This window comes from Rattus norvegicus, chromosome 4, assembly GCF_021556685.1.
Source record: "Rattus norvegicus strain SHRSP/BbbUtx chromosome 4, alternate assembly SHRSP_T2T, whole genome shotgun sequence".
NCBI lineage: Eukaryota > Metazoa > Chordata > Mammalia > Rodentia > Muridae > Rattus > Rattus norvegicus.
Genome location: NC_141537.1, coordinates 105,059,975 through 105,183,296, shown reverse-complemented (window position 1 = coordinate 105,183,296; position 123,322 = coordinate 105,059,975). Strand labels below are relative to the sequence as shown.

At 44.2% G+C, this 123,322-nt stretch overlaps 3 protein-coding genes and 1 non-coding gene across 29 annotated transcripts in view; 2 read left to right on the top strand and 2 right to left on the bottom strand.

Moving 5' to 3' along the window:
• Positions 1–11,878: 11,878 nt before the first annotated feature.
• On the bottom strand, positions 11,879–75,793 carry Polr1a (RNA polymerase I subunit A). The gene is given in 34 exon segments (NM_031772.2): positions 11,879–12,795; positions 13,083–13,247; positions 13,674–13,791; positions 14,974–15,174; positions 16,127–16,399; positions 16,931–17,041; positions 18,325–18,451; positions 22,847–23,004; positions 23,414–23,549; positions 24,303–24,470; positions 25,037–25,251; positions 25,914–26,135; positions 26,869–27,034; positions 29,163–29,245; positions 30,540–30,692; positions 32,224–32,322; positions 34,352–34,510; positions 34,617–34,699; positions 35,828–36,011; positions 36,888–37,037; positions 43,699–43,890; positions 48,353–48,607; positions 53,556–53,786; positions 55,799–55,921; positions 56,111–56,281; positions 58,735–58,897; positions 59,157–59,262; positions 60,651–60,758; positions 63,265–63,368; positions 63,495–63,580; positions 66,061–66,168; positions 70,243–70,392; positions 71,878–72,082; positions 75,668–75,793. Coding segments are annotated over 34 exon segments (5,151 nt in total). The 5' UTR covers positions 75,745–75,793; the 3' UTR covers positions 11,879–12,694.
• Positions 75,794–76,115: 322 nt separating this feature from the next.
• Ptcd3 (Pentatricopeptide repeat domain 3) lies at positions 76,116–103,432 on the top strand. 13 transcript variants are annotated; one of them, XM_087658742.1, is made up of 26 exons: positions 76,153–76,269; positions 76,787–76,818; positions 77,867–77,919; positions 78,021–78,057; positions 80,515–80,560; positions 81,999–82,067; positions 82,532–82,636; positions 84,410–84,533; positions 85,810–85,925; positions 87,511–87,566; positions 88,755–88,842; positions 89,613–89,673; positions 90,108–90,193; positions 90,952–91,096; positions 91,780–91,830; positions 94,684–94,773; positions 95,007–95,035; positions 95,897–96,003; positions 98,827–98,905; positions 99,008–99,098; positions 99,592–99,677; positions 100,628–100,776; positions 101,387–101,494; positions 101,845–101,886; positions 102,400–102,558; positions 102,825–103,432. In XM_087658742.1, the coding sequence occupies exons 6-26, from the start codon at positions 82,020–82,022 to the stop codon at positions 102,910–102,912; spliced, it is 1,908 nt and encodes a 635-aa protein (XP_087514868.1). In that variant the 5' UTR covers positions 76,153–76,269; positions 76,787–76,818; positions 77,867–77,919; positions 78,021–78,057; positions 80,515–80,560; positions 81,999–82,019; the 3' UTR covers positions 102,913–103,432.
• On the top strand, positions 101,409–101,545 carry Snord94 (small nucleolar RNA, C/D box 94). The gene has a single exon (XR_015687407.1). It is a non-coding gene; the product is annotated as a small nucleolar RNA SNORD94 (small nucleolar RNA).
• A 5,732-nt stretch (positions 103,433–109,164) lies between the features above and the next one.
• The window catches only part of Immt (inner membrane mitochondrial protein), a 36,112-nt gene continuing 21,954 nt past the window's right edge, over positions 109,165–123,322 (bottom strand). For 7 of the 14 annotated variants that reach the window (XM_087657412.1, XM_087657419.1, XM_087657414.1 and 4 more), the window contains 8 exon segments: positions 122,037–122,140; positions 120,925–121,060; positions 119,848–119,977; positions 116,779–116,793; positions 115,162–115,385; positions 112,854–112,985; positions 111,414–111,543; positions 109,165–110,106 (listed from right to left, as the gene is read on the bottom strand). In XM_087657412.1, the coding sequence (XP_087513538.1) occupies positions 109,493–110,106; positions 111,414–111,543; positions 112,854–112,985; positions 115,162–115,385; positions 116,779–116,793; positions 119,848–119,977; positions 120,925–121,060; positions 122,037–122,140 (1,485 nt within the window). In that variant the 3' untranslated portion in view covers positions 109,165–109,492. 14 annotated transcript variants of the gene reach the window in all.

Sequence of the window (123,322 nt, the reverse complement as noted above, 5' to 3'; positions counted from 1 at the left end):
CCAAGGCTGCAGCAGTGATTCTTCCTCCAGCTGTGGGTAGCCATGTTTGGGTGCCTGTCACCATTCCTTCCCTCTGCTGTCACTGCTCTGGAACTGCTGCTCTGTCCCATGGTCTCCTGCACGTTGCCCACTTCATTCTGCTCTCGGCTCCTTGGTGTTGCTGTCTTTCTTCTGTTGGGCTCCTGATGTAAAGAGATCATAGCAGGTGACAGCTTTGTCCCCTGTCCCATTCCCATTCTGTACATGAAGGGTCTGGATGAAAAGTTAGGGACTCTAAAGAGAAATATGAGAAACTTAAAAAGCCACCGAGATAATAAGAAAGAAAATGAGAAAGATTTTGAGAAGGTATCCAGAAATTTCCCAGAAGTGAGACATAATTCATTACTTCCGGGTACAACTACTTTAAAATGTTTTATAGATAGAATTTGTGTGTATGTGAGTGTATGTGTGTGTGAGTGCATGAGTGTGTGTATAAATGTCTGTGAGTATGTGAATGTGTATGAGTGTGAGTCTCTGTGTGTTTGTGAATGTGTGAGAGTGTGGTTTTGTATGTGTGTGTGTGTGTGTGTGTGTGTGTGTGTGTGTGTGTGTGTGTATGCAGGTGTTCTTGGAGACCAGAAAAGTGTCGGATCTTCTAGACCTGGAGTTAAAGGCAGCTGTGAGCTGCTCTCCTTGGGTACTGATAACAGAACTTAGGGCTTCTGGAAATGCAGGAAGCATACTTAACTGCTAAACCATTTCGCCAGCCCCATATAATTACTTTGTTTATAAAAGATGCTCCATTTTCCTGGGAGATTATGACCATATGTGAAAATAGTCTCCCAAATGCTCCTCCTGGGGACATAATTTCTAAAAGATGGATATCACATGGGGTGTGGACAGAGAATACGTTTTGTTTGTATTTTGTTGTTGCTGTTATTGGACTTTTGTTTGGTTCATTTTGGAGGCAGGGCCTCACTCTGTAGCCCAGGCTGACCTCAAATTCATGGCTATCTTTATGCCTCAGCTTTACTGGTGTTTACCGTAGATTACAGGCATGAGCCACCATGCCCAGTGGGAGGATACAGTGGAATTCGTCCACTTTGTTCATAGGATTAGCCACCAGCATTCCTGTCTTTCTTTCTTTCTTTTTCTAGTTTGGCTGCTGTGGGTTTTGGAACTGTTTTCTTCTATGTTCACCCCAGTTCCTCAATAATGACATGGAGGCTAAAATTTATTTACTATGCTTATGGCCTTAAGCTAGGCACGTTCCCCAACTAGCTCTTAATTTATATTAACCCTTGTGTACTACTCCATATCTGCCACGTGACTGGTCAGTTACCTCTCCTCAGTTTTTTATGTCCAACTTCCTCTGAGTCTGAGTGGTGAATCTTCCCAAGCTTGACTCTTTCCCAGAGTTCCTCTCTTTGCTGGGTGTCCTACCTACTTAGCTGCTTTGCGATTGGCCAATTCAGATCTTTATTGACAGGTGACTGCTTTTACACAGTACACAAGAGATGATGAGCCCTACAGGTTTTGCTTTTGGTTCTGATGAACTTTAGCCTAAGATTGTGTCTCTGGCCTCTTGCTCTCTTCTACAGACCTCTGTTAAACTCATCAAGGCTTGGTCTAGGCCTGAGCAGGTCAGGCCCCATATCAAAGCCTCCTTCAGCTTCCCACATAGGTCAGCTTAACAATGCACCCTAATAGTCAAGGTCTCTGCCCTCAGTTCCCAACTCAACTGCATGCAGAAACTCCCCTTTCCTGACGAATCAGATTCTCAGTGGACAGATGGACTTCAAATCCCTTCTCACACTATCTTCAAGTCCAGTTCCACCTTCCAGGTGAGCCACGCCCCTCTGATACTAAGTGGAAGTGACTCCTTGTGTTGACTCCTTTCCTTCCTCCCCTTCACAGAGGTCAAGAAGGAGGAACTGGAAGATGAGAGAGCTGAGCATCTGTGCTTTTCACATGGGGTGGCACTTGAGGTCACTCTAGTTCCTCTGTGAGTTGTTGTCTGACCAACTTCATCCCAGGGGAGCAGAGGGGAGGACTGTGGCTCCAGGCAGTGCAGCCTCCTTGCAGGTCTCTCCATTATATACCTTTGCTCTCTGGTCTCTTCACATGATGGTGTCTGTCAACTTGACTTCCACAGACAAGGCAGAAATCACCAGTTGTCCCATGGGATGCCTTGCATGTTAGCCAGAGTCTGAATTCCTAGTGAATACTGAGCTGATATAGTGCCCTGTCTTCAGATGGAGTTCTGACCTGCTTCATGACTCCCTGCTTTGTTTGTTTGTTTGTTTGGTTGATTGGTTTGTTTTTGCCTGTGAAGAAAGCTCAAGAAATGTACTGCTTTTCAGGGTAACATCAATCATCAGTTTCTTTCAACCATTTTTGGTCACACACAGAGACATACACAAATTTTTATGTCAACTCGACCCAAGCTAAAGTTGTCTGCAAGGATAGAGCCTCAATTGAGAAAATGCTTACATAAGATTGGGCTGTAGACAAGTCTGTAAGGCATTTTCTTAATTAATAATTAGTGAGGGTGAGCCCAACCCATTGTGGGTCCCGCTAACCCTGGGCTGTTGATCCTGGACTCTATAAGGAAGAAGGAGGAGCAAGCTATGAAAAGCAAGCTAGTAAGCAGTGTCCTTCCATGGCCTCTGCATCAGCTCCTGCCTTCAGGTTCCTGTGTGTTTGAGTCCTGGTTTTCTTTAGTGAGAACAGTGATATGGAAATGTAAGCCAAATAAACCCTTCTTCTCCAAGATTCTTTTGTCATGGAGTTTCATCACAGCAATAGACACCCTAAGACACAGAAAACACACACAGAGAAACACACACACACACACACACACACACACACACACACACACACACACACACACAGAGAGAGAGAGAGAGAGAGAGAGAGAGAGAGAGAGAGAGAGAGAGAGAGGTATTGAGAAAATGCCTACAGAAGATTGGGCCATACACAAGTGTATAGAACATTTTTTTCCTTAATTGTGATTAATCATTACTTTTAATCATTCAATCCTCAATTGCAATTTCTTTGACTGTAGCAACCAAAAATCTTTGTAACAAGGACCTTGCATTTCAATACAGTAAATCTGAATACTGTGCAGTTGATTTTTGGCAATTGATTGTATATCTCTATGTTTATGGTTTGAACAGGTTGTGTTCCCCAGAGGCTCAAATGTTGAGTACCTGGTCTTTAGCGAGTGATGCTATTTCCAGGGATATTGGCTAGAGGAAGGAGTCTTTAGGTGTCACCTTTGAAAGTTATAGCTGGATCTCGGTGCTTTCCTCCCTGCTTCTGGTCCATTGCAAGGTGAGCAGCCTCTTTATCCTCATATTGCCAGCACTTGGGATAGTCTGACTCACTGTAGAAGTGAACCAACGGTGGCAAGGCCATGGCTGAAACAGTAAGTCAAAACAAGCCTATGTTTGTTACCTTTAGAATAGCTATGGCCAAATATCTGACAGAGAGCAACTTAGCCTAAGAGTTTATTTTGGCTCATAGTATTTATAGCATAGCCCATTGTGGAAAAGGCATTGAGACAAACTTGACGTTTATGTAGGTTCTAGGGATCCAAACTTAGGTCCTCACACTTTTATCAGCAATCACTTTACCTACTGGGACAGCTCCCCAGCCCACAGATAATTGCTTTAAAATAAACATCTTTATGATATGTTATCAATGAATGTTTGGTTTGCATATCTATTTTATATACCTGTGTACCTGGGGTCATGTAAATTTTCTCAGGTGCAATGAGTCATGAATGGGAAAACCCCTATTCCAGGTGAATTCTAAATGCAGACAGGATGGCCATGGTGGTTACTCATTCACAATGTCAAATCCTTTGTTAGGTTAATGTTGGGTATTTTGTCATAACGATGAAAACTAGTACAGCCCCATAGGAACCATAGACACATGTTTCTTTCTGTCCCTGGCAAAATTCGAGCAGTTAAACATTAGATTTTAAATAACGAGACTATAAACTAGAAATGAAAAAAATTTAAGTTGGTGTCTTAGGTTTTCAGTTGATATGATGAAATACCACAACCAAAAGCAGGCTGTGAAGGAGAGGGTTTGTTTCACCTATTCTTCTGCAGCACTGTTGAACATCGAAGGAAGTCAGGGCAGGAACTCAAAGAAGGCAGGAACCTGAAGGCAGGAGCTGGTGTAGAGGCTATTGGAGAAGTGCTTCTTACTGGCTTGTTCCTTATAGCTTGCTCAGACTGCTTTCTTGTAGAATCCAGGGCCACCAGACCAGGGTATACCCATCAATCACTAATTAAGAAAATGCCCTACAGCTTTACCTGCTTACAGCCTGATTTTATAGAAACATTTTCTTGACGGTCCCTCCTCCCAAATGATGTTAGCTTGTGTTAGGTTGGCATAAAACCAGCCAAGACAGTTGAATCTTCACTTTTATGTTTTAAAAAAGTAAGTGTGTGTGTGTGTGTGTGTGTGTGTGTGTGTTATGTGTATTTGATTTTGAAAGCTAGAAGAGGGCATTAGATCCCTTGAAGCTGGAGTTCCACACAGTTGAGCACCACCAAATGTGGTTTCTAGGAACTGAACTCATGTCCTCTGGAGGAGCAGCAAGTTCCCCTGACCCCTGAGCCATCTCTCCAGTCTCACTCAATTTGGAATATTTTAAAAGGAGAAAAAGTATCCTGACCAGTGGAAGCCAATTTATTTTTCCTAAGAATTAACCACACTGAACCAATCGTTCCCCTTTCCATAGTCACCTAAGAATTAGAGATCTTAGGTGAAATGTATTGGTTCCCACAAGATACATAAGGAAAACTCTCACAAGAGCTATGACAGTCATTTGTCCTGGACCCAGACCTGCATTTCTCTTCCTCTCATCCACTGGGCAGGTTGCATTTTCTTGGCCTAATTGAAGATGAGTAGATCTTACAATGCAAACTATTTTGGCTAAGAGAATGTGAGTGGATGGGCACTCCATAATGAGTGAGTCAATGTACCCATTAGCTTTGGAGATAAGATAATAAACAAAGTGCTTAGATTGGGAGAAAGCGACTTGAGAGGTGGGACCTGTGCTGAGACCTGGGCTCCAACTATAGCCATCAAAGGGCATATAGTCAGCTTGGGGCGAACATGAGGGCTTGTTGGCTGATGACTGGCCCTGAGCCTCTGGGCCTTCCTGTCCCCCACATGCATGGGAACTTGATGGAGAGGAAATTGGGGCAGATAAAAGTATATTTAGAGGAAAAGTTGCCAATAACTTTTCCATGTCGGTGGACATTGAATGTCTCCTTAAAGATTTTTGTTTCTCTCTTCTTTGAACTTCAGTGATCACTCTGAATTGTGCAAAACAAGAACTAGCAGGAGCTTTAGCAGTCTGTGGCACCTGGAATCCTGTGTATGTAGAACTGGCTAACTGGGGTCAAGGAGGATCCTGGGAAAGCAGGATTAAGGCTCCAACTGCCTCTTCCCTTGTGAATGTCAATGTGACCATGACCTTCTGTTACCAAACTCAGGGTCATAGTATGAAGCTATTGGTCCTAAGGAAGCCAATTAAAACAGTCAAATTAATAGCAAAAGGCAAAAAAGAAATACTCAATGTGGCTATGTAGGGAAGGAGGTCAAAGAGATCCAGTGACCCTCACTTCTAGTCCATATTCAGGGTTCTGAAGTGATATTATATTCCAGTTCAAATAGATGGCCAGGGGTGCGAGATCTAAGCAGTCCGAAGTTAAGATGTAGTCCTGTCCACCACAGAGTCTTCACTGCCTGCGCTTCAGTGTTATTCTTCAAGATGTCCTGGTAACTTAGACTTGTGCAAAACTCCTTTCTGGGAATGAGCTTCCCTTCTGGCTGGCACCAAGCTTCATCCTTTCCCTTCTCCCAGCAGGAAATTTCTGGGACAATGTCAATGTCTTTGGGACTGAGGGAAACAAGTGTATCTTCAAAATGTACACGCTGGGTGTGGCAGTCTTTAATCCCAGCATTTGGGATGCAGAGGCAGGGTGATTTTGGTGGGCCTAAAGCACGTGTGTTCTCATAATGTAAGAGGCTGCAGGTTAGTCAAGGCTACATAGTAACACTATGTCTTAAAGCAAACATTTTTTGCCATATTGAAGAGATAACATTCAGAGCTGTTAGATGCCAAGGACCTGGCCCAACTAGCAGATTTCAGATGAAATCATGGCTATTGTCAACTACTTGATGAACTCCTCGTGGAGTTTTAAGTAGACAACCAGTTAAGCCTTTCCCAGTTTGGATCCACATGCATGTTTAGTGACCTTTGTTGCTGGACAGCTCCAATTGAGTACAGAATCAGACATGAGACACCTTTTAGTTTTGTTTTATGAAAGGACAGAGAAGAAACAAATCTCGGTATAACTTGATCCTACTCTGACAACCTGCATCTCTCACAGGCTTTATTTATACATAAAATCATTTCCTCTTAGGTGTTAATCATTGGTTACAAAACTTTAAAAAAAATTTATTTATGTATGAGTGCTCACCAGAAGAGGGCAACAGAATTTCATTACAGATGGCTATTGTTGTGTTTTATTTTTAAAAAAAGGCACGGTATGGTGAGGTGGGAGGGGTGCCTCGGTGGGCCCATGTCAAGGTATCCCTTCCCCCTGAGGTACCAGCAGTAAGATGGATATAGTAATAATATTTAGGGCATGGGAAAGGGAGTTGGGAAGAGAGTAGAGACAAAGACATAGACAGAGACGGGGGTGAGGGAGAGGAAGGGGAGAGAGGGAGAAAGGTTCAGAGAGTATGAGCCACCATGTGGTTGCTGGGAATTGAACTCAGGACCTCTGGAAGAGCATCCAGTGCTCTTAACCACTGAGCCATCTCTCCAGCCTCTGATGTCAAAACTTTTTAATGTACATTTTTTCCTAAAAATCGTCCTTAATTTCATAAGCATATTGAACAAAGTAAGCAAACAGCAAGTTTCATGAGAACAGAAAGTTAATGATAAAATCAGTTTTCTTTTAACTCAATGTATTTCTCCTTAAAAGTGGTGTCATAAAGCTTTGCGGTTGTAGAAGTACTAGACAGAACGGCTGTTTGAGTTTGGTGCAGAGTTAGTAGTCAAGAAGCTATTTCCTGGTATGTGTTATTTCAAGCTTGTCCTGTATTATTATATCAATCTGCCATGACAGATAGCTAGTTTCTCTTTGAGAAGTCCCATCTCTTAGTCCCTTGTTCAATTTTTCCTTTTCCTTCTTCATTTTCCTTTTCTATTGAACAGGCTTTTCGTCCTAGTCCTAAGACCATTTTATGACTTTTTATGATTTTCTAAAACACCATACAGCCTTTTCAGCAGCATGCAAACGTTTAGGCAAGGACAGTCCATCCTTTTATCTTTCTGTTATACCAGGAAGACAGACACCGAGCCAAAGGTGTTCCCGGTGTCTTTGAAATGAACCCTTATTTCAACATGACTCTATCTTTATTACAACTGTGAACTCCTAGAATACGTAGAACTTCAGAACTCCGCTTACCAAAAACCACTTGTCCTGCCTTCAGGAGGGAACCAAGGCCCATCACTAATTAATCTACCAACACCTAGAATTCCCCTGTACTTTCCTTATGAATTTTTTCAGTCCTGTATCTCATAATTACTAAGACCATTTATGAATGATCTAAATGTACACCTGCATGTCAGAAGAAGGCATTAGATTCCAGAATAGATGGTTGTGAGTCATCATATGGTTGCTGGGTATTGAACTCCCCTACTCTTAACTGCAAATCTCTCCAGCCCATAAACAATTCTTTAAAATAGACAAACAAATAGAAACATGCCAATAAAAATAAAAAGTAGTGGAGGGGCTAGGGAGATGGCTCAGTTGGTAAAGTGCTTGCCAGGCACTCTTGAGGACCCTCAGTAGAAAACCTCAGTGTGGTGGCGTGCTCCTATAAACCCAGCAATGGGGAGGCAGACACAGGCAAAACCCTATTGCTTCCTGGCCAGCCAGAAAAGGAATGAGTCACTGGTAAGAAACATCCTATTTTTAGGGAACCTGTTTTATCTATGGAGAGGTCCAACAGGGAAAGGATTCCATCTCACAAAAGCAAACACATCCTGAAGCAAAATTTGTGGTTTCTTGGAGACTCAGTTGTGTTACGTGATTTTTTTTCTGGAAACTGTCTTATGAGAGGATGTTTTTGCTGAAGAAGACAAGTGGAAGGATGTTTTGCTAAGAACAGACTCAGGAAGCAGCCTGGATAAAGGGCGTGTGATGCTTTTGCTAGAGTGGATGCTTGAGAGAACATGTGATTTTGGAAAGGATATAAATATAACCCGACAGACAGTGGATGATGCTGGGTGGTACTGGTGCACCTTACTGTTCTTTGCTGGTCATCATTCGTCATGATTTCATAGAAACACACCAAAGGCTTACAGTGGTGTTCCGGTGGTTTAATGCCTCTTTGAACTCGGACAGACTGGCAGGGCCTCTCAGCTTCTTCTGATTCATGAATGGTGTTTGCGAGTGGACTGCTGTTTACTCGTGTGAACTGACCTGCTGATATCCTGACAATGCAGATTGGATTTGCTCAAAGAACTATTTCTAAACAGGTGCACACCCTCCTTTGCCCTATTAACCTCTCCTCTCCACTACCTCTGGTGGGTGGTGGGCTGGAAGGGAGGTTAAAGCATTTAAAAACCACTATTAAAAGTAGGTTTTGAACCACTCCATGGGCAGGTGTGTTGTGATGTTTTCGGTCTTGCACTGGTGACATCTGTATTGGGATGATTCTTTGTTGTTAAGACTGTACTTAATTTACAGCAGCATTTGAACTTGCACCCTCTAGATGCCAACAGCATCTCTCTACAGTTGTGACAAAAATGTCTTTAGACATCGGCAAAGTTCCAAGTGTGTGTGGGAGTTCAAATATGCCCCTAGTTGAGGACCGCTCAGTGTATAGGTAATATAGGTGAACACCTATAGTTGTGCTTATATGGTTAAAGTAGAGTTTATGAACACTAATTATTTTATACATAAAGGAAGTACAGGAAGGCCAAGCAACTCCCTCAGCATTACACTGGTGAGCTGAGAGAGTGTGACTGTCCTCGGCGCCTGCTGTCCTTGAGGTTTGGCCAGCTCTACATACTGTAATGTCAGGTTCATACTTCTGTGTTAAAGGCTGGGGAGATGGCTCAGTCATTAAAGTCACAGCAAACATATGGACCCAAGTTTGGTTACCAAGTATCCATGTAGAAGTAGTCAATGCTGAGTTTTGGGATCAGTGAGAAACTGTCTCAGAAACTAGATGGAGAGTAACTGAGTACTGACGCTCAGCACTGACTTCTGGCCTCCACATACACATGAGCATGTACCAACACACATACAAATACATACATCATACCCATCCACCTACCCAAACAACAAGAGTCCTGAGTAAGGGGTATTCAGTGTAGTCCACTGAGACCAGTGGTGTCTAAGACCTGCACATGAATACCTCAGCGCCAAATTGGCTGAGCTCCTGTGACAACAGCACAGTGGACAGCTGGTCTAGAAAGTAGCACTGGGCAGGGCCAGCAGGTCTGCACACAGAAACTCAACTTGCTAGAGATATAGAGGCACATGTGGCTGGAGCAGGATGAGGCTTCTACATTCAGGATGAAGCCAGGATGTGGGAGGTTATGGGGGAGTGCAAACTGCAGTGGGGAAGCAATGACTGAAGTCATGATTTTTCCGTTTCCTCTCTTCTGGCTTCTAAGCATCAGATGACTTTCTCTTTCCTCCCCATGAAGCCAGCAGCTCAGTCCTACCTGGAGGATTACCTGGTGCATGTCACATGCTGCCCACTGGGTACTGTAACCATTGGCTAGTAGTAAGGCAGAATTGCCTGGTGAAATGTTTGGCATGGTGTATTACTAGTTCCTTGTCTGTATGGGTCACACAGTGGAGGTTGTGGTAGGATGGATGCAGGATGGGAGGAAATTGGAAGAGTGGGCACTGTGTGTGAGCTTTGGGTGCAGGGAAGCAGCAGCAGGTGCCAGATTCACACACTTGCTTCAGTGCAGCCACCAGAGCCTTCAGTGACACCTCAGACCTGTACTCAGCCTCCCTGGCCTTCACAGGACAAAGGTACTTGAAGAACCAGAAGGAGGAGTCTCCGGACTTTTGGGTGTAACTTTTTAATTTGCTGTGCTGAGACTGGTCCCAGGCCCCTGCAAGGGTTTCCTCCCAGACCTGCACTTCCAGCCCTTGGTTCTTTTTATGACAGTGTCTTACTATGTAGGTCAAGATAGTCTTGAATTTGTTATATAGACCAGGGGCATGTTAAAACTTGAGGTCCTCCTGTCTCAGCAACCCAAGTGTTGGGATTACAGGTGTGTGTCTCCAAGCCAAAGCTTCAATGTTTTGACGGGAACTTCTTGTGGAACTGTTTTAGACAAAATACTAGCTGGTCAAGCACCCACTCCCTGTGGTCCTGTTGTCCTCCCAGGAGGAACTCAAAGGTGAACAGGCAGCTTCTGTACCATGCTGGACTCAGAAACTTCCTGCTAAGAGAACTGCATCCCGCTTCCACCAGGCTTCCCGTGTGTTAGATCACTGCAGCTTCCTCTGACCACCCTCTAGAGTCCCTGCAGACATTAGCTATACAGAGCTCACTGGAGGACCTAGGGGCAGTGACTTACTTCCCACAAGTCATCTCACACTTAAGTGAAGTTAGCTTTAGGTCACAGTGCTGAGGATGAACCAAGCTTGTGGTTTGCGACTCTTTTCTGAAGCTCATTTTATATCCAGGCTATACCCAAGGCCGTTCTATCTTAATCCTGGGGCGTGGTTCTATAATCAGCTTTCTGAAATGTTCCCTCGGTGCTGAGAGTCAGGAGCAGAGCACTCGCCTAGAACGTGCAGCCCTGGGCTCAGTCTTCAGTGCTGAAGGGGGGAGTTATGCGCCCACCCCAGCAGACGAGTAGAAAAGATCATACTTATTTTTTCCCATCTAGAGCCCACTCACTTCCTTCTTGCTTGCTATTTTTACAGGATTACTTGCTTGCTTTGGTGTCTCTGTTCAGAATCCTTTGAGGTTGGTCTCCCTGACAGGTTGTAGCAATGCTCTGGGGAACAGTCTCAGGACTGCGAATATTCTTTCTTTGAAGCTATTTCAAAGCAGGCACAGTAGACCCAAGCTAAACACGAAACAGCTGAGTGGGTGGGTGGAAGAAGGACGCCACCGCTCCAGGTTCTTGTACAGGCCAGCGGTCTGGTATAAATGCAGTCAGTTTCCAGCCCTCGTTTACATTCAGGGTTTGCTCCTTTAGCTCTATGCTCTTCAGTTTCGGATGAGGTTGACTGCAGGAAGCCACACCTACCTTTTCTCTGGACACCACAGCTCCCAGATCACCTTGATATTTCCTACAAGAATCCCCTCTCTGCACTCTACTCTAGTAAAGTGAGTAATCGACCTACCTGCCTTTTCACCCGAAGAATGAATGCCCTATCTATCCTGCAGGCTGCAACCTCAGGGCAGGGTTCTCTGGGACCCCCCGCTGCCTCCCTTAGAGGCTGTGACAGTCTTCTATGCCATGTCCTGCAGTCTGAGGTGCTGGCTTTCTTGGGTATACACGGATGGGACCCGTCATGAGCCTGGAGGAGACTGCAGAATCTCTTCTGGCAAGTTGGCCCAGCCCATTCCTGAGGTCATTATAGCCTTCTTACCGGACTAAGGTGACACAAATTATTCCTATAGCCTTCTGTTCTGTGCTTCTGGCCATGGGTAGGATTCAGAGTTGAGGATTGGGGGTTGGGGTGGGGGGCACAAGATCTGCCTCTACATTGCCGGATAAAAGCAGGAAGAGGAACCTGAAATCTGTGCCAAGAAAATCCTAATTACCAGATGCAGAAAGCACTACTGAAGGGAACGATTAAAAACTGCAGTCTTGACTGTCTTCTAACAGCCGGTTCCAGCCAGGTTTATTGCTCAGCCCATGTTGGAATAACAGTGGACAAAAATAGAAACGGCCCAGCTTTATAAAGCCTCTGCCTTTCCTGTCCAGTCAGGGAGTCTCACTCCATGGCAAAGACCCCAAAAGTGCAGGGTCTGGGGGTGACTATGGGCTCTGACAGCAAGCTGAGTGCGGGGGCAGGAAGGTCAAGCCACTTGGCCTTGCTGAACAGCCCCAGTGGGAAACTTGGGGCTTCTGTGAGGTAGAGCTGCTGCGGTCCCAGAGAGATGTCTATTGGGGCAGTCTGGTCTAGTGCAAGCAGCCATACATGTGCCACTGATTCTGGCCCAGGAAAGCAGCCCTGGGTGGAGGCTCTTTGAGGACTCTCCTTCAGTAGCTGCAGCAGGAGGGACAGGTACATGAAGCAGGTTTCATGTCCTTTCTGGATCTTCAGGAGCCCTTAGGAATGTGTCCTTAGCTACTAGCTATGCACAGTAATGGTGGCACCTGAGATTCCCAAAGCCAACATGGCCCACAGTGATCTTGCCACTGTGTAGTCCTAGGTCTCTCGTTAGGATCTTGGCTGGGGCCCCCTGGAGCACAAGTCAGCCATAGCCATCTTGGAGGGCCTGGGGTGCGTTGTTCCTGATCCTGAGGCAGAAAAGGCTAGGTAGGAGGAGCCTCTTCTCAGTGAAGCTGGCTCAGCTCAGGCCACTGCTTTCTGGAGCCTGAGGTCACTGCTTTGCTATGTCACTCTCAACTGTCAGCTGTGCCCACCTCCAGGTCCTCCAGGCTGGGCAAACAACCCTGCTATCTTAGGGGCTGCTTGAGCTCAAACAGGCCTGTCCCGCCTTTGACGACCTTTCCCACCACAAGGCAGGCAGAAGGTGACTTCAGTTCATCATGGGATCCTATGAAAGACAGAAAGAGCGAGCTTGTGTTGGGGTCTGAGGGAGATGTGAGGGGACTGAGGGCTCAGTGCTGAGGCTGTGTGGAGGTAACACTCTTCCCTACCACTGTGGACTCAGCCTATGGCACTGTACTTAAGTTTGGAAGAGGAGCTCTCACTTTATTCCATCAGGATACAGACTTTTACTGTCTGCTGCCTCTCCACTTCTGATTCTAAGATCTCACTGCATGCAAGCGATGAGACAAGCCCATCTGCCCAGGGAGGGCCCGAGTCACTGCCCACACTCACCCATCATGGTGGCCTGTTTCAGAAACTGGAAGCTGGTTTCAAACGTCATCTGCTGCAAAGGGGAGGAGCTTGACTGGATCCCAAAGCGATTGAGTGGCTTATAAACACCCTCAAAACACATATAATCAGCAACCAGGGAGAGATGGCGAGGATCAACCGCAATGCCTGTCACAGGGGCAGAGCAGTAAGAAGGTAAGCAGGGAAACTGAGGTAGCATTGTCTGACACAAGGCAGGCTACAGCTCCCCCAACCTCCTCTGGCAGCAGTGAAAGCCCTACTTGTGGCCCAGGGACTGCCTCACTCCTTCACTGTGCTCATCATGCCCACCTAGCAGCACAGGAAGTGAGAGTCTGCTTAAGTGTCGTTTCTCCCTGGGATCTAGACCCTTGAGGGGCCAAAGTTAGCCACCATGAACTTCCCAAAGTCACCACCTTCCACACGCCCTTGTGAGGACTCTCAGTGACTATAGTCCCTGAACACTCAGCAACCATGCTTCTCTTCCACCAAAATGCAAGGCTGATTGCCTCAGTTTTCTTGTCCTGGCTGCCGGGTACTCCAACTAGGCCAGGCCTGCAGTCGTGCTCCGCTTACCGTACACAGCAAACACATCCTTAATCTCCTTCTCTATCACCCGCAGCGCAGCCTCGATGCCGTACGTATTGGCCACAGCATGGATGTCGTTGGAGTACAGGCGGCGCAGGTCCAGCACCTGCTCAAAGGAAGACGGGACTGACTTCAGTGCCCCGCTGTCAGCTCTGTCCTGCGTGCATGTCCCCCAGTATTCTCTCGAGTGTGCCAAGGGTGTGGAGGCAGCAGGGATGAGCGAGAAGGACAGCTGCTGGCAGGAGGGTTGCCACACACCAGCCAGGGCCCTAGACTATCTTGCTTTTGTGACCACTGTAAAGAGACAACTTAGGACACACTTGAAATTAAGCAAAAAAAGGTGTTTTCTGTTTTTGTCATTATTCTTGTAACAGAGGTCTGTTCATTGGGATGCACGGTTTGGGGGGTGAGGAGAGCTTCCTCAGTAGAGACCCTCAAACACCTCTCCAGGGTGCACAACAGGGCAGGAACAGGTTGGATCCCACAATTTACTTGGCCTCACTTTGCCTGAGGCTCCAAATGGGTCATAGGGGCTCTTGGTAGCTCTACCCCAGTATCTGCACAAAGACAAATCTGCAGCAGACAAAGAGACAGGCTGCCTGACTGAGTGCCTGAAACGAACCCCAAGTGACTAAGTGGCCCACACCCACATACTCAGGAGGTTCAGACTTCCGCTCCTCCCCCAGGCAAGCTCTTGGTAGATGCTCTAGAGCACTGTGGTGTGGCAGAAGTGGCACAGGATCTGGACAGCGGACTGTGAGTGAGGGCACACGGGGCCAGAACAGCCAAGCTCTTTAGTGTAGGAGAAAGTCTTATGCCCTGGGGTAAAAGCACCTCAGCGAAAAGGACTGATGAACGGTGGGATGGGAGCACGGGGCCTCCTTCAGCTTCATGCAGGGAGAGCTGGTTGAGCTGCATGCAGCCACCTTTACCAGACAGAGCAAGCAACATTCAGGGCAGGGATGCAGCGCACCATTTCTTATACTCTACTCTGAGAACTCCTCCAGGAGAAAACAAAACAACAGAGGGTTCTTAAATGATGCTGAGAGAGTCCGGCTAATGTTGAGCAGGTTTCTATATTGGAAACCTAACAAACAGGCAATGGGAGTCCTTGGGTCACAGGTGAGCGCACACTCAATTTGGGGTCCACAGTGTAGCAGGAATGATTCAGCAGGGTCCACTGCCAGTTGACCGGGAGCTCAACCCCCAGTGCCTGGTTCCCAAAAGAACATGAGGTTGGGACGAGGATTTCTCCCAGACCTGCAACCAGCCTGCAGGGGTCACGTACCTCGGAGTACTTGAACAGCTCGGGGAGGTTGATTCCCTCCGTGTTCAGGACAAACTCCTTCTCATTCTTACTGTTGATCGTTTCGTTCAGGAGACACCGAGTGATGCCCTTAGTCGTATAGACAATGGCATTGTGGGCCAAGGATACAACCAAGGAGCTCATGTCAAAATTAATCTTCATCAATGGGAGCTTCACTGTCACCTACGGGAGAAAGAGAGCTGGGCCAAGGAAGACGACAGCCCCCAAGCCCCCAGCTCCATGAACAGGGCTTGGACCTGTAGGTCCACTTCAAGTAGCCTTCAAAGCCCACTTCAACGCCCACTGGTTTGGGAGATGGGTCATACTGCAAAAGTGGGCAGGACACTGGGTGGTTTAAATGACCCACATTCAAGGTGGAAACAGTTGAGCGATGTCAAGCCCACTTCACTGCCTGTCCTCCCTCAGTGGCCACAACACAGTGCTTGCTGCTTTAGGCGTTAGGTCCCACCAGCAAGTTTTGTTATCTAAGCTTGGGAACCATGGAGTTTGATTAAGAGAGGATAAGGAGCATGTCTATGCCAATTATCAAAGCATTGAACCACCCAGGCCTCAAAAGAACCATGAAATTCCCAGGATGGGGTACAGGGGGCATTTTGGAGCAAGCTGAAATGATGTGTTACTGTCTCCTGGCAGGAGGAAAGGAAGCCTCCATGCCTGTGATGTTTGTGATTTGGGAGGTCTTATCTGCTAGGCCCGCAGCTGAGACTCACATACGCACTATTGCTAAGCACTAGGGGTTGGGAAGTGCAATGGGTAAGGCTGTGTTAAGAGCACAGGGTCACCAGTCATTAAGAGATTCTTCCAGGGGTGCTAGAGAAATGTGGTTAATAATACTGGCCGCTCTTCTAGAGGACCTGGGTTTGATTCCTAGTACCCACATGGCGGCTTACAACCGTCTGCAACTCCATTTCCAGGGAGTGCTCTTTTCTGGCCTTCAAGGGAACTGCACATATGGTGTGTGGCCATACTCCCAGGCAGAACACCCAGACAAAATATTAAAAAAACAAGACAGAGAGGTTCGTCAGGGGATATTCATGCAGGAAGAGCAGCTTGTGGGTTAAGCTTGAGGGTGAGGCTAGCCATAAGCCCCTGGCCCAGCTGTATAGACACTGACCTGGCACCACAGGCTCTCCTCTGTGTCATACTGGTAGTCCTCAATGAACGAATGGGACTCCCGTACAGCCTGGATTCGGCGTTCCATGGCCTCAGCTCCCTGAGGCCTGGAATGGCGGCGGGGAGGGTTCTGGGATGATTCCTCCTCAAGGCCTGAACCTTCTTCCTCATCTGGCTCATGGGTCTGGTGGGCACCTTCACCTTTGATGTTCTCCTCTTCTTGTACATCCTCTTCCTCTTCCTCCTCCCCTTCTTCCTCACTCTCATAGTCAACCTGACAGGTGAGATGCAGGCAGTCAGAGCAGGTCCCGGTCACCTGGATGCCACCTATGGAACAGTCCTAGGCGCTGCTGGCCTGTACTACTGGCTTCTCTGCTCTGATCTGGCCACCCTCCTCCTCCTACCCACCTTCCTCCGCCTTTCCTGAGTCAGCAGCCACGTGGTCCTGATGTCCCCTAAGAGGCAGCTCAATTGCCACACAGCTTCTTCTCTGGCTCACCCACCCACCCGAGAATCCTCCCAGCCTCTCTGGTCTTTTGACACTAGGGAACAGTTTGGGGACAGTGAGAGAGATCACATTCTCACTGTACACACAGCAGACACTAACTTCTTGTCAGTCTTCTCTGGGTCTTTGAGTCTGACCCTCATATCCAGGGTTAGCCAGAGCCTAAGTCCAGTCCTGTCTGTTTAATCAAGATGGACAGGTCTTCCCTCAGGTTTCTGGTGGGTTCCAAGTGTGACAGAGTGGCACGGTCAGGGGGAAGTCTTTACGTGAGTACAGCCCTGCACCCGCCAGCACCCTCACCTCTTCTTCTTGCTTCTCCTTGCGTTTGGTGTCAGAAGCATCTGCATCCCCCTCCTCAGCTTCAGCATCCACAATGTTCCCCTCCTCTTCCTCATCCCTTTCCTCCTCTCTCTGTGGTTTGAGGTCAAGGAGAAAAATGATTATTAATTCTACTAATACTCAGTACTCAATGAATCTGTCTGCCCATCCGACGGCCTGTAACTTAATGATGTAGCCACCTTCCCACTGTCCGTCAGCTGTCCCACCCACTCAGTCCATCTCGTCTGCTCAGCTAGCCCGGGGTGTGCGAACCTCTTTCCCTTTAACTTTACTTTACATGCCCCACTTGTGCCGTCTTTCCCTCTAGGTACCATACAGAGCAGTGGGTTTGCTGTGGCATCTGTCACTCTGAGTACACTTCATCTAGCTGCCTGTCTGCCCTCCTCGCTCGTTCCTTAGCTCCATGGTAACCACAGTCCCTCCTTCTGTGTTCATGCCACATGCACATCATTACCCTCTCTGTACACTGTAATATGTTGGTTAAAGGGGTTAGTGATACACTTTAATGGTAGAGGGATCCCACAGTCATTATGTGACATAAATATTGCTCCAACATTGTGGGTGGGGACAAGGAGAAAGTCGTCTTTTCCCTGTCTGGCCTTGGTTCCTAGTTTCTTTCTGGCGAAGTGAAGATGGACCAACAGTTAAATACAGTTGAATTATGCTTGAGTTACTGAAATGGCAAAGCCACAGGACAAGAGGAACCTAGGACTTTCTCTGATCTAGGCTCAGAGAGAGGTGACAAAGAGCCAGGCAGGGCATTCCCAGTGCATGTGACAAGCCACCTGAGCAGGCTCACTGCATCAGCACAGGTCTCTGCTTACAGTCCTAGAGTGTTCTGGTCCCTACTTAGGGACTTCCTACACTGCTCCTTATCTAGCCCACCTCTTCCTCTCCTGCTTTTCTACCAATACTTTTTCCTTCCCTTTTTTCACTGAGGCTCAACTTTTCTGCTTCAAATCACTTTAGACAGTGCCTTGGTGCTTTGGGGGAAACTAAATACAGAGAAAACTGAAAGGAGAAAGAGAACTTTCAAAGGCTCAGTTCACCACCTTTAGGGTGTAAACTTCTTACAGAGACAGATGTCTGTAGGTCTGATCCAGAGCTGAGCAAACCATATTGCTGGCAGTCTTGCTGGCCTGACCCATCATGCCTGGAAGTAGTAAGTGTAGCTTACTGGGCAAGAGCAGCAGATAAATGCTGAGGAGAGATGAGCTAGCACCACGAAGACTCTTGCAGAACGCTAAGAATTGTCACAAAACCTCCCCCAGAGAAGCTCCTATGGGAGCCCTCCAGGTCTCTCAGTCTTAAGGTCAGTCCTGTGCACCTCACAGGAGTCCCTGGCATTTGCTTACCCGATTCCTCCCCGAGTCCTCAGTGTCATCGAGGTCCTTCTGTGTAGCTCTCCTGGTATTCACACTTCTGAAGGCTGATGCTTTGCTATTCTTCTTTTTGATAGCTTCCATTAGTAGCTTAAAGAATCTGTAAGAAAAGAAAGTCATCCAGCCCCATCGGGTTAAGTGTGTCGGGCCCTTTGGACGTTCAAGGATTTGCATGGGAGCCATCACAAGGGACTGAGGCCAGTCTCTCCTATCCACCTCTACCTTCCCCACCTTTCTGAATCTGTCAGAAAGAACACCAGTCCCATACTCCAGCCTGTCTCATCTGGATACACTCTGTCACTCCTAAACTAATGTGCCTCTGACTGTGACTGACAGCTTCCTGAACTTTTTAGCTTGTCTGGAGAGTGGGTTTTGGTGTGTAAGGTGCATGTGCGTGTCAGCCACCATGCACTTTCCTTAAGGCTTGGTAGAGCTTGTATTTGGTAAAGCACCGATATTGGCACTTGTCATCCAATCAGAACAGCAGAACCAACATAAGAGATGGGAACACAGCCTGGAACAGCCTACCCACTCCCAGACATCTTCAGTATCTCAAGAAAGTAGGTCTGGCTGGGTCAGAGGAATCTACACCTTTGTATATGGGAGCCCCAACAACTGCATGAACAAGAGAAGACATCAGAGTGCACTGGGACTTCAAAGGGCAACGCAGCAGACTTTGTGGCGATGGTCACACCAATGGGTTAGAATCAAATCTATCTGAAGAACTCATGGGTCCCTTGGATTTCGGCCTGCCCCATTCCCTATCTTTCTTTCTTTCTTTCTTTCTTTCTTTCTTTCTTTCTTTCTTTCTTTTCTTTTTTTCGGAACTGGGGACCGAACCCAGGGCCTTCTACCTCTGAGCTAAATCCCCAGCCCCCCGACTTTATTTTTTAAATAACCTCTCACTCCTTTGTTAGGCACCTGGAGCATCCCAAAGTGGACTGCATTAACTATCAAAGTCTTAGGTCTCACCCAAGCCCTGTGTTCATCCATCCTCTGTTCTGAGTTCTACCCTATGCCTAACCCACGCTAGTCCTATAGGCAAGAGACTGAAAAAAGATAGGCTTCTAGCCCCCAAAGAAGCATGGAGTCTTCCATTGGAAAAGCAGCAGATCAAATGTTTAAAGACTGTCATCCTTCCTCTGTTTTTGTTTTTAGAAGATGTACCTATTTTATGTGTTGAATGTCTGCCTGTATGCATGTATGTGAACTCATGGGGTTCAGAAGAGAGTGCCAAATTCCCTGATGTGGACTTACAGATGGTTGTAAGCTACCATGTATGTGCTGGGAAGCAAACTGCTGCAAGGGGGCTCTTAGGCTGTGTGCCAACTCTCCAGCCATTTTTAAAAAAATACTTTTTAAAGCGTGTACAGTTTATTTGAGACCCACTAATACAGAGACAAGCTTGCTCACAAAGGAATAGGGGCAGGAGAATCAGAAGAGGGGAGGCAGGGCAGGACTTTGGGAAGATACAGCTCAGGTGAAAAGAGCAGACATGGAGAAGGGTGAGAGCCTCTGTGTATGTTTATAAGGGATCACTTACCAAGGGCACATCAGAGGAGATGGAATAGGGCGGACAGGGTGCTTCCTCCCCAGAGACTGGGGTTAGCACTTTGTCATCGGGTACCTCACCCTCTCTTAATTTGGACACTTGAGCTCTGAGGCTCCTTGCCCACCACTTACAATGGTCCATCTGTTGCTACCATCAGGGATCCTCTGGGCATCTGCACTCTCAGCAGTATTCCCAGTCATACCGCCATCCCCGAGGCTAGGCTGAGGCGCAATGTTTACGCCTCTAAACACCCCCTCTACCCTGCCTGCATCTTTTAGCGTCCAGAACTAAGGAGAACGTGGGTGAAGGTGGAGCAGCAGGATGCTGAGAATGGCAGGCTGCAGGGTGCTCTCCTTTGATTGTGCCAAGAGCAAGGGGAGTAATGGTCCTCAGAGAATGTCCTCTGAAGGCCGGGCTACCTGGCAGTGCGGCGAATGAAAAGGAATGGGAGAAGCATGTGGCAGAGGAACCACCCATCCCACATAATACCTATGCACTGGGACAGGACCCTTCAATGTTTCCAGAAGTCAGCATCCCCAGCGCCTGCTGCTTCAAGAGTGCTCAGTTGCTCTGACTGCAGAGGGGAGGTTAAGTTCATGGCTGGACAGGGGCCAGAAGCTACAGTCCTTGATTCTTAGCTCACTGCTCTTTCCACTTCAGCACTCTGGCCTAGTCTTCCAGGTTAGCCACACAAATATTCAAAGTGGTGGATGCCAGCAGAGACATCTGAGACCATTTGTGTTTATGTGTCTCCATCCAAGGAACACCTCGGTTTCTGTTTCCTTTTCCTTCCATTATTTATTAAAAAACAAAAACAAAAATAAAAAACAAAAAAAGGAAACAAAACGAAAACCCTCATGACCTCACAGATGAGGAGGGGAGAGGAAAAGGAAAGGGGGTAGCAGAGATGGGAGAAAGGGTGGCTCTCGTGCCCCCTTCCATTTCCTGTGAGCGCTAAGGCCTTAATGCAGTTGAGTCACTCAGGGCCTGGGCTGACAGAGAACTCTAAACCACAGCCCACAGCACAGGCTGCTCTTACTTTGTCTTTGCCTGAGACCTTGGAGGCCTGCTATGGACTCACTAAGACTACTGCGGCCCACAGTGACTGCACACGCCCTGTTTATCACAGCTTTCCAAGTGTATAAGCAAAGGACACCTAGGAGCTGAAAAAGCACTACACTGCTGGAACAATCCAGAGTTGTCACTTGTAAGAAGAAATAAACAAAAAAGTGGTCTAGGGGCTGGTAAGATGGCTCAGTGGTTAAGAGGCCTTACTACTCTTTAAAGACCTGAGTTTGGTTCCCACAACCTATGTTGGGTTCACAACTGCCTACAACTCCAGCACCAGGGAGCTCTGACATCTCTGGCCTCTATGGACATCTGCATACAGCACACACATACCCATACACAGATACACACAATTATAATAATACATATAAACCTTTTTTTTTTTAAAAAAGCAACTTACTATTTTACTTCCACAAGGTAGACAGAACTCTACCCTCATGGTGTCCTTCCTGCTTGGCAGCTAAAGCTTCCATGGTGAAGAGAAAGGGGGCAAACTATCAACTCTGCCTCCTCTCAATCACCCTCAAGAGGCCCTGTGGGCTCTGAGTCCCACTTCTCAGAAGAGAACTTCCAGGCCAGCACAAACACCCGCTGTACGTGGGAGCCTGCTCTTCTGTTAATTAACAAGCTGGCAGGCTGGAGCCTGTTCTGTGCTCCTGTCACTTTGCCCAGTGTCCCAGAGCACATGAAGGAACAAAACATGTGCTGGGAATAAATACACGGAGGCAGCAATATAAGCGCGGCCAGCCACTGTAGCCATCTTTGCCACCGCGGCCACCACAGCCACCACAGCCACCACAGCCACCGCAGCACAGGCATGATGGCTGAAGCAGGAGAACTCCTTGTCTCTGCCCTGACACTGGTTCTCGGATCTGTGTGTAAGCATGCCAGTGTGCATACAGCGCTCAGAGAACAGACAACTTTGAGCCAGTGCTCTCTTTCCACTATATAAGGTCCTAGGGATCTAATGCCAGGCTTGGTGACATGCACCTTTACACACTGAGCCACCTCACTGTTCTGGTTCTCTACAAGTTAGCAGCTCTGGAAGACCTGGGATTGTCTACATAAAAGGCAGTGGTTAGGGTTGGGGATTTAGCTCAGCGGTAGAGTGCTTGCCTAGCGAGCACAAGGCCCTGGGTTCGGTCCCCAGCTCCGAAAAAAAGAAAAAAAAAAAAAAAAAAAAAAAAAAGGCAGTGGTCAGGGGCATATGGCCAAAGCCTGCCGATGATGGTATCTCTCTTGCTTAAACACAGTAAACATGTATTTACCAGTTGCTAATACTTGAATGCTAGGAGACTGGCTTTCTCTCCATTCTGCTCACCCAAAGCAAAAGCATGTGAAAGGCAAGCCTTTCTTTTTTGAAATTGTTAGATACCAGTGCCCTGGTCCATATGCTTGCGCATGAGAGCCAACCCCCAAAGCAGGTCCCACACTCTGCCAGTGTCCTCCCACTCTGCTTCACCTCCATGGGCAAATCAATAAGTGAAGCTTCCCACTCTTCTGATCTTGTACCCTCACCATTATGTCCTATGCTTTCAAATGTCCATCAGAAACCTGAACCTGAGAGAAAAAGGAATTTCATTCTCCCAGGTAGACAATAGAAACCAGAATTCCTACAGTGAGTATCCATTTACAGAAGTGGTGTGGAAACAACTTGCCACTGACTCCCTATCAGCCGACAAGAAGTGAATGAGGAACCACATGACAGGCTGAAATCACACCACACCCCACATTATGCCATGTGCTGGCCACACTTGCAGGACAGACTGGGGTGAGGGGTCCACATTAGATGGCAGGGCCTACTGTCCTCTGAAACACTGCCTTTGTGAGTGCTCCATGAGTCAAAGTCAAAGACAAACACAGCCGAGTCCTGACCTGGTTTCCATGAAGTGCAAGATGTCCTCGGGTCTCAGGCACTTCTCCTGCTGGTAATATGCATGTGGCAGGAACTGAAACCGGAGCTCATACACCCGGAATTTATTCTGTTTCTCTCCCATACAGAAGGACTCCTGGATGTCAACTTTCTGCAATACCTAGAACCAGATGAACACAGAATCTGACCTGTCTGGGCCCCAGATGATGTGAATGTGTCCCACAACTGGATCGCAAGATACCAAAAGTCTGAAGGGCCCACAGCCCTGAACTCCAGAGAAACCCTAGTAAGCTCTGCCCACATGAATCCCTGGGGTATGAGCAAGTCAACAGCCCTGCAGTTTGTGAAGTCAACCCAGGATGCATTCTTACCACATTCTCCAGGCAAATGTTATGGAACTAACAATTATCTTAAAAGCTTCTTACTCTAACCCTGGCTGGCACCTGGCAGAGACAGTGTCTGTCTCGTGGTGGGAGTCGGGAACTAAGATGTCAGTAGGCTGCTCTGTTGCGGTAGGAGGAGGCAGATCAGGTCTCCACCTAACAGGCAATCAAGTGTGAGACAGTTACCTCCCCCAGGCACACCCTGGTGAGCTGCTTCTTCAGACTCTTCACTCTCCTCAGTGCTTTCTTGGTGTTGAACACAGGCACGCTCATCATGGGTGTTTTGATGTTGGCACTGGCCACCATGAGAATCTCCCTCAATCTGACAAGGAACAGGGACAAGTCTGATCAGAGGTAACCAGGTTTCTTGTTCACCTGAAACTTCATAAAGACGGCAGTGTTTGGGATGTGACAGGAGTGTGTCCTATCAGTCACAGCTCTGGTCCTGCCAGGTTCCTCCCCATTCGCTGTAGACAGCAGGCACTTACAGACAGCTTACCAAATGAGAGACGGAGGAAAGACTAACCTAGAAGCCTTCATCACTCTTACTGAGCCCTGCCACCCTAACAGCAGCCTAGTGGGCTCAGCCTCTGCAGTCATGGGAGAACCCTCACGATGAGAAGCTGAGGAAGCTACCCAGCATCAATCTGCCAGAGAGTGGAATGTGCAGGGAGTGAATGGCAGCAGCGTGGGTCCTTGTTTTCCTCTTCCCCAGCAGTCACCGCACTGCAGTATAGAGATTTGTAGCTAAGGACCACGGCCTCAAGAATGACACTTCTGGAGTTGGGCAACCAGGTGGCACTGTGTTGGAATGAACCATGCTCTTGTGCGTGAGGTCTCACAGGCATCTCAGGTAATCTGATGAAGGGAGTGGCAGAGGGGTACATAGAAACCCTGGAAGATCTAGCCACAGAAATCACTCAGGCTCCAAATAGGCTTGAGAATTCCAACTGAGCATCTCAGACTTAACCTCGCGCCCACCAGCCCCGCTCCTTGTCCCTCTCATAAAGTGACTCCTTTCCCAGGAGCATGAGAGCAGATCGCACAGCTGCAGCGTGTCTCTGTGTCCCCATACCTTGGAATGCCCAGGGTGACGTTCATCTCGCCTCTGCCTGCAAAGTGGAAGGTGTTCAGTGTCATCTGTGTGGAGGGCTCTCCGATGCTCTGGGCGGCCAGGAGGCCAACAGCCTCGCCTGGGTCACACAGTGAGCGCTGCCACTTGAGCTGCAGTAAGGTTCTCAGCCTGGAGACATGGGGGACGAGAGCAGGAGCAAGTATTACACTACTCAGCACACCGGAGACCAGGAGCACGAGGCCTAGGTGGCTCCTCGTTTGAACAGTTCAGGTTTGCTACAAGAACATCATGTGCCCTTACTAGGCCAATGACAAAGGTCCCTGAGCAGTGCTTATTTTGGAACTATTCACAACCCCTCCCCCACTAGCAAGAGAAGTTTGGCTTACACTTCCGCTCTGGAAATAGGTTCAGGTTTACCAAAGCAGTCAGAGATAGGGGCAGCAAGTGCATGTGTAAATCACATCCGCATTATGCAGAGTCGGTACTGCATAATTCTATAATGTACTAACCAGCCCTCCCAGATGGCTGGTCCACTAGCAACAACCATTATCTTACGTGGAAGGGGCTCGCTCAACAAACTGGTGTGTATGAACGACTGAGTGCATGTGAGGGCAGCACCCACGCGGAGTAAGCCAGAGAAGTACATGGCTATATATGTTCTTCTACATGCTTCTGAAGGCCCTTCTGGAGTGGATTGGAGGCTCACACACTATGTCACAGATCAATGTCCTCACCTGTCAAGAGAAAGCTCTGATCTGTTGTGACTCTTCTCTGCTTGAGCTGCCCACTCCTGACTGTAGTCATCAATCTTTTTTTCAAATGTTTCAGACACAGATGCGAAGTGGATGTCTGGGCGCCACACAGAAAGGCTAGGGTCGGGACACGGGGCAGCCCTCTTCTGGTATTTCCGTCGGCTCTGCTCATCTAATTCATGCCACATCTGTAACATCTAAACACACAGCAAGCCATGTCTTAGCTAGATGGGGAGGCGCCAGACAGGCTTCTCCAAGTCCAGGCACAAGAAGACTCAAAGGATTGGCTCTGGAGAGCAGGGGAAGCGCAGGGCAGGAACCTGGCTGTGGTGATGTAAGAACCAGCTCAACACTTAAAACAGGGAGCAGAGTCTGTCCCATGGCCTGCCGCTGACCAGGATGCTTTAGACAATTCATCTTGGCCTGTCCAAAGCACAGTACGGGCACGGCACCACTACTTACTGTCTAATTAAGATTCCTCTGCAGCCAACTGGCAGTGTTCGTGACTGTGGTATCATAAGAGGCTAAGGCTGTCCCAAGCAACCATCACACTCAAGAGTGAGGTGACTACTAAATGCTAGTTAGCACTTCTCTCCCAAACCCAGGCCGTCCAGGTCTCTGTTCACGGATGCCCTCTCCACCTCTAGTGACTGGTCTCCCTGATCTTTCATGCCCATCAAAGCCCTAGTAATTCCTTCAAGCCCTCCTCCTAATACATGCAATGAGTCTCTTAGTCTAGTCTCACATGGCTACCCCTGGCATCTGGACTGATATCACTCTATTAGGGAGCAACCTCTTGTCCTTCCTCCATCAGAGGCCTGAACATGCTATGCCTGTGCACACAGCTTTCCCACGTTACCTGCTGGGTCTCTGGGCTGCGCCCATTCTGGGTCTTGCCCTCTAGGTTCAAGGCTTTCACAGCTGCCTGAATCTTCTGGGAAAAACTCAGGAAGGCGCCTTTTCTCAGCAGGGCACTGGAATGCCTGTGGTGCCATTTTTTAATGGCTCTGAAGTGGCGGAGCACTTTCTGGGGATCTGCTCTAGACAAAACTTCATGAAGATGCTTGGATTTCATTATCACCTAAGTAAACAAACCACACAGGCAAGATGACAACACTGCATGACTTCATGTGACCCAAGGTGCCTAAGAATAGTCCTCAGATCACATCCCAGAAGGAACAAACACCTCGTGAATAAAGCCTTCACCATTAGGAGAGAGATCAGCTCACTAAGGGCAGCCCCCTGGAAGAATTAAAGATGGCCAGGGGATTGGGTGGGACAGGTGCCAGTAAGGCGAGGTCCCAGGCAGGAGTGAGGTCCTTAGTTCTGCCATCAGAACTAAGTCCTGGACAGCTTATGATGGCTTCACTTTCCCAAGCTGAAAACAGGGTGACTATTCAGTCCACGGCAATGGCCATTACTTGGCATTGAGAAATATACAAGTTCCAGACGTGTAAGGTGGGCCTGTATTCAAACCCTTTCCCCACTTCCACCAGTTGGCTATCATAGTGTCAGCATTTAGTTACTTTAGATAAACTGGGCACAGGGCTGCTACAGCCCTTGACAGCACCAAGGAGGAACTGAGACTTGCTGTGTGTTCAGGTCCAGCACCCCCACCCCCAAAGGCAGCTACTATTCCAGAAATAACTCAGTGTTGCCATGACCTTGTGTGGTCAGTTTAAGGAGGAGCTCTGAAAATATCAAATGCTTTAGGACACTGGTTGAGGCAAAATTTGTGGCTTTTCTCAATGGTCACATGGATGGAGTGGCAGGGCTCCAGTTGTCACCCACAGGCACTAAGGGTCTGACATTACCTCATAATTGCTGGCCAGAAAGGGGAACTGCTTGGGTTGTAGGAACTGTGTCTTGGGGATGTCCAGGCCATCCTCCCCATACAGGAACTGTACCACACTGCCATCACTGTCACGGACCGTGAGATCGTACTGGATGACCAGACCCTCCAGGTGCTTGATGATACACCTGTAAGGAAACTCCCTGCTTAGTGCCCATGGTAAACACCTCCCAGGGTGGCCTTGAGGGGAAGGAAGGGGACCATGGTTCCAGGAAAAACTCTAGGATGGACCACGTCCAGTGCTCCAGGCCCTGGGACCTAACATCCAGAGGCTACATTTCCTGCCAGTTTTCCAGGAAGAGAGCTCCTCCGTGATCTGGTTGCCACACTCCCAAGGCCAGGTTCCCATTTAGTTCAGCTGATATGGTTGCTCCCCACCCCTTTACTCTGCTATATCTCAGAGCTCTAAGGGGCAGACCAGCATCCTTAGAATCGCAGGCAGGCAAAGAGGGGACACGAAGGAAGAATTCGTAAACTGTCAGTGTAGAGACTGCCAAGCAAAGGGGCTGCACCAGGAACTAAATGCTGGCATGACGCCCCTATCTGAAGACCTTTGTCTTCAGTCCTCCGGCAGCTGGCTCCTTCACCTGTTCTTGCTTTCCATCTTGGTCACAACTCAGTGTCTTTTGCAGTTTCCTAAGACCCTGTTTTCTGTCCCCCAGCATCCAACCCAAGCTGGAAGACCAGGGTTCTTTTTAGCCACTGCTTTCATGATGTCTGACTCAGAGCCTAGCCAGCTAGTGCCAAAAACACCAGCTCCCCTTCCACCACACATGGTGAAGATGATGTCAGGCTTTGGCCCGCTGCTGTTTTTAGAGGGCTTAACAGCTGTCCCTGGTGCCCATGTCCCCAGACTGCTTCTCTGAGCTTCAGGTCTCTAATGGTCCACTGACACACATGGCCTTAGAACCTCCTCCTATCAAACCACAGATAGCCATACCCCCCTCTGCTACAGTATTATTTCTGCTTATTATTTCAACTGTGCTGTGCTGCCTCAGGCCTGAAAACTTGAGTGAGCAATTCTGTGCCTTCTCCACTTCCCTATTGAAGCCTGTGCTGTGCCTCCTCAAGCCTGAGCCTTCATGAGCTCCCATGACAGATGAATCTGTGAGGGATGGAGGGAACTTTGCCCCAGTGGCTGCTGCTCTTCTGGTCAGCCAGAGACCCCAACACCCTCCTAGTCATTCTTCTTTTTATGCATTCCCACACTTGGATTCTACCGTGCAGAGCTCACCAATCATGTGCTTCCTAGCTTTTCTTATGCTACACTTGTATTCTTCAACAACTTAGGGGGAATGGAGGTCTAACCTCTGCTCACACAAAGGTCAGGTAACTGGGTTGACCCTGGGTTGACCTTACTTCCCTGACCTTACTTGAACCCTGCGAGCTCCATGGATGGGCTTCTTACCAACAGATCACTCGGGAGTGTCGCCAACTCTTACCCTCCATACTCTTAACACCATGGAGTCAAGAAGGAAGAGACCTGAACATGCTATTCATACAGGGTTGGCAAATCTGAGCTCAGAAATGTCAAAGCAGTAAGGGGTGGGCAAAGCTTCGAGGGGACGTTGGAAGAGCTAGGCTCCTGTCACCCTGCCCACAGCGCTCAGCGCCGCAGCTGGAGAGGCCTGGGTTTGCATCTGTTTCCTCTCCCCACTGGCATACATTTTTTGAGCTCGGATCCTTCCATCTACCCAATGAGGCTAGGTACAAGACTGTCTCTTTTCCTATTAGAGAGGAAAGAATAGGCCTTGTCTGATGACCTCCCAGGAGACATGGGTACCTGTTAGTAGGGTGCTCTGTACTTATCCCAGGTTGCTGAGCCTTTCGGACAAAGAACAAATTCACCGCTGCAAACCAGGCATGTCCAACCTTTGTTTGGATATTGTTCGTTATATTGTCATCTACAAAGTTCACCCCTGAGAACTGTGTAACTGAACTATATATATGCAAAAAGAATCCCATAATCTTTGATGTGGGATTACAATTTTGTGTTGGGTTGTGTTCAGATATTTTGAGGCAAAGGCAGCTCACAGGTAAGGCATACCTAGAAGACCTATAGAACACAGGGCCTACTGTATAAACTTTTGAAGGAATGCTCTACCAGTAATGTAGAGATACTCTGTGCTACTTTCTGTCTCAGGCCACACATGGAGACATTTAAAGAGATTACATCATCTAAAGGATGCACACGACAGGTGCTGGGACACTGACCCAACTATCAGAGGGCTACCGGCACTTTTATTTGTTTTTTACCTTTGGAGATAGCCAGAACGGCTGGTCTTGACAGCAGTATCCACCAGGCCTTCTCGCCCCGCCATGCAGTGGAAGAAGAACTCCTATGGGGAAGGTGGGAGCCAAGTCTCAGATGTGGCAGTGAGTACCATGCATTTCCTAGAGGGTCGCTCAGGGCCACCCTATGCAATCTTCCATGCAGATTGTTCATTTCCTAGATCCTAGAAGCCTGGCTTTCATAACTCAATAGCTCCTAAAGACTTGCGGTCCCTTGGGATTGTGCTCTTCCTGCCTGAGGTAGAGGGACACGTGGATCAAAAGCAACAGGAGCCAGAAGCCCTAAATGCACTCACTCATGCATCCTTAGGGCACCATATGCCTCACTGCCAGTGAGAAGCAATGCTGTGGTTCACCACCGTCCCGCAAATCCCAGGCCTGGATTCTGCAGTTCAAGTGTTTCCTAACCTCTTTGTTTGGTTTTGAGACAAAGTCTTCATGTGTGGTCTAAGCTGGCCTTGAATTCGCGATCCTCTTGCCTCAGGCTCCTGACTAACTGGCATTACAGCCGTGAGCTATGCCCAGCTCAATGGTTTTTTGATACACTAAAAGATGCAAATCAGAATTTGAAATATTCTACATCAACCCACTGGTACCTCTTGCCTTTAGGCTGTGGGTGATTCTGGAAATGCTTGTGTGGGGCCAATGGTGGGGTCTCCAGAGCAGTCAGCAGCCTTACAGAAGTTCCCTCCAGACCTAGCATCCTCTCACAACACCATGTGCAACATGGTGCACTACCCCACGAAACCGAGCTACTGACATCCAAAAGGTAATTCCCTTCCGGGAAAACTGTGTTTGCTGAAGCACAACTATATACCTGCTACAAATGTCCCACTATTATGGAGTGAGAGGAGAGAACAAAAACGGGGACTTCATGAAATCAATCTCTACCACACTCCTTTTGGTGATATAAGCATCTTGGTGATACTCCTCCCCCTTCTGGCTGCTTCTGAAGCAGATAAGAACTGGCTTAGAGAGCCTCCATTACAGAAAGGGTGAGGCCAGGATCTATCTTGTCTTTTCATGTTTTTGCATGAGGACTTGCTATGTAGCTTTGGCTGGACTGTAACATGACAACTCCCCCTTGAGCAAGTACTAGGATAACAGCATGAGCCAACACAATGGGCTCCATGTTTTCATTTTACCACTACATACAATCACATGTCTACTGTATGTCAGCACATTGCTGGCTCGAGTGTCACAATGGGGATCAGCATGTGGTCTGGCTGGCCTTTAACCTTTACCACATGGTTGTACCATGTTCTTGTGCTGTTACTAATGAGCCCGTAAGTCACCACTACTAGGCACAGAACTGAGGAGAAATGCCAAAAATACACCTACAGGTGGCCTGATACCGGTAAGGAACCTTCCAGTGACAAAGCCACCAGCCCTTGGGGTGAACTCGTAAGGCTCAAAGCAGGGCAGTGACTTGCCAGACGCCATCAGTGGGGGTCTCCGACCTTCCAACTCAATTTGGCCCAGCAGGCAAGAGATCTGGGGAAACAAAGCACAAATGACACACAAGGTTTCTGAGTGCTAAGCAATGCTTTGTCCAAACAGGACTTCCAGCTTCCCTTAAGAAGGACATTTAGAAAACTAACCTAGATGCTTACACTACCCAAAGAAGATCATCCCAAGAAAAACTTGGCTCTGACTTTTCCCCCTCCCACTCGAGAACAAGCAATGCCTAGAAAAGAAACCTTGAAGTTTGTCCCGCTGGGTTTTTGGGGTTTTTTTGTTTTTGTTTTGTTTTTTTTTTTTTGATAACTTTACATAAGCTAGAATTATCTGGGAAGAGGAACCTCAATTGAGATAATGTAGGCCTGTAGTATATTTTCTTTGTTAATGATTAATGAGGGTGGGCCAGCTCACTGGGGGCAGTGCCACCCCCTAGGCAGATGTCCTGAGTTGTGTAAGGCCGGCTGAGCAAGCCACCAGGGCAAGTTAGTAGGCAATGTTCCTCCATGGCTTCTGCTCCAGGTCCTGCCTTGAATTTCTGACCTGAATTTCCTTAGTCAAGGAGTTATAAGATGAAATAAATTCCTCCCCAAGCTGCTTTTGCTCACCATGTTTATCACAACAGTAAAAACTTTAAGAAAAGGTTCTAGTGGGGATATGGAGTCCAGAGGGGAAAATAATCCCAGATCAGAGAGAAGTCAACCCACTACCCACTGAGCCTCTCAAGCCCACATTGTCTTGGTGCTCATCTAAGATGGTGCATGGCCCTAAGAGCCTCTCCAGGACTGAAAACAAAAAAAAAACAAACAAAAAAAAAAAAACCCACATCAAACAGACACTAAGATCTGTGAAAATGTCTCCATAGCACCAAGGAACTCTGGGAAAATAATGAGACTCAAGAGGTAAAACAATGCTTACAATGTAAATGGAAAAAGTAGATCATGCAACACTGTGAGAGTCTGTGTGGTGTGTGGGTGTGATTCGTGTGTGTACTTGTGAAGGCCATGGTTGACACTGGGTGTTTCCTCAAGCTCTCTTCACCTTTATGGTTTCAAACAGGGTCTTTCACTGAACCCAAACCTCATCAATTTGGTTAGCATGGCTGACCAATGACCTCTGGGGACCTGCCTCCCCAACCCATACATAAGAAGGGGACCACATGAACTGCCATGCCCAGCTTTTTGCGAGGATTCTGGAGCCCTGAAGTCAGGTCCTTGGTCTTGTGAAGCAAATACTTCAGTGACTGAGGCACTCCTCCTCTCAACATCAAGATTCACACTGAAATCTACATACACGGATGATGTGCAGATATAACATGCAGACCAACACCGGGTGTTATAACACACCTCAGGTGGTACATAACCTACCCGTACATTTCTATCAGCTCTGTCTAAGTCCTGATCGTGGTCCGCACCTGCACTGACTACGATGTGCGTCAGGGCTTTTTAGTCTTTTGAGATATTTTACATGGATTGAAGATGGTTTAAAGGCAGGAATGAACCTGAAAGCTGACTCCTGACAGCAGCCCACCTCTCTGGCACACTGGATAAGCTACTTTTGTTCATACTTGCATCGTGTTCACGGTTGACCCTTTGGCTCCCGACTGCACCATCATCTGCAGGTTGTTTTCAGGGAATTGTCTGTGCAAGCCAAAAGGCATACATGCCTGTGGATTAAATCAACACACTCGTCATTGACTTCCTGTTTTTTGAAACCCCACATTCAGAAGGTAAAGCTATGACACAAAAACAATAAAGCCAGAGAGAAGAGTGTTATCTTCAGCTAAGAGCCCAACTGCAATTGAGACAAAGGAAACCTTATGTGAGTATCCTTCCACTAAAACCTACAGATGAGTGCCCTGCCCTCTGCTATGCTCACGGGAGCCCCAGGTTCCATTCACTGGCCAGATGGCACCAAAAAAGGAAACATAAAAGGCTGAGAAGCTGGGCGGGGCAGGGTGGAGGTGTGTGTGCTTGCACAAGCACAGGCAAATCCAATCTGATCCCCAGAGGGGTGAGATGAGGTGGTTTGAATAAGAATGGCTCCCCACAGACTTATACATTTGAATGCTTAGTCAGTCACCACGAGTAGCACTATTTGAAAGGATTAGAAGGATCCTTGTTGGAGGAAGTGTGTCACTGGAGGTAGGCTTTGAGGTTTCAAAAGCCTATATCTGTCTATCTGTCTCAGGGTATAGGGTCTATCTGTCTCCAGGACCACGACTGCCTGTGTGCCACTGTGCTCCCTGACATGACAATGTACTAACCACTGAAAATGTAAGCAAGCCCACAATTAAATGCTTTCCTTTATAAGAGCTACCTTACTCATGGTCTCTTCACAGCACTAGAACAGTGACTAAGACACTAGATAAGAATAAAATCTGAGCTGAACAGATGGCTCAGTGGTTAAGAGCATTGCTGTTATTTCAGAGGGCTCAGGTTCAATTCCCAGCACCCACAGATTCACAGCTGTCTGTAACTCCGGTTCCAGAGGATCTGACACCCTCACATAAATATACATGTAAGCAAAACATCAATGCATATAAAATAAAATAAAAAATATAAAAAAAAAAAAGTAAAATCTAAGGTAAGGTACTAATGAACTGGCACAGGAAAGCACTGTTTGGATCCCCTAAGAGCCAGCATATTACCAATGTCCACACTGGCCAGCACGCTACCAAGCACTGGGTGGGGAGCCTTGCCTCAGCAGAAGGCCAGTAGTGAGGAAGCCCCACAGACATCCTGGGGGATAATGACATGGGTTCTGAGTCTGTTTCAGCCTTTGCCTGGAGATCTAGACACCAAACTCAACACAGGAGGAGCAGAGACTGGGTTGGAAGAGGGCAGAAAGTAAGCTATGGGACAAGATTCTATTCTAAGATGTGCTGGTCAGCCCCGGGAGGCGAGGTTCCTGCTTTCCCAGGTAGTGCTATAAGGCTCCTCTGAATAAACTGTCTACTGAGGAGAGCTGTCTTCTAGGCCACCAAATGAAAGGCAGGGAGAGGACTCCCAGACATACTGGTGTTGAGTAGTAGCCTTGCCCTTTCTCTCCTCAGGTTGGACCCCTGGGTCTATCAAGCAGAGAGAGCCAGGCTGGCTCCTCCTCCAAACCACAAGGTAGTGAGTGAGTCAGGCACTGGAGCACAGGGAGGAGCATGGTATGACCCTGACCCATGCAGATTCCTGTCTCCATCTGAACTGGGGGGCTCGGCATTGTGCATACGGTCCTCACACACCTGCTTCTAGGTGAGGAACCACTCAGAGCCCAGGCACACAACTTACGTAAGGTCACACAGCGAGTATAAAGTAGAACAGGAAGCCAGGCCTTCACCCTTGGCTCTGCTGCAGAGGCATCAGACTTCTGCATTACATTCTGTACATGTACCTACAGTGGAGTGTTCTACAGTCAAGCTCCTTTCATCAGTCCCTTTAATGTACTCCAAAGTAAACACATTTGGAAATGCTACACAAAGCGTTCCCTTATAGCATGACACTGAGGCCTTCCTAGACTCATAGTGTGAGAGAATGAGACCCTGAGCTCTTCACAAAGATGGACTCTACCCACCCAACTTCAAATGTCACCTACTCAGACTGATCTCAATGGCTCAGGGTGAGAATCAAATGTAATTAAAAACAAACCAACAGAAATCAGCATTCAAAAAGATGGGGATTTGTGCACTGTATGGTCAGGCTAACCTTGTTAATCTCATTGCTGTAATGGTTCACTTCCTCCTTGAACTTCATATCAATCATGTTAAAATCCCTCTGGTCTTTGCCCAGATGGGCATCCTGCCATTTCCCCTGGATCTCATCACATGATGCAGCCTCTGGCAGGTTCAACGCAGCCCTGACAGCCTGGAATAAAGAAAGGAATAGGAGACTCGAGCCAAAGGAGGGCGTGGCTTTATTCTGTAAGGCTGAGTGGCCCCTAGACAGCAGGCCACAGCCTCCCAGGCTTTACCCGGGGTCCACACTGGGTAGATTCTTCAATGATGCGCTGTCTCATCACATCTGCATTTGGCTTAACCAAAATGTCTTCCACACCTGCAAAGTCAAACAGAGAAGTTCAACAGGGCCCAGACCTAATGTCGCACTGGCTTATAAACTTGGTGAGGCTCAGACCCAAAGCTGAGAGCCACAGATAAAGCAAACTCTGAAATGGTGATATTAACATTAGTGCATGCTTACAGAGGCCAAAACATTAAAATCTTTCTTTCATAAGTGATACAATTAGGGCTCAAAATTGAGGTACACAGAAGAAAGCTGAGGCTTGAGTGTCAACTTCTTTTAGCCAGAAGCTCTGCTGACTACAACCAATAATATGGCTAGAGATTTTGGCTGTTCAGCAGTAGAAGAGAGGCTGACCATTGATTACCCAGGAACCCTATCTACAGCTGTATGTGTGCATGCAAGCACACACCCATGTCAAGTCTGGGTAACAGTCCAGTGGTTCCCAGCACTGCCTCAGAAAGATCCACATCCTCACAGGTAAGCCCATCCTTCGACTCAAAGGATTGATTGCTCACCTTGAACAGTAATGTCTTTTCATCCAAACAATGTTTTGTTTCTACCCATGAATGCCACAGACTTAAGAGATCTGAGTGGGAAGGCAACAACTAGCTGTTTAAAAGCTAGAGTAAACATCTGGAATTCCCACTCCTGAGGCTTCTGAAGACTATATTGAAACAGAAAGAGGAAGAAATGATTCCTTTCCATGGAAGCCAAAAGCATAAAAGCAGACCCTGCATGAGGTCAAATCCAGGCCATCCTTGTAATGATGACCTCTGCTGAACAGGACTGGAATGAGGCCGGCCAGCCCTCCCCCAAGCTCTACTCCCTCCTGGCATGGCCTTGTTTGCTCAGTCAACCCTTGGCACACAGTGCATTTGAACCGTTCCCATCTGTGCCACATGCTAGAAGAGCTTTGAGCATGGCTGTGGTTAGGTCTGGTCTTCACTGGTGAGCTGGGTGTAGGAGTTTATACTATCATAAAGAGCGGGTGAAGAAAGGGCAGGATGGGAATGAGGATGGGAGGGCTGCTGTAGAGAAGGAACACGGCTGTGCACAGTCAGTCGGACAGCACTGATGGAAGGACCTGAACGTCCACCAAGAAAGTGCCTAGGTGCCGTCCTGTGAGGTGAACAGAGCCAGGGCCACAGGCCTGCTACTTACCCAAGGTGAAACCTCGATAGAGCTGTAGGTAGGCAGTGAAGAGGCGGGCTAAGCAGGTGAGAACCCTGCCGCTGGTCTCACCCCCATAGATCTCGTAGCAGCAGTGGACCAGGCCGTAGGCAGAACTCCCATAGTGTGCCTTGTCCAGCACCCCGCAGAGCAGCTCCCCTTCCCTGATGATCACCTGTGCAGGGAAGGGTCACCAGAGCCGGGCTGCAGGGGACAGCTCTTGTAGGAGCCACCCACACAAGCCAAGTACTATTTCACATTATTGTTTATGTCCCTCTACTATGACCCGCCTCAAATCCTCCAGGGAAAGAAGGGAATATATGAAACTAATACACTTTAGATACGGGAGATGAACATACACCGGCTAAGTTCTTATCATGTAAGAACATGTAAGCACACAGTAAGCAGATGATCTATACAGGGCAAAGAAGAGGCTGCTCCAGGTCTGCTTAGGGCGTCGGTTAGTCCTGACACAGGGTGGGGGTGGGGTCCACCGGTAGTGTTCATGCTAAACATGCAGGGGACCCTGGGTTCAATACCCAACACCACAGAAAAGGGAAGAGGGAAGAGGGAGGTAGCGAGCAGGCCCTGTTAAAAATACAGCCAGCTACACACTCGAGATGCTTGCTTACCAAGAACACAGGGGCTTTGGTAGTCTTGGTGTGAGCATGCTCTCACAGGGGTGAAGCACTGGACAGTGAGCACACTGGCCTTCCCTAAGTCTGGTTCTGAATGTTTGGAGGTGGGATTTGGGAACCTCACAGCAATCTGGCAAACTCACATCACTCAGAGGTCTTGGAGGAAAGCGTGAGTTCTATGCTGTGAGCACTGCAGAATCAGCACCAGCTTTGGGGCGCCTTCCCAGTCAGCAGGTGTTTCATACTGAGAGCCACAGGGCAGAGGTCAGCCCTGATCACATCTTAAACACAAGTGGATACCACCTTGGACAAAATTTGTCTTCAGAGGCATGGCATCAGTTTTTAAACTTGTTTTTTAAGTTAATCCACCTACCTCCAGGAACAGATATCAACTTTATAAAGGGCAGCCATACCTGGGACTCGCACATGGAGTCAGGGTCAAAGTCAGGAACAGGCCGAGGCTTTTCCTTCACCCAGGCTTTACTGCCGATTTTTGCCTTTCCAGTTAAATTCAGGGGGGTGTAGTCCTCTGGGATTATGTTTATGAGGAGGGTCGACACGACCTGGGAAAAAGGAGGACAATATGCCAGAAGGGGAAGAGATAACTGCTCTTTCAGGACTGTCACCTCATGCTCTAAGGCACAGTAAGGCAAACAGGTCCTGAGAGACAAGTTCCCCCAAAATACACTAAAGCGTCATTGTTGAAGGCATCTGCTCACAGGTGAACCCCGAGACTGTGCTACTCACTAAAATTCTAGCTGTGCTGTGGTTCAGCCTTAGCACGTACCTCCACTCCCTCTGGCTGGAACACAGACACCCCCTTAGTACACCTCTAATCCCAAACAATGAAGGTAAAGTTAGTTTGGAGAAGGAAGAACTCATGTTTGAAAGTGATGTCTAATTGAGAGGCAAAATGAGGAATCAGAGAAAAGACTTGACAGAATAGATGCCTGATTCTCAAAAGAGAGAGGAAAGAGGCAACATAAGAACAAGCATAACAAAGAGAGGAGGAAGGTGAGGAGGAGGAGGAGAGCGGGAGGAGGAAGAGCACTTTTACTGGGAGAGTTTTACAGAGACAGGCTGAAGAGAAAACAAGCTAGACCCAGATGATAACAGACTGAACCAGAAGATCAGGCCAAACTGCCAAAGTCAGTATGAGGCCAAGCAGAGAAAGTGGGGAGTGGGGGAGCTGGGGAGGGCAGTGCAGAATCAGTCAGCTGGGAAGACCAGGCCTAGGTTAGCAGAGGGAGGCAGTAAGCCTCCGAGATGACAATTACCTCAGACAAATAGAAGTCACTTTTACATGTCACAGGATCTTTATTCCCTAAAACACCTTATCCTAAAGTGAGTAGCCGCTAAGACTTGCGTTAAATTTCTGAACAGGTCAAAGGAAGGAGAGGAAAATGTAAATTGCTTTGGGGTCAAAGCAAGCATCAGATAATGTGGTAAAATAACAAAAGACAGCAAAGCTGAGAGAGCCAGTGAGGCTCCTAAGACTCCCCACCGCCTCAGTTGTCCTCAAGGAGGGGCAAGCACCACTGAGTTTAACGACTCCCTCCCTGCACATGAGCTTGTACTCTCAAGGCGGGACATGAAAACTAAGTAAGAGCTCCCCACAGGAGGCCTAAGCATCAGACTGAGACGGAGTGAGGCATCAGGGATTGGGTGTCTGGTACTGGTCGTGCACTGAGGAGCACATTCTGGACCAGCACTGCTTGTTGACAGCCTGCAGACAAGATGCATTCATTCACTGGCAATTAGCTACCCTGTGTTGACTATGAGGCAGGCCCTGAGGAGAGAACAGTGCTCCACAGAGCCTTGATCCCTCGGGGATCCTGCTTTGGAGGAAACAGATCGAGGAGAAGTAAGAGGAGAGTACAAGAGGGCACGGCTATTTTAGTAAGATGACCAGGCAGTCAGCAACAGGATCATGTGTTTAGAGCAAGGGACAGGAAGGGTGAGTGGAAAGGCTTAGCCTGAATGAGAAGGAAAGTATCTGACTATTGTACCCAAATACCCCTAACAGCACAGAACGTATTCCTCATAGTCATGGGAGCAGAGGAGGACAAAATGGGGCAGACTCAGAGTCTGGGGAGCGCCATGCTTTCTAGCTCATTCATGAAGACTTCTTACTGTCTTAACTTTGAGGATGGAGTGCTTAGAAGACTCACAAGGGCACTGATCCCATGCATTCTGCTCCCGCGACCTAAGCATTTCCCAAAGGCCTCATTCTGCAATACTATCCGTGGGGGTTGGGGTGCAGAGGGAGAATTATAACATTAATCCTGGGAAAACAAATATTTAGACAAAAGATTGTTCTGACTTAACTCCTGACAGGACCATTTACTGTAAATACATTCCAGGTCTACACGCTGAGCAAAGGAAATGCTTTAAAGAGCGGGTGTTACACTGATAAGGAAGACTGATAAGCCCAGAACCTGATACCAATCAGCTTTTCCAGAGCTAAATGCCACAAGTAAAATTGATGTAACTAGAATTCATTTTAGTACTGAAAAGTCATGGTCTTTCCAGAGTCAACCAGAAGGACTATCACTCAGCAAACAGTCGCTGACAGAAGGCCAGGAGAGACACTTTCTCAAGCAGGCGCTCCACAGAGGGAGTCAAGTGTCCCAGATGACAATGACGGACATGGACTGCCGAGAACATTCCTACAGAGGGAGCAGGGTTGGGGCAAACAGACAGACATTACAGGTTCTGGGGCTGGAGGGGTGGCTCAGTGACTGACAGCACTGGCCCCTCTTGATGGGTTCAATTCCAGCACCTACATGGCAGCTAACTGCCTATTAACTCCAGTTCCAGGGGGTCTGATGCCCCCTTCTGGCCCCCAAAGGCGCCGCTTACAAGTGGTGCACAGATACACATGCAAGCAAAATACCCGTGTGCATAAAAGTAAAACAAACAACCACAAACAACCTAAGTAGGAAATGAAAATAAAGAAAGCAGGTGACACTGTCTGGGGAGTGGACAGTAATTAGAAGGCTCATCCTCCCCACAGCTCAACTCCACAGAAGGCTGTATCATGATGGTGAATGGGGAAAGGAGTCGGGGCAGGAGGGAGGCTTGCCTGGGCTGCTTACCACAAGCTGCAATGTAACCACAACAACATATGGCTAGTGGGGGTGTTGCCAGAGCTGGGCACGGTCGAGACTGGAATTTGGAGTAATTCACACACAGGGAAATGGCCTGCTAGCTCATGTACAAGAGAAAGAGCATCTGAAGACTTCGTTTGAGCTTTTCTTGCAATAGCTAAGAAGTGGAAACAACCTTTATTATCCATTTTCAACTGAAAATGAATAAACTGCAGTATTTCACACAACAGAATGTTTGTCAGTCATTAAAAAAAATCCCCAAAGTATAGCACAGGTAGCCTTCAGAAAATGATTATTTAATCGAAGAAGCAAGACTCTAAAGCCTTATATTGTTTGAAATAATTTAGAGGAAATGCACAAATTAGGTAAAGTCATACAGTCTTAGGGGTGGGACAAGGAGGCAGAATTTCTTTACAAGTTTCAAAATGTAAATATCCTTGGATAACAATTTCTAGAAATTGATGTAAAATAAAATGAAATATCTTAGAATATGAAGAAAAGATATTTACTACAGCACTAGTTAAAATGATATTAAAAATTTCATGCTTACCAATAAGGGACACTTAAATCAACTGGGAGCATTCACATCACTAAACACCACGTGATGCTGACGAGAAAGAGGTGGCTCTAGTGTGCAGAGTCGGAACAGGCTCACCCTATACCATCAAGCACACTGAATTAAATTATAAAACAATTACAGAAAAGTTTGGGTCTGCCACCTAGGCGCACAAAAACAGTTAAGTAAACTTCTTGTCATATGTGGAGTACGTTAAAAACAGGCTTGTCAAGAACCAGGGAAAAGGGAAATGCTTACTCATGTAATAATTACAGAAAACAGCATGAAATTTCCTCAAACACACTAGAGGCAGAACTCCCACGTGGCACACATTCACGGAAGGGACAGCCACACTTCCTCTAGCACAACAACCAAGACACAGAACCAACCTAGCCATCCATCTATAAAGAAATGGCTAAGAGCAGGCGGTGATACCCACAGGGGAATACTAGTCAGGCATTAAAAACAACGAAACCTCATTTGTAGCAAGAGATGAGCCTGAGAGACAGTACGTACTACTCCAACATACTCACACCACAGAAAGCAGATACTATATGCTTTAAAGCTGACCTCAGAGAAGCGCAAAGTAGAGAAGAAGCCATGAGTAGCTGAGAAGGGGCTGGAGACAGGGTGGTTAACAGGTTCAAGGGGGCTGCTTAACAAAGGGTAACTCTCACGTTAGCAGGATACCTGGATGCCAATAACTGCACATTTCAGAACAGCTGCTACAGAGGACATGGCAAGTTCCCATCATGAAGAAATAATCAACATTTAAGGTGACAGACGTTCCAGCTATCCATATCTGATCATTATACATTGCATTCACGAATAGAAACACCACAATGTGCCTCTGCACCGTAATTATGTACAAATAGTAGGGTGCCAACTGAAAAGGGGGTTGAATACAACATAAAACAAGTGTCCAATAAAAACTGGATTAAGAAAAGGACTGATAAACAAACTGTCCTTCAAAGGATGGGGGCTCACTCAACTAAACAAAAGTGAGTGGTGCGTGCTGAGGAAGGAGGGTGCATGCTTCAGGTTCCTGACGTCAGCTGGAGGGGTGACTTTAAACACATGTTGGCAGGACTAACCCAAGTTCAAAGCCAGCCTGGACTACATAGCAGGACACAAAAATAGGGGTATGGGTGCAAAGAGATGGCTCAGTGGTTAAGATCATTAGCTGTTCTTCCAGAGGACCCAGGCTTGGCTCCCGACACCTACAGAGTGGCTAATAACGCTAAGTAACTTCAGTTTCGGGATCTGACACATCTGGCCTCTAAGGGCCCCAGGCATGCACATGATTTACAGACAGATATGCAGATGAAATGTCCATATACATAAACTACATATAAATGAGTATTTTTAAAAATTGTAGACCTTTATCAGGGCTCACAGGTTCTGAGCAGCCCTGAGGACGCTCTAAGGATGCTATAATGTCCTGTTCTTATTTCTGGAAGACTATGTATGTATATTGACTATGGACATGGAGAGGGAGGGAAATTTTCCTTTTATGTTTTTGTATTTCTGTTGAGCAACAAACCTCTATTATTTCTTCAATGAAAAATAATGTGAAAGGCAGACCTAACAACTAAGTTTATTAAGGACAAATACAAGAATTGTACTTTTATAAAATCATAAAAATACAAAAATTAATAAACCATTTATAAAAGCAATCTAAAGTGAAATCTAGAGTGAATGAGAAAGCTGAGCTTCTGGTTGGGGTGCTGGACAAGGAAAGTGAGAAGAAACAAAATTATCACATCCTGAGCGGAGACAGACAGACAGACAGACAGGGCATAGAGAAGAGAACACCCTAAGAGACTAAGATCCCATAATCTGCTTAAAAAGTACTTGGGAGCCAACAAGATGGCTGTAGGCAAAGGCATTTGCTGTATAAACCTGACAACCAGGTTCACTCACTAGGCCCTTCTAAGGAAGGAGAGAACTGACTCTCGAAAGTTGTTCTCTGACTTCTACATGAATGCCATAGCACCTGTACACACACACACACACACACACACACACACACACACACACACACACACACACACACATTCTTTCTCTCTCTCTCTCTCTCACACACACACACACACACACTCACACTCACACTCACACTCACTCTCACACACACTAAAGTAAAGCATTTTCGTTGTGATTTGTGATGGTGAATCTTCACTGTAACCTTGATGGGATTTAGACTCACTGAGGAAACACAACTCTGGGGGTGTCTGAGGGTATTCCTAGGACAGTCTGACTGAGGAGAGTCACCCCTGAATGTGGAGACTGTCTCAGTCTAAGTAAAAGTGAGCTGAGCACCAGTATTAGGTTCCTGTCTCTCTGCTTCCTGGCTGTGCATGCAATGCAGCCCCTCAAGTTCCTGTCATGTCAGGTCTATTGGCACAGTGGTGAGAAAAGTAACATCCATTCTAAACAAAATATTAGCAAGGCAAGCTGAGTGGCTCTAACAATTTAAAGGGAACTATTCTTTCAAAGCCCTTGTGTTGAAGGCTTCGCTGCTAGCTGGTGGCTGGATCTTGAGAGTGCTAACACCGTCACTGGGCTAAGCCGCTGAGGAGTTTATGGAACAGTGCCACTGGACCATGCCTCTGAAGGGTCTGTCTTCCTTGCTTCTTGGTTCTTTTTCTGTCTCCTGCCCTTTCAGTCCTTGTTCTACCACATGCTCCCTACCATAATGACCTGACTCACACACCAGGGTCCAGAAGCACAAAGTCAACTGGCCAAAATGGCAAGCTCTGAAACCCTGGCAGAAAATAAACTCTTCTTCACATAAAGTACTTTGTTACAGTGACAAAATGGATTGCTACATTCATAAAACACTGACTTTAAACCTTTACAACTAGAACTCGCCAAATCCCAGGTTCACAGACTTGAACGAATTATAGTACTGGAGGAGGCTGCAGAGACTAATTCAAACCCACCTCTTACAGACAAAAGTCAAGACTCTTGAAGCTGAATTTGGAGGCCCAGGCAACAGAAGAATATGCTGTAGTGTATTTTATTACTTGATTTCCACTTATACTATTATATGGTTACTTTGGGCATTAATAAAATCCTGGGTTTGAATTCCAGTTCTGTCTCTAATAACCTTGAATGTGTAATTTAACATTAAGTCTCAGCATTATCATCTAAAGAGAAAAGGTTGGATTTATGCACTAAAAAACAAAACAAAACAAAACAAAACAAAACAAAAAACAAACAAAAAAAACCCCAGTGTAAAGAACTCAGCAAGGCCCTTGGTACTTCTCAATGAACCTTATCAGTAGAGATGTAACGCCATTGCCATTAGCACTATACCTGAATCAAGTTAGGCACCAAGTTATGTTAGAGTCAATACACAGAAGCCATGCAACCTGTTCTTAGTAGATTCACCTTTGAGTTTTCCCAGCCTTGGGGCTGCAACCCAAAAGGAAAGTCACATTATTTCATAATTAGAGATTTTTCTGTCTCTGCTCTAGGATCTCTTGGAATTGAAACTGTTAGATAAGTGATTTGTTTCCTTTTAAAATAGACACTGGCTGCTATTCTCCCAACTACCTGCTTTCCTGTCCACAGCGGGAAGGGCTTCAGGATGGCAGGAGGAAAGAGCTTCACGCGTCCCACTTTGTCTGTGAGCCCTCGGTACACCAGCTCCATGTACTGTTCCCGGGTGAAAAAGCATCCCCGAATGGTCATGTTTGCACCCGACACCATGTGATCCTGAATCAGTCCTGCCAAGGGCTGGCCATCCTGCAAATCAAAACGACAAGGAAAGTAAAGACGAACTTAAAGTCAAATTCTTCCATCTAACCACCTGCTTGGAGGTGAGCCTACCAAGAGCGCTCACACGAAGCCCAGACTCTGCGCTCCATACCCTCACTCACAAACAGACCACCTCACAAATCACATGACCAGGACTTACTTCTGGCCTCAACTTTTGCCAACTATCTTCTATCTTAAGGCAAATGTGTTTCAAACTCATCCAGTTCCACAGGCCTTCCTTATTTAATCACATCTGGTTCTAGTTACTCGGCAGATTTTTGGCATTTATGATTACGTTTGGTCTGGCTGTTGTCAGTCGTGTTCTTGGTTTTGTAGCTTGGTTTTATGCTTTTGTGTTTTCACACATTTCTGGTCTTGAACTTCTGTAAATCATTCATCCATGTAACAAATATTTACTGAGAGCCTACTGTGTGCCTAAGTAGGCAGATCATTGGCCTACTTAGGAGAAGCCATCGAGGAAACAATGCTGACTTGAACATAGGACCACAGTGCAGACTTCAGAGGGGCGCTCACACTGCATCTGAGAGTGGCAGTGCAGACTTCAGAGGGGCGCTCACACTGCATCTGAGTGGCAGTGCAGACTGCGGAGGGGCGCTCACACTGCATCTGAGTGGCAGTGCAGACTTCAGAGGGGCGCTCACACTGCATCTGAGAGTGGCAGTGCAGACTTCAGAGGGGCGCTCACACTGCATTTGAGTGGCAGTGCAGACTTCAGAGGGGCGCTCACACTGCATCTGAGTGGCAGTGCAGACTTCAGAGGGGCGCTCACACTGCATTTGAGTGGCAGTGCAGACTGTGGAGGGGCGCTCACACTGCATCTGAGTGGCAGTGCAGACTGCGGAGGGGCGCTCACACTGCATCTGAGTGGCAGTGCAGACTGCGGAGGGGCGCTCACACTGCATCTGAGAGTGGCAGTGCAGACTGCGGAGGGGCGCTCACACTGCATCTGAGAATGTTGCAGTGATGATGGACTCAGGCAGGAGGAAGAATTTAAGGGCTCAGGGGTCTTATAGGGCCAGGGAAGGGTCTTGATGTGTTTGATTCTATTGGGAAAGAATGTCCTTTACTAGTGTGTTTTCAGAATACAGCATGAGGTTCAGGGTGAGTTCAAATGAAGGTATTACCCACCTAAGGCCAAAACACGGGCTTTTATAAAAACCCCAGGTTCAGTGGCCACATTAATTTCATTAGACATTTTCAGTCTTTGTAATCCCCAGTCTCCCAGACCTTATCTGTCAGGTCTGTGTTCATGACAACACAGGCAAATCAAAGTAAAAATAGCTACACTCATTGACATTCTGTAAGTAGTTTCTTAAAATGTTTCTGTGTTTACAGGAATCTGAGATTAAATCGAGAACAGAGCTCAAAGAGCATTATCATCTGACTGTCACATTACAGCTATGTTTCACAGCGAGGGGCTCAGGACCTCACAACTCACTGTTGGAAGAGTCAGAATGAAAACATTCTTGTCAAATGGTCCAACAACAGTAATGACCAGTCTACGAGAACTCACAGCAATGACCAGTCTACGAGAACTCAGACTTCTTAGAGATGGGTTGGAAAGATGCCTTAAATGTAAGGCAGGACCAGATGGCTCATGCAGCCATTTTAATGAAGACTTCAAGTTACTAACATAAATTAAAAAAAAAAAAATCTATCTTCCCTAGTGACATCGAGTAAATCAACCATACTCCAGGGCAGGCCCCATGCCCAGGAGTAGCTGGTCAGTACAAAGCAGACTCGTGTATTTGTGTGCATGTGCGTGTGTGCGTGTGTGTATGTGTGTGTGTGTGTGCGTGCATGTGCGTGTGCGTATGTGTGTGTGTATTTTAGGTTATTAGTTTGGATCTTTGTTCCTGTTTTTATTTTATTTGACCAACAGAGAGAAAAGGAAGGAAGAAAAGTCTCCAAAGCCCCCAAACGTCCCTTTCCTGTTAGCCACAGCCTCCTCGACAGCTTATTACTCTGAGTGCACTGCCACCAAAGATGCTGCATTTGCCTTTTGGCATTTAAGATTAAAATAAATAAAATTGACCACAATCTTAACTTTTGACATGGTGTCATGTTCTGCCACAAGGCCCTCCTAGGCCCAGGTTAGCCCTACCATCAAGTATGGCTAAGGACTCAGAGGTTTGAGTCTTGGCCTCATCACTGGCTGACAACTTACTTTCTTGGTGTTCTTTCACCTGTACATAGCACCTACTTCTAAGGCCATTGTGTATGAAAACATTTGCAAACGGCTGAGGGGAGTATGGGGGATGCTTGAGGCCCAAGGCCTGGTCAGTGTATTATGGCTTCTGATCACTATCACAGCTACTACTACTGTTATTACTACTATTTTCACCATTGTTATTATTATATGAAAAGGTAAAGAACCAATTTTCATGTTAGCAAATTATGTTTTCTAATTTCCAAACAGCCTAGTGGGCTCAGAACCCCTTCTATATTTATAGTCTTTCTGGTAACCAGTGGCCTACTACAGAAAAAGCACAGTTAGGCACAAACTGGCACCAGGTAAAGGCACAGTGGTACACCAGGGTGACAGAGTGGATGGCCAAGATCTAAGGAGCAGACTGTGCTGGGCACTGCTGGGTGGCTTCTAGCATGCCCTGGGACCATGCTGTCCCTCTCTATAGCACAGCCAACAGCACAAGGACCAGGAAGCTGCTTTCCCTCCCTTCTACTTCAGTGACCTTAGGCAAGTGCAGACATTAGACGTACAGGAAGCCTCCAACGCGCTCTGCAGTGCCTGGCAAAGAAGACACACTTGGGAAGTGGTGCCTGAGGTTTCCATCACTATTTCTAGTCTCTTCAGATCCTACCACATTCCAAACGAATGCTGTATCACTGCCAAGAAACTGTACAGCCTGCAAAGGCCTCAGCCCTTTCTCCTCAGTCTGGCTTTCTTTGCTGTGTTCTTCCCATAAGCACCCATTAATTCAGACTTCTGAAATTTTAGTAAACATGTTAGTTGGTCAAGGGCAATATGTCCACTAGACACTATGTCCCCTATGTCCACTTAGACAGCTCTGACTACCTGAGGTTACCCAGGAGGAACAGCCTTGGAGAGAAAAGGAGGAATTCAAAGACACATCTTCATGAGATATAGGGGGAATCTCATCTGGAACCCTGGGATTATGCTGCCTCTTAAAATTCAGACTTGGAAATGGGGAAGTAAGACCAAGATAGCAGGAAAGAGGGGATACCCAAAAAAGCCATAAGGAATCACACTATTTTTTATTTACCTAAAATTACATGACACATTTAAGTTTGTATGTATGCATACACACATATAACTTAAATGAAGTTATCTATTTGGGCTGACAACATTCCCCCCACATGCCATAGATTATTTAGAAAAAAGAAGGCATGAAAAACTCCCTTTGAGCTGTTTGTCATGGGAGTCCAAGAGACCATCCCTCAAATATAAACTACTGAGGCTGCCCCTGACTGTCTCCCAAAGGTTGAACTCAGCTCTCTACTGCCAAGACATCCTGCACTTTAGTCACAGGCTCAGAGGATCTAAGCTAGATCTGACCCAAAAGCCTCCTCCCTGAGGACCAGTGTTCACAGGTGTTCTGCAAGCTACTGAGGGAGGGAGGCCACCAACAGCCTGCTCAGCTGATGTCTGTGAACGACAACAGTGACCCTCACAGCAAGGTACCTGTGAGGAAGCAATGGCACACTCAAGTCTGAGCAGTAACTCACAGCCCACTCAAGAGAAGGGAGATCATGTCTGTTACTAGGCCCTTAGCTAACCACCTGGGAGCGCTGTGCTACTGATACCATTAAATTAGCGACTTCTTAACTGTATTCTAAATACCCTTTCACCCCGTCAAAGAAAACTGGTCAAAATGAAGAGAACCCAGTCCCAACTGATATATCTCTCTGTGTATGTGTGTGTAAAATGCATAAACATCTACACGTATGTGTGTCTGTATGCGCGCACGCAAGTGTGCATAACAATAACTAAATAAAAAGCCATATAATTGAGGAGGAGGTATGGGAAGGTTTGGAGGTAAGACAGGATGTAATTAAATTTCAATATAAAAGTGAAAATTATAAAAATAAGACTAGCCAACCAACAGACAAACTCCCAAGCCTTGGACTGTCATAGCTAAAGACTCAGTCTTCAGTGAGTCTTCATATCTTGCATGTGAAAGTTTGCCAGACCAGCAAGTTAGAGAATGCACCAAGTCTGGAACTAAATGCTATTATTCAACTACCAAATCTGGCTCTGTAGGATGGCTGCCCCAGGTTTTCTCCTAAGGTTTTAAGTCACAACAAGACAAAAACGCTTCTCTGACCTTAGACACTAAGAGCTGAAAAACCCAGGACCTCCGGTTCCACACACTCCTGTCCTAGAGCTGCCCAGCCAAGCCAAGGTCCTGCTGGTGATGACTATGGCATGGTCTCAAAGGTCACTTACCTTGGGAACAAGATACTGCTGGTCAGTGCAGGCCAGGACATAGGCTTCAGCTCGGCCCAGCTCACTCTGGGGGAAGTGGGCATTCATCTCGTCTCCATCGAAGTCAGCATTGTAGGCCTTGCAGTTGGCATAGTGAAGGCGCAGGACTTTTTCCTCAGGCAGAATGTGGGCACGGTGGGCCTGGATGGAGGGTCTGTGCAAGGTGGGCTGTCGGTTCAGGAGGAGAATGTCCCCATTCTTCACATGCCGGCACACCTGGGGCAGAATGGAGGGCAGGTGAGGACCAGTGGGAACTTTGAGGGACCACTGATCCCTCCATGGGCTTACCACACTTCACCTGGGTGAGCTCAGTATGGCTCATGTTCTAGTTAACTAAATAATCTGGAAAAGAGCTCTAGAAACTCTGAGAAACACTGGCTAGCCCTCTGCTCTTGGCCTTTCAGCTCCAACTCTGCTTCTAGGCGCAGAGGCATAAGGAGCAAACATGGCTGACCACAGGTGCCCGTGCAGTATGCACTACCTTCAGAATATGAAGCCTTCCAGAGCCCTGGACTCCTCTCTCAGAGTTAACGAAGAAACAGATAAAATTCCGAGACTGAATGTTTCTGCAGATCTGAACTTGTCAGGCTTCTCAAATCCCCCCAAGGTCATACATGAATCCCACAGCTTAGAATCAGCTTCTCCCAGCACAGCCAGGGCTGGAAGACAAGGCTTTGAATCTCAGTGACCCCTGAAAACATACCACACTTCGAAAATTCAAAACAAGTATAAAAACTAAAAACTGCCAGAATCTTGGGGGAAACGATCTGAAAATATCCCTTGTGACATTTAAACATTTCCTCTTAGCCTTTCAGAAGGGAAAAAAGCACCAAGGTAAGCAAAAAGAATGTATGTTTATGCAGCCTGGCTTACAATGGTAAAAAAGTAGAACTATCCTAACTGTCTCACAAAGATGGCAGTAAATTCCAGTATATATATATGACAGAGTGCCACAGTGACTGCAGAGGTTAAATCAGATCAATACCAGTCTAGTGTGATGCTACAAGAATTAACAAAACCAAAATCCCAGTAAGGAGACGGGGCGCAACGACTGGAAATCAACTTGGCTGTGTCTAGGAGAGCTGCACATAGGAAAAGGTGTGTGGGTTCTCACTGCTAGGCCTCTGGGGCACAGACTTAAAAGGAAAGGTGTGAAGGCACTTGTAACACCTTAACCACCCCAGATCTTAGTACTGTTCATACTAGAATGCATATTACTTCCGCGTGTTTTTGTAAATAGTGTCTTGTTGTGTTGTCCAAGTTAGTCTCAAACTTATGTTGCTCCTGCCCCTGCCTGCCAGAGATGACTCAGTGGGTAATGGCACTTTCTTCCCAGACTGATGCCTGACTTCAATCCCTGGGACCCACATGACAAAAGGAGAGAACCACATGATGGAAGGAGGAGAAATTATCCTGATTCCACACACACATGCAGGGGTAGTTTCTGACTTCTTCCCAAATAAATAAATGCAGTAAGAAAGCAAATCTCTCTCTCTCTCTCTCTCTCTCTCTCTCTCTCTCTCTCACACACACACACACACACACACACACACAAAACAAAAACAAAAACAAAAACGCCATGCTTACTGAAGGGAGAAAACCAGAAGATACAAATTTTAAAGAATAAAAAAGCACTAGACATTTTACTTTTCAAGACAAACACTGATCCTACTTTCCCCTTTCAAACCCAGCCTGTCATGCTCCTTTCACAGAATATCTTTCCCTCAAAGCTGACTTTACAAACCACAAGGACAGGCATAAGGTAAGGTGCCCCAGAGGATATGGCCCCTTGGCAACCATCTCTCCTCCTCAGGTCCCCTGTGTCGCAGCAGTTAAGAGGCAAGAGGAAATAGGTCTTGCATCCTTCTGTGGCCCACCCGTGGGCACCCTGAGAAGCTGGCTAAGGTGAGCCGGTCAGCTGGGCTTCAGGCTGTGAAGAGATCTTCCCCCTTCTCCCACAGTCATTGTCAGTTTCCCTCAAAGTTCTCTCTCTCTCAGCTGGAACAGGTTAGCAGCCCTAAGAGCAGAGTCTGTACTTTTGCTTTCTGAGGAATTCCAACCTTCCTACCCCCACAGGCAAGACCTCCATGTGTTTCCAAGGAGACCCGAGCTCTGAGGAGGCCCATGAGCATCTGCCTAAGGCACTGGCTGCTCAGTGCGTCACACAGCCTGAGGTTTTCTTTCCTTAGCGTCTCAAGGGAAAAGTTGGCCTGATCTGGCCCAGGCTGGGCCTAGAGTCTGAATGCAGTGACTTCACGGCAGCGGGGAAGATGTAGGCCAGTCTGCCAGACACTCGCCAATCCAAACAGAAGTCTGGGAGTGCAGGGCCCTCCCTTGCCTCCCAGGCCTTTCCTTCCTCTTGTCACTAAATAAATATTGTGGTGAAAATTAGTGTGTCCCAGTGCCCAGGTTAGTTTGCTGGGGCAGGCATGGGGCCAGAGGCTGCTCAGGCAGCCAGGCAGAGAAACAAGCCTAGGCTATCCTGACCACTTCCTTTTTGTTGAGGCCCAGGGGAAAAAGTAGAGGTTACCCTTGTCACGGAGAAAATGACCTTTCTGCCAACTCCTTCCCCTCTGACCTAACCTTTAAGTTAATCTTTAGTTTCCTTCCCCATTCACCTCTCCCAGATCTTCTATTAAAAAGTAAGAAATTAGAAGTGCATGCATGCCGAAATTGAAGTATCCTATATGTACATACAGTATTGACATTCTGACATCAAAGCTGCCATCCTGAGTTCCAGGACCTGATGGGACGGTCAGTTGTGTTTCCTGTCTTTGCACAGTGATGGGGAACTCAGGGAGATGGGTGCACACACAGGGATGATATGATGCAGTGAGAGCAAGAAGCAGGGATAGGGATGAGGGAGGCTGCACTATGTGTGCTGGGGAAACACACCGGGTTCCTAACATGATTTTCAGGAGTGGTAAAATCTGCAGCCTGGCTACCAAGTTTTGTAAATATTTTTGGATGCACGACCATTTGTCTGCACTTGCTTTCACACTATACAGTAAGAGCTGAGTCGTCACAAGAGCCTGTAAGACCAATTAAGGCTGAAATAGTGACTCTGACCCTAGGGAAAAGAGGGCTGGGCTGAGACTGAAGGACCGGCAGGATTCAGCTAGAGTCTCAAGGAGGGCAGAGAAACAGCATATGCAAACCCGGAAAGGAGATGGGGCCAGCTACATAGATGATGGGTGAGAGGCGGGCCAGTGGAGAAAATGAAACAACAGGTAGCCTGATGAGCTGGCTAAGGATTTGAGCCAAAGTTGGAAGATAAAGAACTAACGCTCGCACACCCTCACCGCTACTCAGGGAATCTCTCACTGGCTTCATGAGAACTGCCCTGCATACTGCAGCAAGGCGCTCCCCCTCAGTGGAACTCCTGTCCCACCCTTTGCCCATCCCCACCTGAGACCACGGAAGTAATCAGGCCACATGAAGAAAGCAGACCAATAAGCCTCTGCTTTATCTTTATCCCCCAATAACGTCAGATCATTTCTGATTTACTTTTCAAATGCCGTAGCTACTTACTGTCCATTTCCCCAGTTAAAGGCTCTGAAATCTGCTTCCTCCTCATGACTATAAAAAACACCATACCTACACACAAGAAACAAGTGTGGACACAAGTACCTTTCTTTTTTTTTCCCCCGGAGCTGGGGACCGAACCCAGGGCCAAGCGCTCTGCCACTGAGCTAAATCCCCAACCCTAAGTGTGGACACAAAACCTATCAGCCAGCCCCATCACTCCCTAACTTCCCAACTGCTCCCACGTTTTGTACTCCGAGGACCTCAGCTTCTCTCATTATAGTCTTTATGAGATTAGTATTCGGATAGCTTTTTCTTAGTTCTATGACCCCTCCATCTAAGCCTCACACTTCACAGGAGATGGGCTCTTATTTTGTCTGCTGTCAACTCAAATTTAGAAGGGCTAAACATTGTACCTCTTTCCTTGATACCCCTCTTCTCTCCTATGACATCATATTTATCTCTTCTTACCTATCTCTATGATGAAAATGTCCCTGGTGCTCTCTCTGCAACATGACTGTACTTATCCATAATTCCCCTGCAGCCCTTGAGGACTCACTTCTGGACTCACAGATCACATTCACTCATTGGCAATCCCTGCCAGGGTCATGTCCTTGCAAAGCCTGAGCACACAGAAGCCCTCGATACTCATCACCACTGAGCAGGACGCAGTACCACTGACTCCTCATCACCACTGAGCAGGACTCAGTACCACTGACTCCTCATCACCACTGAGCAGGACTCAGTACCACTGACTCCTCATCACCACTGAGCAGGACTCAGTACCACTGACTCCTCATCACTACTGAGCAGGACTCAGTACCACTGACTCCTCATCACCACTGAGCAGGACTCAGTACCACTGACTCCTCATCACCACTGAGCAGGACTCAGTACCACTGACTCCTCATCACCACTGAGCAGGACTCAGTACCACTGACTCCTCATCACCACTGAGCAGGACTCAGTACCACTGACTCCTCATCACCACTGAGCAGGACTCAGTACCATTGACTCCTCATCACCACTGAGCAGGACTCAGTACCACTGACTCCTCACTGCACATTCCTCTTGACACTTTTCTCCTCACGGCAACTCGTTGATTTGAGTGAACACAAAGATTACTTTACATTTGCCTGGCCCCATCAAAGTTACGCAAGACATACCTTGCTGCTTCTTGAATCCCTCACATAGCTCCTAGCAAAAAAATCTGACAATGTACTAACCTAACAAAGAATAAAATTGGTGCTCTGAATGGTGTCCCTGTCATCAACCAAATCAGCATAGAGCAGAATTTAACTCTGCTCTAGCTGAGGAGAGCTTCAAAAATAAGAAAGGCAAGACACTGGCCTATTGTTAGCCCTGAAAAATCAATGGGAACCAATGGTCACCAGGCCAAGCCAAGGGTGTCTCCAAAGTTCCTTGTAGGCGGCTGGGAACTTTGTCGAATATTACAGTTAGCCAATCCCAGAGATGCTACACTAATTCACCTAAGGGGTGAGGACCCTGGCCAAATTATCTCTCTCCTTAGTTTCAGTGAAGATGCTACTGATCCGAGTTCCACTTTGATTAGCCCTGCTCAGCATGTAGGAACCAGACGGGAACTAGGAAATCACGAACAAATCCTCATTTCACTTACAACTTTTGCTCCCTGAGGCTTAGGGGTCCCTGTGGACGGTGTCAGGAGCTGTTTGGCCACAGCTTCCCGCTGTGTAGCATCCACTGCGCTCAGGGCTGTGCGACTGCCATCCTCGTTGATGACCATGGAGGCTCCTGGGTGCACATTGGGTCCATTGATGACTGCCTGTCTCAGTTCCTGCACGTTCCAGGGGGTAACTGGCTGGGGGTAAGTCAGTTTTGTGGCAAATACCTATAAACAAGGATTGCATGTTAAAATTCAGAATGGACAGCAAAGGTTCCAGGAATACAAAAGCTAACAAAATGAGCTGCCTGGTTTCTTCTTAAACCGTGGGACGCTGTCTTGCTTAGCCAAGGCCTTTCTGCAGGCAGACCAATATGTTTCCTTTTGCTTCCCTTGCTCTCTTAAGGGAACAGACTGGGCAATTTACTGATTAGTTTTCTTTTCTTTCTTTCTTTTTTGGTTCTTTTTTTCGGAGCTGGGGACCGAACCCAGGGCCTTGTGCTTCCTAGGCAAGCGCTCTACCACTGAGCTAAATCCCCAACCCCACTGATTAGTTTTCTTAAATGCATACCTGAAACTTCACCATTTGCTGTCTGCCAATAAAGTAGTACTGCCTATGGAGTAGTATGGGGCACTTGTTTGAAAGCCAACACACCCCTCCCCACCCCAGCAGGTACCAATCACCGCCCAGGTACCTCCACTGAGTCCAGGCATGGCATCAGAGTGGCACCTGAGGGGAAATGGATTTGCAATTCTGATCCCTGAGAACATGAAGTGTTCTTCTGTCAACACTAGGCCTGAAACTTGCTCTAAAACAAGTGAGTTCTCTACAGTGAAGTAAGGTTCTGAATCGCTGATGTTTACTTACTTACTTGATACTTCAACACACACACACACACACACAAAGACCCCAGAACCCAGGATGTTAAAGTTCCAGGTCTCTATGTGGAGCAGTGTAGAGCCCTGTCATGTTGTTGCCTCCTTTATGGTGACTAATGGACTTGTTGACTGTGTGCCCATCACTTGGCCCCCAGCTTTAGGAGGCAGAGCCCTGGTGTGTGGCTCCCTGCCAGGCTTAGCTCAGTTTCATTTTATCTCACCTTCTTGTTCCCATAACACCTCTGGGGCACTGTGGGGGAGGGGAGGACAGTAGCTTTACCCACTCTGTTTTTCCTAGTTACCCTATAATAACCCTAGGCCTACATGGCTCTGAGAATTTGGGGTAAGGTGGGGGTTAGTAGGGTGGACAGCATTAGAGTCTCTCGTCAGGATACAAGCAAATAAACCCAGATCTTAAGATCAGAATGCTATGGAGGTACATGGCAAGACCTTCCTAAAGGTCTCCTCCAAGCTGGGTGCACTCCAGGCACTGAGGTCAGAGTCAGGATGGCTTCTACATTCTGCCTACTGGGCCTTTCCTCCCAGAGATTCAAACCTAAGAAATTATGACTGGCTTCCTTTGGTATATAGTTCAGCTTCTGAATACAAAGACCTCTGGTTCCTGGGAGGCAGTGAACACAGGGTACAGCCTTCTCTGCCTGTTCTTGACACAGCAGACTCTTCCCAGGGAGCCAACTGTGCCCAAGACTCTGAACACTTTAGCTCTGCTTATTACCAGCTCTCCCAAGAGAAGCAGGGCAGTGTGTAAGGAAATGAAACTCTGCACAGAGGGAATTAAACCATCTTCGCATTATTTACCTCGAGGCCATTAAGGAGGAAGTCGGCTAGAGAGAGCTGCTAATGAGCACCAAGACTTTAACTGGTGGGGAAGTGAGAAAAGGAAGCTGGCTCGCCAAAGAGCACTAATGGGTGACCAACCAGGTGAGCCGCTCACTCCGGGAACCGGAGACACACAGTACCCTTGCTGCCCTTCTGAGGGCTCCCCCTTTCCCTGCCAGACACCCAAGTGGGACTGAAATCCCCTTGCCCTCCTCTTCTCCCCTCATGGACTCACTTGGACAAGAAAGGTTTAAAGACTAGTTAAGACTGGCAAGAAACGCGGTGTGGAATGACTTGCTGGGAATTCCCTGGTGCTTTGCAGCAAAAGTCTTCTAGGATGGCAATACCATTATGTACCTCGAGTTCCTTCCCTATGGGCTCTTCTTCCTTCCACATGTGAGGCAGTACAAACTATCCCCACTGGAGCCATCTTGATCTACCATCCACTCTGTCCCCAGGCCTCTAAGGCACACCTATCTCCCAGCACCAGTAAGAGATGAGGCCTCTCCCCAAACACACACCATGGGAATCCCGATCTCATTGGTGTTGATGTACATATCTGGGCAGATGACCGAGCGGGCTGCGTAGTCCACTCGCTTTCCCATCATGTGCTTCCGGAACAGGCCTTCCTTCTTCTCGAGGATCTGCAGACAGCAAAAAAGTGCCAGAATAATAAATAACTCAATTATGATTATTGTTTTCTTGCTGCTGAACCAGTGTGTATAATGTGTGTTTATTTCTAAACATGCAGATGGGAGCTGGGGATACAGACCGGTTGTCAGCTGTTCATTACTGACCCTCGCTAACGGGATGGGAATCCAACTCACGCTCACCTGTCTTATGCCAGGGTACTTTTCCAGCATCAGTTTGTCCATGTCACTGTCAAACACAATATTGACGTGGCTCTGGAGGCGAATCCAAATATTGTAAAGTTTATCTGTGAGAGACTGTCCTGGAAGCAAACTCAGAAAGGACCGGTCGATAGCACCCGAGGAGTCATTTTCCTGAGAGGATAAAATCCAAGAAAATAAGAATGACTGAAGAAAAACTTGTTTACTCAAAAAAAGGGAGGGGGGGGAAGGTGCTGGCGAGATGGCTCGGTGGTTTGGTTAAGAGCAATGGCTGCTCTTTCAGAGGTCCTGAGTTTAATTCCCAGCAGCCACATGGTTGCTCATCTGTAATGGGATCCGATGCCCTCTTCTGGTGTGTCTGGAGACAGTACACTGTACTCATATAAATAATTAAATCTTTATAAGAAAAAAAAAGCCCTGGAAGCTGACGGATGATAAACTGAACTTGTTAGTGTGTCTCAGCAGGTACACATCAGCCCACTATGTATGGATCTGCTTGTCTCTTTAGTAGTAAAATGAACTCGAAATTCATCAGCACAGCAGCACTGCAGTGTACACCTGGAATTACCAGCCACTTGAGAAGTAGAGGCAGGAGAGCAAGATCCTGTCTCCAAAATTAAAACTAAACTAAGATTTAAAACATAACGTAAGTAGGTTCCTATCTTAAGCTTCTTAATGTCTAGTCTACCAAAACCAAGAGAGTCTTAGCAGCCCTTCCTGTGGGCATCCACTTCAGAGGGGTCTATCAGACATTACGGTTTAGGAAAACGTCAGTCAGTGAAGTCATAAACGTGCGGTGGAGTGTTTACCTAGCTTGCAGGAAGCCCTGGCTCCACCTCCAGCAGCACAGAAACTGGCTATGACGGTGCACACAGCAATCCCAGCACTTGGAAGGTGGCAGCAGGGGGTCAGAAGTTTAAGGGCAGCCCTGGTTATATGGTAACTTAAAGGCCAGCATGGGCTACATGAGACCCTGTCTCCAAATAATAATAAACCAATAATAACAGTAATAGTGTTACTATTATTTTAAGGCAGGTAGAATAATTTATTAAAAAAAAATAGTTTGCCATATAATATTGTATGTCTTCAGTTATAATGTGAGTCCCAAGTGGGTTAAATTACTGGCTGATCCTCAAGCTTAAACATTTACCTAATCATGTAAAATTATTTCTATTCTAATCCTGCCTCTTCCTCTTATCTATCCAGGGAAGAGAAATACAGAGGTCCTTCCAGCACCACCTACTGGCCCCATCTGGCTACATACGGCCTAGGAGATAGAATTTCACCGAGTAGTTCAAAGAGAAAACACTGTGTGCAAGCTGAGGACAGGTGACAATGAGAGTGTCACAGTGATAATTTGGGTTAGTCCCCATAAGGAATAAGGGAATCATCTAGGAAGGTACATGTAGCCCTGCAGACAACATTAGATCTTCTTACCACCTGCATGATGGCAGAGGCCTGTCTAGTCAAACTCACTGCTTACAGCCACATGACTGCTACTGAAGTGAACAAGACCCAGTCCCCTGGCTTCTGGTATGTCCCTAGTCCCTAGGGACAGCTCCCGGGAGACCACTGCCATGGGAATATAATGATGACCACGAATAGGAAAAACAAGAATATTTCTGATTACTTAAAGGGAGACTGCAGAGGGATCAAGACAGTACTGTTTTGTTTTGTTTTTCCTAGAGACGGAGTTACTATTGACAAAAGCTTGTCTCTGCCCCTAAGGGTCACCAAGATAAAATCCTCATTCCTAGTCACTGGGCTCGATTATGCTATGATTTCAGCCTTCCATACTAGACCATGGCCTGCAGATGGCAACTGTCTCATGCTGAGGCGCTGTTAAAAGCATGTCCACACTGACTCATCAGTAAAGTTCAGCAGAACCAGGCAAAGGACCGAGAAGTCAGCCAAAGCTGCCAGGAGATGGTGGTGTCACGTTTGACAGCCCTGGCTTATAGCAGGACCGTCTGAGCAACTGGCATGGAGTCTGAAAGGCCAGTCCAAGGCTAGAGAAAGCCATCTCTATTTACATCCTGACCACAGTCCAGGGATGCAGTGACTTTGACAAGTGTTCTGAGTACCCAACTTGGCTCAATGTTCACTACAGAGTTGATATAAGACACAGAAAGGGCTAAGGAATTATCAGTGGGGATGGTTTTATTCTAGAAAATCCCATTCTACATCGTCTTCCTGGCTGTACTGCTAAAGACCTTACTGAGCCTACAAACACATTCTTAGAGTCTGAGGGAAGATGACTCTTTGGCCCTTCATTAGCAGTTGGTGGTACAGAACAGCCTCGGTGTGAAACCTCACCATAAACTACATGTACTGTATAGTGGAGATGAGGCCAAGAAGTCAAAGAGACTAAAACCACTGGCATGATCATTGGATACTGAACCCAAACCACTATCTAGATTTATCTATAATCAGGCCTGTGCTTGTCCCAACAAGTCACACTGCCGACCACGGGTGCTGCCCACTGTAGGCAGCATCTTACAGCAGTCACAACATCTGTGTCCGCACAGGGTTAGAACCAAGTGTTCTTGCTCTTACCACACCTGTCCTTGACCGAGAAATTATGTCAGCACCAAGGCAGCTCTGACCTTGTCTATGGTGATTTCTGTCATCTCACAGGGCAGTTTCTGTTCTTGGGCCATCACTGCCAGAAGTTTCCGGATCAAAACTGCATCCTTCATGACCGCTTGCAAATTCACTGTCTGGCCATTAGTGAACATCTGGTCACCCAGGCGATTGATGGGACGATACCTACAGGGTGACATACAGGCTTCATGAATGTTCTTTAGCCTCTTAACCTATTTACTGAAAATAACACAGCTCAGTCTGTTCACAACAACCATCCATGTCTAGGACAACCAAGTAACAGGAGTGCTCGGGCCACTACCTGCAAGCTTGGTTTGGTAGCTGTTTGGTTTCTCAGTGGCCCAACCCTTCCAGGCTCTCCAGTGTGTCCCTGCTCAATTCTTCAGCCCACCCTTTTCATGCAAAGTAAGTTAAAAGGAGTTACCTGGATGGCGGTACCACGATGAAATCTAGAAAGAACATACTGGGGTTGAAACTGGACTCTGGGCCAATATCATCCAATCCCGAAAAAAGATAATTCAGGAAGAATCCTGTGTTGAAATAAAGTAACCAACAAGACATTAAAGCCTATGTATAGAAACACAAAGATGTTACTAAGAAAAAAACAAAACAAAACAAACAGGATATGGGATCCTATGCCGAATAAGAAAAAACTTTTTATAAAAATGAACCAAAATTATCCTGAGTATGTGATGGCTTGTATGCAAGTAAGATAACATATAGACTCTGATGGACAACAGTGCTTAAGTAAGGAAATGAGCTATGAAGGAACAGGAAATTTTAGCCTCCCCCCCACCCACATCCCCACCCCCATGGCTCGGAATCTTACATGCAAAATTAAATGCTTGCTATTTTGGACTCTGGACAAAATTAATCAAAATAAAAAAAAAAAAACAAGTCAAATAAAATTTTGTCTTTTAAAAACAAAAGATAATGAAATGAAACATCCTTTCTAATGGGTATGCCAAGAGGGCTCTTCTGGATCAAAGATGTACGTGACCTAAAACTGCCTGGAGAAAATGGACCAAGCGTGAATAAAGCCTGCCACAGAAAGCGCTTCACTAACTTGGTACTTTTTCACTCTTGTACCCCTGGTGATGATACCAAGGTTGTCTATGAGCACTTCCTGTGCAGAGATCAGAGTCGATGCCCAGAACACCGTCTTAGATGGCTGAGGACTGAATACTCTGCATAGACCACGTCATATATTCAAAAAGGGGATAAAGAGTTCCCTTTTTACAGGGAACTGAAATATATGAAAGCTCATTCTTGGGGCTGGAGTGATGGCTCAGAGGTTAAGAGAACTGACTGCTCTTCCAGAGGTCCTGAGTTCAAATCCCAGCAACCACATGGTGGCTCACAACCATCTGTAATGGGATCTGATGCCCTCTTCTGGTGTGTCTAAAGACAGATACAGTGTGCCCATATAAAAAGTTCATTCTTTGATTCACAAAAGGAATCCCCACAGAACGTTTACAAGGTCTTTTTTTGGGTTCAAGATGGTCTCACTAAGTAGCGTTGGCTGTCCTGGAACTCACTATAAAGAGCATGCCTTGAACTCACAGAGCTCCACCTGCCTCTGCTTCCCAAGGGCTGAGACTACAGGTGTGTGCCAGCTACCCAGCTAAAGCATCTTTTCAGTGGACATTTGAAATAGATGCGTGTCAATAAGCCTTCCAGAAATGCTCCAGTGCAGCAGTGGCTGGGCTCAGCTGCATCAAGTTCTTCGTGGTGGGTGTGACCTACCCTGCTCCTTTATGGCTCTAAGTCAATGTGCCTGAAGCTTGCCCCAGACCAATACATAGATTGCAGGTAAGAGCTACAGTAATTAGAACTTCTGTTAAGGTAGTAAGAGGATGGTCTAAAGAAATGAACCAGGAAATCAAATCCACAGTCAGACAGGCTATTTCTCTAGCACCTTCATTCTTCCAAATGGCGAAAAGATGTTCTTGGGCGCTGCTTGGGGTCAAGTATCCTCGTTTCCCCATCTGAGCCTCATCAATTCCTGGAGCTGCTGGTGCTCCTTCTGTAATGAGATAAACCCTTTTTTGTCCCCATTCTTGAAACGACCATAAACATCAATGTACAGAGCAGCATCTCTTCAACCCAGATTTCTACCCACACTGATTTCTGGAGTACTGAATGCAACACACTATTATATAAAACCAGAGAAGAGCACGAGAGGGCATCCCACCAGCTCACATTAACATAACTATTTTCACTTTTAAATATTCTTTCCCAGTGCTTTGGCTCATGTAAATACTTTGCACGACACAGATTTTTGCCAGGCATGGTAGCACAGGTCTATTACCCCAAGGACTCAGGCGGATGAGGCAGAAGGATCATGAGTTTTAGGAAAACGTGGGCTAACAGTGAGATATTACCTCAAAAACCCCCAAAATCTTCCATGGATTTGTTATCATCAAAATCCTGCTCATTTGGTGTTCTAGGGGAGCACACGAACGAACAGCTGCTATACAGCTTTCCTCTGACCGCCTTTCTGCTTGTTACTGAGACAATCTTAAGTAGCCCAGGCTAGCCTTGACTTCCTGACTATAGAGAGCCCTTTGGGGCTACTTCCTTCTAGACACTTGGCAGGAATCTGACACTATTGGGACAACTGAAATAAGTGCAAGGCAGAAATCTGGCTTTGGGCTTGGGCTGGGATACTGATTACTGGTAGAATATCCACCTGGCATGACCAAGGCCTTGGGTTTAATCCCCAGTACTGGAAGAAAACAAGTAACATCATCTTTATGGACACAGGACTCACCAGAGAGGGTCAGGGAAGCAAAAGTAAAAATAAACGTAGGGAGACTTTTTTAAATTGTGTGAGTGTGAGAACGCATGTGCCATATGTGTGCACATACAGAAGTCACACATACGGAAGCTGTCTTCTCACTCACTACTTTTGGGAGTTGGTTCTCTTTGAGTCCTGGGACTAGAACATAGATTTGGGTCCTAAGCACTTTAATCCACTGAGCATTCTTACTAGTGCTACTTCATCATTGGACATCTGCCCCAAACTGGAGCTATTATCAAAAATTCTGAACATCTCTGTTTTCAGGGTCTTAGCATTTTCTAGGACAACCTAGAGGGCCATGGTAGCAACTGTCAGTGGTGCTAAGAGAAAATGTTTCTATGGCCATTTGTAGGAATGTGAAGGAAAACCCACTCTTGTGCTATTAGCTGTTCACTATCAGTCTTTCACTTGCAATCTTTCTAACAGGGTGCCGATCCCACTCTGGGTCCTAGAATACAGAAAGGCCATGACCAAAATAACCCACAAGCTTCGAATGAGGTTTGTAAGTTAATACCCACATGCTAGTGCTGGTGGATGCCTGCTCAGAGATATCGAAAAGGATACAAATTAACCAACTTAAAAAAGACTTTATGGGACACCCCCCCCCCCCGTTAAGTCTGAATTTGCTCTACAATAAAAGGTCTATTAAAAACCAGCACAGATTTGTTATTTACACCAATGTTTGCCAGAGTCTCAAAGCAAAAGACTGAACATTCTTCTCAGGGTGGGTTGGGCAGAGATGAGTGCATATGAATGCATTTTCCTGCCTCCTCCATATCCAAAAGCCCTAGACAAGGTTCACTGATGATGTTATCTGCTGCACCTTCATGGATGTGCCTCAGCTCTGGGTGGGCTCTGCAATTGCCACTTGTGTGAGCTGCCAACAGGTCTGAGAAGCAGCCTCCCTGAGCCTCTCACAGCATACAACAGAGCCAAGAGCACATCGCAGGTTCTGTGTTTTCTGACTTGGCATATAGATTATATGATTAAAAAATGAATCAGAGCGCCTAGTAAACACATACAGCCAGATACAGACTAGTTTCAGTACTTCTCAAACTACCTTATTAATTCTCACTTCAGAATTAAACAACTAAAACCATGTTAAAAAAGGAAAGTTGTTCATCCCAGTTTTTTCTCTACACCCCATGAACGGAGCAGAGCTGACAAGATGTCTTCTGTCTACACAGATAGTCAGGAGCAACTGGCAGGAAGTCCTCATGTTCTCCTGAGTTCTTTCAATTTTTAAATATTCAAAATAAATCCATACTTGCTACATAATAAAATACTTAAAACGCTTGCCAGGCAAAACTAAAAGTTCTTATTCAACAAGCTTTCAATGGTTGGGTATTGTGTCGAATACCTGTAATCCCACAATTTCAGAATGATCAGGAGGTTAAGGCCAGTTTACACTACAAGAGATCCTGTTACAAAACAAAACAAACTCTTTCAAAGAAACAACCACATACTCCTAGCACTAAAGGAAACTAAAGGCAGGAAGATTGAGAGTTTGATGTCAACCTAAGCTGCATAGCAAGATCTGGTCTCAAAACACCCAAAACAAAGGCACCTGTAGGACACTGTCTCCTAGCATAGCCCCTGCTGCCCCTTCCCTGGTGACAGGCCTGGGATGGGTCTTCCTCAAGCTCTCCCAGAGATCTAAGAAGCCTGGAAACATCTGAAGCCACACATAAGAAAGTGGCTAGAACTCCTAAGGGATCCAGCTGCTTACCTGGGAGTTCTGCATCCTTCTGGCCAGACTTCTTGTGCACCATGGCTGGATATGTTATTGTTAGCTTACTATTGTGCTCCTTTCGAACCACTGACCGTCCCGTCCTACACACAGGGAGATTTGTAGAGAGAAACAAACCCCAGTGAGACATTTAATAATGGTGCTGAGTGATTAACCAAAGCCATCTCAAGCAAGGAACAGGAAGGGGACGGCTGAGGGCCAGCACTCACTTGCAGTGTGGACAGCGCTTAGCAGCCATGTGTGTCTTCCAGAAGTGAGCGACAAGTTTGCTTCTGCTCTCGCACACATTTTTCACCTGTTTAAAAAGTCAGAGAATATTAGAGTGATTCATTTCTAGGTAGGTCTCACTTTGTAGCCCAGACTAGCCTCAAATTTGCAATCTTCTCGCTTCAGCCTCTCAAATAATGGGATTATAAATGTGTACTACTGTACCTGCAGCAGAGTGCCACTCTGAAGAGGATCCAGTCTGTATGCTTTGAATGGTTTTTCACTTTTTATTTACCTAAATTGCCCAGTGGTGGTTTGAATGAGAAATGTTCCCGAAAATTCAACCATTTGGACACTTACTTGGTCCCAAGCTGGTTGCACTGTTTGGAGAGGTTATGAAAGCTTTAGGAGGTCTGGTTGGGGGAGGCGTATCAGTGGAGACAAGCTTTAAGAGTTCACAGACCTGCCCCACTTTCAGTGTGATTTCTGCTTCATGTTTGCAGCGGAGACTGGGAGATTGGTCTCTCAGGCTGGGGCCTCCTGCCATTACAGCTCCACTGGAGAAGTAAATAAACTCCTTCCTCACAGCAACAAAAACTAAAATACACCCTCACTTAAACAGACACGGTCTTTCTATAGGTAATCAAACATTATCAAGGACAAGAAACTGAGGTTCCTCAAGAGGGGCTTTTTGGTCTTGAAATTGCCAACTGCATCCTATTCCCTAGCACACATGTGGTGTGGACTTTGATGAATCAGCTGGAAATGATGCAGAGCCTTTGACCAGGAAACACTAATATCTCTGTGTGGACCAGTACTCATTCGTACTCTGTGGTTTGTCACTCGGGCAATCTCTGCATTCTTGGTTTATTTACTAAAATGTTCAGAAGATCCTGTCACTCTCATGTACAGTAGCACAGACACTGCCCACGGTCTCTCTTGCTAAAGGACAGACTGACTCCTAAACTGAGACAACTTCACAGAGGACTGTGAATATGACCCTGACATACTGCACCTTTGGGCATATTTTTAAAAGATGTACTGACTGTAATTAAAAATTCTCATCTGCTCTGTATCCTAGTATGGCACTGCAGAAGTCAGCTACAGCAGATGAACACAGATTGTTCTGTCTCAACATCAGTAATCATTTGGACAAGAATCTACAGTTGGCGATGGAACGACCCAAGGCACATATAACACATGAGTATATAGTTAAAGGCAGCCGAGCATGAGCAAAGTAGGCAGCAGGAGGCAGAGCACAGCCAGAGTTGAGGAGAGTGCCTGGCTAAGCTCTCCCAGCTCCCCAAAGCCTCTGTCAGGATCCAGGTGCTGTTCACTGAGGCCAGATTAACACTCACTGCCCAAACATCAAGGACTTCCTTCACTGTCCCGAACCTACGCAGATGTGCCAGGATGAGGTTTTTCAAGAACACAACTAAGAAAAAGACATTTACTGAAAAGGAGACTCTTTTTTTTTTAAATTCAAATTATGCAAATGTATGTTTGTCAGTGTGCAGGTAGGTATGTGCATGTGAGTGTTGGTGACCACAGAGGTCAGAGGTATCAGGGCTCTCTGAAGCAGGTGGTTGTGAGCCATCTACCATGGGTGCTGGGGGTCAGACTCCAGTCTTCTCAAGAGCAGTAACTGCTGAGTCCTTTCTCTCAGCAACAGCTCTGAGTTCTCACAGGGCGACTCTTGGAAGAAATGATAGGAAAAGCAAAGGCAATGTCACTACTGCCTTTAACTGTAATGTCATCCTTCTGGATACATCTTGACTATTTAACATGACCCTCATCATACTATCAGACCAAGAACATAAACTTTCTCAGAAAGCTATGACTAAGAAAGATCAAGAATCCATTAGGGGGCTTGGAATAAGTGCAGGTTAATTTAGCTTTTAAGACAAGCCTCAGGGTGTGGCTGGGCTCTCCCTGATGCTTCCCCAGATGGTTCTCAGGGTTCCCGACATGGTGATTCTCTTGGCCTCAAATAGGTCCCACCCAGAAGCTTTCTGAACTTCCACAGTCCTGCTCTAGACCAATTAAGTGGTATGATACCTGGTCATAAAATGAGTTCAACTTGAAGTTTCTTCTTACAATTGATTACCTACACCACTCATTCAGAGCAAATGAATTCTTTCACAGATGCCTCAAGGGAGAGATAAGATAGCAGGGATTTAGAAAACGTACAGGGCAGGGGATGGAGTGGAGGTAGAGACAATGTTCCCACACAGTTGCTTGCTGGATGCTTACTTACTCTAGTGTCATCTAACCCTGCTGGTAGCCATAAAAGAGGAAATGAGGGGCTGGGGATTTAGCTCAGTGGTAGAGCGCTTACCTAGGAAGCGCAAGGCCCTGGGCTCGGTCCCCAGCTCCGAAAAAAAGAACCAAAAAGAGGAAATGAACATTCAAAAATTTGCAAAATCATGCAACTCATAAGAGAGAGCTGGGCCTGAAAACTAAGTGTACCCTGGGAAGCCAGAAACCCGTGCAAATGACAGCATAGAGGAACTGTGGTCACTATACTAAAAGCAGATCATTACACAAAGGTAGATGCTGGTAACTTACATGTGCACCCTGGGACCCCAGGAGGTTATTCTGCAGAATTTTGCTTGTGTACTCTTCTAACTCTTCTTGAATTTCGAAGGCAGAAGGATCCGAAGTTTCTTCCAGAAACTGAAAAAGAGGAAAACTATTGTGTTACTGCAGTAAGTAAATGTCTGAGGAACACCGTGGTTGGTTTTTCAAGAGCAGAGATCAATCTCGGAAATAAAACCATAGCTACTGTGTTTTAAAACTGCAGGACTACGGATGCCATCAGTGGTGGGGCTGAGTGCTCAGAGTATATGTGAGCTATGGCCCACTCAGTATCCATTTGAAGCCCCCAAATGATGCAGGAACAGAAATCAACAATCTAGAATGAGAACAAAGATGCTATCACACGGGACATCACCGCTTCCCAACCCCAACAAAGGGTAACCCCCTTAGGAAAGAACACTTGTACAATTGTACAGGCAGACCAGGGCCCCACCGGAGTGAAGCAGGATGCCTCCTTTCTGAGGGAAGGCAGCAGTACCTAGCATGCTTGCTAGCAATCAAAAGGAAGTGTACCATGAGTAGGGGGCAGGAGGGGGTTTCTAATATCAAAGGCTGCCAAATAGATACAGGATTACATGTCTATTTGCACATTTTAGAAGAACAAGGAAAATAATGATGGGGGCATATGAAAAGAAGATTAAATTTGGATGAGAATTTTTGCTAATGGCAGAAATCTGTCTAGACCTGTTAGACTGAATCTCCACCTCAGGTGCTGAGTGCCAAAGGCAAACCTTCTTTCTTTCCTAAAGCATGGCCCTGAGCTCCCTGAACGAGTCGCACAGAACGACTTCGAGACACGAAATGCAGGCACTGTCCTACCCAATGCCTGCAGGATTTCTCATCTTCTACTAACTCTTTTTAGGGCATTTTATAGAGAACTTCTTGAGGCTGAAAAGATGGTTCAGGAACTAGGAGCACTAGCTGCTCTTACCCAAGACATGAGTTCAACAATCAGAATCCACAGGGTAGTTAACTACCTTCTGTAGCTGCAGTTCCAGAAAACCCAATGCTCTCCTCTGGCCTCCAAGGCACACATATACATCCGGGCAAAATACTCATACACATAAAATAAAATAAAGTAAAAATAAAATAAATAAATACATAAATAAATAAGAGAAGCTCCTTAACTAATTTTATAAGACTGAAAACTGGGGCTGGAGAGATGGCTCAGTGGTTAAGAGCACGGACTGCTCTTTCAGAGATCCTGAGTTCAATTCCCAGCAATCACATCGTGGCTCACAACCATCTATAATGGGATCTGGTATGTCTGAAGACAGCTACAGTGTACTTGTATACATAAATTAAATAAATAAATCTTTAAAAAAAAAAAAAGACTGAAAACCACATCTAGCAACACATTACAAAGCAGTACATATCACTGGGCTTGGTGGCACAGACCTTCAATCTCAGTACTCAATAGGCAGAGGAGGGAGGATTTCTCTGAGTTCAAGGCTAGCCTTGTCTACATAGCAAGTTCTAGGCTGATCAGGGCTTTAACAGGGATATCACTTAATAAAACCTTACTATGATAATCCAAACAGTAAGTTAACAGTAATAAGCTACTACCATCTAAATCCGGACACCATTCAAGCTTTCAAAGCTCTCTTTATCTTCTACTGAAAAAGCGAGTCACTTAGAGCCACTGTCTGTAGCTTACAGATGTCAACTCATTAGGGGAATAGTCCTCAGGTGCTTCTTAGAGCAGCAGGCAGTGTTTGTCTCAGAATGGAGCAGTCACTGACAGCCTTTACGTTCTTGAAGGTTAAAGGAGGGTTTGAAAAACATTCAACTTTGGATATGTCCAATGTTTCCTCACAACCAAGATTTAGCCAACAACTGTGGTAGGACAGTCCCAAAGCAATGCATCATTTTTACCATAGCTCAGAACATACCACATGATTTAAAGTTTTCCTGTCGGGTGGTGCTCACTTTGACTACTTGAGTAAGGGGGCAATTGCCAGATTCTTCTATCAGTATCTTTGTTCTAAACCTCGTGGTTAATAAAGATTATGTACGTGCACAGCAGACTGAGTGTTATAGCAGCCTGTCAATTAAATTATCACATTCAAGTCATTCTCCATTTATACCCATGTGAATTCATGGGTGCTGTAGATTCTTTGAAGTGGAAATTTCTGGTTTCTTTGGCAACTCAGTTGTATCATGTGATGTTTTTCTGGAAACCGTCTTGTGAGAGGATGTGTTTGCTGAAGCAGAGCCGTGGGAGGATGTTTTGCTAGAGCAGGCACTTGAAGGAACACGTGATATTTGGAAAAGGTATAAGAATGGCCTGACAGACAGTGGATGATGCTGGTTCGCCTTGTCATTCTTTGGTGGTCATTTGCTGCGCCAGCTCCAGTGGAGCCTGTCTGACATGAAACCATCGTGGTCAGCAGGCCAGAGCTCCTTGGAACTTGGTCTCCTGGAGATACTTGCCCATTTCCTCCTCAACTTTCTGCCTAGCTGACTCGAATAGGTACGGTCGGGAGCTACACACTGGCTCTTTTGTTTCTTTTTCTACTAACAGGAATATCGAGACCTGATTTGGTCTTTATGGACCATGCCTCTTTTGAAAGCACTAGCAAAAATTAAGTAGAAATAGAATGAAACTCTAAGAGATGTGATCAATAACTTATAACAGGAAGAATAACTGTGGAAAATCCAGACCTCCTAGATAGTGAAAGAATTAAAGCGCTAGTTATTAGAGGGGAAAGTCCTGTCAATTATAAAAAATCCAAACATTTAGGAATTCCTAACAAGTAGTTACATGGAAAAAAACATTATTTAATTAGAGGAAGGTGGTGGGCCCCTCCTTTAGGTAGAAACACTGCAGAGCCATTGCCCTACACAGGGACATGTGATGAAGAAGGTGATAGATGGGTTAATATTGATGGAAAGAGAGTATTATATTATTCTTTAAATTTTATAGAACGCTTGGCCAGATCACGTCCCTGTGCTTGCCTATTACCAAAAGGAACTATCCTATCTTTAAAAAGACAATTACATGAATTTTGGGTAAGAGAGAGTAAAATACTAAAGATTCCTTACAGCTGGCTGTCCTGTTGTTATCCGAGAGATGATATTTAGAGATTGAGGTAAATGAGGTGTATGACCACCGTCTGGCACCAGTCTGATCCTCAGGAAAATTTATTTCCTGTCTTGCTTTCTGTTCTGAACTTCATGTAAACTCTTAAACTTTTTCTTGGTTATTGTTTGACTGTACCCTGACAAGGGGCCAAAAAATTAGTTCCTGTTCAAGCATTGTATATAACCACAAAGCAGATTTCAGTAAAATTGCAGCAGATTCAAACCACCCTGAGTGTGTCGTGTCCGTCTGTCATTGCGCTGAACCTGTGCCTTCCTGATTACCAGAGCCCTGCTTCTCCCACGATGTCCTCCGTCTGAGTGGTCAGTGGCAGTCATTGTCATGACTTCACAAAAAGAAATGCCTGATGGTGTTCTGGTGGCTTCTTGCTCCTTCTGCAGGCTTGGGCCAATTGGCAGAGCCTCCGTTTCTTTTGGATCGAACTGGCGTTGCTGATCTTGAACTGAGTTTGCGAGTGGACTGCTGCTTACTTTTGTGAACTGACGTGCTGATATCCTGACAATTCAGATTGGATTTGCTCAAAGAACAATTTCTAAACAGGTACACACCCTCCTTTGCCCTATTAACCTTTCCTCTCCACTACCTCTGGTGGGTGGTGGGCTGGAAGGGAGGTTAAAGCATTTAAGAGCCTGACTAAAAGCAGGTTTCTGAAAATGTAAGCCTACAACTCCAACTGCACTCAATGGATTATAATTATTTACTATGACAATTTGTTCTGATTGTCCCAGATTTGGCCACTGTGAATCCCTCACTTGAGCTGTGTCCTTTTGGATGACTTTAGTACCAACAGACTACTGTAATTTCCCTGATCCTGGCTTACAATCAGCCATTTCTTTAATGAACCCTTGGACAAGGCATAATATGCCTGGAAGATTAGATGTGTACTGCTGTCTGCCTCTTCTCCCACTGCTCCATATGGAACCAGAAACTATCTAGCTGTTGGCATCACTGTAAGACACTAGGGCCAAACATTCTGCAGACTACTGGGGTGGCAATTGAGAACAACATACAAGCATCTCTTGACATGCTGGTTTCCATTATCAACCTACCCTGCTGAGAATCCGCTCAAGCTCATAGACTGCTTGTAGGGCTCCAACGTCTAGGACCTTCAGCTGGCAGACCAATAGGTGAATTGCAGCCCGAGGACAAGTCAGCATATGACAATTTAAACAGGAGCCTCGCAGCAGCAGGTAGAGTTTCTAAAGAGTGGGGGCAAAAGTAAATGGTGCATCAGAAAGAGACACAGTGGTGATTTTCAGTGCACACAAGAGATTTTTCTTTCCTTAAGAATTTCCTAAAAAAAAAAAAAAAAGAATTTCCTTAGGAATTCTACTTCTGCTTCTAGGCCTCTATAGCCTGTGGACATTAACAACTAGACAAACATTTTTCTTTTATGGTTTCATTTTAAAGCATTCAAATTTGAAACTCACAACAAGATACATGGTTTGAGAACAGGAATTCCTTTTGTTTTACATCAATAAATAGTTATAACACTTAAACTAAGACAACAGCTTTCTTTAATGTGCTAATATGCTATGTCTGAATATACGCCACAATCTGAAAATTAAAAAAGAACTCCTGGGGACTGAACTGAACACACACCAGTGCAGTCTAGACAGGAGCTTCATCTGGACGTTATTAGTCTTCCTTCTGCAGCTTTGCTTCTCCTGCCAAAAAGTCACACTGTGGGGTCACCTGAAAAGCCAGAAGCCTTGGGAGCACCAGAATTCCCTCTATTACTAGGGAGGTGACTGCCACTGAGCTTTCTGAAGGGCACAGAACCCTTGAAGCAAAAAGGGATAAATCAGTGCATCAGACCCTGAGTCTTGGATGGGGGGATGAGGGGCTCACTCAACTTTTCCCTCTCAGATGAACAGAATCAAGCTGTAGCTTTTTCAACTGGAATCAGACTGAAATTCTCTGGGTAAGTCTGCGGGGTAAGCTGAAGCTACAAGGTAAGCATTCCTAATGCCCTCGAGACTCTAAAATGCCAGACTTCTTGAGCCCTGACATACAAACAAATCCAACACCCGACTTCATGGTTATGGACTGAAGTAAGAATGTAGGCACATTAGAAATACATATAACTCCCTTCAGGCTGTGTATATGAGACATATATGTACACACACACACACACACACACACACACACACACACACACTCTGTTCCTTCAAACTGTGTATATGAGGTATATATATACACTATGTTCCTTCAGGCTGTGTATATGAGGTACATGTACACTATGTTCCTTCAGGCTGTGTATATGAGGTACATGTACACTATGTTCCTTCAGGCTCTGTATATGAGGTACATGTACACTATGTTCCTTCAGGCTGTGTATATGTGGTACATATACACTATGTTCCTTCAGGCTGTGTATATGAGGTACATGTACACTATGTTCCTTCAGGCTGTGTATATGAGGTACATATAAACTATGAGTGAATTCTCTGTTTATACTTGGGTTCCATTCCTACAATATCAGCATTACATAGGCTATTAGTATTCTAAAATCTGAATTTCTAAACACTTTTGGTCTCAAGCATTTGGACAATGGACACTCAGTGTGTACCATTCTAGGTCCATAAAGAGTTTTTTGGGTTTTTTCCTAAAGAAAGAGGAACAAGAGGTGATGCCCACAACCCCAGAAGTCCCAAGACCCACATGCCCAGGGTAACACGTACATCGAAGAGGAGAGGGTTGTACACTGTGAGCGGGAGGTCAATGTGGCCCAGGTGTCCGGAGCAGTTGTTGAAGTCCTGCACACAGGTAGAGCATACTTCTTTGGAATCTGCAGGACCCAAAGCCAAATCATACAGGCCATCTGCCGAAGGGTTTCCCAGGCTGTCCACATAGCGAGGATTTGTAATGGACTTAACACTTAACTTCCTGAGGAGATTAAAGAAAGACCCAGGGAAAGCTCAAGTTATTAAGTCTCTGATGTAGAAGTGAGAGAGGCATGTTATAAACCAGACCTGACTAAAAGCCTGACTAAACTTGTTGAATGGAGGAAATTTCAAACAAGAACTGAAGTAAATCATAAACAGAACATACCTTATGCAAGGTTTTATCACTTTGTTTGATGGAACTGTCAAATAACCAGCCATGTACACCAAGAGATGCATGGTATTGTGCCACATGTGACAGTAAACATCATACAGCCTATGTGTGCTCTACCCAACTGTATTTGGATGCTCATACAATGCAACAGTTGGAAAGTCTCCTTAGTCACATAAATACACTTCTACAAAGCCAATGTTGCCTTTTAAATCTCTTCTTAGAAAATTGAGGGGAGCCAGACTGTCTGACTTCCTCAGAGGCCCCAATGAAAGGACAAAGAAAACATTAGTTTTGCATCCAGAAGTGGACTTGACAATCTAGGGGAGGAGCCAGTGCCTCAAAGGAGTCAAGGTTACAGCTTCTTTGGACCCAACCAACTCTTCCCTCTGGGCTAAGGTTACCAGTCCTAAAGCAGCCATGTCTGAGGTATCCTGCATTCTCTTTGCCAACATTGTATAATTTAGCTTTCTGCTGACCTTAGCTGTTTCCCCACTACAAAGAGTATATCGGCTTGTTTAGCATGAGACACAGCTTGTACAAGACCTCCTTTCATCCCGTATCAGTTCCCCTCCAGGACCAGGTCCAGGTTAGAAAATAAGCGTAAGGACAAAGATTCCGCATGATTTTGCACTCTAGTGGGAACAACAAATCAGTGAGTTGTGTGGTCAAGTAAACTGATGGCGGTCCATAAAGAGCCGGGAGACTCCCATGGTCAATGCCACTGTAAGGACCAAGGCTACAAAGTGGCAGCTCTGCTGCTGTGGCTCTCATTAACGTGACCTTTGCTGCTAAGCTAATGTCAACAGACACTTTATCTAACTCAATGGTGTGTATGCGGTCTCTTCCCCCAGCATGGATTCAGTAATACTGAACAAATTACTCAGCTGTCATGTTTTTCAATTCTAATTTTTGAAACTGCAATAAAATATACATAAAATCTAACATGTTAACCACTTTTAGAGAGCAGTTCACTGGTATTAAGAACGTAACACTGAGCCAAGCAGTGGTGGCACACGGCTTTCATCCCAGCATTAAGGAGGCAGAGGCGGGCAGATAACTGGGAGTTCCAGGACAGCCTGGTCTACAGAGTGAGTTCCAGGACAGCTAGGGTTACAGAGAAACCTTGACTCAAAAAACCAACCAACTTACAAAAAAAAAAAAAAAAAGCCCAAATCTGTCAACATATACACCCCTCTTTCACAAACTAAAAGGAATTGCCTTTCTACCATAACACCTGGTTTGTATTAGGCCTCTGCTATGTCACCTACATATCAAATTTTACTCCCTTTTATCTCTCCTGCAATGGCCACAGGTCGGTTCTTCAGACATGCCCCGACTGTCCTTTTCTTTCTCTTCCATTCTCATACCTATCCAGTCCTGTCCATCCTCCAACGGCTGACAAATTTATTCTGAAGTGCAAATGTAATCAAGCTAACATCACCCTTACAACCTTTCTAGGTCTGCCCTTGGAAAAAGGGTATTTTGTATAACCCACCACAGTGGTTCTCAGCCTTCCTAATGCTGGAACCCACATAATACAGTTGCTTATATTGTGGTGACCCCCAACTTAAAATTATTCCATTGCTATTTCATAACTGTAATTTTGCTTCTTTTATGAATTGCAATGTAAATGTTTGATAGCTGACCCACAAGGAGGTCGAAACTCACAGGCTGAGCACTGCTGACCTACCAAGGTTTCCCTTGATGAGACCCATGCTGAAAGTTTTGGATCTGGCACTGAGTAACTAATGCTCCCTTTTATGGAGTTAGGGACTGATAGCTTTCCTTCTTCTTCAGATTAAATGCCATGCCCTTAAAATGACATGGGTGCTGGGGTCCTGCTCTCTGACTTCACTTTACTCCAGTCACCTTGGCCTCCTTGCTGTTCCTGAAAACCACAGGTAGTGAAGATTTTAAATATTCATAGTATGTAGAATATTCACAAATGCTCAAAAGAAAAACATGAAAAGCCACCTGTCATCCTCAAATCAATGCAAATCAAAACTACACTGAGATACACCCCCAACCCATTACTATATAATCAAAACCACACACACACACACACACACACACACACACACACACACACACACTAGAAGGATGTGGAGAAAGTGAAATCTTTACGATGGTGCGGTAATTATGAAAAACAGAATTAACTCTTCTGCAAAAAGCTAAAAATGGCATTAATGTTTGAACCAGGAATTCTGAGTCTGGGTATGTTCACACATCTTACTAGAAGCAGTATTCACAATTGCCAAAAACTGGAAATAGCCCAAATGTCCACCAGTGGATGAGCTGATGAAATGGCATGTATATATACCATGTACTATTATTTACTTAACCCTAAATAGGAAATAAGTTCTGATCTACTTATCTATAATTTTGAGAACAGTATGCTACGTGCATAAGCCAGTCACAACAAGACAGGCACTGACTGATTCTGTTTATTTGAATAGGAACAGTCAGAGTAACTGAAATAGAAAGTAAAAAATGGGGGTTGGGGATTTAGCTCAGTGGTAGAGTGCTTGCCTAGCAAGCACAAGGCCCTGGGTTCGGTCCCCAGCTCCGAAAAAAAAAAAAAAAAAACAAGAAAAAAGAAAAAAAAAAAAAAGAAAAAAGAAAAAAATGGTTGCCATGCGGCAGGGACAGAGAAATGAAGGCTGACTGATTATATATGGAGCTTGCATTTGCAGGGTTAAGTGTTCTAGAGGTGGGGGTAGTGGTGATGTTACCACAGTGTGATGTGACTTTTCGAGACAAGGTTTTTCTCTGTCCACGCAGTTCTGGAACTCACTCTGTAGACTAGATTGGTCTCAAACCAGAGATCCTCCTGCCTCTGCCTCCGGAACACTGGGATTAAAGGCGTACACCACCACCACCGCAAGTTGAGTTTTTAATGCAAGTCTGAGAAGTGTGTATGCTATCGTGATCAAAATGAGGATTAAAGAAGAGCCCCCAGGGCTTCATAACCGGGTTTTTTTTTTTTTTGTTTTGTTTTTTTTTTTGGTTCTTTTTTTCGGAGCTGGGGACCGAACCCAGGGCCTTGCGCTTCCTAGGCAAGCGCTCTACCACTGAGCTAAATCCCCAACCCCATAACCGGGGTTTTGATCCAAGATTTAAAAGTTCATCATCACTTGGACCAGGAGAGACTAATTAGGAAGTTGATAAGCATGTGAAGTAATGAGAGTATAATTGACATAAAACTAGTTAATTAATGAGGAAGATGAACGTATGAAAATTCAGCAAGGCAGAAAACCCCACTTTCAGAGCATTCATTCCCACTACAAGCACGCAGGTGCGAGTCAGCCAGACCCCTGCTCCCCGGAATGGCTCCGCTCAAAGCCTTCTGGGAATCGTAGTTCCCGGCTCCAAATTCCACAACCCTGCTCTATACACATCCCACCAACCCCTTACTTGAGCTCCTCGGCCGAATACATCCCGAAGGAAATGCCCTGAAGCCGCCGCCATGGCGTGTGCTTGGAGGCCAGCATCTTCCGAGTCAGTTTTGAGGTTCGTCCCTACGAGAGAAGTTCCAGTCAGCCAGGGAGTACTCCACTTCAAGCTTCTAGCGCAGAGCCACCATGTGTTTTCCACTGCGCTTGCGCGCGGGAAACGCGGCCCACCGTAATGGCTTGGACGAGTTCACTTTTGCTTTCGGGGTGAGGTAGGAGTGGAAAAAAACAGTCTCGAAGTCCTCATTCAGTTTAAAAACAAAATTACACAGGAGACGTTAGGACAGCATTTCAGGTAAATTTGTTCGAGGTGAATAATATGTACTGAACCTTCCGTTGTTAGTCTTACCAAACATGACCTTGTAACCACCCATTTGGAGATGAGATGTTCCACGCCAGCCCCGCCCCTCGACCCTGTAGGCGGAGGGCGTTCCCAACGTGCTCTGCGAGGAGTTCAAAGATGGCGGCGGCAGTGGCTGCTCGCTGTTTGCCCTTTCGCAGCGGTCTTGTCTTGCTGCGGACCACTCGGGAAACGGGTGTGTATGAACCGAAGCTCTGTTGCAGGTAAGAAGACCTGGAGTAAGTTCCGTCTTGCATTTCCCTGAGAGTCGTGAAGTAGGTGAGATGCAAAGGTATTTGCATGCTGCAGGCCCCGCGCTCTCAAGGGTAACACGAGGTAGCGGCGTAATAAGATTTGAACTGAACTGCAAGTATTGTTTCAGGAGATTTTTGTTGGTTGACTGTAGTACGATATAGAATTAAAATTGCCCTTTAAACTAGGGCCCTGTTCTCGTGAAGTTTACATTCCCCTGAGTACCTCTACAAACCCCTACACAAATTTCTTTAACCTCCCTCCCATATTCATTTTAACTATGCCAAAAGGAAAGGGCAAATAGATCTTTCCTAAATAAAGGACAGGCTATTACCATCGTGGACTGGATATTATGAGAAACTTAAGCTGAGAAGATTAGGCTTTAGTAAAAAGCAGAAAAGCCTTAAAAACGTCTGACCACAGCCTTTCCATCTTGTGATAATTACAGCTGAGGACATAATGTAATTTCTTTTTACATCCTTCATACAGTGGCCTGGTGGAAGTATGAGAGGCATTTAGAGGTAGTGTAAACTCAATTTATTTTTGTATATTGATCCAAAAACTTCATATGAGCTAATTACACACTACTACTGAGTTAAAACTTCATATGAGCTAATTACACACTACTACTGAGTTAAAACTTCATATGAGCTAATTACACACTACTACTGAGTTAAAATCATCTATCCAATAAAAACTTATGCTTAGTGTTATATTCAGTTGACTGATAGTAGACAAATCTTTAGAGTGAATTTTAAGTAGTAATAACTGTCTGAAAGAACTGTAGGGAAAACTGGAAGGAGAAAACCAGCTCCACAAAGTTGCTGTGTGGCCATGGAGGTACAATCACACAAAATAATAAAAGCTTTTTAAAAATAGGTAAAACAATACCTTAATCTTTGTGGATTTATTTTAGGATATTAAGTGTGAAGTTATCCATGAATATGATATTCTGAAACTATTCTGCACAAAAATAATTTTTGAGGTTCTGAGATCATAGTGGTTAAAAGACTTAAGTTGTTAGTATATTGTTAATTATTAAAAGTAGTGGACTATAATAAAGCCATGAGTGATCTTAGCTTTGTTCTGATTGCTTTAAGTGAGGTAGGCTTTTGCTTTCTGGGTAGTGTCTAATAAAAACAACTCAACTGAATTGATTCAACTCAGGTTCATTTCTCTGTATTTCAAATGAGCTGTTCAGATTGTTCCAATGCTATTGAATTTTCCCTTTTTAACCTGGATTGTTCGGTAACGAGATTACATGTTTAAATCTGTTTAAATCATGTTTAAGACTGTAGCTTAGTGATCCAGAGCTTGCCTAGTATAGTTGAGGCTCTGGTTTGATTTCTAACATCAGAAAGCAGTGAATTAATCAATCTTGACTGCCTGTTATATATGCATTGAACATGCTGTTTTGACAGTATCTTCCCAGTACATGTTGATGTTAGGTATACAGCCTAGTCTGTTTGACCCACAGTAATTAGAAAATGGGGCTCAAAATGTATGCGTGCAGGTAGAGATGAGCTCTGAGCAGTACTAACATTAGGATTTGTTTTATTTTTAATGCAGATTTTATCCTGGAAGTGAATCCCTCCCAAAGGTTGAAGGAACAGATATAACAGGTATTTTTAAAACTATGGAAAATAGAATTTTTTTAAATGAAAAGACATTGTATTTCTTTGTGTTATTAGAAAACTGATTATGTTCATTTTTTCTCTGCAAGGGATTGAAGAAATAGTCATTCCAAAAAAGAAAACATGGTGAGTATTTTGCTATTTATTTAGCAAGTGGTTGGATGTTTATTGTAAATGAAACATAAGGATTTAAACAGTGCCTAGCACATAGACAAATACTATGTTGGCTGTTACTTGTGATACACTTTTATGTGTAAACTATACATTTAGTTTATAATTGAACTATTAGGTATACTTTTTGTGTAATACTTTTGATTTTAGTGGCTATATAATATCATTATATAAATATCATTAGATTCATTTGTTTCCCTTGCACAAGAGGAGGAACAGTGGCTAGCCAAGGTACCAGACTCCTTTAGTCTCAGCACACAAGAGGCAGCGGATGGGATCTCTGCATTTAAGGACAAGTCTATCTAATGAGTTCATATGATAACGCCCTGTCTTTAAACAAGAATAGGGATAATGGACCACTGGAGCTAAGAGTAGGGACTTGGTTAGCTGTGAATTCTGCATCCTCACATACTGCCCTCTGACAACCTTTATACCCAGAAAACTACAAGAAATACAACAGGAGGAATACTCTAATTGTCACCTGCCTGTGTTGTATCTCATAGTCCTATATGTATGCAGTTTTACCCATATAGCTAGTCAGAATTTAGGTATATATTGAGTGTTGTTTTGTAGTGCATACTCCTGTAATCTCAGCACTTGAGGCAGAAGTTGGAGGCTTGTCACAAGATCCAGGCAGCCAGCTGTTTATTAAAACTGCCCTTTCCTATTGGTAGATCTTGTGAGATTGTGCGGGAAGGGTGCAGGAAGGCAGAATGTAATGTGATCGTTGATTATGGTGGTAGTTCAGGAGGGCCTGGGGGAAATGTTAGGAAACAAGAAATGGCATTGGTCGGCAAGTCAAGGCCTTTTAAAAATTCAGTTTATAAGCTAAGGATGGTTAGTTGGGGGGATGGTTTAGGGGAAAAAAGGTAACTTGAAAATTACACAAAAAAAGTGTCAAATTTTGTGTGGACTGCAACCTGCTTTGTTCACATATTTCTTGCCTTTTATTGTGTGCAGCAATACCTTTACCACCCCACCCACCCCACAAAAAGAAATAGTGTAGGGTGGTTATTGAACCCTGGTGTGGAGCCTCTGTTTCTAGGCTTAGCATATGTATTTTTAGACTACAGATGCCTTTTGTCATTAAAGCTGTGACCTTGCAGATCTCACAGTGCCATAGAAAATGAATAGATTTTAGTTGTTGTGCATTTCCTTGAGGATGACATGGTGAAGGCAGGGAATGAAGTTAGTTTAGATTATGAGGTAACTTTAAGAGGGCAAAAAGCCTACCTAGTATTTATACCAGAAATACAATTTAAAACCTTCCAGATTAGCAAAGAGTGAAAACATGTGCTTAGAAGTATTTGTTGATGGAAGAGCAAATTTGAACAATGATTTGGACAGAAATAGGATCAGAATTTAAGATCATGTTAATATCTTACTGGCTAGCCACTCAGAAGGAACATTTGCATATATACCCAAAGTGCTTGAGAGCACTCTCAGTTGAACAGCTAGATACCGGTCTTTGAGTGAACACATAGTAGAAATAACATGCTATCTATAACATTTAAAAACATTCCTTACATCTGCATAGCCACATGGACAGTAGAAACTTCTGTAAACATGTTCCAAGTGACAACAAGCTGATTGTTTTTGTTTTGTTTTAGTCTGCTTATGCTTAAAATTATCTATAAAAGTCCCTGGGAATGGAGGGTTGATAATGAACTTGCCTTGAACAGTTGAAGCCTTGGATTCACTTCTAATACTGCCTGAAACTGGGTGTCCTGGTGCATGCCTGTCCTATCACTAAGAGGACCAGAAGTGTAAGGTCATCCTCGGCAACACAGGGAGTTTCAGGCCAGCCTAGACTACATAAAACCCTGTCTCAAAGAGAAATTTTATTCTGGAGATAAGAAAATCATGGTGGGTAGGATCACAGTATCCATCAGACACCATAGTAAGGATGCAAGCAAGTCACTGCAGAAACTCTGCTTGAGTTGTTCCAGGGTAGAGGCAAGAGTCTGGATGTTAGCAAGAGTCCAGAAAGCTGCTCTAAGAATGCGTAAGGAAGTGGGTTGAAGGAAGTCAGCAAGGTAGATTTATGGGCAGAGAGAGAAGAAATTGCTTTTCTTGGGTATGGTATTAGAGACCAGTTAGAGTACATATGAAGCAAAGGGAAGGAGGAATGTGTACCTGTCAAAAGAAACAGGATTTTGGTGCAGAGGGTCTACCCCACAAGAACTCTAAGCTCCATTCTCTAGTTCTTGATTAGAGTCTAGCCCTGAAGTCCAGGTGGTCTCAAACCTTCAATCCAACCTCTTCCTCCCTTTGAGAAATAAGTCCTGGCCCTGGGTGAGAGCTGAACTGTCTGTCTTGATTTATGCCCAGTGTCCTATGAGAGTAGACTGACGTGTTTATTTTGTAAGTATTTTAATCTTGATAAAGGCTGACCTGTGGTTCTAATTCTAGGGATAAAGTGGCCGTTCTTCAAGCACTTGCATCCACAGTAACCAGGGTAAGTAGGCTTTTCAAGGTTAATAATACATTCAATGTTATAGCTCTTTATTCATAATTAAGCTGTTGTGCATCTAGAAATTTTTTTAAAAGATAATTCAATCCCTACTTTTGGAAAGTGGGAAAACAGGTTTTACAGTGACCAGCATAGGGCTGGCTAGGGTGTGATGCCCATGTAGTGTTTTTGCAGCATACTGATAGTTGTGTGTTTGTTTGTTTTGTTTGCTCTCTATAATATAGTTCTGGCTGTCCTGGTACTTGCTATGTAGATCAGGCTGGCCTTGTGCTCAAAGATCCTCTTGTCTCTGCCTCCCAAGTCTTAGGATTTTTTACAGGTGTGCACTATGGGGCCCAGCTCATACTAATCATTTTTATCACTGGAAAAGCTTCTTAAAATATGTTTCTAAAAATAACATGAAGTAATTAATTAGTTAATAAAAAAAGAGGTGCTTGTTTCTAAGGGATTCGGGAACCATGTCTTTGTCTTTGTACAGACTCTGAGACATGGGTATTTCCTGCTGGTGGTAATACATTGGTCAAAATATAGATCCTTGGATAGGTGCAGTAGAACATGCTTTTAATCCCAGTCTGATCTACATTGTGGGTATAGGATAGATCAAAAAAACCCCCAAAGCTCTGAGGTCAGTTGTCCACATAGAAGGCCCTAACGGGAGGATAGGTCTCCAAGAGTCACACACACAGTTCTGAGTAGAATTTCAGATGCCTATTTACAGACAAATGAACTGCTCAACAACTGTCCACTGATTCATTGGAGGCAAGATTTCAGCCAATTTCAAGAGCTCAGCTGAAAGGCTAGTTTAACTAGCCAGTATTCTGGGAATCTCTTGTCCCTGCGTTGTGAGTGCTAGAATTATAGGAGTGCTGGCATACCCATCCCATACTTACTTAGGACTCATGCTTGTTTGGCAAGTGCTGTATCTGTTTAGATATTCCCAAGCCCCTGGAGAAGGAACTATCAAGTAAAGTTGCACATGGGTGCATAGTGACTGTGCAGTGAAAGAAATCTTATTGCAGGAAACCGCTGGCGGGAGCAGTTAATTCATGGGTCCTTAACTAGAGTTTAAAGCAGTGATAGTCCTGACAACAGACTGAAATCCTACGAAATAGACTGAGGAATTAGCACAGTGCTAAAATGCTTACTAATTAATGTGTGAGACCCTGGGTTCTATCCTAGAACCAAGAGAAGAAAAAACCTTTTAAGATGGAGCTATGGGGGTTTGTACTTAACAACTCTATGTTGTGCAAAAGTTGGGGGAAAGTCTTACTGATATGTGTGTTTTCTTTTTATATGTGCAGGCATATGACCATATTCCTACATGCATATATACTGTCTAAAACGTTATTTACAGAACTTGTGATCATTCAAGCTTAGAGGATTTTAGTGAAAATCTAACAAGATGTATGTGCCTTTTCCACAGGATCCTACAGCTGCACCTTACATGTTTCAGGATGACCCTTACCTCATACCAACCTCTGCGATGGAGTCTGTGAGTACTAGTGTGTCACTTTTCTAGTGACTTTTAAAAGCCTTACTGGTTTGTGTAAGGATATATAAGTAGCTAAATTATTAAAATAAAATAAGAAACCTTGGAAAGCTTACAAATACTGACAAATTGGTAGATTCTGAATCTTAATTTTATCAAAAAATATTTAAGTATTCTGAAAATGATTTTGGTTTAGTTTTTGTTGCTTTTTTAATATTAAGGTCTTGACTCTAACACTTAAGCAAACCATATGTGTCTGTAGTGTATTATATATAAAACATGACCTGAAATTAATGGCATACTCAGAAATGAGATCTGTGAAGTACTATAACTTGGTTTGTAATTGGGAGTTCTTGTATTATTGTATTTTTTCTGGTAGAAAGGGAGCAATTTTTGCTGAAGGTGTAGTTTTGCTTAAGTCTAAATTATTATATGTTAAGCGCTAATTTGTATTTTTTCTTATTTAGCGTTCGTTTTTATTGGCAAAGAAATCTGGAGAGACTGCAGCAAAGTTTATTATTAATTCACATCCCAAATATTTCCAAAAGGATATAGCTGAGCCTCATATACCGGTAAGGAGAGGTGATTGTGTCTTTTCCATAGTACTGTGAATACAAATTAAATCTCACATCCACCGCTGATTTAGCTATTTTAGTGCCCAGGATATTGGAGTGAGAACCTTTGCTAACCTTTTAAAATTGCTTTTGTGTGTGAATCTTCTCTGTGAGAGTTCCTTTTCAGGGACCTCTAGTGGCTTCTAGCATTTCCTTATAAATGTTGTCTTTATAAAGGCGCCATGCTCCATTTTTCTCTTTTTACAGTCTGCACTTTCTGTTTTGGTCATTTTTGCACTCTGTTGGTGTTGTGTGTCTTGCCCACATTCTTCTTCTTGGGGCTTGAGGCCATATTTCTGACACCCCTTGGTCCAGGCATTGTGGGCCAGGTGTCTGTAGAGTGTCCGCCCAGCAGCCACTGCAGTCAGTTAAACAGTATGAGTGAGAAATGCCTTCCTCAGCCCCTCATCCTGCCTGCAGCTTCTCCCTTCCCCTTTCTTCCGCAAACTCAAACCCACACAAACCTCTTCTACTGCAGCTTCTGTGACAGACTAGCAAGCCAGGACAGTTGTGTAGTAGGAATATTAGAACGGTGATAGTTGGAGAATGCTCATTTGTTGGCCCACCACTCGCCCTTTTGGCTGGCAGTGCTCCTATGCTTGGCTTCCGCGTCACTTGTTGGAAGCCTTCTGGGGTCTCCTACCTTGGAGGTGGTGTCATTTTACACTGTACTGTGATTGACTGTCTCTATTTCTGGGGTTTGGTGTTGGTGATAGACTATAGAACCTCCTGTAAGCTTTCTGTCATTAGTTATACCCTGTGTGGATTGATTTTCCTGCTATGACAAAATACCTGACAAGCAATTTAATGAAGAAGGAAAGTTTTAGTTCAGCTTAGAGTTTAAGGAAATACAGCCCATCATGGTAGGAAAGCATCTTAGCAAGAGCAGCAAGTAACTAGTCACAGTATAACAGAAGAGGGAGCAGAAGCCATGCATCCTAGTGGTTAGCTCACGTTCTCTTTATATGCAGTCCAGAACCTGTGTGGAATGATATCAGTCACACTTAGAATGCTTCTTTCCACCTCAGTTAACTGACCTAGGGAATTCCTCACAGGCCGGTCCAGAGACTTGTCTTTTTGGTTATTCTTGAATTTCAACTTGACAGCATTAACTGTCATCAGAATAGGAGTGCTTGGAAGGTAGAGCACCCCCTTTAAAAAAAAAAAAAAAGAAATCTCAGAATCCCTAATGCCTAGCTCAGTACTTGGAGTAAAGTTGTTCCCTTTTGAAATGTATTTGAAAAATTAGTAAATGAAGTAAAATCAAAACACCTGGAAGCAAAGTATTTAGCTCAGCCTCAGGTTAAGACCCTTGGTTGGGGGGTTGGGGATTTAGCTCAGTGGTAGAGCACTAGCCTAGCAAGCACAAGGTCCTGGGTTCGGTCCCCAGCTCCGAAAAAAAAAGAAGAAGAAAAAAAAAAAGACCCTTGGTTGGAAATAGGGAGTGAATATTTATGTTTGAATGTTCTTAAATTTCCATCAAGTCAGTAGCTGCTAAACAGTGTTCTGTCTTCCCAGGCTGTAGACGTTTACTGGCCTTTCTCGTTCTTACCTGGATATTTTGGTTTAGGTTTTGTGCTAAGCTGTTTATGTTCAGATGCAAGTGTAATGCAGTGCAGGAAACAGGATCTGGAACCAACTGCCAGTTTACTTGGGTCTCTGGATGCTAACAGCGTCAGTAGTGTTACCCTGCTACCCTGGACTGTAGTCATTCACTTCTCCTTGTTCTAGTGCTTAATGCCCGAGTACTTGGAGCCTCAGATTGAAGGTGTGAGTGAAGCTGCCCTGAAGGAACGAGTCAAACTCAAAAGAGTCAAAGCTTCAGTGGACATTTTTGACCAGCTCTTGCAAGCAGGTGACTCATTTCAGTCAGAGCCCCTCTTGGAATATGGGTCATTTTATATGGCCCACTTAACTATGAATAAAAATAGCAAATAGCGCTTACTCTGCTTGATGGCGACGTTTGTGATTTCAGTGGTATAATACCATAATTCATATTCTGCTCCAGCTTCACCCTGAAATTATAAGTGAGGTAGAACTGCGGGTTTATTACTTGCTTTTGTCCTCTGTATTCTGGCAAAGGAAATACATGGCCTCTGTTTATGTGTGAGGGTTTTGTTTGCGTGTATATCTGCATCATTTGTGGGCCTAGTTTCAGGGGAGGCCAGAAGAGGACCTGTGATCTTCCTTAACTGCACTGTCTTCAGACAAAGAAGAAGGCATCAGATCCCATTACAGATGGTAGTGAGCCACCATGTGGTTGCTGGGATTTGAACTCAGGACCTCTGGAAGAGCAGTCAGTGCTCTTAACCACTGAGCCATCTCTCCAGCTCCTTAACTGCACTTATTTTATCCCTGTTGTGAGTGCTGGGAAGCAAACCAAGTCCTATGGAAGAGCAAGCAGCAAGTGCTCTTAACTACTGAACTGAGCATCTATCTTTTCACCCCCAGAGAAATGTTTTAAAAGAAAGACTTGTTCAGTGGAGATCAGGGACTTGGATGTTGATAGGGTTCTGCCTCACTTAGTAATCTAGAAAAGACCATGTAATTTTTCTGAGCATCTAACTAATGTCCTTTTGTGTTTTGCATTAGATCTGCATGACTTTATTAATAAGTATAATTCTAGGTAACATGACTGATAAGCTACTATAAATAAAGATGTGATCTCTTCAAAGTCAGCTGTTATCATTAAATTTTAGGAGTCTACACTGCTGTTAAGTGAATTAGAATAAAAATTTTGCTAAGCATAAAAGAAACAAACTTGCTTATAGAACCCAAAACTACCAGCCCAGGGATGGCACCACTGACAATGGGCTGGCCCTTCCCCCTTGATCACTAATTGAGAAAATACCTTACAGCTGGATCTCATGGAGGTATTTCCTCAGGGGAGGCTCCTTTTCTCTGTGATAACTCCAGCTTATGTCAAGTTGACACACAAAAAACAGCCATTACAGGGGAACCTGGGACAGAATCAGCAGAAAGCCATCATACATTCTATGTGCTAATTGGGGATATGGTAGTAGGGATTGAGTATGCAGCCAATAAGCTGCCAGTAGTAGAGAAGAAGGGAGGAATCTCAACAGGCTTTGCTTGTTGGGTGTTTCAACGTTTGTTTTTTCTCCTAACCACAGGAACCACAGTCTCTCTTGAAACAACTAATAGTCTTTTGGATTTATTGTGTTACTATGGTGATCAAGAGCCCCCAGCTGACTATCCTTTTCAACAAACCGAACATTTGGAAAACTTGGTAAAAAAAAAAAAAAAAATTAAAAGTTGGCTTTTTGTTTCTACAATAATGTTTTCTCAGTGGGTTGGGGTTCTGTGCCATGTGTCATAGTACTAAAAGGTTCTATTCTGATGTGGCACTGTGGCCTTCTGTAAGCACAATGGAGACACCTGAACACTTGTTTTCCATTCATTTTTATTTAGTATGTATTACTCAAAATAGTGTGTTTTGTTAGTACATTTTCATACATGTATGTAATGTATTTTAACCATACTCCCTCTTCCTCCTTTCCCCCTTCCTCCTTTCCCTCTTCTTCCTTTCCCTCTCCTTTCTTTTCTCTCTTCCTCCTTTCTCTCTTCCTCCTTTCTCTCTTTCTCCTTTCCCCCTCCTCCTTTCTCTCTTCCCCCTTTCCCTCTTCCTCCTTTCCCACTTCCTCCTTTGCCACTTCCTCCTTTCCCCCTCCTTTCTCTCTTCCTCCTTTCTCTCTTCTTCCTTTCCCCCTCCTCCTTTCTCTCTTCCTCCTTTCCCCCTCCTCCTTTCCCCCTTCCTCCTTTCTCTCTTCCTTCTTTCCCCCTCCTCCTTTCTCTCTTCCTCCTTTCCCCCTCCTCCTTTCTCTCTTCTTCCTTTCTCTCTTCCTCCTTTCCCTCTTCCTCCTTTCCCCCTCCTCCTTTCCCTCCTGCCTTCCCTCTTTCCCAGTGGTTTTTTTCATCTTTCCAAATTATCCCTTTCTACTTTGTGTTTAAGATGTATATGTTTTAGAGGATGATACATGTGAGAGAAACCAAGCAACACCTGTTTTTTTTTTTCTTTAATCTATAAGTAATCTCTAGTTTCATTTTCTTACAAATGACATAATTTTCATCTTTATAGCTGAATAGAACATTAGTGAGCTTTTTAGGGAGAGGTAAACCTAGGCCCTCCATATGGTAGGCAAGTACTGAATTGTGAAACCATCTCTACTCCCCACACTTTTTGGTTGGTGTTTTTTGTTTTGGATTTTTTTTGTTGTTGTTGTTGTTGTTTGTTTTGTTTTTTGAACCAAAGTCTCTCTGTGCCCTGGCTGTCCTGGCATTCACTCTGTAGACCATGTTGATCTAAGAGATCTGATTACCTCTGCCTTCCAAGTACTGGGATTAAAGGTGTACATCACCAATGCCCTGCCCTGTTTTTTTGTTTGTTTGTTTGGTTGGTTGGTTGGTTGGTTTGGTTTTTGAAATAATTATCTTGCTAATTAAGTTGCTTGGACTAGCCCTAAATTCAAATTCTACATGCTTTGGTCTCCTAGGTAGCTGGCTTGTAGGCTCTATTTTTAGGCCTAGCTATGCATAACTGGGTATGCTGGCTTACACTTTTAATCCCAGCACAGAGGTGGAAGGCAGATCTCTTGAGTTTGAGGCCAGCCTGGTCAGATTTTAGATGTGACTTGCTTTCCTCAGTGTGCACTAATTCCACATTAAATGTATTAACTGTGGGTGTGAACATATTGGGGGGTTTTCTTTGCCTTTTGATAATCTGTTATTTCCTTTAGGTTTTTGAATTTCCTTTTCTGATTTTTTAAGTAGCTTTCAAGCAAGTGTTTTTTTACCCTGTATCTCATCTGTTCTAGGAAGAGGCTGCTGAGGAAAACAACCAAACACCCAGGATGGAGTCTGGTCTTTGGAAGTATGTTAAATATGAAACCCTGTGTTATGGGAACTTTACAGTACATGAAAAATATGCTGCCTTGTCTTCTGGAGTTGCCATCCTATAAAATGTTCTAAAATAGAAACTTTTCCATTTTACATATATATTCCACAATCTGCCTTTGTATACTTATATTTTATACCTTTTGTCTTTTGTTTTGTTTCATGAGACAGAGACTCTCTGTAGTCTTGGTTGTCCGGGAGCTCACTATGTAGAAGTGGCCAGCATCAAACTCGCAAAGATCCTTGTGCCTCCTGAGTGCTGGGATTAAAAGTGTGTGCCACTATACCTGGCTTCTTGGTTACTGCCTTTATTTAAGATTCCAGGCCATCCTCAAATGTGGGCCATTCCTGCCTCTGCCTGGGATTGGTATAAGCAGTGCACAGCATCACTTGCGGCTTAGACTACTTTTTATAGGTTGTTACCGCCTGCCAGTGTACAAAACTCCACTCAGGGTTTGACCTGGATGTCCTTTTTGTCATTTTTCATCTGTGTGTAGTTTAATGAGTAGTGCTACCCTGGGATGTAGATTCCCTAACTAATTCTGAAAGATTTGATTGCATGTATAGAGGAGAAAGGCTACCATTATACTGGTTTAGAGAGATGGCTCAGTAGTTAAGAGAATTTCCTATTCTCACTGAGATTCCAAGTTCTGTTCCCAGCATCTTATATGTAATTCCAGCTCTGGGAGATGTGACCTCCATGGGCACTGGCACAAACATGGACTTTGTAGTAAGATCTTAGCTGATATCCTAGGGTGTTCAGTATTCAGGAACATTTACACAAGATAGGTACCATTTTCTTACCCTCTAGTAAAGAGGCAAAACTGCTTATGCTAGAATATGGCAAGACTTGGGAGCAAGGCCACCTTGGGGAATTTGTTTCAGAGTATAAGAAGTGGGACAGAGAAACAGCCTCTGCTGTGTATCTTGTTCTTTGTGTTTGACTCGGGTATTTCTTAGATGTTAATAACCACTTTCCCGGCCATGGGCCTGAGAGCTGTGAACGTGTAGACAACTTGAGATCTTTAACATATTTTGAGGTGATAACCTGTTACACTCTGGGTCAGAGGACAGTTGTGTACATTGCCTAAAACATTGCCAGAAAGTGGTGGCACTCACTAGTTTTCTCTGTGCCTCTGGTTGATGTTTATTCTCATGTTTCTAGAGCACAAAACAATGCCGAGAGAATCTTCGCTCTGATGCCAGAGAAAAATGCACGCTCCTACTGCACGATGATCCGAGGGATGGTGAAGGTACCTTCCTTTATTTCTGTCTTGAAGGTCCATTTTGTTCTTTTCACCCCTATTCTATCAGGGTTGTAAAATGCCTGGGATCATGAGGGTGTACGTAATGTGATATTTGGGGGGCAATTTTAAGCAAGATATCTATTTGCTTCATGCATTTTTCAGTAAACATAATAGGAAATGGTTATACTTTTTGAGACAGATTCTGTGTAACCTTTAACTGGCTGGACTAGCAGACAAGGCTTAAACTCACGCAAATCTTCCTGCTTGCCTCATTGCAGGTGCTCCACAATACCTGGCCAAAAAAAAAAAAATTTTTTTTTTCAGACATGCTCTCCGAAATTAAGTTTATACCAGGGTGTGGGTGGGTGAGTGGGTGTTGGGTTTTTTTGGAGCCAGACTTCCTACAGGCATTGTGAGCCTCCTAGCATGGGTATGGGATTGAGAACTCCAGTCTTTTGGATTGAGCACCAAACTGTCTTAAGAACTGAACCCCGAGCTCCCCAAGTGAGGGAGCAGAGGGCTTGTTGGAAGCTTTCCTGTGTGTTGGAAGATGTCCGAGTGTATTGTCTTCCCCATTTCTACCCATCAGATGTGAGTAACCTGTCTCTGCCTCATCCTCAGTTGTGACAACTGAAACTGTCTCTAGGCATTGCCAGTGCCTCTGGAAGAAATGCACTGCACTGAGCTACAAGCTTCCTGAGAATAGGAGCCTTCTATGTGTGTGCTCACGTTCCCAGTTGGGGAGACTTTGCTGATGTTCGCTTTTTCCTCTCCAGCACCGAGCTTATGCACAGGCGTTGAACTTGTACACTGAGTTATTAAATAACAGACTTAGTGGTAAGTTTAAGGACGTTTCTCTAACACAGTGGTTCTCAACTTTCCTGATGCTGAGACCCTTTAATACAGTTCCGCATGTTGGGGTGACCTCCAACCCTTAAAACCCAGATTTTCATTGCTACTTCATATCTGCAATTTTGCTACTGTTTTGGATTTTAATGTAATATCTGATATGTAACCCCCAAAGGTCATGACTCACACTGGCTGGGAACTGCTGCTCTTCCCAAGATTTCAGTGAGAGCTTTAGATTTTGCTCCAGTCTGGGGTAGGGGGGTGGTGTTGTCATGCTCATGACTAAAATGGGAGTGGAGAACTAGTTCTAAAGGCCTTACTGAGATTGATTAAGACACCAAGACTGACCAATTTCTTATTTTCAGTTTTTGTGAGGTGAATTTTCAACCTCAAATTTTGTTAAAGTACTTTTCCTTTTACAGCTGATGTATACACCTTTAATGCATTGATTGAAGCAAAAACATTCATTCCCAATGAGAAATTTGAGGAAAAATGGAATGATATATTGGTAAGCGACAATCTTCTTTATCTTGTAGCTACCTTTTACTAATAAAGATTAATTTAGCATTTTTGTGGCAGTCATTGCTCTCATGGAACAACTGCTCAGTGCCTGCCTTCCAGGAGGAAAGAAAGTATTGATTCATCAGTCACCATATAGCAAGAATTCAGAGAGCGCTGGAAGAGTTCACTGTAATTATTTATAATTCTGGCCAGAGATGACAAATTGAAAACACCAGAAAGGGTTTTGGGCGAAATTTAAAGGTAGAATGTTTTTATACCGTAGTGATCTGTTCTTTAGTTATTTTATGTTTGTTTTGTCTCAGTGTGAGAGAAGATTGCAGATAGACACATGGTTCCTAGGGGTGGATGATAGAGTGGAGAGACAGGCTCCTTGACCCCGTGACAGTGTTAGGCCCTGGAGGGTGGGACTGCTGGCTCTGCGCAGGCAGTACTTAGCCATGGGTTTTGCTTTTTCTGGTTTTCTTTAAGAAAAGGCCTCACTGTGAAGCCCTTAGTGGCCTAGAGCTTGATATGTAAGCCAGGCCTGCTTTGAACCCACAGAGATCTTTTGTTTCTGACTCTCAGTTGCTGGATTAAAGATGTGGGCCACTGACCAGGCTGTTTGTTCACTAAAACATGTAGTTTTTAATTGGGAGTATGGGTGTTAATGTGTTTTACATTTAGCCACAGAATAAAGTTCTCTTAACAGTTTTAGCAAATTACCTTGGAATAAAGACACGTGTTTCCTGTTCTGGATTCACCCAGGATCTACTAAGACATATGGTTGCACAGAAGGTAAAGCCAAACCTGCAGACGTTTAACACAACGCTGAAATGTCTCCGCAAGTTTCATTCACTTGGAAGGCTACCAGCCTTACAGATACTACGTGAAATGAAACATATTGGAATAGGTAAGGAATCCACCCTGAAGATGAGTTGCTGAGGTGGCCACTAGGCTAGGCCACAAAAGCAGGAAATGTTTTCCTCCTTATCCTTACCTGTTAGGGTTTCTTACTGCATACGTAATCAAGTGCAGTTAGCCCTTTGTATCTGTTGAGTCTATCTCAGCATTCAACCCCAGATAAAACTGTCAGGAAAAATAATTGTAAACACTTTTTGGTCATTAATTCCTAAATCATACAAGAAGTATTTCTCTAGCCTTTATAGCATATCAGATGTTACAGGTGGTCTAGAAATGCTTTGAAGTGTACATTAGGGTGTGTGTGGGTTACATGCAGATATGTCACCATATTACATGAGGACTCGAGCTTATGAATAGCCAGGCCTCAGTGGGATGTTTGGTTTCCGTCCCCATGGATACCAAGTGAAAGCTGTCTGCTATGATGGGAGTGCCTTATACTTGAATTCTTTACAGGAAGTACAATGTTACTTTAACATTTGAAAGACATTTTTTTCTGTAACTTTTGATCTTGATGGAAATCGATTGCTTTGTTAGCCAGCTTTAAATTTCAGGACATTTTTCTAGCATGATTAGATACTCTAACCCAAATTATATGCTAACGTGTTACAGATATTTCAGTAATTATATGTTTTTACTATCTTTTTCCCACCTTTTTCTACTTGGTAATTTGAGAACCCTCACTTGCAACTTACCATCATATCATTCACCTCTTTTACCCACGAGGTATGTATAACCTTACACTTACTTTGATTTATGTGTACATTGACCCTCTCTACCGAGTTGTTACAGCTGTTAGAGTACTTGCTCTTTATATGAATTAAGAATAGAGAATTAGCTGGGCGTAGTGGTCCCTACACTCAAGACGGGGAGGCAAATGGATCTCTGAGTTCAAGGATAGCCAAGGCTACATTAAACCATGTTTTCAGGAAGGGGGGGGAAAAAAAAAAACGAGTTCAGAGGCCAGAAAGATGGCTCAGGGGTTAAGAACACTGACACTTCTTCCAGAAGACCCAGGTTCAATTCCCAGCATCCACATAGCTTAAAATCATCTATAACTCCAGTCACAGGGATCCAAAGCTGCTTCTGATCTCCAGGGGCCCCAGACGTGCATAAGCATGAATACAGACAAAAAAACAAAAAACAAACAAACAAAAAAAACCCATACACATGAAATACAAATTAATAATACTTTAAAAAAAAGAATTCAACCCTACATGGTGTTGCATACCTGTAACCCTGTACCAGCCCGTAGGAGGCAGAAGCAGAATCGAGGTGAGAGACATTCATGACTCCAACTTTTAGTATTTCTAAAACATAAGAAAATTCACCACACTAGCATTTACAATTTGAGCAACAGGTTAATCTTGAGGGTAGTACCCTTGATTGCAATATAAAATACAAACCTAGAGAGGGCTGTAAAGTGTACTATATCATTCTTGCACTACAAAAAATAGGCAAGGTGGGTTGTAGTTAAGGGTTCCTTTTGGTCTTTAGAACTGTGCTGTTCAGTATATTATAACTTAGTAACCATAAGTAAGTAGGTAGTTTGAGTGTATTTTTAAAAAAATCTTAACATTAAGCCTTACAGCCCTATTCTTTGCGGTATAAGAGTCAAACTATCATTAGGCTTGGCAGCAATTGCCCTTCTGCAACCCCGAGCTATCTCAGTGCCCGCAATGTGCCCTTTCTACGCCCCTGCCAGTCATCTTCCTCTCAGTGATACCTCTTCTCTTGTGTCTCATATATGAACATATGCATCTGTGTAATCTAAATAGTATTTGAGAGAGAAGTGGAATAACTTTATTTAATACGATTATCTCCAATTCTGTTTTCCTACAAATGAGACTTAACTGTTGCTCCATCATGTGTTTCAGACCTGGTGGCAGTTGTCTATAATCACAGAATTTGAAAAGTCAGAGCAAGCGTGTCAGATGTTTTCCAGGCCAGCGAATGGTACATGAGTCTCAGAAAAGGGGATAGAGGGGAGCTAGGAAGATAGGTCAATCTTTAAAATGCTTGTTGCACAATCTAAAAACTATAGACTAAAAACGGGTATAGTAACACACACTTAGTCCGAGCAGAAACAGGTAGATCCTTCCCCTTTGTGCAATCCAGCCGAGCCCCTTTTTCCCTCACTTGCTCTTGTCATTGCATTTTAATAAAGCACCAAGACAGACCCTTTTTCAAGAAGGCTGGTGGTTCAATGGGCTGAGGTACTTGCCTTGCAAACCTTGAGAACTTGGATTCCAGAACCAATGTAAAGCGAAACTAGATAGTGGGCATCTAATCTGGTGTCCTGCAGTGAGGTGAGGGGAAGCAACTAGGGAATCCTAGAAGCAGCTCACAGGTAAACCTCTGATTCATGATCTTCTTACTTTAGTGTTAGGATTAATAAACATTTGCCACATATACTGTGCTACTGGGGTCCCTTACAGAGAGTTCTTGCCTGTGCCATTGTTTTGAAGTGTCATCCATCCCTTTGGTGCTCTCTCTCTCTAGCAGTTTCAGTGCTAGGTCTTACATTATAGTCTATGACTCATTTTTGAATGATTTTTATACACTGTGTGTGTGTGTGTAAATAGAATTTTGAGAGCCAAAGAGATGGCTTAAGTCAATGATTCTTAACCTTCCTAATGCTGCAACCCTATAATACAGTTCTTCATATTGTGGTGACCCCAACCATAAAATTACTTTTGTTGCCACTTCATGACTGGAATTTTGGTGCTGTTCTGTATTGTTATGTAAATATCTGATATGCATCCGCTATGAAAGATGTTTGACAAGGGGTTTCGACCCACAGATTGAGAGCCACTAGTTTAATGGTTACGAGAACTTGATGATCTTCTAGAGGACATAGTTTTGCTCCACAAGCTTACCTGCCAGGTTGTGGGGATCTGGTATACTCTTCTAGACTTTGGGAACACCTATTCGCATATGGTAGACATTCTCATGAATCAGTGGATCTCAACCTAGGAGTCGTATATCAGATATCCTGCGTATCAAATACTTGCATTACCATTCATAACAGCAAAATTACAATTTTGAAGTAGCAACGAAGTAATTGCCCTGTTAGTATTCAGTTGTCTTTTTAAAACCCAGTAGTTATTTTGCTGTGTAGCATAGTGTCTTGAACTTGCTATGTAGCTCAGCTCTGATTCGTGGTTTTCCTACCTTAATTTAGTTGGGATTAATAAGTATATATGGCTTCTAAGAAGCACCCCATCCACTAAATCTGCAGTTGGGTTTGGTCTTGGCTTCCTTATCTGACTTGACTTTAAAAGAACACAGATACCAATAAATAGTTAAGTGTTGGTTTGGGATAGGGGGTGTTGGTATTTGTCCCATTCCAAAGAAGTTTGAGCTTCTTAAGAGGTGGTAAGGGTGGAGTCTAAATGGAACACAAGGAAGGACAGGGCTTTGTGCTATAGCACGTTGGCCCTGCTCAGCTTTCTGCCAGGTCTTAGGCTACAGATGGAGGCAACAGATGAGGAGGTCTTTGTAACTTAGGGCTGTGAAGTCGGTAGTGCTTGTAGATGTGGACTCCTGATGAAAACCCTTTGCCTTGCTTTTCTGCAGGTAGCTCTATAAAAATACCATCCCTTATCATCTATGATATCATGAATGAATTAGAGGGAAGAACATTTTCTCCACAGGACCTGGATGATGGTAGGTACAGAAATTGTCTCTCCTCCGTCCCGCCCCCGCCTGCTAACAAGGGGTGGTTTGCCTGAATGCCATTAGAGGTCTTGTGTTAAGAGCAATGTTTATTTAGCTAAGAAGCAATATTTGGGTTAAACATTCTGTAAAAGCCAAGAGTGTCTGTAGCTTGTTAATGTTATTGATATGAAAATAATGTTACATCCACACCAACCAAATCTCTTGTGAACTTTGGTTTTCAGATAAATTTTTCCAGTCGGCCATGACTGTGGTAAGTGCCACTTTATTACTTTAGTTTTCCCTGCTCCGAAGGCTCCCCTCTATTTCCATGGTTGCCTATAACTGCGCTTCTATGTGTCTCCTCTGATTGTGTCTTTGCTTCTACTCTTTTTTTCTCTACAATCTATATCCTATCTCTATTAGAATATTCTTTGCCTGTTTTGATTAAATTTTCAGAATATTTTTCCCATTAACCTTGTAAAGTGATGGAAATAGATGTTTGTTTTCATTTTGTCGTCATCACAGTAGAAATCTCATGTCTTGAGGATGAATAGAGAGCATCCTGTTGGCAGAGGATAGTTGTGTGGCCGCCTGGTGCCTGTCCTCAAGCGTTCATGTAGCCAGCCACTCAGATGCTTTACCAGGAGATGGGGCATGTCAAGGCTGCTTCTTGAAGCTGTCTGTCTCATGGAGATTTTGATAGTACAGTGGTAGAATTGCTAATAGAAAATTTTGTCTTAAATTTCATAAACCTAGGGTTTACTTTACCCATCAATTCCTTAATTTTCTGCTGTTATCAGTAAATTGGATCTAGTGTTGAGAGTTTTGGTTTTGTTTTGTTTTTTGTTTTTTTGTTTTTTTTAAGATTTATTATTTTATATGAGAACAATGTAACTGTCTTCAGACACACCAGAAGAGGGCATCAAATCCCATTACAGATGGTTGTGAGCCACCACGTGTTTGCTGGGAATTGAACTCAGGACCTCTGGAGGAGCAGTCAGTGATCTTAACTGCTGAGCCATCTCACCAGCCCTAGTGTTAAGAATTTATACAAAGAAAAAAACATACGTTTTTCACTCTGTTGAGCTACTGGCTTATAAGAATGGGTAATATATTAATTGCAAATTTTCAGTGTTCATCTCTCAGAGATTTAGAGCTTGCTTACCAATTACATGGTCTTTTAAACACGGGAGACAACCGGAAACTGATTGGACCTGATTCTCAGCGTAAAGCGTATTAGTAAGTATGTTGCTCATATTAGAAAGATTTATTATATGTGTGCTTGTCTGTGTGTGTGTATGCACACACCTGTGCATGTATGTGAAAGTCAGAAGAGGGTTCCGAGAACTCTCCATCATTCCCTACCTGTTCCTCTAGAGCAAATCTATTCCTGAACCTGGGGCTTGTGTCTCAGCTCGTCTGGAAGCCCAGCCAGCCTTCCATCTCTGTCCTGCTTTGGAGATGCCTATAAGCACTTGCCTAGTTTGTTACATAGTTGCCAGGATCCAAACTCTAGTCCTGATTTTGGACCAAGAGCTCTTAACTCTTGAGCCATCTTTCTAGCTCTCTTCTTTCAGTTTAATTGCTAGATTCTGCAGTGGGAAGATCTTAAAAGACCAGCTCTAGTCTTAGGTACATGTAATTGAACACTTGGAGATGAAAGCGGTGGGACTGAGGAGATGGCTCCATGGGTAAAGTGTGAGCATGAGTTCTTAGGTTTGGGTCCCCAGCCTCCACTGGTGGTATGTGTCTGTAACCCCACAATGAAGCAGGAAGTAGAAATAAGTAGATCTGTTGAAGACCAGCTCTAGTGATTCAAGGAAGGGGTGTGGGGCTGGCAACAGTATAAAGCAGGCACATGCTCACACACTTGGTGGTGAAGCAAGCTCTAAAAACAACCTCACACATACGTACACACACAAGTACACAGATACACATTCATACATTGGGTGGATGGAGCAAAGCATAATGGCGGATGGCATACAGGAGGACCCACAGTGGGCAGGTGAGCTTCCTAGAGATTGGGACTTTACATTTTACACAGCTGCAGTGGCTGTACCTCAGCTTTCGTGTACAGATTACTTCTTCGCGCATTGTCATCTTTGTCGCTGCTGTATTCGTCATCCATCCTGGTGTGGTTGCATCTTAGGACAGCCCACTCTGTCGGGCAACTTTCCTGTAGATCAATATGAAGTTGAAGTGTCAAAAAATAAGATTGTTTAGATAAACTAATGATTTTGCAGATTTCCTGATTTGACTTAAATAGTATTAGGAAGTTAGGGTAGTTGATAGAAAGTTTAAGATGGTTTAAGTTGTTTTGCCAGAAAGATGTAATAAAGTTAGAACTAAGAGTAGAATGTGTAACTTCCTTTGTAGAATAGTGAGGGCTACATATGTTAGAAAAGGAATACAGTGAGTTTTCATGCATTACAAGCACCAGTTGTATTTGGAAAGGAAAAATAGGCTTGGAACAAGTTAACTATCAGAACATTCTAGGTTGGGTGTGAGTTTTGGGATCTTGTGATCTAGGGATGTGGCCATAGGTTTCAGTGTGCACTATGAAAAGACGGGGTTATGGATAAAGAGTAAATAATTGTTATGAATATAAGGGTAGAGAAGAGATGATCAGCTAGTTTAGCTGAACAAGACATAAGATAGATGCTCTTTCTTGCAATGTACAAATTGTTGTCAGCTAAGCATAAGAAAGAACTTGGCTACTATGGGCTGGATTGCTTAAACTTTGTTAGTTAGTAATAAAAGAATTATTGCCTTGGGGTTGTGGTGAGAGAGAAAAATGGGGAATGTTTAAATATGAATTTCAAAAGAATAATACATAATCCTATTGTAATTTCCTTTTGTGTAATGATTTTAAGTCTGTTTTTGAGGAATGTTTTTGTGGTGATTGTTTTTAGACATGATGTAACTTGTGACTATGAAGTTTTTCTTACATAAAGAACTTTGTCTTAGATAGTATAAAAAGGCTAAGAGAAAAAATAGTTGTTGGAGACAGCTCATTGGAGTTTGCTCCATCCAAATTATGTATATGTGTGTATATATGGAGCTTGTTCAAGCCTGCTTGTTGAAGCTTGCTCCATCCACAAAGTGTGTGTGTGTGTGTGAGTGTATGTATGTATGTATGTATGTAAATGTGTATGAATACACGAAATATATGAATGTATGTATGTATGTATATATTAATGCATGTGTAAAGTTGTTGGAGCTTGTTTCATCCACCAGGTATGTGAGTGTGCTTACTTTACATCGTCAATAACCCCCATCCCCTCCTTGGACCTCTGAACACATTGTTGGAGCTAATCGTTGACAGTGATCACAGGGGCTCAGTAACCATTCAGGGTGGATGCAACAGTGTCAGTAAGATGATGGAGAGGCAGTGAGGAGGACATCTGAGACACAACCCCCTCTCATACATGCACCTGTATGGGCAGGCACACCTGTGTACATATATGCAAACAAAACGTTGCAAAGTAGCAGTAATATTATGACTAGTCTCTTATGTGTACATAGAGATTTTTTTTTTCTTCGTTATACTTTTATGCCTTATGTGTGAGGGCTGTTTTTGTGTGTGTCCAGGTCTTTGCTTCCCTTCACTGAGTACTCTGAATACAAATGTTATTTGAGCTAACTGCTTTCTAGGATCTGAGAATTAAGTACTGAGTAGGCAGCCCAAATAGTCCAGCTGAGGATCAAAGATCTCAGTGGGGAAATTAAGGAGTTATCACTTTCTTGGTCAATCATTGGCTGTTCTGACTTGAAATTATAAATATATATATATATTTTTTGAGTGCACATGCCACAGCAATGTAGAGGGTGGTGTCAAATGACAACTTTGTAGAGTAAGTTTTCTCCTGCCTTTATCATGTGTGTTCCAGGGATGGTACTCAAGTTGCCAGGCTTATGTGGTAAAGTACCTTTACCCATCTCACTGACCCAAAGTCGTCAACTTTAAAAATTAATGATTTAACACCTTAATAGTGCTACTGAAATTTCACTAATCATACCTTATTGTTACACATAGACTAAACACACTGTTTCTCTCCACAGTTCGAAGTTTTTCAGTTTGATTTGTTCACTGGAACAAATTGATGTCACCCTGAAGTGGTATAAGGACCTGATACCTTCAGTAAGAAACTTCATTGCTCATCTTCTATCTTTGTAGATGAACATGTGAGGATGTCTTTTCTGATGGATGCTTTAAAATCGTGTTTGTATTTCTCTCCATCAGGTATTTCTTCCCCACTCCCAAATATTCATAGGTCTTCTTCAAGCAGTGGATGTGGCCAATAGGTTAGAAATGGTTCCTCAGATTTGGAAAGGTTGGTGACAATCTTGTGCTATTTTACTTCAGTGACTGGTGATTAACACATTTACATTTTTAAGACTGAAAGCCTCCATTCTTGGTGGAAGTTAGTGCCATTTGTTAAGGTCAAACTTCTTACAGCCATCGCTCAGGTTACATTGGATGAGTACACGTGTGGAAAATAAAGATTGTTTTGATATCAGTGCCTGAGAAATCAGTACTGAAGTCCAGCTCTGTGTCTTAACAGTGCCGTACCTAGGCTGTGTCATACACTGACTACAAGCAGTTCTTTTTGATTGGCATTTGGCAACAAGTCCCACTATGTAGCTCTGATTGTCCTGGTACTCATTTTGTAGGCAAGCCTCTGCCTCCCAGAGCGGTGGAATTAAAATTTTCTTTAATTCTAATAATTCTAATTCTAACCCCACCAGAAGATAAGTCAGTAATGGATAAAAGTTCACCAGATGTTTTGCATTTGGGTTGTCACTGTTATTTATTTTTGCTTTAAGACAGTAAAGAATATGGCCATACTTTTCGAGGTGCCCTAAGAGAAGAAGTGTTGATGCTCATGGCCAGGGATAAACATTCACCAGAGGTAAGGCTGGCTTGAGCTCAAGTTTCACCATTATCATTAGATGTGTACTGACTTATGTATTTGCCCTACTGCTTTATCTTCTTGAGGTCCTTGTGGGATGTTCCATATACAAATGTAGGTTTAGGGTAAACACGTATACCAATCTTAGTGTTAACCTCATTCCTCTAGTTCAAGGTGGACAACAGGAACAGAGTTGTAACAATGAATGCCAGGTAATTTTAATAATGATTATTGCATGGGCTAGAGAGATGACGCGTGGGAAGAGCGCTTGCTGTTCTTCCAGAGGGCCAGGTGTCCGCTCCCAGTACTCCCATCAGGCACTCAAAACATCTGCACTCAGAAGCTCTTGCATATGCAAAAGTACGGAAAATATGAGCTGGGGAGGTGGCTCAGTGGTTAAGAGCAACTTGTTCTTCATAGTAGCTGGGTAGATTCCCAGCACCCACGTGGAGGTTCACGACTGTCTGCCTCCACTTCGGGGAAACTCGCCTCTGCAGGCATCAGACAAATAATGCACATGCAGGCGAAATACTCATACATATAAAGTTTTCTTTTTTATGTATTAGAATGTATTATTGTTATTATTATTATTACTATTACTACCTGGAAAGATATGTCAGAGATGTGTCAGTGAATAAAGGTGCTTTCTGCCAAGTCTGATGACCTTAGTAAGTTCTTTTCCTGGGTCCTACCTGGAAGGAGAGAACCCGCCACAAGCTGTCCTCTGACCTCAATACATGGGCTCTGGCACACTTATGTGCATATGTATACACAGTCAATAAATTAAAACAACTTACGTTTGATGAATTTCAAACATGCAAGTTAATTGCACTATCCCAGAACAGGTGAAGGCTTTTTACTGAATTTCTCGTTTGCTGTGCATGTGATAGTTCTTGGTTTTAAACTGTCAGACCAACTAAACAGTTCTGCTGACTCTTAGATCCTCTCAGCTTCAGGTTGCATTTGCTGACTGTGCTGCTGATATCAAATCCACATATGAAAACCAGGATGCCCGGCAGACAGCTCTTGATTGGCCAGCCAACCCTTTACATTATATAGCCTTCCTTTTTTTAAGAGGGGGCAGAACCCAGGAAGCCTGGTGAGTATGTTTCCAGTGTAAACTAACAGTTCCTAGAGCTGAAACCTTTACTTGGGTTGATAGGTGAATATTCTCTACAAACCTGAATATAGACGAGGTTCTTAGTAAACACTTGGAAATATCAGTTAAACAAGAAATTTGCTAAGACCATGATGTTTGGTGCACTTGAGAAGAGGGTACTCAAGTGAACTGAGAGTTCTCTCTATTCCACACCTTTTGGCTTTCTGTGTCTTACTGGACAAGAAACTCAGCCTCTTTCTTCTGCCCCTGTGGTTCTGAGGGATGAGAGAAGCACACCTTTGGAAATGCAATGCAAGTGCCCTCATCACCATCCCTAACCTAAAATGTGGCATGAGGACCTTAGATTTCTGGCAACTGGTATTTTCAGAAACAAGGTTGTTTTTGGTTTGAGCCACTATTCTACTTGTGTTTTACCAGCACTTCACTAATACACTAAGTCTAGGGTTTTATAAGTGGAAACCTTACTCATTTTCCCAAAATTAGAGACATCAAGATTATCACATATTCATTCTCTCTCTCTCTCTCTCTCTCTCTCTCTCTCTCTCTCTCTCTCTCTCTCTCTCTCTCTCTTGCTCTCGCTCATGGTCAGGGAGGTTGACCACACTATGAAGCAGGCTGTGATGATTGGCGCAGGGGTACGGACCTCAGCTGAGTCATGGGAGCTGAATGTATGTGCTCTGCCTCTGTCTTGCATGTGGCAAGCTGTCGGCATTCACATACATGAGACTGTTGCCTTAATCTGAGCCTGTTCTTCATAATGGAGTTTTGGAGCAGACTGACTCACAGTTCAAGAGGAGTAGGCTATGCCCATGCCACTACCTCTTATCTGCACAGTGTAGGGTATAACTAGCATTTCTAAATTGGCCACATCTCAGATTTACCTGTTGAATTTGTACACAAAGATTGGTATCTAGTGGAGCCCACAGGAATTCAGAAAGTTTGGATAGGTACTTGTAGTCACGTAGCTTCTGATCCTGAGAAAAGGATAGCTTTGTCTAGTTGCTACTTGTATTTCTGTCAGCAGTCATGTTTGCTCTTCTTCCATAGGAAAATGTTGACACTTTTCAGAAAGCATAATAAGATTCCCAGGTAAGTCGAGACTCGGAGGCCTTACCTGATACAGGCTTTGACTCTCGGGTGCATGGTTGAAATTTCTTCACGTGCCTAAACCACGGCATTTGAGGGCTCTTTAGTTAGACAGGCAAGCAGATACCATTCAGGATATCCTAACCAGGTCTTTTTTCTGTTCAGTGATCATTTTGTGATTGGGAGGAGGAATATAGAATGTTATCCTCCATCTTTTGTCCAAGGTTAATGAGAATTTGACTAATATATTCTGAGTCTTGCCTATAAATATCTGACTAAAAGTTAAGTTGGATGCACTGGAGAAATGGCTCAGTTTGGTTTTCCCGAAGGTTTAGTTCTCAGTGCCCACATGGAGGCTCACAAGCATTTCTAACCCAATTCCAGGGGAGCCGACACTGGCCTCTGGGATTGCACACATATTGTTGCCCCTACGTAAATGAAGACACTTGAATATGTAAGTCTGTGATAGAAAAAAATGTGAGCTGGGACTGTTCCATTTTGCTTTCTTTTACACAGAAATGAGTTGCTGGAGGAATTTATGGACACAGCAAAAGCATCCAGTAGCACTACTCTGGCCATTGAGGTTGTCAGGCTGGCAAGTGCCTTTAGCTTGCCTATTAGTGAGAGCCTTGCCCAAAGAGTAATGATGGATTTCACAGTTGACCCAGAGCAAAAGTAAGTCTGCTTGTCTCCTTTTCTGGTGCTTACAGCTTTTTCTCCAGCTTCCTTACAAAAGCCGGGGTTTGGTGATGTTTATAGCCTCTGTTATAGGTTTCATTGTAAACATTTGGCTGTTGAAATTTTTCTTTGTTCTCATAATAGTTCAGTGAAGTTTTGGGATCCCTTTTCTGCTTTCAAAACTGCTATGACTGTGTGATCAGAGATGCCAAACACTCCTGATCCTGTGAGCTTAAGTGTGATATCATTTCTCTTCCTTACAGAGAAGCCCTGAGTAACCTCACTGCACTGAACAGTAGTGATGGAGAAAGCAGCAGTGACAGTGACAGTGACATCAGTGAAAACAAATGAAAGGAAGAAGTGGCTCACAATAGCTGCTAGAATGTTAGAAGTGGTAAAATACACAGATACAGGGCTGGCATCTAATAGAAGTTCCTTTGTATTACACTGGCCTAAACACAAGACCCCTTGGAAATGCAAGGGGGGGGGGGGTGTTCATTTGCAGTACCGCAAGGTGCACATCTGGCCAATTTTTTGCCAAGACAGCAACAAGCACTGTGAAGTCTGACTTTTGGGGAACAAATCCCACATACTGCAGACCTTCCTCATTCCTACTACACCCATCATTTTAGAACCCACAGGCCTTTGCTGCCTACCTTCTGTGTGCAGTTTAACTGACGAGAGACAAGACTTTAAACTGGTTTTCATGAAGATGCCTACTTGCTGTTGAGTTGATCATATCCCAGTTTGGGGAGTACTTAAAAAGATGGATGGTCTTAGGACTAATTAAATCAGAAGCAAGCTACTGGTTTTGGCTGCCCAAATGGTAAAATCATTAAATAAAGCAATTGTGTTATTCTTAAAAATCTAATATAGTATTTGGTTCTTTATAAGTGTGTGCATATTCATATGGAGGCCAGAGGACAATACTTATTTCTTCAGACAGGGCTTCTCACTGAGCCTGGAGACTGCAGGTTCAGTTAGACTGGTTTCTCAGCTCTGGGGATCCACCTAACTTTCATACATAAACAGTCGGGGAATCTAAACTGGGGTCCTCCTACCATATTGCAAGTACTTTATTAAGGGAACTATCTCCCTAGTCCCAGACTTTTGTCATCTTCTAACTAGAATACCCAAGAATTATAGGGATGAGTTGTATGGCTTTTGAAATAGATTACCCAAGAATGTTTAGATAGGAGTGGTACAGCTCTTGGCCTTAGCACATGGGTCCTCCATTTCCTCCCTACTGCCACAAAACATTCTCATCTGTGTGGGCACTTTCTTTATATGTAGGTATTAAAAAGATCTAGAGGGCTAGTAATGACAAAAGGACATGAAAAGCCATGATAATATATTGCTGCTTAGCAACTTGGCCTGTTTCTTGAAAATGATATAATGGAAGCCAGTTAACAGATTTGAGGTTTGCAGGGTTTTAAGTTCACAAGTGCTTCTGTCACCAACCCATACCCTCCTCCCAGGTTTTGCATTAAGGAACAGCTTTATCTGCCCTGCCTGCATCCATGGTTAGAGATATGTGTGGTATTTTTTAATCTGTGTTCCTAGCTACACTTACCATCTATTCTCAGGCTAGCGCACAGTCAGTCTTCATAAACCCTTGACACTCTTGCCCTACTCACCTAGAAAACAGGATCTTCTTTTTTTTTCCAGAGCTGGGGACCGAACCCAGGGCCTTGCGCTTCCTAGGCAAGCGCTCTACCACAGAGCTAAATCCCCAACCCCTTAGAAAACAGGATCTTAAGGCACTGGAGTGATACGGGGTTGAGGGGTGGGTGGAATGCCAGTTAATTACCTACAAAGCAATTTTGGTAAAGGACAGAGGGCAAATTTAAGAGAAGCTGGCTGCTAGGAAGGCTATCACTGGCACCTGTGCCTGTGGGTGGCAATGCCTTTGGCATTATGGCACTTCTGGTATGCCTCTTCCAACCCAGGACTTGACTGAACTTTGGTTTGAAGCCAGCTAAAGAAAACCCTTGACATGAATATGTAATGGACTTTCTAATCCACTTGATACATGTAACTTAACCATGAACTAACCTGAGAATGATTAAGGCCTACCTATATAACGTCTGCTATTTGTGTTTGTCTCATCATAGTCTTTCATCTCCAGTATTAATAAGGCGTACATTTTCTGTGCCAAAGTTAACCACCACTCTTCATTTTACTGTCTCAGTTATGCCTTGAGTTTTCTGTCTCAGTTCTATGCTTAGGTTTTATTGCTTCATTGCTTTCCATTCCTTGATCATCAGATTACACAAATTCTTACAGAACTCTTAATGCTGGCCACTTCTCAGTGTATGAGTGTTTGCTGTAGCTCTACACACAGCCCACTGCCTGTGTGCCCACACTACTCTGGCACCACAAATAAATGGTATTTTGCTACTATGGGGCCCCTTACTTTCAGTTTTCTGTTTTTAGACTTATTTAGACATCCCCACTGTACCCCATGCTGGCTGGGAAGGCAATCAACCTGCGGTGAGCACTGTGAATGCCAATATTACAGCTGTGTGACACCATACTTGGATCACGTTTGTATGGGGAAGTTTGCTTGTAATTTGAAACGGGGTTTCTCTGTGTAGAGCGGACTGATCTTGAATTTACAGAGATCTGCCTACCTCTGCTTCCCAAGTGTTGGGATTCAAGGTATGTGCCATCACTTGGCTCAATTCACACATTTAAAAAAAAATGATTTGGGATTAAAATTTTGGTGTTAAAATTCACATCCAATAGAGTCAGAATCAAAGGTTATGTTTTTCTTTAGACATTCTCACTATGTACCCTTGAACTCAAATCCATCTGCCTCTGCCTCCTTCAATCCTGGGACTAAAGGCACAGACTACTACACTTAGCTCTTAGCTTTGAGGTTTGAGAAGCCTTGGAAAATGAGCGGATATCAGCAGTGACTATATCAAAATGCAGCACCCTCTATCAGACTGGGGGCTCTTGTGATGGAACTGATTGGTACAATATGCCTAATCTGCATGAGATCATGTTTGATTCCCCAGCACATTGGGACAGAATCTATCTGACCAAACAGGAACTTGAGAAACCATGGGAAAAAGGATTCTCTTGGAGTGGGGCGGCAAGAATTGTGTATGCCAACCACTGAAGCCCCAAGAGGGTACATGATCCCTTGGAGCTAAAGCTATAGGTAAGCTGGGACCTGTCCTTAGGCTTGCAAGAGCAGCAGGCACTCTGAACTGCTAAGTCCCATAGTATGGACTTTAATAGCTATGTGCCCCTTCAGCTATCAAAACCCCATTGGTCTTAAAATCTTGTGTGGAGCCAAGTGGCAGTGGTACATGCTTTTAATTCCAGCAGAGGCAGAAGCAGGCGTATCTCTGAGTTCAAGGCCAACCTAGTCTACAGTCTACCATGACTGACTGGGTCACAAAGGAACCCTGTCTCAAAAAAACAAAACCAAAAACTTTTCTTTGACCATAGTTGCTATAAAAACCACTCACTACACTCAGCATGAGGTCCAGAGGAAATAGACTCAAGATTGTTCTATCTGGTTTTGTGGTCTTCTGTAACTGCCCTTCCTTCCCTTTTTGTTTTCTTTTGGAAAGTGTTTTTCTTTAAAACCCAAGGGATTAAAACCTTTTAGGGGGAAAGAGTACCAGAATTTCTTAATAAAACAGATTAAGATCCAAACCTATTTCCTAAAACTGATCACATACACAGATTGCTATGTGCACCAAGATAGTGAAAGAAGCGGCACAGCTAGAAACAGATCAGGGTAATGCAGATCCTCTCTGTGTGATACAGTGCTGACTTTATAGGATGGTTGCCTTTAAAGGTGAAGTGTGGTTTTACCAGAGAAAAGGGTATACTGATTTGGTATAGCGTCATGTGTAGGACATAGTTAAAACCTGCCAGACTCAGTAAAGCATATTAAAGAGTACTACACACCTGACCCTGAACCTGGGCTTTTCCAAGGATTCAGAACTCAGCACACTTTAATAGTAATACTCTTGATACCTCATAGTAGCCAAGAGTAAAGGTTATTTACTCCTAAGGACTCCAATCCTGTACTGATGGGATGTACTCTCACAGCAATGTCCCCTCTTCTAGATATTGCTTTATAACCATTCAGAATTCATCAAGCATCACCTTGTCCCTACCTCTTACATGCCTCAAACTGCAAGAAGCCTAGACCACTGAACCCCATGGAGATAAGCTTCCTACCAATCAAGCCTTTTATTTGCCTTTTATATTAATGGAGATGACCTGTTCTTCTGCACTGAGTTGAAGCAAGTTACTTTGAAACTGGTAGGCTTACTCATTTGGGATTTGCAGACTGCTTTTAGCCAGAACCTGTTGAGAGAACAAAGGATGTAAGTTAACTCAGTGTACTATGTTAAAAGATTGCTAAAGATTCTACTACAGTTTAATTACTGACTTGGGAACTCAAAAAAAAAAAAAAAGAAAAAATCATTGGAGTTGCGTTCCAGGACAGCCAGAGCTAAATAGAGAACCCCTTCTGGAGAAAAAAATTGAGGCAAAAGCCAGCATTTTGTTTAAAAGCTTGACATTGCTCATTGGTTTTCATCTGCTGGGTTTGGGTTTTTTTGGGGTTTTTTTGGTTTTTTTTTTCTTGGAAAAAGATCAAGTCTGGTATAAAGGATTTCTGCTTTTCCGATTGCCAACTCCATAGTGCTATGATCAGTCATCCCACCACACCTAGTTTGAACACTCCTTCAACAATCAGGATGAGGCAGTGAGGTGAGTGGACCATGGTAATGGCTTAGCTTCTTGTCTGTCAGTTCCAAGTGGCAGCGGTATACTTTCATTTGCAGTTTAAAGGAGATGCTGCATGAAGCTGATGTGTCCCACCTGATGTCTGGGCACTTTAAACTCTACAGTGTGAGCCTTGCAGCTTCCATTTCCTTGAAATGGAGTAAGAACTTTCCTTTTTCACCTCAGCAGTTACTGAGAACATCTGAACAAACCATGAGCAAGGACAAAGACCAGGCTAAGCAGGAATTTCCTTCCTTTTTCAATAAAATAAAGGTACTCTGTCAAAGCCATTGTCTTATTTACCAGAATCTGAAAGCCAGAGGCCAGCTCAGGCTGTGAAGTGCGCTCAGATCCTGGAGCACATCCCTAGAGACCACAAGCACCCCCTTCTGCAAGTCCCCTCCCTCCACAAGTCTAATAGTCTATGCTTGAAACACTGCCCATCCTGCCTGGTCTACTTGATGAGTTTCAGGCCAGTAAAGTCTCAAAACCCAAGTGTATATATACACACATACAGAAAAAAACAAAACTGGTGTTCATTAATTGATACAGAACTAAAATGAGCCATTGTTTTTGGTGAGCTTAAACAATCATCATTTGTGCTCCCCCTGGGGTGGGGGTGTTGAGACAGAATCCGGGTAGCCTAGTCTACCCTGACTTGATTGTAAGCATGAACCACAATGATGTAGTCACGTATGAAAAAAGCTTTTCAGGGTTCCAAGAGAAACTGGATTTCCTTACAAATCAATTGAAACGGGGTTGGGGATTTAGCTCAGCAGTAGAGCACTTGCCTAGCGAGCGCAAGGCCCTGGGTTCAGTCCCCAGCTCCAAAAAAAAGAAAAGGGAAAAAAAAAACAAATCAATTGAAACAATCTTGATTGAAACAAACTATACTCGGTTTACATGGCAAACACATGTTTTAAGTATTACAACTTCTGAGATTTTATCCTATCCTTAGAGATGGGAGTACTGAGGTAAATACTCCACAAACTTTACAGCCCCAGGTATGTGCCCACCTGCAATCCACATGCAGGTGCTCCAGAGACAGAGCTTGAACAATAGCATCAGCGCGCAGCCCAGGCTGAGTGTACACCAGACCGAAGGGCAAGGCAGACTGGTGCAGAGAGCTGGGCAGTATACCCAACTGAGAAGCTACAAGTGTACAATACAGTACAGAAACTGCTCAACCGCAAAGTCCCCCTTAATCTTATACACAGACACCTCAATAAAATAGTGTAACAACTGGCAAGGCTTTGTAGAGATGGTAGTCTTCAGAGTTTAAGAATTGAGTCAAATTAAGAATTTGTTGATAAATCATTATAACAACTATGACAAACTGGGATTAACTGGTAGCCTGATGAAACAGGAAAAACATTCAATCCCCTCCTTCAGATTCCAGGCTTACCACCTCCCTTACTGAGGGCCCATAGCCCAGGCAGGCACCAGGAAGCAGCACAATGGGAATGGCGAGCAAGGGCTCAAGCCTGAGTGAGGCAGATGCATGTGTGCTGGATTCCAGCACAGCAAACAAGTTCTCCTGTGGGAGTCTAGCAGAACAGTGTGGGGTGCAGACTACTTCCTGTGCTTCTCAATCACTGAGTGATAGATCCCCAACTAAAAACACACTGGCATTTGGCTTCTACATCACTCCTCACTGTGACAGTCAGGAGGAGATCCATTCACCCAAACATTCAAAGCCAAAGCAGCAGGCCTTGGACTTTAGGTTACCCAGCTCACGACCCCCAAACTGAGGCCACAAGTTCCTACCACTGATGCTGCTTCTCAAGGAAGCCTTCTGCTCACACAACGAACTGGAAATGGCAGCTTTGAAAAGGGATAGAGTACTCAGTTTTCATTGTGTAGCTTTATTCAGTTTGCTCCAAGGGCAGAATCAATAGTAGGGATCACAAACATTATTTTGAGTGGCTCACAAGCCTGATCAGTAAAACCTAAAAAACAGGAAGTGTTACACAAGTTGCAAATAAAGTCTCCTGGAGTTCATTGGCATGATAGCAGTGTAAGGACGGTAAATGCAACAGGTGTTAACATCTCACACAGGACTTGGAACCTGCTCACTTCTGGACAATTCTGGGACCCTTGTTGCAAACCCTGCAGATACCAATGCTGATTTTCTTTGATATGAAATATGACATTACACAACTCTTCCTAGGCCTTACTCTTGCTGCACTTGAGTGGTTCCTATTCCTACGGCGCTGGCGTATGTAGTCAGGATCTCCACTATCTGCTTAGTTTCTAAGGTCATTCGGGCCTCCTTCAGCCAGTCCTGTGCCACTCTTCTGGACTCCCCTTTTAGCTGATTGACAAACTTTGCGGCCAGCTCCAGGTCACCATGCTCAATACAATAGGAGGCATATGAGAGCAATTTAAATGTATTTATATCTTCAGGGTAGAGCTCTGCCGGAGGCTTCAGTTGCTTAGGCGGGAACAAAAGTAGGGACTGTAAGTAGGAAAGGAAGTATTGGTACAGGCTATTTTTGGTTTCATCAATCATCGCTACCCTTCCAGCTAGTTTTTGAACAGCATAGAAACGGGCTCTTAGGGTCTCTTCACTGTATACCCCCCGGGTCAGGGACTCTGGAGGAATGGCTGCAGTTAAAGCCTGGGTAAATTCATTATCAGAACAGCTGACTCTGATGGCCTCAACTGCACTCCCCAGTGGGATGGTAGGCATTTCTGCAGATGAGGTCTTCATGCTGTACTTTAATGCCTCCACTGAAAGCCAGAGCTGGTGGGCTTTTCTGGCTTCTTCTTCAGCAACTGCATGACCTACAATAAATAAAATAATAAAATGAAATAAAGTAAAGAAAGATACGTTTTTATCTTCCTCAAACACAACAGGACGACCTTTAATACTCTACATCCAACAAATCCTGTTACCTTGGCCAGAGCCTGCCTTTCACAAGGTAATAAGAGATGGCACTGTTTGATGAGGATCTGATTCTACTAACACTAAAGAAACTAGGAGGTTTCAAGTACACACCACAGCAATTCCCTGTGAGATCCAGGAGAGTGCACGGCCAAAGAGGATGCAGACGTCACTCACATTTGCAAAGTTTCCTTTTTGTTTGGCAAGAGGGTCTCACTATGTAGCCTGGGCTACATAGACCAGGCTATGCCTATCTCTGCCTCCAGAGTGCTAGGATTAAAGGCTATGGCACTACACAACACTTTCTAATTCATACATTTTTATATTTAGTGTTTGGAGGCAGGGCATTCAAATGATATGTTTGCTCTATGCAGCCATGGTGATCCTGGAACTCATTCTGTAGACCAGGCGGACCTCAAATTCAAGAGATCTGCCTGCTTCTGCCTCCTGAGTGCTAGGATTAAAGACATGTGATCCCACTGCCAAGTTGTAGGCCCAGAATTTTAAGGCTATCAGAAATTTGTCAAGGAAAAAAAATCCACAAAGATTTCAAATAAAACTTAATGAACTAGGAGTTAGAGAGAGGACTCAGTGATTAAGAGTACTGGTTGCTCCTCCCAATGATCCAGGTTTGGTCCCTAGTCCCCGAACGGTAATTCACAACTGTGACTCTAGTCCCAGGAGATTCAACACCGTCTTCTGGCCTCCTTGGATTGATATGTCGTGTACTTATATACAAGCAGGCAAATTATTTAAAACATTTTAACAAAAAGCGTAATTTAAACTAGACTCTGACATTCGATAAATATTGTGCTTACTTTTATTATATGACATATAAAAAAACCCTTATTTTATTGATATGCTTGTTGGAAAATGTGTCACTTTTCATTGTGGCATACACAGGTCTTACCATAACTACCATCACTACAGTATACACCCCTCCAGATAACCTTTCAGTACATGAGAGAAAATGCCTTGAAAACGGTGATCTTATATCATTTCTAAGTTATTACAATTTAAATTTTGGATCTTCTTTTTTCCAGTTTCTTCTCAGAACTCTATACTTAAAACTTGTCCAGACTGGGACCAACTCTCCAAGAACTGAGTATCATCATATAGTAGAGTAGCCATATGCCCCTATTATTAACAAGAAATTATCCTGAGAAACTGTACAGGGTCAGACCATAATATATGAAAGGGAGCTTACTCTGAACAGCCTGCTCAATTCCTCTCAACCTTGCATAGGCAGTATTTATGTCCAGAGTAAAGTTGTCCATTTGTTCTTGACTGCGACGATGAAACTCTAATTCTTGCTCAGACAATTTCTCAGACAGGTCCTGAAATAAAACATAGTATACAGAAATCTAATGTTACCACCATGCTTGCCACCTAACTAGATACTAGTCTTCCAAAAAACTATTAACTTTGAAGTAAAAAAGGAGTCTTTAATATCTCAAATTATAGCCAGGTGTGGTGACACATCTTTAAGTCACTAGCACTCAGGAGGCAGAGGCAGGTGAATTCCAAGTCAGTCTGTTCTACAGCAAGTTCCAGGCCAGCCGGGGCTACATAGGGAGTACCAATCTAATACAAATAAAAATTTCAAAAGAGCTGCTTGTAAGAAGCTGGAGAGCTGGCTCTGTGGTTAAGAACACTTGTTCTTGCATAGGACCCAGGTTCAATTCCTCAGAATGCAGCTTAAAAGCTTCCTAACTCCAGTTCCAGGGGATCCAGTGCCCTCTTCTGCCCTCCTCAAACACCAGGCACTCAGTAACTCATTGACATACATGGAAGCAAAAATACTCATATACATAAAGTAACTCTTAAACCAAAACAGCTGCAATGTTTCTGTAAGGTTCCAACTTTCACCGACTCATGTTAGTTTTCCAAGAAAGAGCTTCATTCACTGAATAGGTCTGGCTTTCTTGGAACTTACCATGTAGACTAGGACCTCAAACTCAAGAGATCCACCTGTCTCTGCTTCTCAAATGCTGAAATTAAAGGTGTGTATTACCATGCCTGGCTCTGACTCATGTTCCTTAAGTTTCTGAGTTTTTTTTTTTTGTTTTTTTTTTTTTGATAGGATACAGAAAAGCTTTTAAGTTAAGCTTTTAGACTGCCATCTTTAAAATGAAATTTGGGGTGGCTACAGATAGCTCAGTAGCTAAAAGCATTTCCTAGAGCACTCACAAATTGACTGCAGTTCCAGGGATCAGCCTCTTCTTCTAGTCTCTGAAGGCACTAGGTAAGCACATAATATACATCCACACATGCAGTAAGCATTTATATACAGAAAATAAAAATCTTTTAAAAATGAGACATTTTTGTATTGCAACCCAAACATTTTATTACAGCTATATATCTGATCATGAACACAAGCATGCCTGATGTAAAAAGAATTGGTTCTGTAATTTATAGCTAACAAAAAGCCTATTCCACCAAGACTAGGTAACACTGGCAATCTCCTTACTCTTATCTTCAGAGAAAGGCTAAGGGTGTGGTGCAGCTGTACAGAACAGGCGTAGCATGTGAGGCCCTGGGCCCTGAGCTCAGTTCCTACCCACAAGTCGAGACAAGAAAGGAGAGCTCTTAATGATGCAAGTGGGAAAGGGGAGGAAGGAGCTGAAGCCTCACCATAGGTCCTCACCTGTTCAAATTCAAACTTCAGTTCCTGTTCTTGCACCTTGAGGACATCTCGCAAATGATCAGTGTGGGCAGCTGCCTGTCGTCGAAGTTGGGTCCGCATTTCATTCTCCATGGCATCTCTGACTTCCTCTACCTGTGAAACAAAACATCCTGTGAAACAGTGATGGGTAGCTCTCAGATTTTCCTATGTACATTTAGGGACAGGGAAAGACTAGTTAGTAAGAGAACGGTAGCAGCAGTTGTAACGTAGAGTCCACTAACGTGCCAGGTGTGTGTGCACAACTGTCTAATTTTGAACAAGAGCCACAAAGCTGAACATTGGAAAGTGGCTGAAACGGTGACACAGCTGCACAGCAGTGGGACTTCACACATGGGTCTCTCAGGCCTCAAACCTGTGCTTCCATCATGCTGCCACTGCCCAACATAGAAACAAACACCATTATTTGCTGAATCACACATTCCACAGGAAGTAACTTATTCCAGAACTCAGAGGAAAGAACTCTAGTTCTAAGCTGGGTACAAACCTAGTTCAGCCATAACTGCTCACGTTCATGTCTCTACCTTTTCTATGGTGACAATGCCAACTTTGAGAAATCAATGTAAAATTAGTACCCAAAAGGTACACTTGAACACAGTTCTTAGAAACCAGCAGCTTATTTTCACAGGAAATGAGGTTTAACATGGGCCAAGCAAAACAAGTTAGGGAATGCTCCATCCTGCTTCACTTAGCAATTAACCATGGGCTGGTTATACTAGACACCAACACAAATGATCTTGAACATGAAACTCCTATTTTCTCAGATTTAGTACAATGAGCCAATGAATCCAGTTAGGCAGTATGTATTTAAGCCCAGCCCTGTGCCCGACAGAACCTATTGTCTGCTTGGATACATGACTGCTCAGACAATGCACACACAGATACTTGAGATTGGGATGCTGGTTTCTGAGGGTGACTGTGAGCAGGATGCCCACTCTAAAGTCTTAACTCCCACTCAACCTCCTCCACCCACTTTCACTGAAAACAGCAATAAGACAGAAACTGTGCTGCTTGAAGCTGAAAGGATAGGAGGGACTTGGCTGAGACACTGGCAATCAAATGTAGAACTAAGGTTTAAGGAGAAGAGAAAGAATGATGGGAGCACACAGCACAAACATCCCAAGGAAAAAGACAAAGACACCACCCAGAGAAGGCCACCAAACCAAAACCCAAACAAGATTCAAGAAAATGAATGTACTTACAGAAGGCACAGATACCATTAAGATTCTTTGGGGGTGTTTAAGAATTTTTTTGGGGGGCTGGGGATTTAGCTCAGTGGTAGAGCGCTTACCTAGGCAGTGCAAAGCCCTGGGTTCGGTCCCCAGCTCCGAAAAAAAGAACCAAAAAAAAAAAAAAAAAAAAAAAAAAAAAGAATTTTTTTGGACCTCATGGGAGAAGGCAACAAAGGAGATCCTATTATCCAATAAATACTCTTCCCTCTCAAAAAAAAAAAAAAAAGAGAATTTTTTTTTGGGCTTATTCTGTAAACCCAGAACTCAGGAAAGGGGAGCACTATAGCCGTGAATTCCTATCAGCCACGGCTAAGTAACAAGATCCCATTTTTAAATAAAAAATGTAGAGGAGGCTGCTGTGAATTCTAAGCCAGCCTGGTTATACAGCAAGAACCTGAAAAACTATTAGGATAGTATCTTGGACTAAGGTAGGAAAACAGACATACTGTGGATGTGAACTGAGTGTAAGAGCTGATGAGAAGATGGAGTAAAGAGTTCTAAGTGGGGCTGGAGAAATGGCTCAGCGGTTAAGAGCACTGACTGCTCTTCCAGAGGTCCTGAGTTCAATTCCCAGCAACCACATGGTGGCTCACAACCATCTGTAAAGAGATCCGATGCCCTCTTCTGATGTATCTGAAGACAGCTACAGTATACTTATATATAATAAATGGATAAATCTTTAAAAAAGAAAAAAAAAGGTTCTAAGTGAGTCCCTGCGTGCATGTCTCATACATAACATAGCCAAGCAAAGGAGAATGGAGTTATTTCTTCCCCTTTGAATAATCACACCTCCAACCTCCAGAGGTCCTGAGTTCAATACCCAGCAACCACATGGTGGCTTGTGACTTATACTGAGATCTGGTGCCCTCTTCTGGTCTGCAGGTATATAAGCAGAGAGAACACTGTATACATAATAAATAAATCTTTAAGAAAGAAAGAAAAACATAACACCAGTCTAATGATGGCTTGGCATCAATTAGCAGGCGGTGATGGAACAAACCAGGTTAACTTCAAATGCAGGTTAGTCTCTTCTCCACTACCTTTCTGTCTTGCTCAGCCTGAATTTCACTTCTATGGTGCTCCAACGCTTTTGCCACCGCAGAGTCAAAGGCTCGCTTTTCTTCTAGCTTTTGCCTTTCCAGGGCTAGCTCGATGTGCTGCTTCTCTGTGGCTTTCTGTTGCGCTAGCTCTCTGTTGAGCTGATCAATGCGACGGTGGGCATGAGCAATGAGCGCGTTCAGGTCGTCAGTGGAGAGTGTGCCAGCTAAACAGGTAACATCAGGTTAGTGATGTCACTGAAACTATCAGGCGAACACAAAATTCAAATCCTCCAGTTAAGGTAGACATTAACTTAACAACTACTATCCAGCAACTAGAGCACTATCAAGTCTATGGAAATAAATAACAGGTGGATCCTATTATTATTCATAACAGCAGGTGTGAGGCAGCACACACTGCCCCTTTCCAAGAACTCCAAATCAGTGTAATGTGAACTCATCATATCCTGGCTTTCTAATTTACTAACTTGACTTCTAAAAGAACAGCCTATAGACAATCACTACTAAACATCATTCTATGTACAACTATGATTAGCCCTAACAAATATTCAAAAGAAAGACAACTCCCACAGTTCTCCTCTGAGCCACAAGTACAGACAGGCACACACTCACACCCCCTCCCCCAACACACACACAGGCACACGCACACAAGTATGTATAAAGAAATATTCTGCAAAGCTGAGAAATGGCTCAAAGGTTAGGAACAGCATCCAGTGCTGCTGTTCACAGGATCTGGGTTTGATTCCCAGCACCCACAGGGAGTTCCTTGTAGCTGCAGTTACAGGGCACGTTAAGGCGCTCCTCTAGCCTCCACAGGTACCAGGCATGCAAGTGGTGTAGGGATACCTATAGATAAAACACTCAAGACACATAAAATGATCCTTAAAAAAAATTTTTTTTTAAATAAAAGGATTGCTTTCTACTAAAACTAAGGAGTCTTTTGCACTGAGACTCACTGAGTAATTTTAATGTGTGGGACATCTCTGAATCTTGGTTTGAAATAAATACTGTAAGTAAAAATACAATAAGTAAAAAGACTTAAGCATTGCACATTTTTTTCACGTGGAACAGGTTTATTGGAATGGCAGTTGGGGAGGTGGTAAAAGAGGGAGAAGAGAGAGAAAAAGACAAGTAGAGAAAGAGAAGAGTAGAGGCAGCCATGAGCATGAAGAGAAGAGGGAAGGGAATGGGAGAGAGAGGACAAAGAGGGAAGAGGGTGAGAGCAAGAGAGCACTGCGTATGTAACACTAGAGAACCCTCAAAATATTTCAAAGGAAAAGGATATTTTTGGAGTCTGATTTGACATGAAGGCTATGAAAAGATGAGACAAACCTGGGCGTTGGTTGATAACTGATAAAGTTGGGTGAAACATCCATGGGAGTTATTCTATTTTTTTTTCTTTTTTTTTTTAATGTTTGAAGCTCTTTGAAATAACAAGTAAAACAAAGACCTTATTGTCACTCTCTCTCCCTCCCTCTCCCTCTCCCTCACACACACACACCCTCATACACACACACACCCTCACACACACCAGAAAGAGTTCAGTATTTCAACATCCAAAAGAATGCCATTAAACATAAAATTTACATAATTACTCACCTAGGTCAGAAATACCTACAAATAAAGAGAAGAATAGTTTGAAAAAAGAAGGCACACACTTTGGTTAGGCATCATTAAATAGCAACATCCGGAAGGACCAAGAAGTTTCTAGAAAGCAAGATGTTTATTTTTCTATATTTACAGAGTCAGAGACAGCATTCCTAGGGTAGGCTGTAATATTTCAAAAGAGAATCACTGACATTAAGGATTGTTCCGGTTAGAAGGGATTTGTCACTGTCTCATCATAGCACATCAACTAGACTTTACTAGGAGACACAATTCTTTGATTATTGTCAACTGAACTCATTTATAGAATATTTCTCCATCCTCATACTGAGTTCCAGTGGCAGGCCACTTCCAACTGTCAAATACTTCAAGAATTAACGTTTTTCTTTAGGGACAATTTTGGAACAGTCTTTTCAGATTGTTAACTTTCTGCTTCTTCCTCCTGAAAGCTGGTCTTATGAAGGTGTATCACAATAAGTTTTCTTAAATAAACATTACAGTGAACTTTACATTAAATTTACATTTAACCTGTGCAAAATTAAACCACGCCCTCTGACTGTTGCTGTTCCTTTTTTTAATGATGTTCCTTATCATGATTACAAACACTAATGAACCTGTGACAAGGGAAGGGACAGCTGTCAGCCTCACTGTCTTGCCTCTCTCTCTCTCTTTCCCCTTGGCAATTTTGGAGTTAGAACATAATCTGTCTCCAACCAAATTTTAGCCTTTAATTTTGAAACAGATCTACACTGTAGCCCAGGAGTTTGCAGTCCTCTTGCCTCAGCTTCCTCAAATACATGGGAGTATAGGCTTGCATGCAAGCCAGATCTGTCTTTAGTATGAAGCTTGTTAAGAACTTCTTGGTGTAAATTCAAAGATAAGGATTTTTCATAAAAAGTATCTGTTTCTATAGCAAAGGACAAACTAAGTTGGGACAATGTAAGAGATGACTGTAACAGGCACATGAATACAATAGTATGTGCTACCGTGCATAAGCAATAAAGGAGACATGCTTATGGACTCTGGATTTGGGTTATCAGTCCTGTTTATTTTTAAGAATAATGTATGTGTGCTTGCATGAATTTATGAGCACTGTGTGCATGTAAGTGCCTGCAGTGGCTGTAAGAGGGCATCAGATGCCCTGAAGCTGGAGTTGCACATGTAAACTACTATATGAGTGCTAGGGAACAAACCTTGGTCCTCAGAAAGAGCAGTTAGTATTCTTAAGTACTTAACCATCTCTCTAGACCCCAAGCTCACTTTTATACTTGACATGAAGATGTATCCTTAAGTAAGTTTAGTTTACAGGTCCTTAAACTTCACAATAGCATCAGCCTATTCTGTATTTTTAAATATTTTTTTATAAAGTATTACATATATTTATTTATTTGGCTTGGGTGCACCATGGCAACTGTGTGGAGGCCAGAGAACAATTATTGACAATCAGTTCTCTCCTTCCTCCATGTGGGTCCTGAGGATAGAACACAGGCCACCAGGCTTGGCGCAGGTGTCCACACCACCAAGTCTTCTCTTTGGAGAGACACAATACCAGGTCACTTGCACAGATACACATAAGGCGCATTTGACTATTTCAAAGCTTTCTTTCTTTTTTTGTTCATTCTGGTGCTGGGGACTGAACTCAGGACTTGTACATACTAGCTAAGTCTCTACACTGAGCAACCCCCTCTTGCCATCCTTTTCCTTTTTTTGGAGTCAGGGTCTTACATACATAGCCCCGGCTGTCCTGGAACTTGAGATATAGACCAAGCTGGCCTCAAACTCAGAGAGATCCACCTCCTCTGCCCCACAAATGGTAGGATTAAAGGCATGTGCTACCATAGCAGGCCCTTTTTACCTTTTTCAATGCTGAGGCTCCGACCCAGGGCCTCTTGAATGCTAGACAGTTCAACCACTAAATTACACCCCTAGCTCTTCTGTGCTCTTACTATACAACAGAGCCTTAATGTACACTGGAAGTTTACTAAGTAAATACACAGGAGCTGAAGTGCTGGATTAGGAATATACGCACCTTCAAACCAATTGCTAAACAAGTGGCCCCTGGCTATCTTCCCATTCATATCAGTGTTCCGGGTATATTCACTAGATGGCCTCTATCACTTCACCCTCAGATGACTGTAGCACCTTAACAAGGTCTCACTAAGTAGCCCTGGCTGTCTTAGAACTCACTATGTGGACCAGACTAGCTTCAAACCAGGCTGGATGCTCCTGCTGCTGACTCCCAAGTACTAGGACTAAGGGTCACACAATCATGCCTGGCTCTGTAACCAACTTCTCTACCCTTAGGCATCATACCACTTCTCTTATTCAATTTCATAATCTCACAAGAATGGGTTTTCCAGCTAGTGTGCTGTGCCCAGCAGTGAATGCCTATAATCCCTAGTACTGGAGAGGCTGAGACAGGACAGTAATGAACTTGAGAACAGCCTGGAAGACCTGGGGTCACTAAGTGAATTCTCAAGTGTACCTTAACTAATCCATTCCAAAGATTTTTAAATATTATATGATTTGAGTAAGTATATAAACACATTAATACAGTTAATGTTAAAACATCACTTTAAATCACTCAGATTCTGGGCTAGAGAGATGGCTCAGCAGTCAAGAGCACTGACTGCCCTTCCAGAGGTCCTGCATTCAAATCCCAGCAACCACGTGGCCCAGCAACCACGTGGTGGCTCACAACCATCTGTAATGGAATCCAATGCCCTCTTCTGGTGTCTGAAGAGAGGTACACATACATAAAATAAATAAATCTTTTAAAAAGAAAAATTCACTCTCATTCCACTTTTAATTTTTGAGTAGCAAATCAGAATCAAATCTTGAAACATAGAATTAAACACTAGTGAACCTCTGCTCACCAGGATCAGAACTACCAGAGTAATGCCAGTGTTCTCTCTGCTATGACAGAGAGAAAATAACACCCCACATACTGATTGAGACATGCTAGAAGCACTGGGATGGAAGGCTGGAGTTGAAGCAGGTTTAGATTAGTTGATTAGATGCTAAAATCCAGAAGGAAAATGGCGATCATAAAGTTATACTTACTCATCCCTTTCCATCCAGGAGTGATGTCTGGAGTGATGCTGTCCAGCTCTTTTCTAAAGTCATCCCTTGCTTGGACCACAAGTTCATGATATTGAGACACCACCTTAGCCTCTGACTGAGCAGCCTGGACCTAAGCAGATACAAGGGGTCTCTGGATAAATGCAACTAAAACACGACCTACACTCTAAGAAACCAGTCTAGCTGCAGGGGTACAAACAATACATAGAAATCTGAAGATCAGAAAATACAACTAACTTGTCTTTTTTAATACAGTATGTTTTGTGAAAGCAAGTGTGTAAATGTCAGAGAGCATCTTGAGAGAATCAGTTCTTTCCTTCCACTAACAGAGTCCCAAAAATCCAACTCAGATCATCATACTCAGAGGCAAGTTCCCTTATGCTGCTACCGGCCATCTGACACAAAGTTTAAAAGGAGTTAAAAATGATACTTTTAAGATTTATTTATGTAGGGGTTGGGGATTTAGCTCAGTGGCAGAGCGCTTGCCTAGCAGGCGCAAGGCCTGGGTTCGGTCCCCAGCTCCGAAAAAAAGAAAAGAAAAAAAAAAAAGATTTATTTATGTATATGAGTGTTCTATTTGCATGCACTCCTGCATGACAGAAGAGACATCACATTCTATTATTATAGATAGTTGTGAAACACCATGTATTTGCTGGGAAACTGAACTCGGGACCTCTGTTAAGTGTTCTTAAGTTCTGAGCCATCTGACTAGCCCAATACTTAAAGAGATAGTAGGAATCAGTATTTTCCTGAATTCTTCTTTTTCCTTTTTTTTTATTGGATATTTTATGTATTTACATTTCAAGTGTTATTCTATCCCCTCCCTACCCCCCCACATCCTCCTACCTCTTTTCCCCCCCTTACCCCTGCCTTCTATGAGAATGCTCCTACTCCCACCCACCCACTCCACCTCAACACCCCGGCATTCCCCTACACTGGGGAAAAAAGCCTTCATAGGACCAGGGCTCCTCTCCTATTGATGCCAATGTCCTGAATTCTTAAAAATGCTTTAACAGATACTGTAAAATATAAAACATAACAAAGACTTCAGAAACACACCTTTTTGACCACGCTATCCAGATCCACTATCATGCTGTGCAGTTTCTCCTCTGCAGCAGTTATATAAGGGGTGGCCCCAGCAATCTCTCTTTTCTTTGCATCTTCAATTATAGTTTTCATCTTCTCTAACTCTTCTCTGTGGAGAAAAAGAAAAAAGAAAAAACATTAAGACTCCGTTTAATTGTTACTAACTTTATTAAAGAGTTTCGAAGTCACCAATTCGGGCTTTGGAACAAGAGAGCTCTGTCAGATTCTGTGTCTGACCTTAGTTGTGTTCTCTATCCCAAGCTAGAGTTACCTAGGAACGAAGCTCAAATGAGAACATGATCTCCTATGACTGGCCTGTAGTCAGGCCTGGGAAGCATTTTCCTGATTGAGGACTGAGATTGAAGAGCTCAGCTCACTGTGGGTGGGGTGCCATCCCTGGACAGGTGGCCCTGGGTTATTAAGAAACCAGGCTGAACAAGCCATGGGGAACAACGGTAGGCAGAATTCCCCTGTGGCCCCTGCTTCAGTTCTGCCTCCAAGTTCCTACCTCGACTTCTCTCAATGATGGGCTGTGACTGAGATATGTGAGACAAATAAGCCTTTTCCTCCCTAAGCTGCTTTTGGCCATAGCCTTTATGACCAAACAAGATACACAGGAAGCAAACTAAGATACTAGGTTTAAGCCAATTTGTGGGGAAAAAAGGTCAAAGTAGCAGACAGTTTAATAAATTAACTGCTTTTGTAGTGATGGCAAATTGTTATGATGTATATACTGAATTCTGATATAATTACACTGAGCATTCTCACTAAAATGTGGAAATTAGAACAAAACTGTGATAACTGTGTAGACACATATAATCTAAGCACTAACCAATGCAAACCTGAATTTCATATGAGTTCCTTTAGATTAAACTTCTACTCATTTTATTTTAGCTTAATTGTCCTTCATATAGTTCATCCTCTTAAATCTTCCGAGGGCCAGCTCAGAGTATACACTGGTGGTGAAGTGAGGGAATGGTTTCTCTGCTTCTTTTTCATTTGTAAAGACAGCACAGAGAAAGTCCAGCCCAAAGAAAGCCACCAGAAGAGGCCCTAATTACGTCTTAAAGTCCGTAAGTAATTACTTGGCTTTGAGAAGGGCATCAGCAGCTTCGTCAACTGCCTTTCTTCGCTCCTTCAACGCACCCTCCACTGTTCGCCACTGGGCTGACTTCTTCTCACCTGCAATCTAAACAAAATTTTAAATTATAACCGCTCTCAGTCATACAACAACAGGTCAAGATTAATGCAGAATTCTGTGCCATTAAATTCAGGGGGAAAATCAGACACAAGTACAGCCAGCGTGCTCTTTACAGGGTATTCTAAAATGAGACAACACAACTGACTTCAGGACTCTCTTTCAGCACCCATTTTCCAGGCAAGTCCCACTGACATCTAATATAGTCTCCATTTTAAGGGCATATCGATTACCAATGGAGAACTTAAAAGCCAATGCTCTTAGGAAAGAAATAACTTTTATTGCACTGGACCACTGTGACAATCTAATGAGCTTCTTAGAACCAATTTTTAAATCCTTAACTCCAAACATTACAAAGAAATTCCTTTACAACACATTGAAAAAATACTTAAAATTGTATAAAATAGTAACTAAGGTCTAGTGATAAGATTAATAAACACCCATATTAATATTGATGAGCACAAACATTTCAACGATACCCAAGTACTACAATGCAATATGGAAAAACAAACCTTGCCTTTTATTACAGAATTCTTCATAAACGATACTAATAGACTTCAAAGACGTATCTCCTGGTTGCAGAGGTCAGAGAGAAAAGGCCCCCTAATGCAGCTATTTTCCAGCACTATGCTGATAAAAATAACTTGGGGACTAGAAGGATGGTGTAGCAGATAAGAGTTTGTCACACAACCTGACAACCTGAATTTTGCCCCTGAAATCTATATAAATAAGCTAGACGCAGTGATATACATCTGTAATACCAGCATTCCTACAGAGACAGCAGGCAGAAACACAAGAATAATCTGAAAGCTAATGGGGAACCTGGCCTAGAGAAGATACTGACAAGAGAGACACTGGCTCAGTAAAAGTAGAAGGAATTGATTCCTTAAGTTGTCTTCTGACCGCCATACATGCACCATGACAAGGAAATACCCATACTCATACACACACACACACACACACACACACACACACACACACACACACACACACACACACACACACACACACAATAACGAAAGGATGTTATATATTATAGATTCCAGGTCCACATACAGCTTTACTAAACAACCAGAAGTTGGAATGCATTTTTAACATTTATAAAGATGTGCCAGGCATGGTGATCTGAACACTCAGGAACTTAAGGCACAAGGACCACAAGTTTATCTGGTG

Excerpts from the sequence above, each read along its gene's own strand:
- Ptcd3 (XM_087658741.1), top strand. The coding sequence starts at position 76,166 with ATGGCGGCGGCAGTGGCTGCTCGCTGTTTGCCCTTTCGCAGCGGTCTT. Across the intron at positions 78,058-80,514 it reads ATTCCAAAAAAGAAAACATG|GGATAAAGTGGCCGTTCTTC; the intron begins GTGAGTATTTTG and ends TTCTAATTCTAG. Across the intron at positions 82,637-84,409 it reads TAGCTGAGCCTCATATACCG|TGCTTAATGCCCGAGTACTT; the intron begins GTAAGGAGAGGT and ends TCCTTGTTCTAG.